Source organism: Cololabis saira, chromosome 9, assembly GCF_033807715.1.
Source record: "Cololabis saira isolate AMF1-May2022 chromosome 9, fColSai1.1, whole genome shotgun sequence".
Classification (NCBI taxonomy): Eukaryota; Metazoa; Chordata; class Actinopteri; order Beloniformes; family Belonidae; genus Cololabis; species Cololabis saira.
Window position 1 is genome coordinate 22,128,875 of NC_084595.1, and position 142,288 is coordinate 22,271,162.

Sequence of the window (142,288 nt, forward strand, 5' to 3'; positions counted from 1 at the left end):
TTTAGCCTGGCTACTGGGATCAGCGGTGCCAGCAGGCTGTTGGGCATGTGCAGGAGGTTGGCCTTGAGGCTGTGGGCGCTGCTGGGATGGAGGACTTTGCTGAGGACCACCTTTGGGAGATAATGAACCGTAGCAAACATAGCAATCACATCCATATTTTAAATAAATAGAGAATATTTCTTTGAAATATTATCATCATTCTTACCCTGAGGTGAAGGACGCTGTTGAGACTGTGGTACTTTTGGCTGTGAGACAGGCTGAGGAGAAACTGCTTTCTACAAATCATAAAAAAAAAAATAATAAAACGGTTTTGTCATCATACAGAAATTATATTCTATGCAAACTACTCAAAAACAACTTAATCCGTCAAAAACTGCCTGGAAATTCAGTGCAAGATGTATGACCCCAGCTGGACTTTCCTCTAGTGTGTATCTAATGCATCTCTAATGGGATAACTGCAGAAGTCTTTACCGGTGAGTCTAGATCAGGGGTCACCAAATTGTAAGTATATTATAAATTCAATAGTAAATATATTCTAAATCACTGTAGGTTATGAGTGTGTATATATAGTATAGTAGTATGAGTATATTATGATATATAGTATATTTATACTACTATAAGTAGAGGTATGGGTATATTATAAATTATAGAGTCATTGCAAACTATTTTTGCTCAAAGTGGATACAGATCTGGCATATTGTTATATATTGTTATATTGTTATATTGTTATATTGTTACTTAAGATGTGGATAGTTTTGCTTGGTCACTTAATCTTTTATTTTTTGTTTCAATTCATTATTTTCAGGAATTCTAGTGAATGTTTTTCACCATTTTTGAGTTGTGTTATTATATTATTGTAATCTTTGTATGTCTATGTGTGGACCCCAGGAAGAATAGTCTTCCCATGGTGAAGACTAATGGGGATCCTTTTTAAATAAACAAATAAACAAATAAACCAACCCTGGTCCTCAAGAGCACCTATCAAGCATGTTTGAGATGTTTGCCTGCTTCCCCACACCCTGATACCAATGACTGCGTCATTAACAGAGCTATGCAGACCTTGATGACAAGCTGATGATGACCATTAATTTGAAGGAGGTGTGTTAAAGCAGGGAAACATGTAAAACATGCTGGATAGAGGATCTCGAGGACCAGCGTTGGTGACCCCTGGTCTAAAGTGACGCCTCCTGCCCAGTGTTTTGATATTCTTTCTGTCTCTCGATTAAATTCACCATAAACACTACGTAAATCTTAACTTAGACACAGTTGAATCTCGCCACTATGTATCAATCAAGCCCAAGCGACCTTTGGGAAATGAAGCCAAGACGGAACTGGGTCAAATACAAGATCTCTAAATTGAAGATGGACATAAATGTGACATCACATTTTGGTAAAATGAAGCCAAGATGTATGTGGGTTAATTCAAAACCTAAATACTGAAGAGGGAGATAAATGTGACATCGTCAGTTGTTTTAAGGCCTAAAGATGTGAATCTAGTTTCTTAAACATTTAATTATGGGTTATTTCCTTATCAAGTTTATTAAAGCCAGACACTTTTTTTGCAATGCAAGTTTCTCCCATTTTACCTTTATTTTTTTATATCTGGCCTTGGCAGATTGTCTGGTACCTCGGATCTATAAATCAGCTCATCCCCTGCACTAGAAAATAAAACACTTGTACGCCTGAGACCATAAGTAATGGTTCAGTCAGACGTTACCTTGTACCATGATTGCTATATTTTTAGAGTAAATGTTCTGTAAATATCATTTCATGGCCTACAGATATAAAAAAAAAAAAAAAAAAAAGGTTGAGGACAGGACAGAGGACAGAGTCAACTGGCTTGAGTATGATGTATCTGCGGCCTGAGCACCTGTGGTGGCTGTCCTGCTGCGGCACGGATGGTGGAAGAGCTTGCAGTGTGTGGAATGGTCTGGTTCATTTGAGAAATCACTAGGTCTGCAATCTGAACCCGGTCCTCTTCCTGCTGGTCCCCAATCAGTGGCATTGAACAGTCATCAACCTAAAGAAACAGCAGCATGATGAAATGTGATGATTTCCAGTATGATCACAGTGAAACATGGGGGCTGTACTGTCTTTGAGTACCTCTATTATGTAGTCCTTGCCATCTTTACCGTGCAGAGCCTCAACTGCACAGATATCTAAGCCTCCAAATATATCTGCACACGAATCCACCCACAATCTGTACCTGCGATAACATGTTAAACAGAGGTATTTTTATACGGTGCTACATCATATTATCACACAATTTTCATTGCATATGTATACTACAAGCTCTTACTTGTCTGACATGGCCACCTGCTCCAGCATGGAAGAGCCAGTGTTAGTTTTCCAGTTACCAGAAATCGATGTCCTCCTGTTGATTAGGAGAGGAAATTACTTCAAATGTTCATCTGCTTTTATCTGTCATGATTGACAGAGTGTTCCATCTGTTATTTTTTGTTCTCATATTTTGTTCGCGGGAAATGTTGAGAACGGTAGGAAACTACTCACATATAAGCCTTGTAATTGTTACCGATCTTCTGGATGCGGACATCATACTTTGCATCAATGAAAGGCTCAGATGTGGCGTAGGTCTTGGTCAGGGCCACAACGCTAGCGATATCTTGAAAGTCATACTGATTGTCCACTTTCACCTGTGATTGTAAGAATAGAAATACAGTCGTGAAGCCGTGTATATGCATTCACTATTACATGATGAGGTACTTGAACACTCCAGCTTTACCTTTCCCATTCCCGAATGAGCGTGGCCCATCTTTATTACTACGGGGAATCGAGAGGAGGTAATCTGTAATGAGAACATTATCCCATATTCACACATTTGAATCTGCAGGCTTCGTGATCACTGAAATGCAAATTATTTCACCAGCTTCAGTCACACATAGGACACAGAGAAATCCTGTACTTCTGTAGATATTCTCGCTCATTTTGATTGCTTGAAACCCAGCCCAGTATTATCACGCTGTGACTGCAGGGGTGGAGATGAATGCTATGCATTAACAGTCTCATATTAACGATACTGACACTGACTTGGCACGCCAGCAGTCAAACGCTCAGCATCTACCAGTAACTAAAAAACTAACCAAATTACGCCACATGGATTTCTTTAGTTTTTTTTTCTTTTTTTAGCTGCTACATAAAAGGGATCGTTGACATGAGATTAATATCCTCGTTAATGTTTTTTTTTTTTATCCCCGATTTTTTACCCATTTCATCACCCAGCTCATACCTAAGTAACAGTCCCGGGCCTCATTTATTTACCGTGCCATATCCCCGTTAATGTGAACATTAAGCTGAGGCTGTAAAAAAGCAGATGGGGGGGGCACGATGGCGCAGCTGGTAGTGCAGCCGTCTCACAGCAAGAAGTGGGTTCAATTATTGCCAGGGACGCTGTCGGTGCTGAAGTTTGCATGTTCTCCCTGTGTTCCCTTGGGTAGCTAATGTGAGCTACCCTCACAAAAACATTCAACAGTCCTGGGCTATACATGCCCCCTCTGGCCAACCGGGGCGCCAGATGGGGTGGGGAGGATCTGGCCGGAATAACGTGATCCTTCCACGCGCTACGTCCGGCCAGAGAATCCCCACCTTGTCTGGTGAAAAGATGCGGCCTGCTCACTCCTCAGGTTAAGGAGGAGACCTGAGCTCAGTGTGGGGCCCTCCCTGGGTTGGCAGAGGGAAGCAATGCCCAGGACTGTTACTTAGGTATGAGTGCGTGTTAAGTTCCCCCATGACTTCAGCACCCACATCCTGGGTGGGGTTGGCAAAGGACCTTTCTGTGTGGAGTTTTCAAGTTCTCCCCGTGTTCACTTGGGTAGCTACTGTAATGTGAGCTACCCTCACAAAAACATGTACACAGTCCTGGGCTTCACACTGCCCCGTCTGGCCAGCCGGAGCGCCAGTTGGGGTGGGGAGGCTCTGGCTGGAATAACGTGATCCTTCCACGCACTACGTCCGGCCAGAGAAACCCCACCCTGTCTGGTGAAAAGAAGCGGCCTGCTCACTCCTCAGGTTAAGAAGGAGACCTGAGCTCAGTGCAGGGCCCTCCCAGGGTTGGCAGAGGGTGAGCAATGCCCAGGACTGACTTAGGTAGGAGCACTGATAAAAATGGGGAAAAAAATTGGGGATAAAAATATTAAAGAAAAAAAAAAGCAGATGGCGCAAAACTCACCATTTCCCTGTGGTTTGGATAGTAAACCTGTTCAATCAGCGGGAACTCCTCTGCGCCCAGCTGCTTGTGGACTCTTGACATCTGAGCAAACTGAAGCAAATGCAAACCTTAAGTCTGTGCCATGCATGTCTGTGTGTCTGTGCCGTGCATGTCTATCCCACCGGTTTGAGGGGGAACTTTCATCAAATACCACTTACCACCCACGGTTTGTCACAGAAGTTGTAGAGAGAGTGCAAAGAGTTGACACTTGGAATCCCAGCATACTGCAGTCCAATGACAATGTTTCGATGGTCTCCATTCTTGTCCATGCTGTAAGCATGCTGTCTAATCAGCACAAAGTCTGGCTTAAAGGATCTGTTACAGAGAACACGAGCAAATCATTAAAATGTACCGTTAGGCACAAGTATCAGTTACAAATAAGGGTGTAGTGGTATTTCAGATGCTCATATTTGTAGCAATGCATTCATTTTCAACTGAAAGTACTCACTTAATAACCTTATGGCCATTCCTGATGGCTTCCATGTCCACATTGTAGCTGCCCGTGGCATTGGCCACCAGGTTGATTTCAGAGAATTCTGCCTGTAATATTAACACGGTCAGTCCCGACTAAACACACTAAACACAGCAGCAATCTTTTCTCAGAGTTAGAGGGAGTTATTTCTCTTCTCTTAAGTGCCCGAAGCAAAGAAGAAACATTTTAAAATGTTTGGGAACCCTCTGGGCTTAACATGCTATGTATAACCACTGGGTAAAACTGTATCCTTAGATAGTCTCAGACGGCAGAATGCTTCTACTCAAGTTGACTTAAATTAATATTGCTCCATTAATTTGCTCCACAAACACTTGATTTACTGTTTTTTGTACAAAGGACTGCATAAAGGTTTGCATCCATCATAATGACTGTAAATGCCCAAATATGAAGCCTATGAATGCCGCTGTCCATTGAGCAGCCTTTCTGTTCTCACTCGTCACTGAACTGGAGCCTGAAAATGATGACGAGAAGGGTCCCTTCTGCTTTTACTGAGAATAATGACAGGTATATTATTAATGGTTTATCTACCAAGAAAAATGCACCTTACACCACATCTGTTTCTCTTTTGCCATCAATAGATAGTCCAAACACCAAATCCTAAGGTTATAAGATAGATAAATAAATAGATCCCTCTACCCACAGTGCAGCTTGGCTGGTTTATTTTTTAAATAGTCCAGTCTCTTTTTTTGGAAGTCTCCTGTTTTCATAGAAGGAGGAATGCTGAAGACATATTTCAGAGTCATTAACACTGTGACACCTGTAAAACCCACCTGTTCTACCTTGATGTCAAATTCACCGTGGACCTTCCTTCCTCGGAAGACCTTCACCCTGGAAGTGAAACAAGGAGCTGGATTTAAATATGTGTTAGATATCCACAAACAAAATAGACCTATGTGTTTTATATTAGTTTTGCTTTTTTTTATTTTATTTTTTTACATTTTCTCAATCAGTGGCGGAACATTTTTTAAGTGAAAATAACACACTTTAGGTGTAAATTTAGCTCCTATAAGTGCACACCAATGGTATAAAATCCTCTGTTGCGCAGATGGTTATAACTGCTGGCAACAAGTCAGAATTACTATCGGTTGATAGGGCAGGTTCAGCCCTTGGGAAATTAGCATTTGGTTGTGATAATGACAGCCTATGACTTCTAGAATATAGTTTTCTCTCACCTATGTGCACAACTGTAATCAGGATTCATATGGTCCAGCATGAAGACCCTCTGCACATTACACCCTTACAGCACGTCCCCTTCACATTTGATTAAAAGCATAATCTTTTTCGCATCAGACTGCCAAATGCTTTGACATAATTATTTTTTGATTTTTTCTTAATTGAATGAATTTTTACTTCGAACATGTATATAAAAAAATAAATAAATAAACAGTAACATCTTCATATTCACATATTTTTGAAAAAAGGAGTAGGAAGAAGTATACACTTTTTCCTAGTTCCTACCCCTTTATAACTCTATGAATTTACATTATTGTTAATATTATATCTACACAATATCTATATACATATAGACTATATAAATACTACGTAAACATGCCTATTACTACATAATTATCCATATAAGTATATAGAAAATATAAATACTACATAAATATTATATCAATATATAGAAAATACAAATATTATATAAATCTATATAAATATACACTATATAAACTACAAAAATATCCATATTAATATGCTACATACCTAATAAATATATAACATATATTACATAATTATAACTATCCCTCTCAACATATAGGCTAATGTATACTACATAAATATCCACATAAATATCTAAACATATCTTAAGCAAGTATAATATACCTTTTTCCCTATTTTATTTGTTTCTCACACTCCTAGTTAACCAGAATGCATTAACTGTGAGTTCCTTGCAACACAGTTGATCCCCAAATGAAAATGGCCTCTCTCTCTCTGCATGCTGTCGGTGAGTTGCGCCTGTGTCGCTGCTGGCACCGCCACCGCGCCAGCAACGATGCGCTACGTGGGTGTTGCAGATCTGAGGAAACGAAGCCCCGGGGGCGCTTTCGCGTAATACACCTTGTAGTCTCCTGCTGAACCATATGACCTTCTAGACAGTACTCGAGTTGAGGGGGGATGAGGGGGGATGGCATCCCCCCTGAAATAAAAACGGTCCAAATCATCCCCCCTGTAAAACTGCCTTCCCCCCTTTCCATCCCTTTTCATTTCATCAATGAATGTGGAATTACTGCTATTTCAACATTTAGAGTCATCACCAGAAAAATAACACCAGAAAAATAACTTATTTGACAATTTTCACCTGTTTCAAGTAAATTTTCACTTGAAATAAGTAGAAAAATCTGCCAGTAGGACAAGATTTATCTTCTCATTATAAGCAAAAAACATCTTGTTCCACTGGCAGATTTTTCTACTTATTTCAAGTTAAAATCTACTTGAAACTGGTGAAAATTGTTGTTTTTTTCCAGTGATGAGTCTTGTTTTAAGTGTAATGAGTGTTTTTTTTACTAAAATGAGACATTTTAACTAGAAATAAGACAAATATTCTTGTTAAGATTTTGAGTTTTTGCAGTGATCCATTTTACTTATCCTGTGAAGGACAGAGGCATATTGATAAGTTCAGAAAACTGTTTTTTATTGTTGTGTTTTGATGTATTTGACGTAAGCCCAGTGGATTTAAAGCTTACAGAAGGCTGCATTTAACTGCTGCTATGTCATTTCTGAGTATTTCTGCAGGTGTTTTGGTCAGTGCTATTATTTGTACCGGTAATATATTATATTATTTGTAATCAGCACTATTATCTGTCCCCATATGATAAAATCCACCATCCCCCCTGATTTTTTTTTTACAACTCGAGTACTGCTTCTAGATGCTGCAGCCCAGGGTCTGTCTGGACCAGGCGCTGCGCCGCCGATGCGCCTTAAGCTTGAATTATAGTTCTGCGTTAAATCGACGCAGAGCCTACGCCGTCGGGTACGCCATAGCCTCTGCGTTGGTGTAACGCGGAACCATGAATCAGCCTTGACCCGGCCTCACCAGTCGGTCTGCTGGTCGTCGATGACCAGAAGGAGCTTCGCGTTGCCGGAGCCGCCCGCGCGGTCCGCCGCCTCGGACAAGGTGGCAGCCGCCGCGGCTGTTGTCTGCTTGACAGCGTGGGAGATGGAGGAGAAGAAGCCGGAGCCCCCCCCGGCTGCTGCTGCTGCTGCGGGCTGCGCCTGGCCGACGCTCTGGCGCCGCTCCGCCGGCCCAGGCGACACTGCGGGGCTTTGCTGCGGCGGCTCGGGGCGTTGGAGGTCGCCCATGTAGCCATTGGGGAGGTTGGACATGAAATTGCTGTCCGAGAGTCGTCGACGAAGGTAGTTCATGCTGGCTGAGATTTATACATGCACCGGAGAAAAGGAGGGGATTTGGGGGGCCGGGGGGGCACTTACAACTTGGTGGCAAAAAATGAATGGCTATAGACCACTTCCCATGTGCAGAAACGGGGATCAGCGTTACCTAAAGAGAGAAACAGTCTGGTGTCATGATTAAGACGAATACTCTGATTATCTTGAATGAATGAATGAAAAAACATGTATTGGTCACCACCAAGCATGTACACTTAGGTCACGACCAAAGGGGCAGGGCTGAAGCCTCGGCTTATGAATGCCCCCCCTTCTTACATATAAATATAAATACATACAACAAATGAATAATAGCTAACAACAACAAAAAACATATGCATATTTACATGCATACCTATCTACTTACATAGGCTACGTACATACGTACCTACACATATACATGTACATAGGCCTACAACATATATACGAGAACATTACATATCCACATACATATGTACACTACACATGCATACACGTACATACATGCATGTATCTGCACACACATGTTAAAAAAAAGGATTAGCCTATTTAAAATATTATAAAAATGATACTCAATATACCCATCCTTTTGTTTCCTTTCTTTATGCCATCATTCCATTACCCGGGAACAAGTCTGTACTTATCCATCATCATGTCTTTATACCTTTTTTTTTAATTCAATATAATAATAATATTCAATATATTTTAGCATCTGATCACAGAAGCAGGAGGAAAAAAAATCGTGACTGCTATAGGTGAAGAAATCCATTTTACATCCTCCAGATTACACCTGACAAAAAACGTGCTCAAACCAAATGATTCATTCTTTACAGTCAGATGGGTTTTGTCATTAAAGCAAGCTCTCAAAACGGCTTTTGCAATCCACAGCAACACCCGTAGAGGTATAATGAAGCCTTACCTGGGAACGTATCCAAACTAATCCGCCCCGAGGATGTGAGGTGATGATTCCTAATTAGCTGCTGTCTGTCACAGGGAGGCCCGCACAGGTGATGCTCATGTCCTCGCGTCAAGCAAAAGGGCTTGAACCCGTCAAATAAGTAGAGCTACGGTCCTTCCAGCATCTCCTGCCTCCCCTCAAGACCCCGTTTTCTCCGTCTGCCCTGCGTCACTCCCAGTCATCCTGAGGGAGAGGAGCCTGCGAGGATGAATTACACCGTCAAGTCGCGAGTGTGAGGACGCGCACTTCCGGGCGCTGCTTACTAATGCTGCGTTCCATATACCTCGGAAGTCGGAACTCGGAACTGGGAATGACGTCACAGCCGAGTTATCAGCGTTCCAGTTACAAAGTAGGTAAACAAGTTTGTAGTTCGCATATACCACATGAAAAATGTAAATTACACTATAGCAGCATATATATGCAAAATAATACTTGAATACGACTGATTTAGTGTGACCAAAACTAGAATGAAGTGCTACGAATTTTTACGGAGCTCTCTTCTACTGTTTACAACCGGGGCAGCCATCTTGGAATGCGAACTCGGGGGTGGTGAAGACTCTCCCACTTTCCCAGTGGGAAATCCCACTTCGAGGTGCGTTCCAGTTGAAAATTCCGACTGGGAACTGGGAAATCCCCACTTCCGAGGACAAATGGAACGCAGCATAAAGGCTGACTTATGGTTCCGCGTTACGAATAACAAGATGAGTGAAATAAAATAAATATGTGTCTGGAGATTTATAATATTAAAAAAAACTCAAACAAAAAAAACAGAATTTTTCTCCTCTTTTGCTTATTTCTAAATTAAAAGATGGTGTTATCAGACTTCCTGTGTGGTGGCTTTCTTTATCCGACTTGACGCAGCTCCTTGATGCTCATGAGGGGAGGGTGGTGCTGATGAGAGCAGAGACAGGGGCGTCGCTCTCTGACACGCACGAACCTGCTGCCGACTCCACAGGATACCCAGGATACGGCCGTGAAAGTTATGGTGCCCTACTGCGGCCAATAAAACAGCAGGGGTACATGTAATTCCCTTTTACATCCCTCCTTTCACGCAGAGCATGCTTTTGATTGTCGGTGCAGGGTTTGAGATGCGCCCTCTGGTGGTCAAAGCCTTTTATTAGTAATCAAACAACCCCACGCCCCGCAGTCCCACGAGCTGATTTCATAATGGAGTCTGGTGCTGCTCCTGCACTCCTCTCTTGAATAATTGATACATTGTAAATAGGATGTGCCATTGTCTATTATTGTATGCAGCAAAACCATTAAAATTCACATGTTGCTGGTCATATTTGAAAGGGTTTTGCTTGTTGCTTGTCGTGTTTGTGTTTTAGTTTGAGGACAACTGAGGCTGATTTGTTTTTGGAAAACGATGTGACATCTTTTATATCGATGCAATCTTGCCTCAGTTATCTATTTGTCTGTTCACTGGTTGACGATTCATTCAATTTTAGTTTGGACTAAAACGATTTCTGCACCAGAATGATGGAGTCTTCACAGATGTGTTTTATATTATTTCAGATATATAAATATACCTCTGTTAATTTGTTGTGCATTTCAGGAGCTGGGACTGCAAAAATACAGTTAAAGATAAAAAGCAGAAAAAAAATTATTGTTTCCTTTTTAAAAAAAATCTAGGACAGTATGAACTTGTTTCTTCATTTGTATATAAAATGTATCTGCTGCCCACAAACACTCTCAATGTGTCCTGCTATCCCCCGGAGATCCAACAAAATGAACGTTTGAGAAAACAAATGCATTCTCAAAAACATTTTATCAATGCTTAAACGGCTAAAATAAAATTTTTTGTCTGTCACACAGAAGAAAAATTGGACAACTGGGTCTTACTGGAGTATGTAATACTTAGTGTATCAATGCTTTTGTTGTTGTGGTTGGATTTGTTGTACTTTGATCCTGTTTTCTGACCTTTTCTGTAAAATTTGAGAAGCTGTACAACTGAGAGAAGACTAGTAAAAAAAGGACCATAAATCTAATGAAGCACATAAATCTGTTGATATAGTTGTTTTTTAATGAGACGATAGATTCCTTTTTTTTTTAACTCTACATTTTAATTATTATGATGTGTCTGTTGTGTGTACGTGGGAGATGGGGTTTTTGTGAGGGGGGGGGGGTTATGGGCCCTGTTTAAACTTTTTTAAATTGTGTAATTTTTAAACATGTAAAGCACTACATGCTACATATGTGTATGCAAAGTCCTTTATAAATTAGTTATTGGCCTCATGTGTTTTCATATTAAGGAAGCCATTTACTACAACAAAACTGTGGATACCAAAAGAAGTTAGATTTTTTCCCCCACTTCATGAGAAGTTTAAGAAAACAAAATAGCAAAACAAAGAATTTCCTCCTTTAAAACTTGCTAACTTGATTTACATGTGCCAAAAAAGAAGAAGGAAGAAGTGTAAACTTATTTTGTCCTACCCCCATTCACTGATCATTTAACCTGTATTTATAGATGTTCACACACTGTACTCACACTGCTAAATAACATTATTATTATTATTATTATTATTATTATTATTATTATTATTATTATTATTATTATTATTATTATTATTATTATTATATACTGTAATTATACTCACACACATACTTATACATGCATACATACATACACACACATAGTTGAATATTTCTATATATTTGTACACACATGCCCATATAAATATTTATACAAATATACTTATTTACACTATACTGTATCTGCTCTATATCTATGTATATATCTACTTACACACATAATCACACCACACACATATATATATATATATATATATATATATATATATATATATATATATATATATATATATATATATATATATATATATATATATATATATATATATATATATATATATATATATATATATATATATATATGTACCCATACATACGCATACACCCATATATACCTACATATATGTATATACTGTATATATAAAAAGTGCTGGTCATTGTGGTGAGATGACATTGTGAAAAACTTCAACATTTTTGTTCCTTTTTGTTTCTTTTTCCTTTTTTGTCACCTGCTATTTTGAGACTTGAACTTTGCATGGCCACTGACCCTTTCCCTGCATTTTAAACCTTTTTTTTGCATTGTGAAATCTCAATATTTTATGAAATGTGTGACTAAGAATGTTTTTTTAAAGCTATGAGTAGTGTAAATATTATTTCCCATTCAAGTTTTTCATATGCTCTACATTTTTTTTTATTATTTTTTTATAATATAGGGCTTGGTATATTGCTGTTTCATTTTATAACTTAAGGGGTCACTGTTGATCTAAAAATTTACCTGGTACATTGTTTTTCATGGATGTATTAACCACAACAGCTGTTTGCCATTTTAAACCTGTTGGGACAGTTTTAGGCCAACATTTGTCACGTCAGTGACAAATATTGCCAATAAGTGGGTGATAAATCGGGGCAGCAAACAGCTCATTTTTTAAATTAATTATCAATGAGTGTACATATCTCAAAACCTACAAATCTTGATCTCAAATCTCTTTACACTGAAGAACCAATTACACTGTGTGTGAGTGTGGCCAAACTCCTCGGTACGGTCAGATGAGATTGTTCTCATGGCAGCAGCATTTTCAGGACTTAAGAGTCTTTGTCTGGCCATCAACAAAAGCCTTTGGATTTCTGGTGAGGCAGGCTCAGAGTACAGCTGCAAGCAAGTATGGGCAAGTCAGTGGAATGACTGCAGCCTCGGTGGGCTAAGCACTCGGAAAAATGCAGTTTGGTGAGATTGCAGATTAGGAGGGGAGGGAGGGGGCACAGGTGCTGACTACACAGAGGGAAACAAAAGACACACTTCTCCCATAAAAACAGTCTGGGCAGAATTTTTAAGGCTGAATGGAGAAGTTTTATTTTTTCTATGGTGAAATCATCTGCAAAGAGAAAGAGCTGCATGAAGGCAAAAACTTCTCTTATTATCATAAACTGCGTAGCACCATGACAGTTATCAGGTCAATTTTCCACATTTGAGAGAGGCCTGTGATCCCATTCTGCTTCCAACACACAATAACAAGACAGAGTGAATGAAGGGGGACTTTTCATTGGCTCGGGCAGCAGCCAATCTGAATGCAGTGGGATGAGTCACAGGGAAGCCACTCTGCCTACCTGGATACTTTACCTGGCTGAGCTCAGACCCAGCATCTCATTTACCTTTCCAATACAATCCATAACTGAGGCTCATTGTGTCGTGTAAACTCCAGCAGTCAAGGTGTTCCTCAGCATTCGCCACCTCTCACACAAAGACAGGGAGCCATGGCCGTGGCTAACTTCCAGTATATTACTCGGATGAGCAGTGGCTTCAAGGTCTACGTTTTGGAAGGTAAGATTAGGTAGCACTTTTTTTTCTGTTGACTCGACTTGCTCGATTACACTGTAGACTTGTATGACTTTGATCAGTGAAATTCAGTGTCTGACACAAAAGATTGCAGAGGTATATTTTTAAAGGTTGTCGATCATAACTGTGCCATAACTGTGTTATCTGTGTTTGGTTCTGTGATATTTACCTTAATGATATTTGTAGAAGTACAGTATTAAATGGAGAGAATTAGATGTGCAAAGAACATCCAACAGAAGATACACACTAACAAAAACCTTTCAAATATGCTTTGTGAATTGTGTTGACCCTTTTCCACAAAAAGCTTTTATAAAACCCGCTTTTTTTTTACATCAAGAAGAGAAGAGCCCCTGTTAGTGCTTATAGGAGCTTTCTATGGCCTCACACTTGAGCTAAGATTGTAGAAATGTGTGCACCACTCTTGGATATTGATGAAATCATATTAAATGCAGCAAAGCAGAAGGTCAGGCAGCACAATTCCTTCACTAATCAGGAAGAAATATCCATGCCCCAGGCATTAGAAAATCAGCATAGGTGTGGTTATACCTGCCCCCTTCCACAATGGCACTGTGTAAGAAAGAGTAGCACGCAGGGGTTAGAGTGTTTATGCAGTAGGAAATCCAAACTTAAGGGGGCATTCTGAGTGCAGACACGCGTAATAGCTCTTTTTCTCTTGAAATGCAAAACTGATGATCACCTGTTGCCATTCTATCCGCATTGCAAAGTGTTTCCTGAGCATACAGTCAAACAATGGAACGCGGTGTGATTGTGCTGCCATCACACTTTCAAACAGTGCTGGTGTTTTGACTGTATGCAGAACACACACACACACACACACACACACCTGAGACTTAGACTGTCCCCTGATTTGGTGTAAAACTCCTAGTGTTCGTCTGACTGCACCTTAGATATTAGCAAACAAGAAATGGCGCCAACATCCAAATCAGTTTAACCTGCAGTACGGGTATTCTCTTGTTTAATCCATCAGTAGCATCGTCAGCCCATCGTTGGCTGCGATTCAGCAAGTGTGACTGCAAATTCGTACGACTGCATGTCTGTGGATTCACTCTAATGACCTTTTCACAGATGGGTGCCACTCAGATCATGGTCCTCAAAAACTCCATCCTAAGAAAAAAAAAAAATGTTGATTGTGCCCATGTGACCGTGTGACCGGGCTGAATGCCAACATTATGCAGAAAAACAACATTTACCGTTAGCATTGAATCAGCTGCATAGTGTTGAAACCCTCACTGATCAGGTAGATCAAGTTCTACAGCTTAACGGAGTTTTACAATTAACGGTAGCAACAAACATTTTCCCACGAATAGCAGTCATGCAAGTTAATGTCATGGATCAAAACAAGCTGTTTGTCATCGCTGAGTGACGCACACACACATCAGTCAGTTGGGGGTAATCAACAGGGGTCATTTGCCCAACATTTGCTCCTCATGCTAAATGAATCCCACTTGAACATTATATGATTGTATTAATAAAAAAAAAATCAATATATATTCTCATCCTGCACTTGAATTTGTTTTATAGGTCAGCCCCACCTCAGATGCGAAGACAGGTACAGGGCCCCGGTTGTGTATCCGGTGAAACGCAAGCGCAGCCATGAGAGAGGTCTAACTTTGGAAGAAAGGTTGGTGATGCTGCCCGTTCGTGGTGCCATTACAAACACAGCCAGCTGAAAGTGCATCCTGCTAAAGATGCAACATCTTCTGACGAACCTTTGTCTTCCAGGCGAGAGCGGGCCGTAAGCAAAAGCATTGCCAAAGTGTCCCAGAGAGCAGCACCAGCAGCGTTCAGCAGGCAACAGAGTACCGCATCCAGCCAGAGTCCAACATCCAGCCCCACCAGCCTTCCACCCACACCTGTGTACTACACACCCATGCTGGACGAACCCCTGGCCCTCGTCAAGAAACCAAGAAAAGACACCGCAAATACAGAGGAGAAGACCAAGAGCCCAGCTACTAGTCAGATCCAGGTAATTCAGACTTTTGTGATTGCTGTTTGCGTCTTCAATGGGCGGCCGTCATGAAAGACAAAGAGACGGTCATTACTGAGGAAACGTGGCAGTGCTGTCTGTCCTTTTGTAGTCTGTGAGTGTAGCTCCAGGCTACCCACAGCAGTGGTACATCTCTTATCTTTAGCCAGGGAATAAAGCTGCGCAGCATTCAGCATCCTTAAGGTTCATGCAGGCCTAAGCTTGCCTGAGCTATGCAATCCAGCAGGATTCAGGAAGAAAATGTGAGCAATGGATGGTGGAATGCCGTCAACAAGACCGAGCAGACGACTTTCTTTTTTAAATGTATGCACCTACACCCTTGGATTGATCTGATTTATGTCAGCAAACCTAACCAGTTTAATCACTTCCCGAGTTTTTCTAAAGAAAAATAAGATTAACTGTCGGTCTTTCACATGTAAAGACGAACCATTAGGAGGGAGGAGGAGAAAACACAAAACAGGATTAGAACAACAGTTTGCATGTATCTTTTTTAATGTAAATAATGACCCATTACTCTCTTCTTTTTTCCAGATGCGTCCCTCTGTGATCACCTGCGTGTCCTCATTAAGAAACCCCTCCTGCCGCTCCGACAGCCACAGAAGCCACTCATCAGGTCAGTGTCAGACTCCTCTGAGAAAGCTTTCACCAGACAGTCACTCCCTACTTGTAACACTGGCATCATAGTTTGGATAACCACTAATGTTTACTGACTCACTGGGGTGTGTAGTTGATGTTTGTCATGCTTCCTTTCTTTTCCAGCGGCTTCCAAATCCAACTACGATAACGTCCTCGAGGAGCATTTCCAGAGGAGCCTCGGCCCGGACTACCAACAAGCTCGCGCCCAGCAGCTGTCCATCAGTGTGTCCGTCGACGACCACTTTGCCAAGGCTCTGGGAGACAAATGGCTGCAGATTAAATCCAAGTCTTCCTCCTGTTCCTCCACACCCCCCAGCAGTCCGAGTGTCACCCACTCCCCCACCTACAGCCACAGCCCAAACCAGTACCACAAAGAATCCACCAGCAGCTCGTTGCCACCCCCCCGCCACTGGTCTGTCAATTAAAGCAGAAAAGATGACTGATTCCCCTTGAAAAACTGAACTTTTTATTTTATTTTGTGTACATTTCACTGCTTGTCCAAGCAACAGGAGAGTCGCTGCGAGCGTTGAGAGCGAGCGAACAGATGTGGACGTCGGCGTGTCCAGAAACAGACACAGACAAATGTAGCATTAAGCGGGAAATCTTTGGTTTGTTACATTTCTATCCTCTGCTTAGCATCTGAATATTTGAGATATTGTAGATGGTAAAAAGGTGTCATTGAAAAGTTAGCCAAATAATCCCTGACATTTCTTTGACTTTGTGGTGTTCTTGAATTACGTTTCTACGCCACACTTTCATTGTATTATATTTATACTCTGATACACTTGGGTTGACTGTAGTCTGAGTGACTTGCCTATCTGCTGTTTAATATTATGTGTATTTTCTGTACCCTATACAGAAATTTGAAAAATCTTAAAAAATAAAAAAAAGTCTCACCAATCTTTTTTTTTTGTTCTTTTGTAATTCAGAAAAAAGTACATGTTGTATTGTGTGTTCTAAGAAATCATTAAAAAGCAAACATACTGGGCATCAAGTGACAATGAAATGAATATAATTTACAATGCAGCTACATTTTTTACAAAATAAATACAAATTCTTACAAAGCAGAAGATTTGGGATTTCTTGTTAAAAATCTGTCAAGCGGATGAACCAGACAAGATCAAGTCGGCAGTGAGTCAGTGTGTGTCGGCAACACATCCGACAAAGAAATCTTACTAGGAGTTCTGTTGCCCAACACTGACTGGAAATGAAATCGCTGCATGAGCAACTCATTACGGACTTTTTCCTGTAAGTTGGGGAGAATGTTGGGAGCATGTCCCAGCAGGCACCTGGCCCTGTGTTCTGACATTCCTGTCTCCTGAGAAAATGACTCTGTAAGATCCTACAGATCCTGTTTGGCAAGGGATGGGAGGGAGGGAAGAGGAGTAGGGAGGGTTGGGCTAACACTGGCCTGAGCATGAGAACCAGCAATGCTCTTCAGTTACTTATTTGCATGTCCTGTCTTGTCTAATTTTAAATATGATAGGCGAGCCTTAAAGAAAAATCGCTAAGCCTCTGCGTTTGAAATGACGGACTTAGACAATGTTAAAGATGTAAAGATTTGAATTCAATTACAGTTTGGAAAAAGACGCCGCAAGTCAGATGTGACTGAAACAAAAAGTAAACTTAATGTGTTTTAACATTACAGGGACAAAAACTTTCTATTAAAGGTGCATAAATTGATTAAATCAGTGGTTTGGATTCACAAAACAAGGAAGGATGTTTGCACCACATAAATCTTTCCCTGTGTCCACTCATACAAGATATTATTACTTTCCCTGTTTAAGTCACAAACTGGTATTTCAACATGGTAAAATACTGATCATCCAGCATAACCTGAATAAGGGATTTGATGCCACCTAGAGGCCCGCAGCTAAACTTTGAACAACCGAGGCGGATGAAGGCTCTCATGTTGCACAATTAACCGCACAAACGGCTGAAGGCAGTTCTGCAGAAATCGTCTGTCTTCAGAGAAAATGTTTTCGCTCACTTCACCACAGGGAGGCAGCTGCACATCACTTTTAATTCACTGCATGAAGCATCCCACCACTTCAAAATGTAAAATAGTTTTTAAAAGTGGATTGAGATATTCATCCAAAATGCCATGTCATGTGTTTTTTATGTATAAAATTGCTAGATCAAGCAATTAGAACAATACATCTTCAAATCTGGTGCACTTTGTTAAAAAATACTTTCAGTTTCTAGATGAGCTCTGGGTTATAGTCTGTGCCATAGATTCAGTGACATATGTTCAGCCCTGGGCTCTGTTGTTCAGCGCAACTAAGCTGAAAGTGGTTGACAGTTTGAATTATAAAAGTCCAAATGCCATGAGAATGTAAAAAGAAAACCTTCTCATGCCACCGTAACACAACTGTCCTTTGTTGTGTTAGTTGACAAAGAGACATAATTGCAACTTTGAACTCGTCTAGAGAGACAGAAAACAATATTTAACTCGCGGCAGTGGTGATTAAACATGTCTTACAATATGAGAGAATGGCCATGTCACTCTGGGAAAATGCAGAAACTTCATCTGTCAGATCCATGTCAACAAATGCAAAATCTTTTTGAAAACAATCAAAAGTACGGCACTAATCTCCTGAGAACATGATTGCATGGAACGACAGCATGTCTCATGTGCTGTTGTTCGACATTGTTCATTTTTTAGCGTTCTTGCTGAAGCTTTGAATTGAACTCATCAGAAATAATTATCTACATTGGATATAATTATTTAAATGACAGGGATCTGGCTTCACTAACAGCCTCCGTTAAATTATGCCATTAGGTGAACATGACATGCAACAAGCACTTGTGGCACAGAGGTCAGTACTGTTAAATCCAACCCATAAGCTCCTGGAGTCCATCCGCAGCTCTTCATGTGGAGTTTCCAGGTTCTTGCTTCTTCTGTGGGACTTCTCCGAATGCTACAGTTTCATCCTGCAGTCCAAACAAAAGGGTGTTAAGCGTGTTGGTGATTCTCACATGAGTATTTGCAGACACACATACAAGCTGTTTTGTAATTAAAAAACTGAATATTGACACTTGTTTTTCATAATGTGATGTCTTTACCAGAAATTGAATGATTTAAACATCAAAATAATCTGCTTACAATGAACACAATACAAGTATATATTATGAATGTTTAGGAAAGCAAGCGAATACATTTTATGATCCAATCTGCATGATTATACAGGCAGGAACAAAGCCTTGGATAATATTTATTTATCCAATTAATAGTTGCTGTAATTTTTCACATTTACTGTAATATAATCACTATACGTGCACATGTGTAGGCTATCTCAACCATTCTGCACCTGTTTCATGAGTGTGTGACAATTGATTACTTTATTTTATCATACTTTTTCACCCACTCTGACATTTCTCATCTACTTATATTTTTTTCAGATGATCACATGCTTCATAGAGGTGAAAATGTTCCACATAGTTGGCAATCGGGTGCACACATCCCGACAACGTCATGCAGCAGGCACTGAATAAATAAGTAATGAAGAGGAACTGATCAGCAGATTTGGATGCACTGTAGCCTTTCGGACAAGAGTCAGTTCTGCTGACACTGAAAGCTTCCTCAGGTTTTCCTATGGGTTCTCAGAAAAGTGTGTAGGATTCTGGTTTATTAGTAACAGAGTCTGCCACTTCATGTGATGTTCAAACTGAACTCTTTGACTGCTCAGTGGAAAAAAACAGTAACAGGGAAGAGGGGGGTAAAAGTAAAAAGACAAGATTGAAGCTATTCCTTAGCAATCCCACTTTACCCAATACTTTAAAGTCAGTGGACGAATATACTGTATTCGGCCAGCAGGTGGCACCAGAGTGGCTTTGTTTCTTTTACATATATAAATATATTATAAAGTCTATATTTATATATATAAAGACTTGTATTAAGTCTTTTATAATTCAATTCTTAAACTATATCATATTCATATTGATGGAATATTATGATTATATTTCAGAACAATATTAATAATAAAACCCTAATTACTGTATACTCATGGTGGCCTGAATTTGTTTTCTCCAGAAAAACATATACATTTGACAAAAACAGCAGTCACTTCAATTTCTTCACGGTGGCTGAAAAAAAAACATACATAATTTAAGGATAAAGTAAAGCAACAGATCAGCAGAGAACTGTCATTATGCTCCTCTCGGTAAACATTAGCTCCTGCGCCGCTGCTGTCCCATGACCGGCGTGGAAAGGCGTGTTCTTCTCCCCAGCTGGATATTTAAAGCTGCCTGCAGCAGGAGAGCGGCAGAGCGGACCCCCACGACCTCCCGTCACCACTTTACACCACAAGCCAAGTCAAAGTTCCCACCCGGCGGCTGAGCGTGCAGGAGGAGTCTGGTCTGCTGCGAGTGCGTGAGTGTCACTCATCTCCGCTTCTCTTCCTAAAGCCTGAATTATGGTTCTGCGTTAAATCGACGCAGAGCCTACGCACGTAGGGTACGGCGTAGGGTAGGCGGCGACGCGCACCGGCTCTGCGTTGGTGTAACGCGGAACCATAAATCAGCCTTTAAGGAGATTAACATACCGCTGTTTTTCTATACTCGCGGCGAGCTCGTTCAACAACAAGGGCTGAATAGGCCAATTATCCGCAGCTCAGAAGTCTCTCTCTTTTTTTTTTTTTTTTTTTTTAAGTTTCAAGTGGATTTAACTGCGATTTTAACATGTAATTGGGATTTTTAGAGGCTTCTGAATTATATAATACCTCGTTAGCAAGGCTGGGTGAGAAAAATAAACGTTTCTAATAATAATCATGCTGCTGTATGATATATTATATATATCATACGTCATATTTTATTATTAGACTATAATTATTATTATTTGTTTACGTTTTTTTTAAGTAAGTTGATATAAAACATGCCCTGACTTATATTAGTTCAACAGGTGCTTCTTCAAGCTCAGCCTTTAAAGACGCCCCCACTAACTCACACATTTCTGTTTTTCTGCAGGAGCTAATTGTCACAATGGATGTCTTTTCCTTCTTGATACCCTGTCATTTTACCATGGAGCCTACAGACAAACCCTGCATACCTAGCTAGCAATACATATTAATCTATTTCTTGGTAACACTTTCAGATTGGACCTAAAGCGTTATATAGTTATTGCTGTGGTTAATATTTTGTTATTACCTCAGAAGTCACTGTCAACCCACAACAAATTAGTTTTGTTGGACCATTTCTTTTTTATTTGAATAATATTTACAGTAGTGATGGAGACAAGTACACTTGCAACCCTGGCCACGGCCACCACCATGGCTCTGGCCTATCAGTCAGACATGTCATCTTACATGTGGCTGCTGATCCTGGGCTTCGTTATTGCCTTCGTCTTGGCCTTCTCTGTGGGAGCCAATGATGTGGCCAACTCCTTTGGGACAGCCGTGGGCTCTGGGGTGGTCACTTTGCGGCAGGCCTGCATCTTGGCCACTGTATTCGAGACGGTGGGTTCAGTCCTGCTGGGGGCCAAAGTAAGCGAGACCATCAGAAAGGGTATCATTGATGTGCGGATGTACAACGGCTCAGAGCACGTCCTCATGGCGGGATCGATAAGTGCCATGTGTGGTAAGCATGCATGTAGAAGCTTCTTCAGTTCCTTGAATGAAAATATGAATTTCAAAAAAAAAAAAGAAGAAAATGTGAATTTCCAGATTGTGAACAAAGGCCTTGCTTGTGTTTTTATACTCTAGGCTCTGCTGTGTGGCAGCTGGCCGCGTCATTTCTGAAGCTCCCCATTTCTGGAACTCACTGTATAGTTGGAGCCACAATTGGGTTTTCCATGGTGGCCAAAGGCCACCATGGGGTTAGATGGCTGGAACTGCTACGCATTGGTACATTTATCTTGTATTTCTCCAGATCTGAAAACAACAATCTAGTAAAGCTGAACTACAAGTGTAAGAAAAGGCTCATAATTGTATTTTCCATCAAATTTCTGTTCAAAGTGGCCTCCTGGTTCTTGTCACCGGTGCTGTCGGGAATCATGTCAGGAATCCTCTTCTATATCGTCCGCAAGTTCATTCTGAACAAGGTAAAGAGTTATTTTTTCAAAGCGCATAGGTGCATTTGAAATAAATGGTTCAAAAAAGTTCCCTTAAGGTCCCTAAATGATAAATTATACTCTTTTATTACAGAATTATGTTTAAGAAACTGATACATTATTTCAAAGTGTATTAAAACAACATTATTATTTCTCAGTTGTAGTGGATGTTCAGAGGTTCCAGCTGAGGGGTCAAAAGATAAACCTGTAAATGATTAAAACTTCAGGGGAAGTTTTTCTCTACCGCCATAGAAAATGACAAAAGAAAGATAGAAATAAAACAAGATTAACAGGGTCTTTCTTTCTTGTTTTATTTGTTTTTTATGTGTTTTTAAGTGTGAAAAACGTATTTTATATAGAAAAATAATGATAACTTGTAAAATTTCATGATATAGGCACTTTAAAGCTAAAACTCCGTAACAGACTTCCAAAAAACAGAAAAGAAAAGTTCCAGTTAGACCCTGGTTTCGAATATGGATTTGTAGAAGCTCTTGTACAGTTCATAACATTATGTTTTTTATTTCAAATTATAATTTTTAAGTACATTTCAAGTGATTAACCTTCCACCTAAACCTCTTGTAAAAGTTTTTTTTTTTTTTTTTTACATCTTATTTACTTAAATTTATCAATTCAGATTTTTGGACCACACAAACTCCTAAACTTAATAAGTCTATCTTCTGCACATTTACAGTACAGATTTAAAGGTGGCATTAATCTTTAGATTTATCATCAAGATAGGAAGGAAATGTAAAGGTCTCAGCTGCATTTGTGTTCTACAATGAGATCTTAGAATCTGTGTTTACTATTCAACTCTTACAAGTGTTTTTTATTTTTACAGGCTGACCCCGTTCCAAACGGACTGAGAGCCCTTCCCGTCTTCTATGCCATTACTATGGGCATTAATCTCTTCTCCATCTTGTTTACAGGAGCTCCACGTGAGTATCACATTCCCACGCCACACTGGTACTTCCACTGACTGACACTTGACGCCCCAAACAACCACAGCGTCTTATGAACTTCAGCAACAGGAGGTGAAATGCCACAGAGCACAATGAATACCAGGCTTTTGAGACGAAAGCAGGTCGGAGCTGATGGGGGGGATTATTTCGACAATATGCAAACCTGGAAAATCGGTCTCAGCTAAGATCGTTAGAAGAAAAAACTCTTGCTAGAGTAAAATTACTCCATAATACGGAGTGCACTTCCCACACTGGTATTGCATGCACATTTTCTTTTCTGACAACATGGTAGAAAAACCAGAACAGTTGCTCAAACTGCCACCGTCTGCCTGCATACTTGAATCATCAGCAGTTAATAAAATTCAGAAGAGTTTGAAAAAGAAAAAGAAACAAAAAACAGGCGAGTTGCCAGTGTTGGTATTAAAATAAAACGTGAAATTAGCGTATCCAGTTTATCACTGAGCTGCAAGACGGACCTCGTCTTCACTATCTGGTTGGAGGAGTGTGTATTCTCACTGATACTGTTGTCTGAAAGGACACACTGACACGTGGGAGCTGGCCGTCAAGATGTTGTTTTTTTTACAAATCACACGACTGCCCCTCACATTAGTCAGAAAGGGTAGTACAAGATAAAGTACAAGTATCTATGGGCACATTTTTTTCCTCAATGGAGCAGTTTAAGTTGTGGATCATTTAAAAATGTGTTTGCTCTTAACTTAAATGGTTTCTCTCCTACATGGCTGTCTTGTGTGCGCAGTGCTGGGTTTCGACAGAGTGCCATGGTGGGGCACACTCTGCATTTCTCTGGGCTGCGCCTTTCTCACAGCGTTGTTCGTCTGGTTTGTTGTCTGTCCACGGCTCAAGAAGAAGATCAAACGTGAGTAATGTGCCAGCTTCACACTTCATCGTAGCAACGCATGCTTGAGAAGACACATCTCTCAGGTGTAGTCATTGTGACTGAAACCACAGAAAAGCAGGAAAAATGACCAAAATGTTTTTTCTTGACGTCGTCTATATTTGTATTAATTTGCTTTTATAAACCAGACCTGCAATGCAACATGGGCAATATCATCTGATCCCTGCAGTCACTGTTGAAAAATAACAAATGACATTTGAATGTGTAACACAAAGATAACAATTTCATATATATTGAGATAACCCCCAGCATTAACACGTTTACCCAGCAGTCAGCTCGGTGGTGATATCTACCACCACCACTATTACCGGGTTTATTTTTGAAGTTTTGAGCCCTTCTTTCACCCTTGGCTGCCTCAGGAGAGGCACTTGCTTCACCATGTGAAACTCCACTAATGGAGAAGACCTCCAGCAAACCTCCAGTTGAAGAACAGCCTTCAGTACCTCCTGACCCTCGACCCCAGACCCCTCCAGCAGACAATCCCAAGGTTGCTTTCAAACTCGGAGGCTCAGAGGAGGCCGACTTGAACAATGACATGGAAACTAAAGACCTGGATTTGTCCAATGGTGAGAAATTCATGCATTTAGAAACCTTTAACGCATCATTTATCTGATAGTTTCAGTGATAGGATGTTCAACTCAGTGGTCACATGCATCATGATTCAGCACAGCTGAACCATAATCTTAACTAGAGTAAAGAAAATAATGATAACAATAATTTCCGCAGGTCTGAACGGCACCGGTGGCTCCATGACGATCACTGATCCTCACAGTGGACGCTCGCACACAGTCCACAAAGACTCCGGGCTTTACAAAGACCTTCTCCACAAGCTCCACATGGCCAAAATGGGTGACTGCATCGGCGACAGTGATACAGAAGAGCGCCCCTTGCGGAGAAACAACAGCTACACCTCCTACACCATGGCTATTTATGGAATTCAAGGAGAGCCTAAATCCAAAGATGTGGAGGGCGGGCTGCAGAGGAGGTCTCGGGTGGACAGCTACAGCAGCTACAACTCAGCAATGTCCAGCGGGAGCACGGTCCAGGACGGAAGTGTGACTCAAGAAGCTGGCAAGGAAGTCGCCCTGGAGGAGGACGAGCTAGAGGTGGACCAGCCTGCCGTTTCCGTGCTTTTCCAGTTCTTGCAGATACTCACAGCGTGCTTTGGCTCTTTTGCTCATGGAGGAAACGACGTCAGGTAGGCAGCGGCGCTTTTCTCATGAGGAATTTTCAAATGTGTGGCCACTCAGATGAATCTCATTTTCATTTCCCCCACCAGCAATGCTATTGGCCCACTGGTGGCTCTCTGGCTTTTGTACGACAGTGGCTCCGTAGTGTCCAACGCACCCACACCCATCTGGCTGCTCCTGTACGGTGGAGTGGGAATCTGCGCCGGGCTCTGGGTCTGGGGTCGGAGAGTGATCCAGACTATGGGCAAAGACCTTACCCCCATTACACCGTCTAGGTACGCCGCTCATCTAAACCAGTTATGAATAGGGGTGTAACGATACACTAATCTCACGATACGGTACAATACACGATATTGAGGTCACGATAACGATACGATACGATATTATAGCAGTATTTTTTTAACAACCTTGAATGAGGAACATATGACTGGAAAAAATGGTCTTTTATTTGAAAAACACAAAATACAAAACAATGCTGTGCGTTTGCCCTATTGTTCCAGTTTGTAATGCTTTATAACTGTTTAAGTTTTAAAGAGAAAGCCAGGCCAACCATTTTCCACAAACGGAACTAAAAGTAAATGTCAGGTTTGCATTATGCATCTTCTGTTTCATACAAGTACAACTATTTTGCCACAAACTGAATAGTTTCTCTCATGTATGATTTGACTTTTTTCTTTTTTCGGATGCACGTTACTAGTCAACACAATAGATTAATATTAATATTCCAATATCGCGATACACTTTGTCACCTCCACGACACGTATTGTGACGTTTTTTGTATCACGAAATTTTGTGGCACGATATATTGTTACACCCCTAGTTATGAACTAAACCTTTGACTTATCTTTTTCTGTCTAAGCATGCTAAGAATTTCTTCTTCCTTAGTGGTTTCAGCATCGAGCTCGCTTCAGCAGTCACAGTCGTGGTTGCATCAAATATTGGCCTTCCCGTCAGCACAACTCACTGCAAGGTACTGCACCTACCATTTCTAAAATTCAAATTGAAGCATGTGTCATGTCATAACCACACCCACTGCACCCACTGGCACGTCCACTCTCATATCGTGTGTGTGTGTGTGTGTGTGTGTGCAGGTGGGATCTGTGGTGGCCGTGGGATGGCTGCGCTCCAGGAATGCTGTTGACTGGCATTTGTTTAGAAATATCTTCATCGCGTGGTTTGTTACAGTTCCCATCTCTGGGCTGATCAGCGCTGCCATCATGGCTTTATTCATCTTTGTAATTCTGTGAGCATGTCTCTGTTGAGTGGACCCACAGGCCGCCGTCCACGGGGGATGCTTGACGTGCTTTAAACTGTCGCATATCCTGTCTGTTCCTGATCTATACTGATTTTCACTGTTTTTTTCCTTTATCTCACGTGGATGTGTCCACAAATTATGCAGGCTCTAATAGCACTGTTCATACGTCCGAAGCACTGTGATCCTGTATATTCCTGTGTATATTTGTATAAAAGCAATATGTATTCATTGAATTATCCTGTTTTGATTGAAAAATAATGTTCGATATAATATTTGCTTCATGTGAAGGGATTTCGATGTGTTGTAGCCACATTCAATATTTTCTGTTTGTTAAAACAAAATATCATCTTTTAACTACATGGTTTAATGATGAAAAGAATATATTTAATACCATTAATAGAGAAAGTGAAGAGTATGTGTAAATATGGCACTTGTATAGACTTTTAAATAAACCTAGATCGTGAGTGGAAAATGGTTTACACTTTGATACCAGGTTTGAAATGATACTGTCCATAAAATGATGGAAATGTAAAGTCTCACCAAAGAAATCGGTTGAAAAAAACCCTGATCTGAGTGTGACGTTTTATTTTAAGCCCTAGTCTTTGACAATATCATGCCGCAAAGAAGACAGCCTTATGCCGCTGTTGCTTGCTCGTACTTGCTCAGCGACCGAAAAAGGAAGCATTGCTTCACTGTTGTTCCTTTTAAATAGGACGTTTGTAATGCGGAATACAAAAGTGTTGGAGTTTAGAGCAGCGTGCTGTCTATCCTTTCCACAAGCCCCAGCACAGAGATGTTGCTATAACATCACAATAAATAGACTTCCTTGTTCTGCCATGGCTCACCTTCGCTTATTCACCGACCGCAGAGGCAGCTGAGCCCTGTTTGAACTTGTGTTTTCTAACTGCATGCTGGCATTGCAGAATCAGAGGTAAGAGAATAGCGTCTAGGTCTAGAGTGGCACAATCTGCCGTGCAAGTGCCCCCTTAAGCCAAATGTACTCAGATATCCAAGTCCTTGGTTTTGCCTACAGAAGTGTAAACCATGCACTCCAATTTATAAATTATTTCTTTCTTTCAAAAAGATAAGAGCAAGAAAAGATAAACAGGCTGCACTTTGCAAAGCACTTAGCAGTGTGTTTATCATCATTCCACACTCATTGCTCAGTGATACTCTGATGAGCTCATGGACACAGCAGAGTTGAGGATCAATCTGCAAACCTTACAGTTGGACAATCCTCTGTCATGCAGGACAGCATCAGCTGCATGCCGGACCCTATTGAAAATGTATGTATCTGGAATGGTGAACCAGAAACACATTAAATAAATAAGCGCTAAGTGAGTAGAGTTGAGCTGTCATATGTCACAGATTTCATTTTGCTTGTTAAAAGTGATATACTTTTCATCTTTCTGATCCATTTGTACAGCTACAGCCATTGGTGCAGCCATAACGGCGATTAAGGGACGACATCACAGAAAGACGATCTGATGGTACAGGAGATGCATTGAGTACCTGTCGCTCATCATAAAAGGCCGATCTGTGATAGCATCCAGTTTCTGATTGCGAGTGCACCTGCAGGCGCTCTGCGTGATGTCAGTGGGCAGATACTGGTCGAGTCTGGATATAAGTGCTGCTCAGACTTGGGGACAATATTAAAGGTGAATTTAGTCCCACTGTCATTTCCATCTGTTTCTGTTTGAGTCCTCTTTCCCTTTCTGACAGATCTTTGGGAACACAATAGACTCTATATGATGCTCAGGTTTTTTTTTTTAAATCAATAAAAGTATTGAATTTTTTACCCACTAAAAAGAATCCATAGAGATAACTTTAACGGTGAACCACTGCCACGGAGAAAGCTCAAACATCCAAAGGCTGCAGTCATAATCACAGTTTGCCTCAGCACTGGTAAGTGAAAAAATGTATCTTCTTCTTTTTCTTCAAATTTCATCATTTCACTTTTTTATTTTAACACCACTTCTAAAAACCCTGATGGAAACATGACCAGCGGTAACAAATGATGGTTGCCCCTGCATGCTTTATCCATTAATTATCCCGCTTGAAGGGAAACTGTAAATGATTAAAGGGGATTAAAGCGATAGTTAATTAACAATATAAATTGAGCAATGAACTAGTTTAAAACTGTAGAAAGTTAAATGTGTGATTAACATTTACATCCTCATTTTAACAGTTGAGGTGTTCTTGGCTTCAGTGAGAGACTCTAAAGCAGAGTGTGACTTGTTTTTCCAGCGTGCAGACAGGAAACAAAGTCAGTCATAGGCGAACCAGTCACAAGCTGCTGTGCCTGAGGGTTAATGTTTTCTGGGACAGGCTGTATATTAACCTTTACTGGTAAAATATTTGAATAAAACTTATTTTAAAACCTAGTACTAGCTGTAATTTAATTGTTCCTCCTTTGAAGCTGATGGGTATTTTTCAGACATCTGCTATCCTACAGTTTAACCCTTAATCTCCCAGCTGTATCAGAGGGAGGATTCTGCTGCCAATCCCCCCCCACTCCCAACACGCACACACACACACACACACACACACACACACACACACACACACACACACACACGCACACGCAGGCCCTCACTTTCGGTTTCTCCTTACTGATCAGTGCTGTTAAGCTTCACCAGAAAGCCCCACCACTAAACGCAAGAGCCATGTGGGAACAACAATAAGTCATTTATTTTTTTTCTTTTAGTTATTCATGTTTTCATAAGGTGCCTTATGTATTTTGTTGATGTGAAGCCTGTTGAATTATCGGCGTGAAGCAAGAAAAAAATCAACTTTTTAATTTGACTGAACATAAAAATGTACTATGAGTAACAGTTAGGTAGTTATTTTTTTTCTGGATGGATTATTTTATGTCAGATGACTGCACAGTCTGAAAGGCTGGATTCCAACTTGGTTTATGTTTACTTGGATTTTACTTTTCCTCTTACTGTATTTCCTTCTTAAGTATCAGTAACACTAACTGTCCAGGCGATGGCGCTGTTCTCAAAATAACTCGCTCTACTGCTGACCAAAGTTGTATCATACTTTTGTGTGATAGTCACCCGCATTCACCAAGTCACTCACACACAGATAAGGGTATATAAGTCAAAATGCTGTAGAAAAGCATTTAGATGAAAAAACAACCGATTTAGAAAAATATGTATAAAGTTTAGGATAGATAATGAAAAACATAGCGAAGCTATAGTGTAGTAAAATATGTGGGAGTAAATAAAATTAAACAAAGGCACGCAAAACTATGGTTTTAAAGTTTTGAGTTTAACTTTAAAAGTGGCTGGAGGCACATCAGCAAAGCAGCTAAATGTATTTTCACTGTTTGTACCAACTTGAGTTTTTATCAGCTGACTACCCCAGAAGATCTGAGAGCCCTGCTTGGTTTATAGATTTATAGACAGTTTGTAGTGTACCAAATCCTGTCTGAAAGATTTATGCAAGAATAAAAGAAGGAAAAAAAGAGAGTTTGATTATCTGCATACACAGTACTCGAGTTGTAAAATAAAATCAGGGGGGATGGTGGATTTTATCATATGGGGTCAGATAATTTGTGCTGATTACAAATAATATAATATATTACAAATAATAGCACTGACCAAAACACCTGCAGAAATACTGCAGGAATGACATAGCAGCAGTTAAATGCAGCCTTCTGTAAGCTTTAAATATCCACTGGGCTTACATCAAATACATCAAAACACAACAATAAAAACAGTTTTCTGAACTTATCAATATGACTCTGTCCTTCACAGGATAAGTAAAATGGATCACTGCAAAAACTCAAAATCTTAACAAGAATATTTGTCTTATTTCTAGTTAAAATGTCTCATTTTCGTAAAAAAAAAATCTCATTACACTTAAAACAACACTCATCACTGGAAAAAACAACAATTTTCACCTGTTTCAAGTAGATTTTCACTTAAAATAAGTAGAAAAATCTGCCAGTGGAACAAGATTTTTTTGCTTGTAATAAGAAGATAAATCTTGTCCCACTGGCAGATTTTCCTACTTATTTCAAGGGAAAATGTACTTGAAACAGGTGAAAATTGTCAAATAAGTTATTTTTCTGGTGTTATTTCTCTGGTGATGACTCTAAATGTTGAAATAGCAGTAAAACCACATTCATTGATGAAATTACATAAGGGATGGAAAGGAGGGATGGCAGTTTTACAGGGGGGATGATTTTAACCACTTTTATTTCAGGAGGGATGCCATCCCCCCTCATCCCCCCTCAATTCGAGTACTGTGCATACATCTCCAATGGGTCAGACTTCACGGAGACCAACGTTAAAACCCTCTGGTCTCGCATTGTGGACTGGGACACAGGATTTTTTTTTAACAAAGAGATTTATCTTCACCAAGGACAAAAGCAATGTCATTTATACAAGTTAAAATTAAGTTATTTATTTTAATGGCAAAATAAATTGGACACATTTCTCTAACACTCAGGTCACATTGCCTTTTTTACATAATACATATTTGACTTTAACAGGGCCTTACTTCCACAGAACAGAACATAATACAGTAACCTAGACTATATCATTGTTCCTAGTTGATGATAAAGCAGTAGTTAATTATTACACTTTTTATGCCAGGTTAGACACATGTCTATAGGACTACAGATGATGTTGTTGCACAAACATATACAATCTGTAGAATAAAGAGATCCAGGTATGACAACATAATAGTATTATTTTAATGGATAGCTGATTTGAATACATTCTACACTTAGTTAAAGCTCCACCAGAGTTTTGAGGGAAACTGCTGCAACTGAAACAACTACCAGTGACTTAGTGCTATTACATAAGACCAGGGAGCTATACTACTGCCTCAAGAATATCTATTTTGGCTGCATATGACTTTGCTGTTGTATTTAGGTTATAAAGGGTGTTACAGATGATACAGATGGGTGACATAACTAACATGTCTCATTTAGACCGAATGTATGTGAAACTTTCTTGAAGTTTTTAATGAAATGTCTGTGACGCGCGTTGGTCAAACTACTGCAGAGACACAGTAAACAGCTTTCTTTACAGTCATTATTTACAGGTCTGTTAAACACAGCTGCTCTTAAACAGGGCTTAAGGCTAGAATTAAATGTTGCCCTCCAAATCACCCCTCCCCCTTGCAGGATGTGTCTATTTTAAATTGGCCTCACAACTTTACAGTGCCACTTTCAAGGTACAGAGAATGCAGATTGGTGTGAAGTTGGGGGAGGTAGCGATGGGGGAGCTAAATAAGTTTGATCTGTGTGACATCAAAGTGCCCTGCAAAACCCAATTCCTCACTAGACTTCTTCTCAGAGACATTAGGCTCCAAGCAAAGTGACGGCATTATGTTACGTTTGAGTTTTAATTTGGTCGTCACTTGAGACAATCAAATATACAGTCTGAAGCTAACTAAGTTTTTGCAAACTTTTTTCTTTCATAACATGTCCTCAGAACATCTTTTTCCTTCAGTGCTTGTAGTTAGTGTAGTTTGAATGAATTGCTCACAACCTATGGGCTGCACTTTGATGAGCTTGATTTGTTATGGCCTTTCAAGTCTTCACATCTCAGCTCGTTTGAATATTTAGGCAGATTTTTGACCATTAAGTCCAACAGTGCTCTCCGTGTAGCGTGGTTCACAGATCTACAGGATTACTTGACCTGGCCATCAGATACACAAGATTCTCCTGGGATTTGGATCTCATGGGTCTCACAAGGATGTGTTGCAAAGTATTTCAATGCCCTGGTGCATCACGTTGGAACATCGTGGTGTAACACCTAAGATCCTTTATACCGGCTTCCCCTTTGATGTGTTATCCATATATATATCCATATAAGTCAAATTATAATTTCAATGATATGTGAGAGATCAATGTCAAATTCATATCCTTTATCAATGAAATGATTTCTAAAACCTGTAACAAAGTGTGACACTCTTTTGTGGGCTTATTCTAACCTACTAAGCCAAAGAAAACACATCAATACACTGAAGAATACTTGTTTTACTCTACTTGGCAATGAATTGAGTTTACATAGTACTGTATACATCCACAAGTCAATTAGTGCTTTAGACAAGCAACTGAAATCATACTATAATGGACATAAGCGTTGTATCCTGGGTAACTCTTTTTTTTTCTTAGTTAAAAAAAAAGAGCTACATCATTGCCTTCATGGGTACAGGTGTCATCGAGTGCTAACACAGACACGCATTTTACATTGTTCTCGAAAGGTAATGTTACCAATTTTCTTAAGAGAAATGCATCTTAATCTGGTGATGGCTATTACAAGTGCCATTTTTTTGTTCATTATTTTTTTCATCCTTGCCTCAAAAGCTAATTTTCTCTTTACAGGTCTTGTAAATGTATTTATCTTTGCCAACCTACCTTCAACTCTCATATGTCACTGATGTTTATATGTGTCAAGGACCCACACACAGCCCCGCAGGCTATCATTAAAGTGTGTCTCCTTGCAGCTGGCTGATATACAGGTTTACTCTATTCTCTTGTCTGCGATGATCTGAAGCAGCGTGTTGTTTACAGTTCAGTGGCAAAAAACAAAGACCGATGCTTTTCTGGAAGAATAGAATAGAATAGAATAGAATAGAATAGAATAGAATAGAATAGAATAGAATAGAGTGGAATAGAATAGAATAGAATAGAATAGAGTAGAGTAGAATAAAATAGAATAGAATAGAATAGAATAGAATAGAATAGAATACTTTTATTACATTATACATGGGTACAGTGCGATTAAAAGCAGCATCACCTCCCCAGTGCAAGACAGTGCAAACAGATATAAATAATGTAAAAATATAAAAAGGTTAAGGTTCATTTGAATAGTGAAATCAAGGCCTAGATCTGAGATCCGATCTACAGATAATAACATATTCCACATGTGGTGGAATATTGCACAGATAGTCCGGGAAAAAAGTATTGCACGGTAAAAAACAGTAATGAAGACATTCGATTATGGCTTTGGGGAAAAAGCTGTTTTTCAGTCTATTAGTTTTAGACCCAGTACTCGAGTTGAGGGGGGATGAGGGGGGATGGCATCCCCCCCCCCCGAAATAAAAACAGTCAAAATCATCCCCCCTGTAAAACTGCCATCCCCCTTTCCATCCCTTATGTCATTTCATCAATGAATGTGGTTTTACTGCTATTTCAACATTTAGTCATCACCAGAAAAATAACACCAGAAAAATAACTTATTTGACAATTTTCACCTGTTTCAAGTAAATTTTCACTTGAAATAAGTAGGAAAATCTGCCAGTGGGACAAGATTTATCTTCTCATTACAAGCAAAAAAATCTTGTTCCACTGGCAGATTTTTCTACTTATTTCAAGTGAAAATCTACTTTACTAAAATACGACATTTTAACTAGAAATAAGACAAATATTCTTGTTAAGATTTTGAGTTTTTGCAGTGATCCATTTTACTTATCCTGTGAAGGACAGCGTCATATTGATAAGTTCAGAAAACTGTTTTTTATTGCTGTGTTTTGATGTATTTGATGTAAGCCCAGTGGATATTTAAAGCTTACAGAAGGCTGCATTTAACTGCTGCTATGTCATTCCTGCAGTATTTCTGCAGGTGTTTTGGTCAGTGCTATTATTTGTAATATATTATATTATTTGTAATCAGCACTATTATCTGTCCCATATGATAACATCCACCATCCCCCTGATTTTTTTTTACAACTCGAGTACTGTTTGGACCTGATGACTCTGTAGCGTCTTCCTGAAGAGAAAGAAAGAATAAACCAAGGGAAGAATTTCTCAAAAATTTTTTTTTTGAGTTTTTGTTCTTTATAAATGCGATTTCGTGTGGCGAGTGTCCAAACGCACTTCATGCCATATTTATCTACGTTTCTTCTCCTTTTGTTGGGACTTTATTTTGAAACCGGATACCGGAAATATAGTAACTTTCTGTTTTTGTGGTTTGACATATTGGCTCAATTTCGTGGCTATGCATACAGGTGTGCTTGAACATTCAATCTCGGGCAGCCCGGGCTCGTTTCTAAGGTGATCGTGTGTGTTTTTGTGTTTTTCCCCCAGTGTCGGAGGAAAGTGCGCGTCTGCGGCGGAGCGGCTCAGTGCGCTCTCTCTCTCACTCTCTTCACACCGCGGACCAACAAGCTGATCCCAGATCCGAGGACACATACAACACGGCGTAGTGGTCCTTTTGAAACAAATACCACAACCTCGGCGTTTAAAGGGAAAAGGTTGTAGTTTCCAGAAGAGGGAGACGTACAAATCACAGATGTGAAAACGCAGGTGCGTTGCGAGACTCGCTCTTCGTTTCCTTTTTTTCTTTTTTTTTTCTTCCCTCATCATTTGGCAACCTAATTTCGTCGGGAGCTTGGAAGAAGATGCAGCCTCTACCTGTCAGCCGTGTGGCACCACAACTGCTGCCTACAGGTCTGTATTTCTAGGATGAATTCAAAACATAAATGGAAAAAATCTACCAAAATGGGAACATTTTCGCGGAATGTTATTGTCACTTAATTGAAGCGACAGCATCTATTGCATTTTCTGCATCAGATCACATCTTTCAGTGTAAAATATCTGATGGTAATCTGTGTGGGTCTGCTTTAGTAGCATCTTTTTACTCTGCCCCTGCACACATTCTGATGACAGGTATCACTGCTGTACAGTTTTCAAAGATTTGTGCCATCTCTGCTGCCACTGTACCTGAATATACTCACGGATTAACCACAGCATTTGTTCACCAGTGTGTCTGTGCTGCTTGTCTTTTGTCTACCTGCCGCAGATCTGCTGTGGCCGGCTGTGTAGGACGAGGACTCCTACAGCTGCAATTTTCATCATCACCAACAGCATCTGCCACTTCAAACACAAGACAGAGGACAGAAGCTGCCTCCTCCTGGCTGATCAAAGTGGCATCAGTCGGAAAGCACCTGCAGAGGACGACTCCGGCTGAGCTGTTTGCTTGAAAGAAGCATGACATAACTGAGAACTAAACTACTAATCGCTGATTCAAGCTTTTTTTTTTTTTTTTTTTTTCTGTTTGGGGGCTGATGAAAATGTTCCAGTGTGTCAGTGTTGACTGACAGGGCTGCAGTGGTGTTCTAGCACGGGACACAACCAGCGAAGGAGATGGCACGACCAGGGTCGGGGTTGCTGGTGCCCATGAACGGGGTGGGGTACCCCCCTCAGAACCTGGCCAGGGTGGTGGTCTGGGAGTGGCTGAATGAACACGGGCGCTGGAGGCCGTACAGCGCTGCAGTTTGTCACCATATTGAGAATGTGCTCAAAGGGGATGCCCGGGGAAGTGTAGTTCTGGGGCAGGTGGATGCCCAGCTCTCCCCTTACATCATCGACCTGCAGTCCATGCACCAGTTTCGACAAGACACAGGTAAGAGGCCTCAGATCTTGCTGTTTTGAGGGCACGTATGTGTCAGCTGTGGGGGTCAATGAAAGCGTAGAGGTCGTATTTTCTGAACGGGACCTACAGTATTTACAATGGAGCCACCCGTGATGCGGTTGCTACACAAATCCCATGAAACATCGAAGGGAATTAAGGAGAGTCCTGAGGGTCCCCTTTGCTTTAAGACTCATGTAAATGAGTTACAGCAGAGAGGTACTGCAGCAAACACAACACCTTAAATACACAGAAAACATCGGCGTAGTGAAAATATATTCATATGGGAGAATCTTCAGAAGATAAGACATACCTTGACCTTGGCAAAGGTCACAGTGAGTGAGGAGCTCATCACATCACTGTGCTCAACGAGTGTGTCATTACACATGTGAAAAAAAGATATCACGCTCGTTAAAAATTGCAAAAATTGGATGGTTTTCCTCACTTTTATGTTTTATTTGGTTTCTATGACACAGCATGAGACCAACATTATCTTGACTGAGGGTTTGATTTAAATCTCTGGCCTAAATATGATATCAGTAAATGCTTTTAACCGTCCCCCGTGGTACTTAAGTGAAAGAAAATCTACCGTTTACGGCCTCTCTTAGGTTCACAGTCATTTTGCCTGATGACGGCTACCTTTTTAAAGATGACCAGATGTTTTGTTTGTGCTTCACTTAGGCTCTTTCAGTGTGCATGTGGATTAACCTTCCTGTTGCCCCAATGTTAAAAAGTGCAGAAATGGCTGAGGCTGGAACATCTGCTAAATTCAGCCTTTGGGAAATCAAATCTTTGGCCATAATTTGGATCGATTCAGGCTTTAGGGGATGAAGAGATCATTTCCACAGTGAATGAAAAAGTTTATTTGATGAGCTGAAGCACAAAGACTAAAACCATTCACAGTTTTAAGTTAGAGGCCAGGCTCTCACTGTGTTTTGATGCGTTATGTAACATCAGAGCATTGCCAGGTTCAGCACACAGAGGGACCTTACAGGACCGGGATCCACACTAGGCCACCTTTTATTAACTTGCAGTGATTCATGTACCAAATACAGAAAGAAAAGAAGACGGCTCAAATGCCTAGTCTTTGGAGGTTGTGTCATTTGATCATTGTTGGGTTTCAGGGGAAAAAAATAACTTTTAAAATGTCACAAATTGCTCATCTAAATTTGCAGCATCACTGATGTAAGCAATGTGGTTGGTGTTTCTAAAAATGTTGTAAATTGTCTAAATTCTGTAATGTATGACTCAAACATGAATATTAGTCAAAAAACAACTTTGAAAAAGTATTGAAAGATATACTGGCGAATTGAAAATCCTTCAAAAGCACATGTGTAGACCATGAGGGCAAGAAAAAGGCTCATGGACTCATTTGAAGAATCTACACCACACTGAAGGGACTTTTTGTAACGAGGACATGTAGGAACCACAGCAATTTACATTGGTGGATTTTCTTTCCCTCCCTTTTTTAAGAAAATGTTATCTAATGTTGAATGTGTCCCAGTGAGCTATTGAATACAATAAGGAGCTGACTGGCTATGTTTCTCAACGCCTTTTCTTTTTTTACTGCCTTGTAGACCATAATGTAGAGCAGGATATGTTTCTGAGGTTGAAAGGCTGTGAGATGAGCTGCTGAGCAGTTTTTCAGCTCGTACCATTTAGTGCAGGAGCTAGGCCTGATGTTTATCACTCCTCACTGAGACTCTCAGTAGGGTGAGGGTGGGTGCCTTCCCCCCTCGGGTGGAATGAACCTGTCAAAGTGGGACCTGACAGAATGAAGTCTGGAGGCTTGCTGCCTTCTCTGTCTGCACGTTGTTCATCCACTGGACTCTCATCGTTCTCCCTAAATATGGGAAAGCCGTGGCCGAATCATTGGCACTGATTGACCGAAACTCCCATGTGGACTAGTTTCTTGGCTTTCATGAGGCTGTTACACCGCTGCTGGTGCAAAAGGCCTCAGTAAACATGCTCTAAATTATATTGTGATGCAGCTGTTTCATGTTAGTATTTGCTATATTCGTAGTCTAGTGGGTCAGCTGCAACCACTTGGCGTATTACAGGCTTATGGAGTGTCCCTGAGGGGTAACCCCATTTTGTTGCAGACCTTGTGATCTTGCCCTGTGGGGCTGTTTTTAGTAAGAGCTGGTAGAGATTTGCTCGCCACCGTGTATGTGTGTGCTGGCCGTGTCCTTGCATCTGCAGATGTGAGTGAGTTGACCTGCTTGTGTGTGTGTGAGACGGTGCTCTGTGTGGGTTTGTGTGCTTGTGTCCTTACAGCCTGCATAAGTGTACCCTGCTCTCCTGTGGCTTTGGGAGGTTTCTCTTGTGGGTGGTAACCAGGCAAACCTTTACTCTGACTAATGAGACAGCAGCTGTAGTTTATAGTCTGGTCCCTGTAATCGGAGCATCGTGACGATACTTTCACCACAGAGACGGCAACAGGGCCTCCCTCTCTTTGGCCGGTAGCTGAAACACATCTGTCTGTACTTGGCATTCGGAGACACGGAGCATGGATTACATCACTACAGTTACACATTGGGTAATATCTGGCTGAAGGCAAGGAGACGTTTGGCTGTTGGCCAACAAAGATCGATCTGCTCTCCTCCCAAGATGCACATTTGAACGTCCAAACACTGCTGTGGACGGATTCCCTTTCACTGTAGCCACTCCTTTAGCAAAACACAACGGTTTATCTGCCACTTCTATCACTCACCAACATTTGTGGCCTATCTGATGGATGCTGAACAGCTGGTATTGATTCTGTTGTTTGCCTTTTAAGCACTTACGTTTTCAATATTTACCCATTTTGAATGCAAAAGTGTGACCAGCTGGTCTGCATTGTGTTGGCAGCCCTGTGTCCTCCTGACTAAGAGAAGGAAAAAAAGCTTTCAACCATGCATCAAAAGGAATCTTTAATTTCACTTGAAAAAATCTAAAATCATTCTGTATAAAAAGAGTATATACGTGTGGTTATTTTTTGCATCTGTGCCACACGTGTTTGTGGTGTTGCAGAGGGTCATTCCAGTTACACAGGGCTCATTGTTGTGAGATGTCCCATGCCTGAGTGCAGAGATAACTCGCTATCAGTTGCCCTTGGTTGCTGCGTTGCCAGAGTGAGGCTTTGTTTGTTTTGGTTGCAGAAGGCATGAGAACCTCCTCTCTTCTAGACCATTTCCTCCAGCTAAGTGCGCCCTCCGACTAATTACAGTGAAAGCAGCAGAATACAAAGAACTCAACATGTGTTACATGTTGAGTTGACAAGCAACGGTGGTTGTGGTCAGGGTTTCCACGGTATCTGTAAAGCTTGCTGAGCATGTATAGCAGATGTTTCTTGAAGTGTGCTGTGCCTTAGTTTTTTTTTTTTTGTTGCTACAATGTTGCTTAGTATGGTGTTAAGTGTGCGTGGGAACTGTTTTGGTGGTCTGTGGGAGGAAGCTGCTAAAAGGATTCCTGCTACAGTATATACGTGTGAAAGGTCAGGTTGTGTATGTATCAGTTCTGACTGTGAAATCCCACCTGCATCAGAAGAAATCAAAATGAGCCGAGACTGGGGCCCGAACGCTCCAGATTTCCCCTGCATGAAAGAATACGAGAAAACAGCTAGAAAAGAAGCAAGATTGAAGCGGTTACAGCTGGATCTGCGTGAAGTCTGATTGTTTTATTTTCTATTATGTAGGAGTTAGATGGCACATCCTCTTAATAAATAAGAGTTTATTTCGGATTTATCCAGTCTTAAGACCAACAGTAGGAGTGGCTGAGGAAATAGAGGCAAAGTGGGGTTTGGTATCCAGACCAAGAACAGTTTTCATATGTGACAATGCTGGTGATCGATCCAGCAACCTCCTTCAAATGAACAAAAGACGAGACATATTACACAGAGTCAGTAATTAGTAAAAAGCTGAGTGTACCCCATGTTTCGGTAGCTTATAGAACCACCTTTTAACAGTTATACTTAGGATATGAATTTACTTCTATGGCCTGATGATAACCAGATGATGCAGAAAACTCTTCTTTTTCACATGACTGCATGTGAAGTTCTGCAGACACTCAGCAATGTTATGGTCACATTCCAACCATGTCCTCAAGCATGTGAGCTAAAGATAAACACATGACACAGTGATTAAAATAGTTTTCCTCCTAATGCTTTACATAGTGAGTGTAATTACTCAGAGAGCATCTCCAGTTCAATCCGAGGGGTATTGAGCCGAGGCAGGGCTAAGGTATCGTCCCAGTCAGGGGGTCCGTTATGGCTTCAACCAGCTGGTTAAATTCCACTTGGATGTCCACAGGAAAGAGATCTGGAGCAGGGAGGGGCTGCCAGAGGTGAGGAGTGAAGAGGAACAGAGGGAGAGGTGGAACGTTTTCCTGATGGAAAGTGACATATTGCAGGGAGGAAATAAATCACTGGTATGAGCTTCAGAATTGTTGAGGCGGATTTTCCCATTAAGGGCCTCAAGGTCTACTTATTGTAATTATAGAGCAATCTACACATGTCTGCTGTTGACGATAAGGTGGACAATGTGGAAAGTAATGTTGTCTTCCACAAGGTGAATCAAAAGTTTGACTAGTGGAAAACACAATGCACTTAACATGTGTGAAACACTGTCTTATTTTATTACTACTTTTACGCAAATAGATTAATTTATATGACTTGATCCAAATCAAAATATCATAAATAAGACAAAGATAATCAATCAGCGGTATCAAACAGACAAAAACAGCAAAATATCACTCTAGAAAGTATGCACACTAGTTGACTTTCAGAAAAAATGAACGATATCTGAACCATCCTGCTTAAATTGAGAGATACACGGATTAATGGGCTCTGGGTAAGGGCACCGATATCAGCCAATCTCACCCTCTGCTGTCCTTCATTATTGATTAACCCTTGTGCTGTCTTTGGGTCAAAATGACCCAATTCTTCTATCCTTCTTTCCTCCTGCTCTCTCCTTCCTTCTTCCTTTCCTCTTTTCCTCCTTTTTTACCCTCCTTTACTCCTTTTTCTTCCTACCTCCCTTTTGTCATTCGTTCCTTTATTACCTTCTTTGCTTTTCCTTCCTTCTTTCCTTATTTTCTCCATTCCTTCCTTCCTCCCTCCCTTCTTTCCTTTTCTCCCTTCTTTCCTTCCTTTCTCTCTTCCATCCATATTTTCTCCCTTCTTTCTTTCCTTACATCTTTTCTCCCTTCCTTACTCCCTTTCCTACTTCCTTCTTTCCTTCTTTTCTCCTTTCTCCCTTCCTTCCATCTTTCCTCCCTTCCTTACTCCCTTTCCTACTTCCTTCCTTCTTTTCTCCTTTCTCCCTTCCTTCCATCTTTTCTCCCTTCCTTACTCCCTTTCCTACTTCCTTCTTTCCTTCTTTTCTCCTTTCTCCCTTCCTTCCATCTTTCCTCCCTTCCTTACTCCCTTTCCTACTTCCTTCTTTCCTTCTTTTCTCCTTTCTCCCTTCCTTCCATCTTTCCTCCCTTCCTTACTCCCTTTCCTACTTCCTTCCTTCTTTCCTTCTTTTCTCCTTTCTCCCTTCCTTCCATCTTTCATCCCTTCTTTCCTCCCTTCCATCTTTTCTCCCTTACTTACTCCCTTTCCTACTTCCTTCCTTCTTTCCTTCTTTTCTCCTTTCTCCCTTCCTTCCATCTTTCCTCCCTTCCTTACTCCCTTTCCTACTTCCTTCCTTCTTTCCTTCTTTTCTCCTTTCTCCCTTCCTTCCATCTTTTCTCCCTTCCTTACTCCCTTTCCTACTTCCTTCCTTCTTTCCTTCTTTTCTCCTTTCCCCCTTCCTTCCATCTTTCATCCCTTCTTTCCTCCCTTCCATCTTTTCTCACTTCCTTACTCCCTTTCCTACTTCATTCCTTCTTTCCTTCTTTTCTCCTTTCTTCCTCACTTCCTTCTTTCCTTCCTTCCATCTTTTCTCCCTTCCTTACTCCCTTTCCTACTTACTTCCTTCTTTCCTTCCTTCCATCTCTTTTCCCTTCCTTCATTCCTTCTTTTCTCCCTTCACCCTCCCTTGACCGCACAAGGGTTAAGGTAATAAATGCAGTTGATTATAGTTCTAAAACAAAAAATGTTTTTTTTTTATAAAATCAGTATCCGTCAGTCGGGCTGTTGTTCAGTGCAAGTGTGACCTGGATTTCAGATTTGCCGTACTTTGCTTGATTTTTTCGGGGGAGGGGTTTTTCATTTTTTGGGGGAGGGGGGATTTGCATCACAGTGATGAAACGGGCTGTGCTGCTCCTGGCAGCCTCTGGCTTTGGCAGCAGAAACATATCCACAGGTCTCCTTTTAACTTCTAATCCAGCAAGTCACCACTTTTAACTTCCAAAGTGTATATCTTGTGTTTTCATCAAGGAAGCAGCTTTAAAGCTGCTCGCGGTGCTTTCTTATCAGGCTTGTCTGGGAGGTCACTCAGATCAGAGCTTGCTGTGTGCCTCATCCCATCAGCCTGCTGCTGTCAAAGAGGAAGGAGGCATCATCACAGCGGCAAACTATCCTCCATCTCCTTCTTAGATTTATTGCATGATCCCATGTCTTTGGAAACCAAGCCCTCTCTTGAAAGATCCTCACTCTCTGTTAACTCGCTCTTCTAAAAATGTTGCTTGCTCGGGTCGGTGCAGCTTTTGCATAATTTTAACCAGTAAAACTCTGGGTTCAGTTAAATTATATTTTCATGAAGTATTAGATTTTACCCTCTTGTAGATAACAGTTACATTCACATCTAAATCAAGCTATTGGCATCAAACAAAGGATTAGGGAGTTTCCAGGAAATCCGAGTATACATGAAGATAATTCAATTATTGAGTGAGGTGTGTTCGACTCCGCGGCGCTAGGTGGCGCTACACACCCTTTTACATTGACATTTACCGCTAGGATGGTCCTGGGTTGTGATCCATCACTGTGTTACCGAAGTTACCAATGACAGTCGTGTCCCACAGACCCAGTACGTGTAACTGTCTCATCCAAAACCAAAAATAGACAATTTGGCAAAAATCAGTGCAATTTTTGCAGTTTGAATGGTTTTTTGATTGTGAAAAATTAGTTCCTCTATGACCCGAGTCCCTCCATCAGATTTCCTCATTGATTCTCAAAACTGAGAGCCTTATGACCGCTGTGTACAGCACATAAGACATTAACAAGGCAAATGAGAGCTCAGATGCATACTTGCTCTTTAGCGTAGCATCTAACCAAATAAAAGTCTGCTGTCATGTTGAAGCTGGACAGAGCAGGCCTGCTAGAACAAATGCAGTGCTGTTGCTCTACAGATCCGTATGGTGACGTTTACATATCTTTTGACTGAACACAGAGCTTTAACCATACTACATTTCAGTGAACCCGGCTAAGAGCTTCCATAATGAGTCTTGGTGAAAGAGGAAAGACAAGAAATCTGTTTGGTCACATTATTTTACTATTATAAAAAAGGAAGAAAAACTCACTTTCATCCTACAGTTGGACCGTGATGCTTGGCAGTTTACTCAAGCTTAAATGGGACGGCTTAATCAAAAGCATCTCAGTGTTAAGACGGTCATTATTATTCCAGTGTAAACTACACTGTGAAAAGATCTTCCCAAACCCTGAATGCACACACAAAAGTCTAAAAAGTCACTTCATTTCATGACACAACGCTATTTATCTCCCAAAGGCCAATTTAAAAGTAAAATAAACAAGTACTGCTGTGTATGTGAAACAGGCAGGGTAAGACCCATCAGTCTTAATTGTTTTTTGTGTAAACTAACTTGATATACAGAATAACATGTTATATTACGCCAAACATGAGCATATTTGATAATGAGCATTCTTGATCGTGTTATATTCAGCATGTTACTGCCTTGATGTTAACGCAAAGCTTTGCTGTGTCGAAACGCAGCTGCTGTTGGGGCTGTGGTGGATTTTAATGACAGAGTCAGTATATCAGCGTGGACTGGCCATCGTCCAGGACCAATGGAAGATGTAATGGATATTTTTTCACTGTTTTCTGACATTTAAAGGTTAAATTACCCCTTATATCGAGAAAATATTTGTGATCAGCTGCAGCTGTGCTGCAATACAGTATATGTTGAATGACTGCATACCTTGGTATTAGCAGAGAAAACTATTTTATCTCTAAGTTTGCTTATTTGATATTCAAGGTGTATTGGTTAGTACTGAGAAGATTAGAAAAATATTAGACCTTCGCAGTTATAGTGAAAAGCATTCAAGAAAATGTGTTTCATTAGATATTGCTATTATATCAATTCACCTCTTATAGCTATTTCTCCCCCTTTTTGACAAGTTAATTGCACACAATTGCAATACATTTTTTATGATTTTTTTGTGCATGGGTCTGTGTGGGAGTGTGTTCCCTTCACCAGCCCTCACCATGTTTTATTGATCCCTAAGAGAACGCGAAAAAGGACCTGTTTTTGTCAAAGAGGATCAAAATCAATGAGAGTGGGACACGAGAGAGCGGGAAAGAGAACACAAAGACAGTGATGGGTGCAGCTTGGTGACTGCGTGATGTGTTGTATTGTATGTGAGTGAGTGTTGTGTTGGAATATAAAGATAGACACTTTAACGTAGGACAAACAAGTATATATATGAACAGAAAAGGACAGAAAGAGAAGGGGAGGACCATTCCCTGTCCAGTTGTATATTTTGTGTTCGGTGTGTGTAGTGTGTGAAATCTGTGTGGGATGCATGTAGGCCTGTGAGTATATTTAAATGTCTGGGGTGCATATCGATGACATTAAAGTACCATTTACATATGGTACATTTTTGTACCATGTATGTGTATGTGTGTATGTATAGCAGCCAGTCAAGCCCCTCCAGAGGCCGGCTCACACACCAGAGAATATCAAAAATATAAAAAAAAATATATATATACATATGTACAAACATTGACACATTTTTCCTTTTCTTTTCTTTCTTTCTTCTTTTTCACCTTCTCGATTTAATGCATTTAGGTACAAAAATAAAAAGGGGGTGGAGCATGCAGGGCGGTGAACACCCATTATGCTCCACATTTGACATAACTAGAGTGATTTTGTTTTTTATTGTTTTTTTCCCCTTGTTTTCTTTCTTTCTTTCTTTCTTTCTTTCTTTCTTTCTTTCTTTCTTTCTTTCTTTCTTTCTTTCTTTCTTTCTTTCTTTCTTTCTTTCTTTCTTTCTTTCTTTCTTTCTTTCTTTCTTTCTTTCTTTCCCTCTTTCTTTCTTTCTTTCCCTCTTTCTTTCTTTCTTTCTTTCCCTCTTTCCCTCTTTCCCTTTTCCCCAGTTTAATTTGTAAGTTTTAGTTTGTGTGTGTCTTGAGTGCATTAAAAAGAAGGGTGGATATTCCTGCATGCTCCAACCCATAACTAAATATGTTTTTTATTTACCAGTGTATTATACAACCCATAGTTTTCCTTGCAAAAATTACTTAATGCAATTGTTGCCTCATTCAAATAAAAATTATATAATAATATTATATAATATAATAGAATATAGTTATCAGCCTGTTATTGTACCCTAAAAATCTTTTCTTTTCTTTCTTATAACCATAATTAGCAGACATGTCAGTGTCCAGTGCTGCATGTTAGACTTTCTCTGTGTACTTGTGTTTTAACTGCAAAGTCACACGCTGGAGTGATAAAAAAGACAGGAGGAATTACTGCGACAAGGCAGGAGACAAGCTCCTGGCATACAAGAAATATCACTTATTTTGATTGTTTGCTGCCGGGGTGCTTTGTAGAATATCAATGTCAGGTGCTCTCCTCTCCTCCTTTTCTCTGTGTCACCTGTAAATATTCCTAAATCATGGCTCTTGGTGAAGGGCCAGATCTTGTGACTGGTTAGCAGGAGGAGCATCTTGCAGTAGCCAGGGAGGTGAGGAAAATTGCCAGATGCTCCTGGCAGAAAGGATGCATCAACTTTTGCTTCTTTGAGGAGCTGCTCACATACCATTACTATATTCGGTGTTCAGTTAGGATTCACGTCACTGGTGCATCAGATTTGAATGCTTTATATTTGCCTTTGTGTGTTTTATACTTGGAAAAACAAGATAAACATCAGAAACACTGCAGTCAGTCCAAAAACACGTTCAAAAGAAAACGAAACTAGGACAATTGAAAAAAATTGCGATAATGGATGTCGTGCTTTAATTGGACATATGAAAGAAAAATCCCTTTTTTGAGCTTTGGAGAACGCATTTGGTTTCTCAAAGTGGATGCCAACTCAAAAAAAGCAGACCTAATGCAACCCTGTCATTTTGTCTTGGATCGCTGCAGGTCTTTGAAAAGTGTTGGAACAATTTTTCGAGATTTGGAAAAGTGATTTTTCTTAAAAAGTCCATTCCAAGTACAGACATGGTTGACAAGGCAGATATTATATTTTGGTCCGAGAGTGAAAGAAAAGAAATGTCTCTTAAGTAAACATCTTGGTCTGCCCTCAGATCATATAAAGAAACTAAGACATGAAAAAAGGCCGTGGAGGAGCCTTTTTGCAGCAGGTGAATGGTCAGATTAGATGCAGAAGAGTGTTGCAGAATATTAAACATTTGCTGTCAGCTTTTCAGATTCTGAAGGGCTGAAAAATTGCTTGCAACTTTTACTAATTGTTTAGGAAATACAGTTTTGTTGTTCTTGTAGATTATTTCATATTGCTTTGTACCTGATCTAATGAAGTGAAACAAACATTTTAAATGGTCCAGTATTGTATATGCCATTTGTTTGCTGTCTACATGCATGGTTAATGTGATCCCTCAGCTAAGTGCACCTCCTCAGGCAGCTGTCGAGCTGAGAACCTTTGAGTTAAACTTCCACGAAATAGAAAAGCTGCAAACTGTGGAGAGCATGATTTTACAGTTCACAATTCCACCCTAGTAATATGAGTGGAAAATATAAATGAAATTTGAGATGGCCGTCATGTTCTGGAGTAATAACACCTTCTCAGAAAATCCATGATTATTTATGCATCATGGTTGCATATGAATTATGTATATTTCTTCCAGCTGTTGAAGCCCCAAGGGCATAAAGTCTTCTTTTTGAAGTGATACTGCGCCAAAAACAACCTTTTATTATGGTATCAGTGCAGCAAAAAACAAACTGTCTTTAAAGCATATTTTTTCACACACATCATTTATATTTCAACAGCTTCCCTTTCCTCCTTTGTCAACCCAGCAGAAAAAAACCCCGAATTGAATTGCTTTGTGTTCTGGTGACTGATGATGTTTGTTGGACATGTGGTCAAACTTGGCAGTTAAAGCCTCGAAAAACTATCCACACCAAGAGCATTCAAAAGATATTAGACAAACCATAAACCATAAAAAGCCGGTGGTAATTATTGTTCCAGTACAAGTGGTTGAATCCAGAACACAGTTTTAACAGCAGTCATGAAGCCAAACAATATATTTGTAATAACTTGAAGAGCTATTTGTTGTATCGCATGATTCGCACAACTTGCAAATGCTCTATTTGTTATTTCTCGCTTCCTTAATGTATTTAGATGATTGATATTGTAGGATTTATTCATCATCTCCCAGTCTCACCTCTATAGGATGCTATTTAATAAACTTTAAATTATCACATTAAGCAGGAAATCTCAAATAAAAAACTTCTAAACGGTCTTTGGTACCGACCGGGAAGATTATTTACTGTTGTTCTTTTTGACTCCTTTCTTTTGTTTTTTAAAGCATCTTATTAAGCTGGTGTTGACTAAAATCAAATTTGTTCTCAAGAAAAAGACGGCTCTCAAAATGACTCACCTCAACTTTACTCAGCTAGGCTTTATTTATAAATTTATTTTCAAATACAGGTGGAACTGGGTTTTCTTTTTGACATTTTAAAATATTGACAACACTATTAAAGAAAATTAGAAAGAATAGCAATAAATGGATAAAATGAAAGGAAGAAAGGTAAAAAATGACAAAGGAGAAGAACACAAGTGTCTGGGTACAGTAATGCATTAGAAGCAGGACATATAATCTATTTCAAAGATAAATTCAGAGTTATATCTTACTTCGACTGGAAGCTGGCTCCACAGGTGAAGAGCTGAAAGCTTCTGCCTTCTTTCTAAACCTGGAAATTCCAGGAAAAACAAGTACATTGGCATCATCAGAGCAAATAGTTTGCTCTGATGATGCCAGACGTGAGACATTTAAGATTAGACAGAGCTTTGTTTTAAAGGGCTCTTTATGCCATAAAATTGAAGTTCTTCCTTTTGCAACAAGCCAATAAATGTACTTTACTTTATTTGATTCTCATGCATAAACCATATTTAGATAAACTGGACAAAACTTGGTCAAAAAATTACCGTACTCCAAGGTTTCTTTGGACAGTTTTAGCAGCCGACGGCGCTGGAATGAGTACATTTGAATTTAGATAGGAAACCTCTGACATTACTATGAGCGGCAGATGCTCCCACCCTTGAAGAATCCTCAAACCCCGTTTGGGGGGCAGTGTGCCGCTAGAGCGTGCAGCGAGTGCTTGGCTACACTGTTTACAGAATGTCATCAGTCACAGTATGGATGCTCGCGTCGTTATCGTTATTTTTATAGTTATTGTTGTCAGTGTTGTTGGCCCCTGAACAACAACGTGACACAGCAGTAAAATAACCGAGCTTTTAAAACGAGCAATTAATACTGAAAAATGTGTTTCGTTTTGTTAAACTGGAGGTCTGCACACAGCACAAATGTGATTACACTTGTGATTCTACAGGGAAAATGGTCTGGGCCTAATGATTAAAAAAAAAAAAATGCTTGAGAAAGTAGAACATACTTAAGGTGAAGTTGTGCCTGGTAAATCCATCACAGCGCAGAGTGAATGAAATGTTTTAATGCTCTCTCTCAACGCTCTCACACCACGTCTAGGTTCCTGCTGATCAAAGCTGACCACTGTAGTCTGGCACAGTGACAGTTTGCGTTAATGCAGCCAGACGCTTCCTCTGATAAGACCTGACTGTGTCTGACAGCACGAAGTGGGTTATAAAAGTCCCATCTCAGCAACCCCGTTTAATGCATGCTCCTCATTTCCATGAGTCAGACTAAAGTGCAATATCCCAAGCTCTTTTTATGTTATTATTAATTTGTTATAAATTAATGTTGTCACCAAAGATGATTCATGTTAGAAAATCAATTTAAGGCAAAAAGTGTTGCGGAAATGAGCGATAATAACCTGTAGGTGGTTGTGTGGATGTGGAAATGAGTCAGAAATGTCTGACGTCTAAAGGCTGACCAAAGAAAAAAAAATGAAGTGGGGTTCACATGGAAACTGTTTTTCCTTTTGAAAAACTCTGTCTGATTGGTGACTGTGCAGTGCATGTATCGGTTAGTGTCGCACCCACATTATGGTCGAGGTCATCTGATGAAGAAGCACATGAGCTATCCCTCAAAGTCTGTCCTGGTGTGCTACGGCCATCAATCTAGTTTGTGCTGAGCAGGCAAAAGGGGGTTTCACAGATGTGCAGTTTGTTGTAGCGGTGTGATGCCTGACATGAAATATTCTGTCTTGAAGAAGAATACTGCGCCATGTTAGGGTGTGGGAATTGCAGGTGTGTGTCTCTGTCTACTGCTGACTGTGAATCGGCTAAGATGTCTTGGCCAATCGTTTATTTGGAATCAGTCACTAATATCACACTGGACTGGATGATCTCTCTGCTTCTAATATCTCTTATCCATGTAAAATAATAAACTTACTGAGCTTTCCTTTAGTAAAATACCTGAGCATCGTCTTCAAGTTGGAGTGTGCTATGTTATTTGTGTGTTTCTAATGAAGTGGCCTCTGATATGACATTTCTAATGTCTGAAACTAATCCCAACCCTATTTCCAAAACAATCTTACGAAGGTAATTAAAATGCAACAAAACCTTAAATCTACAATTTAATTCTTTTTTTTTTAAACAGAAACAAATACAAAGAAGATGATTTCCAACTGTATTTCCAAAATTTAAACCAACTTAGAATTTGACCTCAGCAACATATTTAAAAGTATTTAAGAGAGAAGTGAAGAAAAACTGATTTTTCTTTTCATTGATACCAAATACCATGTAATTACCTCTACAGTCAAATTGAGAAATGAGAGACAAGTTTGAGTAGGTGGAAAGACATCATCAGTGATTTATGAGAAGCAAATGTTGCTTATCAATTTGGGAAGTATTATAAGGATATTTCCAAACAATTTGGAATCCACTATTCAGCAGTGAGAAAGATCCGTCATGGGTGGAAAAGATCTACAACATTTGCCAATTTTCCAGAGAGTTGATGTTCCAGCAAGTTCACCCCAAGGACAGCTTGTGAAATGTTCAGAGAACTGGGAAAGAAAAAAAAAACAAAGGTGGAAAAAGCTTCATTTTAAACTTTTCACACTTACAAGTTTCTGTAGCATTTTAAAAAAAACTTTCCATCCTTTTTTAGAAACGTGGTTTGTAATGAGCTTTCTGTAGTCTGCTGGGTATAAGCAGGTAAGTAATCCAGAAAGACTTTGTGAATAACTGCATGCGATTACACAAGCTGCTTCAGTTTTTAGTTTAATCAGCATGTAAGCTACCCTTGATGCGTGTGTTTTGGTGACGATGAAGGAGTTGTAAGCAACTGTAAGCTGCTGACAAATGCTGAGGGAGAGGAGGGGGCTGAAATGCACTCACTGGCACAGATTTTCAGACAGTCTTAGAAAATATGGCTATACTGTATACAGGGCTGTCTCATTTCATAGCTTGTCTGAAACATTAACAGTAGAGATTGTAAGGTTGATAATAGCCCAGCTTCACATAAGAATGCCTCGTGACCTCAGCCATATTCATCTCTGCTCTGTAGCACTTCTTGTGTTCACTCATACATCAGTACGCACTTACATAAGCATGAAATTTACTCACACACTTGTTCGGAGAGTGACTGTGGTTGAGTCAAAACTCCCCGGCGGAGGACGGTCACTGCATTACATCATCAGAAGGTTGTATCAGAGCCTGCTGCTGCACTGCAGCAGCTGGCAGGTGGACAGCAGTATAACTTAATTTTCTCAAGATTTTTTTTTTTTTTTTTTTTTTATCCACTCTGTCTTTTTGTGTTACCTCGGTAAGTGCAAACTCCGCACAAGTGCAAAGTAACTGGCCAGCTCCCAGGACCAGAGTTTGGAGAGTTGAAGGGCTTGAGGTTGAGGATGGTTGCAGAGGGAGTTAAGACACATTTCTTGACCACTTTGTCTTGCTGGCAGCAAAACTATTAGTCGGGCAGATTTTACTGCAGTGTTATCCTTCTGAGCTCGGGCAGAAGTGAGACATCCTTTTTTTTCCCCCCCCAACACTGTTATTCTTTGGCATTTGAAACTTAACTCATCACATGCCTTCTGTCCAAACCTTCCCTCTGTTTATACTTGTGTAGCGTAGCATTTCCACTTCCCCCCTTCCCCCATTTGTCTGGTTTTTATCCATCTCTTTATTCTCCTCCTCTGTTCTCTGCTACCTTTTCTACATTCCAACCCCACATCTATAACATCTTCTTTGTTCTCTGGTTTCCTTTTCTTTCTGCTCCATCGGTTCTCTCATCTCCTCATCCTGCCTCCAAACCATTGGCTTCACCTCCACTTTTGTTCATCCATCACTTTGCAGACAAAAGAGATGAGGATGCTTTAGCGAATCCAAGTCATTGTTCACCACTGTAGCCCATTATGAAGAGGAGCATTCTGGGAAAAACGAAAGTGTCATCTGAGATTAGAAAATGAGCTTTTATGTGTGATTTTTTTTTTTGAAGGAGAAGAGCAGAAAACCTGAGATATTGTAACATTTTAATGCCGTTAAACCAGCTTAATGCCAGACTGCCACGCTCATTATTTCGGTCTCTGATCTCTGGGTATTTGTTAATGAGCAGATAAGGCTCTAACAGATCTATGACACTTTGATGTACAGGTATGACAACAGCCCGTTACTTGCGTCTCAGTGAATAGCTTGATTCTTATCGCACTCATGCTGCAATAACAGATCTTTTTGAGTTAGATGGGTTGTCTTAGTCTTCAAGGCATTTCTGTTTTTTTGCACAGCGAGATTCTCTCTAATAGGCAGCTGGGTTTCATTGTTCATGAAAACCCTTTTTGAGATGAAAGTCTTTTTTTTGTTTTTTCTTTAAGCTGTGCTTATGATGTTTATGTGAAAACATCAAACGCGTTTCAATTAATTTATTTCCAACATCCACCAAAATTTATTAGCATCCTCCCTTTTCGCGTGAAGGATAATATGAAAGGCTGTATGGAAATAAGGAGTCATTGCTTAAATCTGTCTGTTTTCTACACCCGCTTTATTCTGTTGGAGGTCGACAGAGGCCGGAGCCCGTTCCCGCTAACGCTTGGAGAGAGAAGCTTCGCTTTGGACGGGTGGGCCGTCCATGATGGAACTGACACAAAAAGACAAGCAAACTAGCCATTAAATCTATGGACAATTTAGAGTCATCAGTCACATTTTGTCTTAAAGGGAAAGTTCGGTTTTTTACAACCTGGACCTTATTTCTGGCATTTTTTATGGTTGTATACTCACCCAGGCAAGTTTGGTGTCATTTGGAGTCCTTCGGAAGATATTAGGGTTTTTTTTTTACACACACAGCCCCAGATGAAGACAACAGGTCCTGGAAGCAGATCTAGTGATTCATAAAAGAAATGAAGAGTTTCGCGGCAATCATGTGTTATTTAGACGCTGCATCGTCTGTGTCCCGCGGTGCCCCGTTCACTACCGTTATATGGAGAAGCGGCTCGCAAAAAAACCCCTAATATCTTCCGAAGGACTCCAAATGACACCAAACTTGCCTGGGTGAGTATACAACCATAGAAAATGTCAGAAATAAGGTCCAAGTTGTAAAAAACCGAACTTTCCCTTTAACATGCATAAATATTTGGATTTCTGTAAGCTTCTAGAGAGGCTTCCTCTCACCAGCAAGGCGTCAGCTCCATGCGTACCCCCTCGACACCTGAAGTCAGTACACAACTTAGACAGAAACATTGATGGTTCAGAATCTGGAGTGCAGATCCACTTATTAACGCTTTCAGATGTTAGTAGTGGCCACACTCTCCCTCCTCTTTTACATTTGCTGCATGTTGTTTGAAATCTGAAGAGAAAGTCATTGGGATCTGGCGCAAGTTCCTGTAGCCGTGTAACTGCGAAACGCCGCCTCCCCGATATTCCCTCTGTGTTCTTGACAGCGCTCTAAACTTTTAGATTTTATGTCCCGGACATGTCCCATTCTCCACTGAGGAAAGAAATAGTTTCAAGATTGTATCCATTTATTATATTTAAACATTACATGCCACATTAAGCAGATATTGAACACAGTATTTACCAAACAGATGTTTAGTAATCCATGCTGCTGCGGATGTTTGAGCTGATCAACCTTGCAATATACGCAGGCCTGAGTGAGCGAGGATGAATGAGCCGACGGGCTGCAGAAAGGGTGAAAAACTTGTGCTGCACGACTCTGGTGTAGTTAAAAATATACAGCAATGGATGGAAAAATAATAGATAGAAACTTATAGTCCAGACCACGATTTGACAGAGAAAGTCTTGCACAGTTGTCAGTATTAAATCAGCGCGCACCATGAAACTGGGCCGAAGCCGAGATTGATTCATTATGCTTAAATATCCTTCATGAGCACACAACTCAGCAGGCAGCGTCGTATTACTGCCTTTAAAGGCTGGCAAACTGTAGACGCTATCACTCTGATGCAAGTCATGGTGTGTCCATATAAAAAAAAACAACATATGCCTCAGGGCCAAGGATCCCTGTGTCTCCTGCACCAACGGACCACTGCGCCTCTGATGTAAATGCTGACAGTGATGTTTTTAATGACAAAGCAGTTTGCACCTGACGCAGAGTGATAGTAAATCTAACCCCTTAGCCTGAAAATGCTCTTAAAATGACCCGTGTGACCAGGAAGAATTATTACAGCAATAAACCCTCATTGAACTGCACAATGTTTTGTATAGTGCTACTCCGGCTATTGATATAAGACTTAAAAGCTTGTTAACTTGTCCTGTGAAGGAAATTGGTCGTTTTTTATTATAATTCTATATTATAATAATATAAACTATGCAGTGTAAAATGACTTCTTTTACCTGTATTGTCTGCTTCTACTTGATTTAGCTATTTCTTTTTTTCTCAAGTTGTGTGTTTTTGCTTGTTTGTTTGTTTTCTTTCACTTAATGTAGAGCAGCTTAACATATATTGGTATTAGGCGTAAAGAACAAAAAAGAGACGTGCATGAGCAATGGTACGGTGCACTACACAGCTAACAGACAACAGAAAGCTGCTCAGAGCTGCCGGTCGTGTTGAGCTCTGGCTGCATCTCTGCGGCTACAACTCAATGTGCCCGCTGCAGTAAATCTCTCCTTGTGTGTCTGATGATATTGTTGCAAATTAGTGAGCCACAAAAGAGACGTTTTTATCCTCAGTTTGCTCCAAATTCACATACAGATTTACAGTCTAAATCTATCCCCTAATGTCATCTGAATTAAAGTCTAAAAATAATCATGTTATGCTGAAGAAGAAAGAAGAAGATAAAAACAGACATTTGTTTGCTTGTGTCTTCTGAATTTATTCTCATAAGACTAAAGTAATGTATCGGTGTTCTTTAGAAAGTGATTTCAAAATATTTTTAATGAGTATTCAAAATCAAAGCTGCCGCCTTCAGGGACGCATTTTATTTTTAACCTCTTAAAATAACAGATGCCACTTGAGATTCATTTCAGTAGCATCTTTTTCTTTACACCCTGCCTGGATGGTAAATGCCTGACCTGAGTCCCACACCAACCCTTTGCCTCTTGACCTCCTCCTTCAACTCCTGTTGCCGTGGGAACTGGTCAGAGAGACAAGCATCTGCATGTGGTTCAAACCTGAAACACACCAAACGTTGGGCATTAAACAAAACAAACTGAAACACCCAAATATATAAAATATTTCTTGTGTTGCAACTAAAGGAGGGCGTCTTCTAACCCTCCTTTTATGACTATATTGTGAAAGTATATATTACCCTTTGTGTACCTTTTAGAGAGTAATTCTGTGTTTTAATACATCAAGCTGAAGTGGGGTACAGTTCCTGGCAAAAAGTGTGAGATCAAAGATGTATAAAATGATGAGTTGCTTGTTCATATTTGAATGCGTTCGGAGTAGACAATTAAATAAAAGTGGTTGAACAATTACCATTTCAAATGAAAGGATGCAGTTTTATTGTCAGCTGAGTTTTTTAGGTTTTGAGCTGTTAGTTTAGGAAAGTCAATATCCAGAGATCTGAGCATTCCCTCCATCATATGCACTATTGCTTTGTACAATCTATACCCTAACAAGGCATCAATTACATTTAAAAAATTGTTTCTTTACTTTGGATAGTAAAGATAGATCAAATTAGTTGGATGTTGTTAAAATATTTTGGCTCTGTTTGCTTTCTCTGGCTGCAGGTATTGATTTAGGGAGCTCTAATACTTCTCAAACAATATTGAGCCATATGATGCTGGACCTGTAACTGGCCCCTCTCCCTCTGTAGTTAAATGGAAAATGCAGCGCTCTGTTTTAATAGGCTCACCAGAGCCTTGAGGAAGTTGGAGAGGTTTGTCAATTATGAGGATATATTACAGTGCTTGATCCATAACTTCCATCGTGCAGCAGCAGCATCAAGGCGAGCGGGAGCCGTAAATGCAAGGTGATGTTATTCAATGACTCAGGTCTCTAATCTCCGTCCAAGAGTTGAGCCTTGTGTGTTTGTGTCTGTGAGAGAGCGAGCAGGATGGGGTCAAATGAGTGACAGAGTGGAAAATGTGAAGAATGGCTCAGCGTGACAGTGTTGGTCAGGATTCAGGAGAGATGGTGGAGTGAGGAGGAAAGCTGGCGTCAGCAGCAGAGGATGAGTACAGAAGGGGTTGACTGTTGATGCCGTTCTCAGGGAAAAGGCTGCCGGGACGGTTCTCACGTGGTGCAAGCCTCCATTCTGCTCCCTCTTCTGTCAGCTGTAGAGATGGCCTCTGTGACAACAGACCTTTCCTCAGTATTTCTTTGACAACAATGTGTTACAGCAGCTTTTATGGCATTTCCCGATGTCGTGCGACAAGTCACTGCCAGATGAAAACACCTCATGGGAAGCTGACTTTATTCCCTCATCTTGGACCAATAAAGGCTCTGATATAACCTTGGTGCCAAGATGACATTTAGTGAGACAAAGTTAACATTTTTCACATCAGTAGTAGAGATGGGCGGTATGGACTAAAAAAATTTATCAGGATAATTTCTGGCATTTATCCCGATAACGATAAAAATGACGATAAAAAAAATACCAATTCAACTCCATCTTTTTAACTATAAATCTATCTCGCTCTCAGATCCGCCATGTTTGTTACACAAAAACGTCATCAACAGGAATTTTTCTTTCTTTCTTTCTTTCTTTCTTTCTTTCTTTCTTTCTTTCTTTCTTTCTTTCTTTCTTTCTTTCTTTCTTTCTTTCTTTCTTTCTTTCTTTCTTTCTTTCTTTCTTTCTTTCTTTCTTTCTTTCTTTCTTTCTTTCTTTCTTTCTTTCTTTCTTTCTTTTCTGGCTCATTTCTTTCTTTCTTTCATTTCTGGCTCATTTCTTTCTTTCTTTCTTTCTGGCTCATTTCTTTCTTTCTTTCTTTCTTTTCTGGCTCATTTCTTTCTTTCTTTCTTTCTTTCTTTCTTTCTTTCTTTCTTTCTTTCTTTTCTGGCTCCTTTCTTTCTTTCTTTTCTGGCTCATTTCTTTCTTTCTTTCTTTCTTTCTGGCTCATTTCTTTCTTTCTTTCTTTCTTTCTGGCTCATTTCTTTCTTTCTTTCTTTTCTGGCTCATTTCTTTCTTTCTTTCTTTCTTTCTTTCTTTCTTTCTTTTCTGGCTCCTTTCTTTCTTTCTTTCTTTTCTGGCTCATTTCTTTCTTTCTTTCTTTCTTTCTTTCTTTCTTTCTTTCTTTCATTTCTGGCTCATTTCTTTCTTTCTTTCTTTCTTTCTTTCTTTCTTTCTGGCTCATTTATTTATTTCTTTCTTTCTTTCTTTTCTGGCTCATTTCTTTCTTTCTTTCTTTCTTTCTTTCTTTCTTTCTTTCTTTCTTTCTTTCTTTCTTTTCTGGCTCCTTTCTTTCTTTCTTTCTTTTCTGGCTCATTTCTTTCTTTCTTTCTTTCTTTCTTTCTTTCTGGCTCATTTCTTTCTTTCTTTCTTTCTTTCTTTCTTTCTTTCTGGCTCATTTCTTTCTTTCTTTCTTTTCTGGCTCATTTCTTTCTTTCTTTCTTTCTTTCTTTCTGGCTCATTTCTTTCTTTCTTTCTTTTCTTTTCTGGCTCATTTCTTTCTTTCTTTCTTTCTTTCTTTCTTTCTTTCTTTCTGGCTCATATCTTCCTTCCCTCCTTCCTTCCTTCCTTCCTTCCTTCCTTCCTTCCTTCCTTCACGTACGTTGTGGGTGGATTTAACGCAGAACCATAAATCTATCATATAAATGTATTGTTTTTTACTGCGACATGACACATTCTTACTGTGGGGAATTTTTTTGATGGTATATCGTGAACGGTAAAATATCGCCCATTCCTAATCAGTAGCAATGTTATTTGTGTGTTAAAGCTCTTCTGGATTTCTACTTTAAGATTAAGTTCAATTCTTAGTTGGAGATGGGAGGTAATGGCACGTGTCTGATAAAATCCTCCAGTTAGAGTTATCTAGTATCACATGGTCAATCTGCTCACTTCGCCTGCAGAATGCCTCTTAGGGGCAGTCAAGGATGTTGTAGTTTAATGACTCCTGTCCTTCCCTCTCAAAGAGTGATTCATACATGGGCCTTCCCTCACTTTCAGACAAAAACAAAGCTATTAAGGCGGGAGACTGGCAGAATGTGCTTATATTCCCCTCAGCTAAAATGTGGGAGGCGAGTTGAGCTCACCCTGAACCCACCTGGCCCTGCGTGACAGTGTGGTTGGAGTCCCACAGCGATCACCGATTTTAGCAATACATCACACTGCTGCAGTTCATCCCCGTGGGGGAACCACACTGGTGTCAGGAAAGGACAGCTGGAGGACATCGTGGGAGGGAGATAAGTGATGGGAAGGGAAGGCAGGAAAAATGGCTGCTGAAGACACAGAAGGTCAGATAGGAAGTGGCCACTCTCGCTTAGTTTCCTGATGGGAAGAGCAGGAAGGGTCACAGTGAGAACATCAGCAGCTCAGTCCAAGCTTTCTGACAGAGGAAGGTGTACCTCATACAGCGCTGGATTCCAGCAAATAACAGCAGATGGGGAGCAGAGTTTCAGGCTGTATGTTTTGGATTAGAACTTCCCACAGCAGACTGGGGGTCGGCTGGCTTTTTATGGCACCAACGGGTTTTTTTCATTCCCAGTTATCCTAATCTGCACCTCACACAGTCCCTGCAGAAGAATGTGATTAAAAAAACATTAGTAACAGTAGCGCTGCAGTGATAGCGTCTCCTACGGAGATGTTGGAGTTCATTTTTCTGAAAAAAATCCCAAAAGCAGCCATGCAGCAGCTAAACAACCGTACACGGTGGGCAGGACTAAAACTCTTGAGCACAAGCAGATATCAAAGTTTTCAAATTCTTTTTCTTTTTTAAAAAAAGCTACACTGTGTAAAAACAACAAATAGCCTGGAAAAATTTTTAAATTGTTGAAAAAATGTGTTTCTATTACTGTCTAATCACTCTGCTAAATGAACTGTTATGTTTTTATTCCCACTGAATGAACCGTTTTACGTGCAGCGTGTTTTTCTACACGGGAGAGAGGCCGTATTACGCCCATTAACGACACATTCGAGTAGAAAGCTTTTCTAGTCCGGCAGAGAGTAAAAAACACAGAAGGATCAGCGGCAATGCTGCCAGTTTCCATTATTATGAGCGACTTTGGACCTTTTTGACTGCAAAACGTGTGTAATTCTTTGCTTGTGCTGCTGCTTCCCTCACACTCAGGTGACTCTCAGCCAATGAGTCGAATCCAGATAATTAACAAGGTTTCTGCAGCTACTTTGGTAAGACTGATGAGGACTTGGCAGTGGACACGGAATAGGTCAAAGGCTGGTTTAAAAGACTGGGTTCGGACACAAGTGAACACATTGAATGTGCAGCAGATTTATTTTTTTAAATCTTAACCTGTTTACAGCCAGATAAATCTGATTAATTTTGCTTGACCTGCCTCATTATTGGGGTTACTCATAATAACCAGCTAAGGAAGCCACGTCATGGCATTTTAACACTCTTGCGCTTTTCTCTCTTTCAAGAAGTCCTGCTCATTTCATGTTTTTCTTTGAAACAGCCTTAATAGTACTACGGCTTTCAAAGAGAGATCCCGTTAAAAAGTTGGACTGTGTAAATTAATGCTGGGGAATAGAACGTCTCCACATGTTCAAATATGTATGAAGCTTGTGTGAAAGCTAGCCATGAGCCAGACTTTGAGGGGCTGTGCTGCTGTTGATTGTGGCCAGAAACATGCGGGAAGCGTCAAACATAATTCACCCCTCGGGAGCACAGTGACAAAGAGTTCAGACACATGACTTCTCATCAGACTTTCACTTCTACATTATACAAGAAAATGGCGGACTCTTGGGAAATCAGTGGGTGTTTTATTTTGAAGTATATTTTGGGAAGCCATTGTTATATTAGTTTTTTTTTTTTTTTTTTTTAATAACAATTGTCTTCAGAGAAAGTAGAAGAAGTTGAGCCTGCACATTTTTGAAAAGGCACAGATGCAGCTTGCTGAGAAAGTTGTGCATGGGTGGCTTGCAGAAGATGTGAGAGACACTGGCAGCTGGCTCAATGAGCAGTCGTGCGTGTGTGCGTGTGTGCGTGTGTGCGCGTGTGTGTGTGTGTGTGTGTGTGTGTGTGTGTGTGTGTGTGTGTGTGTGTGTGTGTGTGTGTGTGTGTGTGTGTGTGTGTGTGTGTGTGTGTGTGTGTGTGTGTGTGTGTGTGTGTGTGTGTGTGTGCGTGTGTGCGTGTGTGTTTTCTCAACAGCTCCAAATGAAATTAGCCATCAAACCAAGTCCAGTCTGCAGCAAAAACCCAAGGTCAGATTGATGATTGTGCTGATGCAGTGTATTCCCTGGCGCTGGCACCCAGCAGCTGAACGAGGGGTTGCCAGTGTCCACCGGGCTGGTCGATCCTGCACCTATTCATTATCTGAACACACAAACACTCCCATCCCTCCGTTGCCACAGTCCTCCCCGGCACAGGAGTGTGCATTTACCCGTTAAATTAGCTGGGGGAAAGGAGGACGGACGCTTTCCGCCGGAGTGTCTTCCCTGGCGTGCGGCGTGGAGATGGATACACTCAGGTGTCCTGATTTCCCACGTGACTACAGTAATTGTGTTATAATGGGGTTGGGAGCCGGGTGGCCATCGGCAGAGGGGCTAGAGTGCAGAGCTCCCGGCGCGTTGTCCTCATCCTTCCCATGGCCGTACAGAATAGAGTATAGACTGAAGAAAGCAGGGCATTGGGGGTTCCATGTCTGTGTTTCTGAAAGTCAACATTTGAACTCGTCTATACGGTGGAAGATTTTTGGAAAGAAATATTTTAATAGCATTGACAGGCACTGCTTGTTATTCTCTCAGGCAGCTGGTGAAATGTTACACCACATCTGCATCAGTCGGTGCAGTCGCACTCTCAAGTTTGTTGGTTCACTTGATGAAACTGACAGTCCAAAAAATCTGTCCTTGGGCCAATGCACTGCAAAAACTCGTTTATAAGAAAGTAAATCAACTTGTTTCAAGAAAATTAGAAGTTTTTTTTAGACTATTTTGCTACTATTAAGAGTTCTAGTCACGAAAATGTTCCTTACGTCTTTGGCTCTAGATGTACTTAAAAAAGAACAGTTTTGACTAGATTTAGGATTATTAGGCTTATTTCTAGAAATACTGTTTTTTCAGTGTGTCACCTATGAACTATGAATTGATTTGTTGTTGTTTTTATAATTTATTTAGTTCAGTAACCCTTAGATATAAAGACCAGTTATCATTAGCATTTTACCATTAGGAAATGTTGAAAGCAAGCAATATATCACTGAAATTGGCTTGACTTCTACATTTTGTCAAGCTAAACCAGAGAATTGTATTGTTTCTATGGTTATGAGAAAATGAAACTAGAATACAAGGGGATTTTACACATGAATTTAATTTTACTTATAATCTTCTGTGCAAAGTTTGAGCCATTATAAGTAACCTTGTTGTTACTGTAAGGATCATTTAGGAAAGTCTCCCTCAAGTGATATTTTAGAAGTGTTTATAGTTAAATGACCCTAATCTAATGATGTCATCAGGGTTTTCTTGGCTTTGGTTTTGAAATTCTTTCCATTAGAAACAATGAATCAGAGGCTTGGAAGATACGGGCAGCAGGGAGGTCTAAAAGCAAATGCTGTTCAGATGCTTTGTGGGATTTAGCCAGTTTTGGGTTGGACCTACATGAGATTAAAAATCCAAAGCACCTTTTTCTAATTTAATTCTTATAAATGCTCAAAACCATAGTAACGTCATGTGTAATTGTAATCTTGCAAAGAATGAAACACTGCCAGCTTTTAAGACGCAGAGCCATTTACATGTTCCTTCTCTTCTATTTTACTTGCAGGCACTATGAGACCGGTGCAGAGGAACTTTTACGAGCCGTCGTCTGCTCCGGGGAAGGGTGTGGTGTGGGAGTGGGAGAACGACAACAGTTCATGGACGCCATACGACATGGAGATCTGCGTGACCATCCAGAACGCCTACGAGAAGCAGCACCCCTGGCTGGACCTGACATCTCTGGGCTTCTCCTACCTCATCGACTTCAACAGCATGTCTCAGACTAACAGGCAGAGCCAGCGCAAGCGGCGCCTGCGGCGGCGCATGGACCTGGCCTACCCGCTTATCATGGGTTCCATTCCCAAGTCCCAGTCCTGGCCCGTGGGCGCCAGCTCGGGCCAGCCCTGCTCCTGCCAGCAGTGTATCCTGGTCAACAGTACGAGAGCCGCCTCCAACGCTATTCTGGCCTCTCAGCGGCGCAAGCTGTACGGAGGGACCGGGGGCAACTCGTCCGCTACCGGAACCATCACCGCGGTCCGGCAGAGCAACACGTTTGCTGGAACCTCCCTCTGGTCTCCAACATCCAGCTCTTCTGGCGCCAACCACAATAACATAAGTGTGGGAGGTGGGCATGCTAAAGCCGAACAGGTGCAGTCACCGCTGTCCTCTGCCAACTTCCCCTGTTCCCCCGTGATGCCGTCTCTCTCATCCGCCCATGGTCACCACACACTCACCATCAACGGACAGAACAATCTGAACCGGCCCGGCACCCAGCGCATTTCCATGGGGACTGCCCGAGGAGCCATCCCGCCAGGGTAATACTTGCAAACAGCTTTGTGCATGCCCCTTATTCTCTAATTCACATGTTTTTGTAGCCTTATTCTTCCTATACCACCAGCGGAAAGCTTAGACTCAGTTGAGTTTACAACTCCACCGAGGCAAAGGGTGGATATAAAAAGCCAGGAGACTGTCTCCATGTCTGCCTCACAAAGCTTTACGCTGAATGTGTCTGCTGCCTGCGCATCTCCTTCTTTTTTTGTCTTTCTTTATGTCGTCTTCTGCTGATTTATGACTATCACCTTTTATGTGCCGATCAATGGAACTGCAGAAAAAGTCAAGCTTATAGTCGATTGCGCGCCTATGCTGAGCTAGAGCCCCTTTCTTCCGTGTGCGTCTGCCGTGGCTGCAGCTCCATAATGAGCTTATGTTGGCCCCAGTAGGCGTGAAATACTGCAGCTCTTCTGGATCCTTCTGTTGCTTGTGCTTTGAACTAATTTGTTGCTATCAGACTGGGTTTGTTATGTCATGTGAAACAGTCTGACGCCATATGAGGAGTATCTGCCTGTATGTGTGTTTGACAGCTTCTTTGTTTTACTGTGGGACGTGTGTGTGTGTGTGTGTGTGTGTGATTCATGTACAAGCACTGTCACACATGTGAACGGGAAATTGGTGTAGCTGTGGAAACCTATTTGCCATGGAGGCAGAGCTCCACTGGGGGAGAATGAATAATGGATCAAGGGAAAATGGGAGCTTCAGCAAAGCACCCTGACCTCTGAGTGAATCAGAGAGAGGAACCAAGAAAAGGAAGAGTGTGAGCATTGTAACCTATACGTCAGTCCCTTCTCCTTCTTTCTTACACTAAAATAAACTCTCTCCTGATCTAATTTGATTCCATCTTATTCTCACTGCTCATGGGGAGAGACACACTTACTGGATTTTTGAATAATACTGTCTCTTGCAAACGTTTTTCACTTTCTGCGGCCTAGTTCAGGTCACCAAAGCTTACAGGGGGTTTTGTTCACCTTTTGCAGGGTATTACTCTGCTTAATACATCCAGCAGCTGGGAAATAGATTGCCTGCGGAGGGGTATTTGTGATAGAGAGACCTGTTCAGGGACATTTCCTCTGTATTTTAAGAATTCAGTGAAAGCTCAGGTGCGCAGAGTGGTGGATGAAATGTCACTTTTTCATCTCGCTGAAAGGGTTTCGAGGAGTCAATGAAAGCTACAGTCAGAAAGGGGAAGAACAACAGAGCAGATCGGTTCCCAGGCGAGTGGCTCGACACACAGGATAAGTGTGGTTAACATACACACAGCAGGACACGCAATCACACATACGCGTACGAGCACACAAACAAACCGAGACGTGAACTCCCTCGCACTTTCCCACAAGCATGCTACAGACAGATAACAGAAGAACCCGCACAAATGTAAAACATCAGATCTGTTTTTTTCACACACCCACGCCTTCATATAACTGTTGCTAGTTGCAAAAGAGGTAACTGGCACACTCGGACTGTTAACGTGAGTTTATTTTGCTGCTTTGCCAATGCAAGAAGTCTGGATCTGCTAAATGACAAACAAAAACAGCTAAAATGCTGTATGATTTAATCTATATGTTAACTTGCACAAAGTACTGTATCTGCTGTGTTTGTTATGATCTGTGTGTTGTTGAATGTGAAGGAGGCTGGTCAGATATTGATCTTTTCATTGCAGCGTGAAAAACTGACTATGAGCTGTGTGTGTGTGTGTGTGTGTGTGTGTGTGTGTGTGTGTGTGTGTGTGTGTGTGTGTGTGTGTGTGTGTGTGTGTGTGTGTGTGTGTGTGTGTGTGTGTGTGTGTGTGTGTGTGTGTGTGTGTGTGTGTGTGTGTGTGTGTGTGTGTGTGTGTGGTTTACATTTCCTAATGCATCTGTCTTATGTGCATAAATGTTGGAAGTGGCACCATCTGCTGGTTTGTGTCAACACGTCTGTTTCTATTATAGTGAACCGCCCACGCATCACCACCTGTAGCGGTGTCCTTGTAACACATGCCGGATGTTTTCACACTGTTGCACGAAAAGACACAGAGCTGCTTATTTTTGATGATTAATTTTATTACAACCATATTTTTGTCCTATTTAGCCGTGGAACTTTCCTCCCAAGGGCTTTTTTCTTTGTCTCTGGGGTCAGCTGCAGTCTTTTTTTTCTACAATAGCTGACCAAAGTGCTGGACAAGTGAAAGAAAAATAAAAACAAAACAGGACAACGTAAAACATAAAACACATAAATGAAATGCAACAATCATGGCGAGTTAAGTAAAAATGAGTTTTAAGATGAGATTTAAAAACGTGTGCAATGTGCAGCGGCAGCTCGTTCCAGAGTTTGGGGCCAGTTACTGCAAAGGCCCGGTCACCCCTGCTCTCTAGCCTGGAGGGGGGAACTCTTAGGTGGAGTTGGTTAGCTGACCTAAGAGCCCGAGAAGGTGCATGCACATTTATAAGACCTGAGATATAAGACGGTGCAAGACCATTTAAAGATTTAAAAACAAGGTGAGGTGAGGAGGCGAGCTGCAGCATCTTGAACCAGCTGCAGACAGGACAGGGAGGAACAGCTAAAGCCTGCATACAGTGCATTGCAGTAGTCTAGGCGGGATGACACAAAGCCGTGTATAATTCTCTCAAAGTTTTCGAACAATAAAAAGGGTTTAACCTTGGACAAAAGCCTCAACTGGAAAAAAATAGATTTTAAAACTGAATCAATTTGTTTCTCCATTTTAAAGTTAGAGTCCAAAATTACACCAAGGTTTTTGGCAGTATCTTTAACATGTGGCTCCAGGGGTCCTAGATCTACACGAGTCACAGGCAGCACTGGGACGAAAAACTAGGACCTCAGTTTTATTTTCTTTAAAGTTTAAAAAGTTTAAAGCCATCCAGGCGTTGATGTCCTCTAGACAGTCTAGTAAACTTTTAAAAGAGTGGGAGTCTTTATGTTTTAATGGCATGTAAATTTGCGTGTCATCAGCATAGCAGTGAAAAGCGATGTTATACTTTCTAAGAATGGATCCCAGGGGGAGCATGTACAGGGAAAAAAGCATAGGCCCCAGAATAGACCCTTGAGGAACACCAAAAGGGAGAGGAGCAGAGGGCGATACCGATCCCTCCAGGCAGACAGAAAAACTCCCAGACGGGAGATTAATATGCCGTGATCTACAGTGTTAAATGCAGCTGTAAGATCAAGGAGGATCAGGATGGCTGAATCTCCAGAGTCAGTGATTGACAACAAATCATTAAAAACCTTAAGTAATGCTGATTCAGTGCTCTGGATGGGTTTAAAATCAGATAGGAGAGGTTCCAGGATACCATGTGTATCTAAAAAAGACTGTAGTTGTTGCAACACAAGTTTCTCCAGAATCTTGGATAAAAATGGAAGTTTCAAAATAGGTCCGTAGTTGGAAAGTACTGAAGTGTCTAAATTGTTTTGTTTTTTCTATCAATGGCTGAACAACAGCGTGCTTAAACTCCTTAAGCACAACACCAGAGGCAAGGCTATTGTTTATAATTGCTAAAATGCTGGGACCTGTAGTGTCAATTGTCTGTTTAATGAGTGAAGGAACAATATCTACTGGACACGATGACATTTTCATTTGGCCCACGTATTTGCTTAAAGCGGAGAGAGATATTGACTCAAACTGACTAAAAGTAACATGCAGGTGACAGAGATGGAGGGGTCAATAGAGGGAGGGGTTATCAGAGCTCTGATGCTGGTAATTTTGGGTGTAAAGTACTACTGGAAATTTCACTACTACTACTACTACTACTATTATTGAAAGTGATAGGATAAAAAAAATGGGAGCAGTGAGAGAAACGGTGAAAAGACGTAGCAAAGGATCCTCATTCGTTGAGCTGGGTGCACAAGGGCTGTAGTTTCCGTGCACGGGGCCTAACCATATGAGCCAGTTGATGCCCCGGCTGTAAGCTTTTAACAAAACTCCAACATGCAACAGCCAGTTCTGGTGAACTGTTTCTTGGATGGCAGCCTCTCAGTCCATAAATGTATAACTTTCTTCAGTTACACTTTTTCTCTCTGCTGAGGAGGCTACACCTCCAAATACACATACTTATGCCCATTTGTTATAATTATTTAGCTTCAAATTTGCTTTTTTTTAATGGCTATATGAGACATTTCTATGGTTTGAATCTAAAAGACCACTACGCCCCTTTAACCGTCCCTTTTGCGTTCTTGTTCAGTATCACCGCCAAACAAATCCGTTTCATTTGGACACGGAGAAGCAGCTGGATTCACACTTGATCAACTTAGAAAATTAAGACTTTTTACTGCTTTTAGCACTACTGAATGTATCCTCTATGTTGGGGTATTTTTAGCCTACAAGCAACATTTTCTTCCACGTGCTGAATTCAGAAATGAAAACATGTACATCGTATTGTTAGTGTTAGTGTGTTAATATTGAGGATTGATGCTGAACAGTCACTCTGACTCAGGAAAGGAACTGCTCAAAGAAAAATATGTGAATGTCTAACAATGGAACAGAGATATGCTTACAAGACTAATAGCTACTCAGCAAACAAGCATCTTGTACCTCAGGCTGGCAAAGACAAAACTTAAATAAGTTTAAGCTGACAGTATTAAATCATGGGTGATCAGGGTTTTTTAACATTAGGCATATGTGAATAATTTACATTCTCATTCTCAGTCACTGCATATGAATCACTTTTTATCAATGTGATGTTTATTGGTATAATAATAAGATCAATCTGAGAGACAAAATTAACACTGATTTATCTGCATGTTTTAAAGACAGAGTTTTTTAGCACCTTTCCTCTGTCAAACCACTTCCTTTTGTGCTGAGACTCAACCTTTTGCAATGCTTTCTGTATTCTGACGGGAAGACAATTAAAAGTTCCGTCTTCAGGTGAAATAAAAAGGTTTGAATAACAGTTAGATGTCTGGTGTTTACAAATCCCTTTTGTTGAGATCAGTCATCTGAGTGTTGACCGGAGGGCTGTGAATACGTCAAGTGCAGCACTCCTTATTCCTCAGTGAGCCACGTTGGCACTCTGATCTGATCTACCCCTTAGGAGAGGAAATTAATATCGTAATGACTGAGTAAATCATGACAGCTCATCTGGGCCCTAATGATGCAATTTTTAAATTTCTGGTGTCATTATTCCATATTTTCTGGGTATTTCATTCTTTTGTGATGCATATCCTATCCTCCCACCTCCATTTCTACTGTAGCAGGGGCGCGCGCGGGGGGGGAGTCTTGCCGCTGCTTCCTGATACCTGCATCAATATTGCAATTAAGCACTCTTGAAGTTCTCTCCATCCAACCCCCAAGCTTTGTCTTTATAGTGCATAATAAACAGATGAGGAGATATTACTCCTCCATCAGCACTTTCTCAACCAGGCTTAATGTGCAGTCTCTATTTGGAGAATCACGTATGATTAAGTCCACAAGGAACTCTGAAGATTCCCTCAGGGAAGAAATGATGATGCTGAGCTGAAGCATGAGATCCACGTTCATGCCTTGACCTGACATGGGCCGTGATTAAAGTGGTGGTACTGAATTAGGTATGTGGAGATTGGCTTTATCAATTGCATGCATTGATTCTGGGCCTGAGGTAATGGCATTAGACATGTGAAATTTAGTCAGTGCTAATTCCTTTGGAAGCACATTTAAAAGTAACAGTTTTGTCAAAGATTTTTATTTCTCTGGTATGGTTTTATTCATTAAAAAAAATCAGATCTTAAAAATACACACGGTTCAGGAGGCAGAGAGAGAACAAGTTTACCTGAGAAAAAGAGAAATGCATAGTCGAGGTTCAGTGTGGTTCTCTAAATGTATGTCATCGAAACCAAAGTGCTGTAACAGCAGTATCACAGAGGAAATGTGAGACTGTTAACTGATGTTTTTATCACCACACGGTCTGCTGTTCATTAGAAATACGCATCTTAACAATCCACATTATTTGACTTTGATTTCATCTTGATACTTGCTGCCTTGCTTTTATTCAAAATGGGTTCTCATCTATCAGACGACAAAAACAGTCTTGATTCAGCTGAAAGACTTCATACTTTAAGAATCTATTGGTTTCAAATAAAGTGGAAGTAAGTGGCTGATTTGGGAAACAGACTTGCACAATAACTGCATCGATGGGCGATCAGAACTCCTATAAGATGAAGGAGCTCAGGATCCCTTCATCAGGGGGGAGGTGTGCTGATTTGATGTCATAGCAAATCCAAGTTGTTGGCAGTCAAAGTACACATCACCAGATTGTTTGTAGTGTAGTTCTGTGATAAACAATCATGCACGCTTACGCTGTCAGTCAAGTTTAAATTGTTTTGGAGCGTATTGGATAAAGCTCATGGATGCACAGGAAGGACGTGGAGCCTCCACTCTAGAGGTCCCTGCCCGAAATGTGAACACTGAAGTAGTAGCATTAGGTTATTGGTACATTAAATTATCTGTTTATCTAATTTATTCATAAAACATTCATGCAAACTCTGAATTTACAACATAATTTTAATGAGGTTTTGTGAGTTGAAACTATATTATAGTATACTATATTAGTTATTTAAGGACCTAACCAAAGTGTACAAAAGACAGAAAAAAACATTTTGATAACACTCAAGAAGTTTGGCTGCCACGATAAAAGTCTTATTCTCATCAAGCAGCTGTATAATGCAATGTCAGAAGAAATAAACCTCTGCAAGGATAAGAGGAGACGTCACCCTCTATTTCTCTTTTCCACTATTGCGTTTTGTCTTTGCCGTGATGTTCCCTGCAGCTCGGTGAAGTGGTCTTTGTTGATGTGATAAAGTGATACACAGATGTTGCAGGAGACGACTTAGACGAATTAGAGTTACTGTGGGTGTCTTCTGTGGACGGAAAACAGCAAGAACTATGAACAGAATGCCATTCATAACAAACCAAAACAAATATCCCTTCAGATGAAAGCTAATTATTTACTTTACTTAACTAATTAATATGAAAAAACTAATTTGGGCTGCTTCAAAGTCTTTTAATATATTTAACCAAAACTACAAACTATCATGCTTCCATCAATTGCAATTTAATTGAATGCTATAACAATAAAAGATCAAGTGATCTTTGTAAATATCATGTGAAATATTTCATATGGGATTCGTTTATCTGTTTCCTGCCAATTATTATTATCTTTCACATTTGACCAAATCATGCATATTATACCAAAAACACTTCCCATGGTTTCTCTTTTTTGGGATTGTGTTAAACACCAATTTTAGTGTTAAAACATATAGGCCCGGTTTCACAGACAAGGCTTAAGCCTAGTCTCGGACTAAAATGCTGTTTGAGCTGGCTTAACTTTAAGTCACTTGCACAGACATATCTTAAAATAGTCATAGATTTAGTCTGTTCTGGATTAAACAAAGCCAATTGCAAAAGGGTGGATTAGAGCTACTCTAGGACTAAATTTAAGTTTATATTAATCCTGCAAAGAGGCAGGTTTAACTTCAGCTTAGTACTGTTTGTGAAAGGGAGCACAGATGTTTTGGGAGCATGGAGTATTTGGAATATCTAAATGAAGACCAATATTCGCTACAGAGGCCAGCCAGACAAATACTTGTGGATAGGAGTAATCCATTGAATCAGTTTGATGAAATAACTTTCCGAAACCGCTTTCGTATGTACAAAGAAGATGTACGTACTGGAGATAATTACTTTGCTTGAGCCTAGACTTTCCTCCATGTCTCAAAGAGGAAGGCCTGTACCCAGTTCTCTCCAAGTTCTGATAACTTTGAGATTCTTGGCATCTGGAACCTTTCATCGTGAAACTGGTGATTTGTGTGGTGTCAGCAAAGCAACAGTGTGTAGAATAGTTCACAATGTCTGCAGTGCCATTTGTGAACTGAGAAATCTGTACATTAAGTTCCCTGATGCTGCTGAGCAAACCAACTATAAATCGTGATTCTACGAATATGGGAACTTCCCAGGAGTGATTGGCTGTATCGATGGATGTCATGTTGAAATCAAGTGTCCATCAACTCCTGATGCTGAGGAGTACAGGAACCGTAAGAACTGGTTTTCCATCAATGTTCAGGCTGTATGCACTCCCAATTTAGAGTTTTCAAACATTGTCGCCCGTTTGAAGGGAGCAACACATGACTCAAGGATTTTTCACAACTCTTCATTGTGTGCTCAGTTTGAGAGAGGGCAACATAGCGGAATACTAATTGGTGACAGTGCATATGCGCAGAGTTCCTATTTATTCACACCTTGGCCACATCCCACAACAACTGAGCAGCAAAGATATAACAAAGCTCATATTCACACTAGAGGGATGGTCGAGCGTATGTTTGGGGTGTGGACAAATCAATTCCAGTGTTTATGCAATACACTTCATTTTGAGCCAAGAATATGCTGCAAGGTGATCATTGCTACAGCTGTGCTGCACAACTACCTGAAGCTGTACAACTACCTAAAGCAGTATAATTGTCCTGACCCTCCAATGGAAGACCAGAATGATTCAGATGTGCCCATGCCAGTCCAACAAGGACTTGCACTCAGAGCTGCTTTCACATTGCAGTGCAATAGTGTGCTGAAAAATTAAATGAGAAACTCAACCAAGGCTGTCCTAAAATTTAGGTTGTGGTGACTACAATACTCACACTCTTGTCAAGTGTATTTCATTACATTACATAGCTATCTCATGCATCTTTCTTTGAACAACTCTCTCTTCTAATTTCATATCCAATTCGACCTATAGAATTCTCATTTTCATGTCATGCTCTTCTTTCAGATATTTCATTTTCTGCTCATGAACTTCTAAGGCTAACTTTTCATGCATTGACATCCTTTTTGGTCTCTGCTGGAAGGTTTTGGCAGCATCTTTTCTCTGGGATGCCATGCAAGATGTGGAGGGTGCACAGTCATGTGCACTGGCTCTTCCACCAGGGTTAGAATAATATCCTCTGGGAAAAGAACACCGTTAGATACAAAAGTGTGGTTACATTTTAATTTGCATTGAATTCACTGCAAATGGCAGCCCAAGCATTGTTCTTCTTATGTTCAACAGCAGCACTATGCCCTTTACTTTCAATAACAGCATGATTTCCCAAAATTTGTTTAAGTAGAGTTTTTTTTCATACTCAGTATAGTTCTTTGAGCGTGTTCTTTTAGCTTCAACCATGTTTGGTGTCAAAATTCCCTCCAGCAAAACTGTCCTCAATTCCATTCCAGGTTTTTGTGAGCACCATTAGGCTAACAGACTGTGCTCCCACTTAAGCTAATGAGGTGTTCTGCTTTAAGCTTACTCCAGGACTCCACAGTCTGGGACTAACTAAGACAAATATAAGCCACGCTCATGCAAGCCACTTAAATTACCTAGCTTTACTAGTCTGACTTAAGCCTACTCCTGGCTTGATATAAGCCTTGTCTGTGAAACCGGGCCATAAACTCCTGCATGTTACTGAGTTCTCACAGTTGTCAAAAGTACCATGGCAGAAATAAGGCGACCTCCCAAAGTGCAATACAGAATAAAAATATCATGATAAGACTCTCTATAGAAGTCACAGAAAGTAAATGTAAAGTAAATAAGGGGGCGGAGACGTGTTATCATCAAAGGAGCCGTGTCTATGACAACCTGACATCACTATAGAATCAGACCATTCCATTTGTTCAGTCAGAATGTTGTAATCATTCAGAAGAGGCACATCTGTCATTTTTGTGACGGAAAAAGAAAAAGCACACAGCTGAAAAACACATTTGTTCAGACATAAAATAGTTTACTTTGAAAAATTACACGAAAATGTCACATCGACCATCAAGATTACCGTACAGGAGGCACGTGAGGAATGAGCGAAATTGCCAAAATAGCCTGGAGGACAATAATCACAGGCTCCATGAAGAAAAATTAACAGACTGAAGTTCGTACTTAACGCTGATAGATTGTGATGCCAAGAGGAGACGTCCAGAGCAAACCAACTATACTATGATCTGGACCAAACGAGGGCCGAGTGGTCCAGACAGAAGTCCCTGAAGGAGATGTACATCAACAAAGGTAAAGAAACCAAGAGGCAAATAGAGAGACTGCAGAAGTTTGCTGATGGAGTCACTCTCAGCTTTGCTGAAGTATCTTCCCGGGTCCAAAGCTCCGTAAGACAAAAGAAGAAAAAGGGTCTGCAGAAAGACTTCTAAAAGTAGCCCAAATCTTTGGCCAGGAAAAGTTCTCCAGTGAGCTCCAGACTGTTCAACAGAAAAACATCACTCTCCAAGAAGAGCTGGACAGAGCCAGGAGTTCACATGAGGAACTCAACATGAAATATGAAATCAATATCTTTCCCATTCGCCAGAAGGTTGAGATGCTTAACAAAGAACTGGAAAGAGAAAAGGAGTCTCACGCAGCCCAAACGGCCCAGCAGTTTATCAGGGACCTGAGGGCTGAGAAGGACACCATCCGTCTACAGATGGAGCAGGAGATCATCACCCTGCAGCAAACTTCAGCACACACACGGATGCAGCTAAAGACAGAGCTGGAACAGATGAACCTCTCGTATGGAGACCTGAGCTCCAAGTAAGAAACTGATCTTCTTACTTTCAGAAAACAGGCCGACTGTTTTCAGCAGCAGCTGCACGGAGAAGTTCAGGCTCACGCACAAACTGTGAAGACGGATGTGAGAGATTTAACACGATGAAAGCAGAGCAGGAAGCACTCCGACAAACGATGGCTCCGAAAATGGTACTTTTAAAACAATCCACCGCTGAGAAAGAGAGAGAATTTCAGACGGAGGTGCAGGGTCTAAAAACTCAACTCAAGAGACAAATCTCCATCAACAACGAGCTTTCTGCAAAACTGGAGGACAGAGATGATTTCAGTCCTCCAAAAAGAAAAAGAGCCAGATATGAGGAGCCTGACCAAGAACAAGTGTTCATCCCTGTTTCTTTCCCTGAACCCATGAAGACGATTCAGCTGTCTGAAGAAAACGTCCCAGAGATGAGAAATAATGAACCTGAACCCATGATCATCCCTCAGTCGCCTGGAGAACTCGTCCCTGAGACAAAGACGATGGACTGGAAACAGCGGATGTGACTCAAGACTTAGATGACGCCATCGCACAGACAAACACCTAGAAACCTTAATTTTGGAAAAGACACGTCACTTCCTGGGTCTGAAAAAACCAGAGGCATGGAAGAAAAAGAAAACACCTGAGAGTTCCTAGGATCAATTGTTAAGTTATGAATGATTTTGTGCCGGATCATGATGAATGTCAAATAAAATATCAACATAATTTACAGTATTATGTCTTAAAGTAGGGGTCCCCAAACTACAGCCCGTGGGCCACATCCGGCCCGCCAAAGCGATTGGAGTGGCCCACTTACGATCCCAGAAAATTTAAAGTTCTTTTAAATTTTTTTAAGTTAAAAAAAAAAGAATTTGAATTTTCCTATCATAAGATATCCGTACTTAAATGTTGGCATTCTAATTAAAATTGACCATAGTTATGAGCTAAACTAATAGTGGCTCATCTTCACCCCCTCACACAATGGTATATTCTGACCTTTTGGCTGCGCGTCAAGCGCGCGAATAGTGAGATAAGACTAACTAACTAACTAGATAAGACTAATTTACCTGTTTGTTTGTTATTTACTATTATTCTGTATTATTATTATTATTTCACTACCTGTAAAGACAAAACACTTACCGTTTGTTAACTCAACTGTTCCTGTTACAAAATCACATCACCTCATTCTTACCTGAATATTACCAGTATCAGTTTCTGTTGTTATGTTCTATAAAATAAATGGAGTATCTGTGGTACTTCAAATAAACACATGTGAAGACATTTTATTACCTTTTTTGCATATCAACAGGTGGTGCCAAAGCCAAACGAAGGGCAGCTGCAACAAATGATCATTATATTTGGGGATCCCTGGTCTAAAGAGTAAAAGTAAAGGGTTAAACTATAAACACACTGTAGATGAGTGAATTAGCTCGTTACTTAACACCCACCAGATAACATTACCCACCATTGTTCTTTTTATTTATTCATATCTTTTAATGCACTCTGCTCTGGTTTTTTAGATCTTTGCTAAAACTGAACACCATTCATGATTAAAGACTTTTCAGTTAAATGTTGGGCTGTTTTATAGCTCATTGAAAGGTCCTCTCTGCTGTAAGCTTATAGCTTGTACAAAATGTGCGGCCAGCAAAGGAGTGGGATGATGTTAATGGCTCTTGTGTGTTGTCCCATTCCTTCTCCCAGTGTAAATAAGGTCTTTGATCGCTGCGTTCTGTGAACAACATGAATTATACATGCAGTTAAAAAGGGAGGCATCTTGTTCTCCATGTGTTTTGATTTGATTGAGGCTAAAGTGCACGTTAAAATGAAGGCAGACTCTCCCTATGGGAGGTATCAACTTTAATGTTGTTGTTTTTTTTTTTTTTTAGAATGAGGTTGTGCTTCACTTCCTGACTTTTACTTTGTGATATTTATTGTTAACAAGGTGTTCCCTCCACCTTTTAATCAGTGACAACCACAGCCTTGGACAGTCAAAATAAACTGCCATTCTCTGACTCAAGCGGGGACTTTTATTGAGTGAAGGGCAGCTGTGTGCCATGAAGTATCGACTAGTTAGTTTTTGCTACAAGCAGAAACTGCAAGAATGGAGTCCACCCATTATTTCATCTGTTGCGGTTTACGGTGTGAAATCACTCGATGCAGTCGAGAAAAATCTTTGAGCCAAAATTGAATCTGTCACAGTTTCACACCCGTGAACATTCTCCCATGTATAAGAGCTGTAAATCAGCGTACTTTTGGTTTGGTTTCTCATCAGCTGATCCTGATTTTTTGGTCCACTGACTTGAGACACCTTGCATCAAATTCCTACCAGGCTTCTCATCCAGACCTTGGGTGACTTCTTGTTATTCCACTGAGCATACTGTTGGACTTCTCCTGGCACAAGAACAGAGGCGCTCACCTAAATCAAAGCGGTCTGTTAATGTGGATTTGTGCAGCATCAAGGAGCTGCAGGGTGCCAACGCTTCAGCTGTTTCATGGTCAAGAAGCAAGGGGATTCAGGAGCATATGTGCAATAGAATGTGGACTTGTCGTTCATCATCCTCGTAATGTTGCCTTCAGGGAGAGTAAACCAATGCTCGGCTGTTCGAGATTTTCTTTACTTTTATGGAGTTCTTTTTTACACGTACTGATTTTTGACAAGTTGACCCCTAAAGTGAGACGATCCCCTGGATCTGTGGACATTTAATTGGCAGTCAAAGGGATGGAAGTTGTTGTAAGTGATAACCTTGGTTCTTTCATAAACGATTCTGTCCTGAAGGGGTTGGTCTCTTAAATGCCGACTTGTTCATGTGGTAGCAGTGGAACAATGTTTTAGATGACCTGATTATACGCTTAAATTATATTTTATGTCTTTCTTTGCAATATAAAAGAAAATAGGATGGCCAACAAGGAGTACAATAGATGTACTTACAAGGGTTGTGCAATAGTGTTAAGGTGATCTGTTTCTTTATCATGGTGGTCATGGTGGCAGCAGCCTCAGCACCTTCCACCTCCTCCCGGGCGACACCAAGTGGTTCCCAGGCCATTTGAGAAATATTACCCTTCCAAAATGTCCTAGGTCTGTCTCAAGGCCGTCTCTTTAGTTTCACATGCCCAAAACACCCCCCTGGGAAGGAGTCCAGGAGGCACCATAACCACATGCCTGAACCACTTTAATTGGCTCCTCTTGATCTTGACGTGCAAAAGAAGTGACTTTTGGATGTCTGAACTTTTCCCTCCGTCTCTAAGGGAGGCTCTGTGGAGGAAACTCGCAACAAGAATAACAAACATTTAAATTCCTCATGTTTAGTGCATTAACGTCACAGTGTTTACCCAAACGGTAACAAACTGTCAGTGACAAAGGTTTGCCCTAACGTTTTCCTGCTTTATAATTACTCTAAAGATGATTTACAAAGTGAACATCACACTGTACAACGGAAGACTTTGAACTTGCAATTTAGACCATATAGTAATTAGGAAAGCACTTACCAAAGTCATAAATTATGTGAGAAATTAGGTCATTTGTTGAAAGACTTCAGTGTATCAGCCAGAGGAGATGTCCCTCACTACCATTAGAGAGAGAACACGTCGAAAATATTTTATGACCATGCTTCCCTCTTCAGATGTGGGGGCTGCCTCCACAGCACAAATACAGCATGTGATCTTGGCTGTTTTTCAACAGCCTGAGGAAAATATGCCCGTATGTTCTTGGTCTTTCTGTCCTTTGCAGATTGATCTTAATTTATTAATTTCATTTTTTTTAATCGCTGGACAGCACTAGTTAATTTGCCAACTTTATCTATTTAAAAGAGCTGCAGTTCAGACCAACAGTTCCTATAATTAGCTGAAAGTAACATCAATACTATTTTCTATACCTACTTCAATGTAATGGTAATAAAGTAACTCTTGGATCGACATATTTATGGTGATTTTAGCATATTCGTTTCTAACACTGCATTAGATGGGGACACTTAGTCCATCCGGTGTAATCTTGAAATTAAACTGTTCTGGGGATGTTCAGCTGTTTCCTATCCAAGTCTTATGCTCAGTGATTCTTGTGATCCTTCTGTTCCCCTTCTGAGAACCTTTTGGATTTACTCACAGCTTTAACGGGGCCATCATTTTTAGTAACTGATGGGTTTTTTTTCTCTCTAGCTGTGACTTCAGCTAGATTGTTGCACAGGCTTCTACCTTTTTTATTAGAGTGAATGAAACTGCCTCCTGACCTCTGCTTTATTGTGGGGTACCCTTTGAATTAAGGTTCTGAAGAGAGAGTTTTGGCTCATATGAACGCCTGGACTACCACTGTCCGCTCTGCTCCACAGACCTTGACAAGTGTGTGCAAGTCAGCTGTCGTCTACGTTTGCCACAATTTCCAAATGTCATCCTGATTCAGAGTGCAGCACTTTGTACATGAATCAAGCCGTCTCTTCCCATTGCAGTTGTATCTGTGTTCAAGCACATGACATTTTAACATAAAATGTTTTTTTTGCAGCATGCAGAGTAGAACGATCTGCTGATTTGTTGTCCTTTTAGCTGTAGGCCTATCGAGTGAGCAGTGGTGCAAAGTTAACTGTCCAGTAGGGTGCTTAACTTTACTTTTACTTAGTTTTTTCTTCTCGCTCTTTATTGCTGTTTCCTTATAGGGTCCCTGCACTTCCAGTGAAGAACCTGACTGGCTCTGGACCAGTGCACCCAGCACTAGCAGGTTAGACCACCACCCTGTGCAGAATCTGCTTTGCAATGTGCTAAAATATTATTTTTGTAAGGACGAGTGATGAGTTTTCACTTTGTTAAAAATTATATACATCTATAAATTCTGAAGGAAATTTATCATCATTGTTTTTTTTTTTCTTTTTTTTTTTTTCTTTTCTGTGTTTATGTATGTGTGTGCTCTACATATACATCAGGTATGACAGGTATCCTGATGTGCGCTGCAGGTCTGCCGGTTTGCCTGACTCGGGCTCCAAAGCCAATACTGCACCCCCCACCCATCAACAAGAGTGACATGAAGCCTGTGCCAGGGATAAACGGCATGCGCCGCAAAACAAAGAAGAAGCACCTGAAGAGAGGTGAGTTTGAGATAATCAAAGGAAGTAAATTGCTTTTAGTCCTCATAGTGCTGTGGTGGCAAAAATTGTTGTTCGTTCAATAAAGGTGTTCAAAAAGGAATGTCAGGTCACCTCAGCTGTCTTTCTGAAGTTTTAATGAAAAGAGGAAAAACATTCAATGAATGGAGGGTCACACAGTGCCGACCTGAACAGGCGCTCAGTCAGTCAGTAATGCCAGTGGCGTCAATTCAGTCGAAGCTAAGGTATGGCAAGGTTACAAGTCACAGAACTTAACTATAGTATCAATCAACACGTCCAGCAAATACTGTAGCTTATCTGTACTGTGTGGTCAAGAAAATTGGAACTTTTTCAAATGCAGTCTCGCTCACTGCAAAAACTCAAAATCTTACCAGGAATATTTGTCTTATTTCTAGTTAAAATGTCTCATTTTTAGTCAAAAAATCTCATTACACTTAAAACAAGAGTCATCACCAGAAAAATAACTTGTTATTTGACCATTTTCACCTGTTTCAAGTAAATTTTCACTTGAAATAAGTAGAAAAATCTGCCAGTGGGACAAGATTAATCTTTTCCACTGGCAGATTTTTCCACTTATTTTAAGTGAAAATCTACTTGAAACAGGTGAAAATGGTTGTTTTTGAGTCTTGTCTTAAATGTAATGAGATTTTTTTTTTACTAAAAATTAGACATTTTAACTAGAAATAAGACAAATATTCTTGTTAAGATTTTGAGTTTTTGCAGTGTAATAACTAGTGAAATCGATCATGTTGTTCTGATTTGCATTTGTAGTTATTCTATATGTATTAAGTAATAGAATAATCAATACAAATAGACACAGAGTAATTCCATAAATGTATTTAAAAAACAAACATTTACATTTTCCCTTGAAGCAAAGGTGTGGCGGCTGCCATACCTTGCCATACCTAATTGACGCCCCTGAGTAATGCCCTCCTGATGTTTTCGGCACATGCTATCTTATAGTTTCAGCCAGACTGAGAACAAAGACAAAACATACATATCACCCTGACAACCATGCTGTGTCAAAGGAGCATGACCTCGCCAAGGAATGTCCACTTGAAAACAGGTTTTGTGAAAGCATACAAGATCAAAATGTATATGTTATACCAAAATTTCCCATTACAGTGCACTGGCAGTGTCTTTGTGGCCCTGTGTCTTTCTGGCACTGTGAATGTTAAACAAATAGTTTGAAGGCCAGGTTGTAAGCATACTGTATATAGTATATTGGTAAATGAACAGGAATTATACCTTGAAGAATACAAAGTCAGTCCACTTAAAGCCAGCAGACAGAGAGATCTTTGTCTTGGTTTGCAAGGTGTTAGCATCGATCTGTGGTTCAGTTGCTTATCATAGAAACGGCCCAAAAGTAACTGTTAAAATATTCATCAGTATTCTTTATATGCCTCCCATTTAAGAGAGGGTTTTGGAGCCTAACGGGCTTTATGGTGAACTTAATTTCTATGAAGGACCAGGAGCACCATTAAAATAGTAATAAGACAATTTAATAATCATTTTTAAATTGGGAAATAAAAATATATATTACTTGATTAGATTTCAAATCAAATTCGCTAATACATTTATAAATAGCCTATAAGGAATATATTAATGAGCTTTTCATAAAAGGAATTATGTAAATAATACTAAATTAATCATTAAATAATTAGATTTTCAAATCTTTTTGAATTTACATATTCAAGGAACGAAATATGTGAATTTGAAAATTCAATACATTTCCTAACCAGACATTTAAAAAGGCTATTCTGTTTTCAATTTCCGTTTTCTTTTCCTCGCTCCATTTTCAAATCCTTTTCAAAATTGCATTTTATAATTCTAGTACATTCTCCATTCAGCTCCCCCTTTTCCCTTTTCTGTGGCACTTTGGGCCTTGAGCAAAGAAAAGCAGGCCAAACAATGCAAATGAAGTCCTTGAATGCCACAAAGCGCTCATATTGGTCTGAATCACGCTTACATCATAATGTAACCATTACCTGCTCTGATTGGTTGTTTTATACATTCTATGCTCATGTCATTGCAATTGTTGCCAGATGAACGTTAATTATCATATTTGAACTTTCATTTCGACTTCCATTCTATTCCATACAATCAATAAATGTAGGATAATTAAAAAATTCCTCTCTTAAATATTTTTTTTCACTTTCTCTCTCACACAGGCATGACTCCTTAGCCCAACGCCATCAGCAAATGTATTACTCATTCGCTGTCGTTTTAACTTATGGTAATTTTATGCGAAACACAATAGTTCCGGGCTCTCTTAACGATAATTTGGTTTTACACTGGTCATTGCACACTTGGATGTGACATTAACAAATTGTGAACGTATTTACATGACCCGGCGATGTTGGGACTGCCTGACATAGGGTGGGCTTGTGGAGCGTGGAGGGTCTGGGAACTGTGGGTTGACTCCCGGCTGGGCTCTTCCTGCGTCTCACCAGGTACTTGACCTGTGCGTTGCACCACCTGCGTCCCCGTCAAACATTTCATTTTGGTCTAGTGGATCTTCAGACCACGCGGGTTCTTGCAGACTTTGCCCCAGGCTTGTGGGTGCTCCCTCACGGGAGCTGCAGTTTGGGTTGCTGGCCCTCTCTGCCCCGATTACTGTCTTTCCAGTAGTCAGCTGTCTCTCCAGCAGTCGCCATACTTTCATGGTCGTCATCATGATAATAATGACATTTATTTGGATTTTATTTATTTATTTATTTAGACTATTATGTAGAACCAAAATTACTTGAACTGACTGAAAGCCAATCCAACTTTATTTGTTAGCACTTTAAACAGGCACAGTGGACCAAAATCCAAAATTGCAGTAAATTACAATATTTACATTACACAAGACACGAAACATAAAACAAAAAGGAATTGAGGAGCCAACATGTTGAACACACCGGCTGTTAGCAACACAACATACCACAGTATCACAGTAAAAGGAGTTAGTTTGTGGATCAAATGCACAAAGGTATTGAAAGAAAATGCTAATCAGTGCATACTTTGCATTAATCTATCATTAATCAGCTTGGGTCTCAATGTCTAAAACATGGATACTTTGATAATTTCGGTCACCTAAAAAACCCCAAACTAATTTAAAAATTTGCAAAAAAGCTGGTGTTCAACTAGCCTACTACAAACATTAGGTTGTAACTATGTCATTCAACAGCCTGTAATCAACAGTGGATATAGAAAATGGATTATCTGTCGTTAAATCTTATCTATGGAAGGTAATTCCAGGGGATCTGTTTTTTATGCTTCTTTTTGAGCATCCATAGACAGAACAGGTCAGGCATTTTCACAGGATTTGCTACTGTGAACACAAAACAGATATTGTATTCATAGTTAAACAAACATTTTATTTATTCAAATAGTCCTGTACAGTGCCTAAAAGGGTGCAGCTTTCAATCAACCAATTTGCCTAGAAATCTGTTGAAAATTCAATGTATTATGAATAATTAAGATCATGAAATACCACTTACCTCAACTGGCGCATGTTCACTGTGACTGTCAGTAGGTCTGTACCAGGATGGCCGCTCTGTCGGCACACCTCGCCGATGACGCGGCATCTGCGTATATGTCTATGATGTAGACTGATCAAACTATGATTAAATTGAATTCTTAGAACATAAGGAAAGATCTGTTGCATTCAAGGCATTGTTTAATCTAACTTTCTTTGCTCAAGGCCCAAAGGGCCATGGAAAAAGGGAAAGGGAGATGCTAAATGGAGATGGTGGGAGAATTAGAAAATGGTGTCTCATAAAGGATTTGAAAATGGAGCAAGAAAAACATAACGGAAATGGAAAAAAGACTTTTTAAATGCCTGAATAGGCGATGTATCACTAAATCCATTTTAAATTGAGTTTTTATTCTTCTATTTGAAAATGCATTTTCAAAAAGATTTCAAAATTACATTATTCAATTATTTTTATTAAAAGCTCATTAAAATATTCAGTAAGTAAACACTTTAGTAATTAGACTATTTATTTATATAGTTATTGACTAATTTGCAATCCAATTTAGTAATATTTAGGTTTATTTTCCAGTTAATAAATTATTAGGAAAATGTCCTATTACCATTTTCATGGCAATCTCACTCCTCCATACATTTGCAGATGATTTCTTCATATGTATTGATGATTTTGTTTCAGATTAATGAGTACTTATTAATGAGTAATTAACAAGACTCTGTTGGTCTCACCTGGTTTATAACGGGACCCTCCCAAAGGATATCTTAGGACCTGATCACCCTTCTGATGGATCTTTGTGATTGTCAGGTTTCCATCCTTTGTCAGCTCAGTCATCAATCATCTATCATCTATCTATTATGCACAGTAGCAAAGTTTAGCCATCCCAAAATACAGTCAATGTTAAGATTTGATCTTTCCAGGTTCCAAAGTGTGTTCGTGGTTGGACACCAGTTGTTTTGGCCCAATTCATGTCTTGTACTTGTGGCTACAGACTGATTTTAGTCAAATGGAAGTCAACATTTAAAAAGAGGGTAGCAACTATAATTGAACAATTAAATGACAATACTAAGTAAACATTTTCTGATGTGAAAACACTCTTTCTCTACACTGAAAGAAGAGCAAAGAATAAGGGCTTTTCCCAGTGGAAAAGATGTAATCTTTATTCTCGTGGCTCATTTGGCAGCTGACTACGTGGTTGATCCCAGTGGTTGAAGCTACCCTGTGATAGACAGATGGCCCGTCCAATCACCTGCCAACTATAGTCTTTTTTCCTGACAATGCCTGCGCTGTTTATAAACATTTCCATTGAAGACGTCCCAGATGGCTCTAGGTAATAAACCATCTGTCGTGTCAGATTTGTAAAATAACAGGCATGCCAATATTGCTATTACACAATAAAAAAATATGTATCTATATTAGGTCCTGGTTGGGTCATGTTTTCTCCAAAATTTGATCAGAAACTGACCTTAAACGTTTTAGCTGTGACAGTGTAGAAGAAGGAGTGAGGTGGACGATAATACCCCATCTTTAGTCCTGTCTCCAGTATTTGAACATACTGGGTGGCCTGTGAGAGGAGGGAGGATACGTATCTCGCTTTGCTTTTTGCACATGAACTGACCAGAATGATGAGGTTCATCAATGGAAATTGCGTAATATTCTTGATTTATTTATTTTTTTCCCCCCTCCCTCTCTTCACAAGGCCTCCTCTGCTCATCCTCTATATCGTATCATGGCTAGTTCTTTTGCCTGGTGCCCCAGCCTCTGGTCGCTGGCTGTGCCTCAAATGAACAAACAAAAGGCACATGGGGAAAAGAGCTTGCATATAAGCGTATTAGGGGTGTAAGCTCTATGTGTGCTCTTAGCCATGGCTGCCTGGTTGCACACAGGGATTACCAGAGTGTCGGGAATGGCTGTTTGCTATGTGCCAGTTCAAAGGTGACCTCCTCTTCAGCATTTCAGTAATACAATCGTATGCTCAGACAATATGCAGTATAACTAATATGCATTTACGATCTCATATGATAAAAAAGCACCTATAACAGTGTTTGCAGAAGTAGATGAAAATGTGTTATCCATCAAGATCTGCAGGTAACTCTTGATAAATGCCATGCTGATGTCCAAATTATTATTATTTGTATTAACTTGTGGTTTTTGACTGTAAGTGTAAAGTTTTGTTTTGCATTTTTCTTTGGTAGTCAGCTCGTCTGTCTGTTTTATCTTATCACAAGGGAAAAACCCAGAGGATGTGGTGCGAAGATACACAGAGAAGATTAAAGTGGTTCCCGACGAGGTAAAAAAAAAGATAAAAAAGGCAGCGATGCTGATACTTTACAAAAGTACAATCTAAAAATCTGTGTGCTTAGAGCGAGGGTCTCCTAGACGCCAAGTTATCTGAAGAATGGCAGCTGAATTATTTCGCTTGACTGTTCCAGGACTGTACCATCTGCATGGAGAGGCTGGTGATGTCGTCAGGCTATGAAGGCGTCCTGCAGCACAAAGGCATCAAGCCAGAGCTGGTTGGCAAACTTGGCAAGTGTGGTCACATGTACCATCTGCTGTGCCTGGTGGCCATGTACAACAATGGCAATAAGGTGGGTAAAAGCATGTGAGCCAGACGTTGTTATGATGTCACTCTTGGTTCAAATTATAAATGTTGTCCAGCTTGACGGCGTTGCACCAGAGATGATTAGGATTTTTATATACACATCCGATTTTCACATCAGCACCATATAACTCTCCTTTCTTCATTTTGCTTGTATTGTAAGATACACATATACCATCTACTGTTGCAAATGAGTCAAATTAAAGCATACTTTTCTTTCATTTACACAATTTTTGATTTTTGGGGTAATTTTTCAGAAATGTATCAAGCACTTTAGCTGCCCATGTTCACCAGCTTGTTCCTTAAATGATCCGTACCATGTTTGGTCCAGTGGTTATTTTTATTTTCAATGAAAACAGGTTCCAAAAATCATGTTGTAAGACAGAGTAAAGCAGTAAAGCTGCACCGTAAAACTTTCACGAAACGATGAGCTGAAACTCACCACAAAACTTTGTAAAGCTACTACTACTACTACTACTACTACTACTACTGTCATTTAGCAGACACTTTTATCCAAAGTGCCTTACATCTGAGAGAACAACACAAGCAAGAAATCACATAGGAGGGTACATCATGGATAACTGCTGTGAGTGCTGCCATGCTAGTGCCAGATCTTTTAAATGTATTTTTAATTTATTTTTTATTTTGTTCCCTTTCAACCTAACACAACAGTCTCTTTATACAGCAAAACTATGTCTTAAAATTCACCATCATAATATCATCTTGGCATAAGTGTATGCAGCTTCTCAGTTCTGAGTCATGCAAAGAAGTGAAGAGACCATCTCACATTAAACAAACTTTATTACCTAGTACGGTAGTATCATTATTACTTATTATTATTATCAGCTAATACATTTTTATATTCATATTTTTTTTGGTTTGAGGATCACAAATCATAATTATTCTATTAACTGTAATATAATAAGATATCTAGATTAATAAAAAAGTTGTTATGTATCCTTAATAAACAACTTAACACCAACAAATTGTTAATAGATTGTAATAAAGGCATCATTTTATTTTATCATTACCATTAAACGATTGCATTTGATTTTCTGCTAACCAGGACGGTAGTCTTCAGTGTCCAACATGTAAAACGATTTATGGGGAGAAAACGGGCACCCAGCCCCCCGGGAAGATGGAGTACCATATCATCCCCCACTGCCTGCCGGGCTACGCAGACTCAAAGACCATCCGCATTGTTTATGACATTCCTGCAGGGATCCAGGTGAGGACCCTCTCACTTCAGTAAATCCTCCGTGCTGCCTGTGTGTCCTGATCCTCTGTCTCTCCCCTCTAAATCTGTGAACTCTTGACAACTGCTTATCCGCTTAAGTTTGACGGACACACATTCGTACAGAAAGGTGCCATGTTGGAGCACCAAAGAAATTGCAGTCTTAAGGATCAGACTTTTAGTTGTGTCCAGAGTAGGGTTGCCACCTTTCAGAAATAGAAATAAAGGACGCCCCAATTTCAGCAGCGCAGAAGCCAAAAAAAAAAGCCCCAAAACTTCTAAACTGCATAAAAATGTGTTTATTTTATATGGAAAAAACGTGTTCTTTAATAGCATTGAACTTGCATGACTGTACAGACAGCCAACCATAAAGCAGCTGAAATAGCCTCCTATGCTATGTATGTCCACATCAGCCCAAATGTATAATATAACCTACAGGTGAAGAATATGGTGTAAAAGTTAACTTATTTCAATAATTCAACTAGAATTTGGTGTAAAAGTTAATCTATTTCAATAATTCAACTAGAATTTGGTGTAAAAGTTAATTTATTTCAATAATTCAACTAGAATTTGGTGTAAAAGTTAATCTATTTCAATAATTCAACTAGAATTTGGTGTAAAAGTTAATTTATTTCAATAATTCAACTAGAATTTGGTGTAAAAGTTAATTTATTTCAATAATTCAACTAGAATTTGGTGTAAAAGTTAATTTATTTCAATAATTCAACTTAAAAGGTGAAACTAATATATTACCTAGTCTTATTACATGCAAAGCATGATATGTTGAACCTTTATTTGTCATAATTTTGATGATGGAATTGATCAATTGAATTGATTATTGATCAATTTAGTGTTGATGTGTGTGTGTGTGACAGACGTGTGTATGGGGCGTTAATGAAAATACGGGACAAATCGCGTCCCGTATTAGTTCAATACGGGACGCAACATTTTTTTCTCAAATAAAGGACAATTCCGTATTTTACGGGACGGGTGGCAACCCTAGTCCAGAGGCAGATGGCTCTTTATCTTGCAAAAGCTATTTTCATGTACTTGACATATCTTACAGCGTATGCAGTCCTGGCATGAGTTGATGTTTAATTGTTTACTGTAGCCACTTGGCTACCACTCCCCAATAATAATAAAACTTGTCCTGTGGGAGCTGTTATTCTTCTCCGGACAATTAAGATGTTAGAAAGAGTTAAGAATGTGTTTTTGTTTGTGACGTTTTCACCAGACAAATGAGCACCCCAACCCTGGGAAGAAGTTCAGTGCGAGAGGGTTCCCTCGACACTGCTACCTCCCCGACAACGAGAAAGGCAGGAAGGTGAGCTCTGACTCAGTCCCAGGACACAACGATCTTGAGTGTGGTTTGCTTCCAACCTTTTGGCCTTAGTTTGGACTTTCACGATCCTTTCTCACCTTCCTGTCTCCAGGTCCTGAAGCTGCTGATCATGGCCTGGGATCGCCGCCTAATCTTCACCATTGGCACATCCAGCACCACAGGGGAGTCGGACACGGTTGTCTGGAACGAAATTCACCACAAGACCGAGTTTGGCTCCAATCTGACCGGCCATGGCTACCCTGACCCAAATTACTTGGACAACGTTTTGACAGAGCTCTCAGCGCAGGGAGTCGGTGAGGACAACCTGAAGGACTGATGGCTGGTCGAACTGGCGCTCAGAAAACCCAATCCACCGCATCCTGCCATCAGGGGGTGCTGCTTTATGGTCCCACATGCAGCTGACATCTCTTAACATTTTCTGTCTTTCAGAAGTGGTAGAATGAGAGCAACAGAAGCAGAAGTCATCGGTTATTATTCATGTGTGGGACTGTATAACCCAGGATTCCTTACCCCTCCCCTCCTGTGTCTTGATTCATGACTTGAGCATCTTTTGTCCATGACAACATCTGTCACTGGTTGAAGGATATGCAGATATTTTTGTATTGATGCTGGAAGCTGCAGGTGCATTTAAACCAAGCCTGTTCCTCTGCCCTTGTAGTTGATTAAAAAGGGGCCCAATCAAACATTTGTAATTGCAAAACTCTTGAATGCATGACCCCGACCAACATCGCATAATGAATGCTGGGCATATATCTGAAATCGGTTTACGTCTCAGTGGATCAGCTGTTGCTTGATATAACGATACAAGCCCCTCATATGAATCCAAAACAGTTTATTATTTGCTTTCCCTTTTTACTTTTAAGATGAATTATTGACCTATTGAAACTAGGGTGCGCCACTTTAATGAGAGGCCCTTGGCTTTAGGGATGTCATTTTAGGTTGCATTTGGCATTTTCAATATCTGATATCTGATAGGTGACTTCATTTATAAAAACGAAGGTGTGCTCCGTAATACATTATTTTCATTTCAGAGACCTAAAGGTGGAAGCATTGGTGTATTGTTATAAATGTTATTTGTATGGTTATGTGGATGAAACAAGAGGAAGTTTAATGCTTGCCACAGGTTAAGACGCTGAGCTTTTGAGACAGAATTTGCGCTCCAAGGTTAAACTCATTTGTTTTGTTGACACAGTGACGATGCTGACCTCTGTGAATGTAAAGCCTGCATTATCATTTTCCGTGCTGGAGCAATTCCAGTCGTTGGCATGATCCATCATGCTGACCACACGTGAGGGGTGAGTGTGTGATTGCTCGCTATGAGGTATTACAATGCTGGGTTTAAGTCCTTGAGGAAGGAAGCGGAAGCCACACATGAACATTCCTCTTTCAGACACCAGCAGTTTTGCCATGGAGATCCATCTTGGATGTTGCTCCTGCTTGCCTGCAATGGAAAAGTCCCTCGGGAGGCCGTTTGCTGTTAGGCAGCATACTGGGCTCAACTGCCTGTAAAGTGGGAAGAGAAACATCTCATTCCCTGCATGAGCTCACTTAGGAGTTGTTTGGTCTGATCCTGATATATGGCTCTAGCTCTAGCCCTGCTCCTCCTCCTCGTCCTCCCCCTCAGCTGCGGAGGGTTTCGTTTTAAGAGGCATGCAAATCGTGATCTGGTATGTTGTTGGCTGAGAGCTACAGTCTGTCTGCTCTTCCCTTAGATTTCAAGTCTCTGTGCTAAAGACTCTCTGAAGGCCCTGGTGTTTCCTTATTTCACAATCAAAGACAACCCAATGGTGCATAATTCTCCGTGAGTGTATCCGATCAATGTTATTGAGCAGGGGTGTTTGTTTGAGATTTATTGATGGGCGCCCAGTTGTGAGGTGAATCATAGTCTTCCATAGCCCATTGAGGCAACCTTTGTGTTTGTTTGTTTGTTTAAGCAGTTAACTTTTAAATTTTCAAAAACGTCTTAATTTGCAATTAGATTTCTTTTGAAGTTGTTCTTTGTAAACCAGCTTGCAATGCTTGAAAAATATATATGTATGTATTATATACATTTGCAGACATGATATACCTTTAAGCTCACTTTGAGTCTATGACATGAGTTTAGTTTATATTATTTTTATACTCTTCTAAATTGTGTATAAATATATATATATATATATATATATATATATATATATATATATATATATATATATATATATATATATATATATATATATGTGTGTGTGTGTATGAATATATAAAATGTATAAAATCTGTCCTGCATTTATATACAGTCACATGTTAACATGAATACATAAACTCTGGCAGAATTTGTCAGTTTGTCAGGGACTGAAACATGTATGACTTGTTATGGATGTCTTGTATTACAAGTAGTCATAGCATATGCAGCTGTCGTTACTTTAATGTACAATATTTGTAGTAGATCTGCTGTGGGATGTCTATAAATACAGCAAATGTGTCTGTCTCATTGTTTGGGGGCTTTAGCAGCATGAAGATGTTTTTTTCCCCCCAGATGTGCCATTTCACTGTTTCATTTTGTCCAAAACATGGAAATGGACGGCCATTTGTGTTCAGTATGAAGGTGAAATCGTCCTGGTTTAAGTGGCAAACACTCTTACACTGCACAAATTTTCTAGGAAAGTAAAAAATCATGCTTTAAGGAAAATTAGAAAACTATTTTTGACTATTTACTTTGTTTTAAAAATTGTAATTGAGATAATTTTTATTACCCCGTTGGCAAAGATACTATTGCTTAAAATAAGATAACTTTGACTTGATTAATTAAAATTAGATTTATTTCTACAGGAGATGTTTCTGCAGTGTAGGAGATTATTTTAGCACAATGAATCAATAAATTGATAAGATTGACACTTGTTAACCATAAATAGGCATACCAAATCAATACCCCAAAAGATCTCAAGATATATTGGCAAGATAGCCCTTCTTTGTTCTCTCAGCTCACTACATTGTAAACAGAAATGCCTCAAAGTTGTCATTTGTAATCCATGACTCCCAATGCATAAACATCTAACAGGAAGTCAGTCCATAATTAAAATAATTCCAACTCACTTGTTAAATTTGTTGCAAGCAACAGACATTAACATGTATAATAAATATCTGATTATATTAAGTAGTTTTGCAAGTGTTCATAACAAAGAGCAGTAATGTTACTCATCTAATGGCATCAACAGCTCTGCTTTTTAATTATGTTGCTGGTCAAATATTTTCATTTATAGATAAGTGTATTTTAAGTGTGTTAAATATTTTCATGAGGAAATAACAAAAATAAAAAAAAGAATAAGATAGTCACAGCCTTCATCCATGCAGGCTTACGCAGAGTTGCAGGAATGCAGAAACCGCTTCATTTAAGTTCTGTTTGGACTGCGAGAACAGTGACTAAGAACCTTTGGAGATTCCTCGTCCCAGATGCTTACGCAAGGCCTAAACATAAAAACAGTTAAATATAATTCTTAAATTATGAACAGGAGACAGTTCTTTGTGGAGTCTGGTGAGCTGTAGAGAATTATTTCCAGATTCTGCAGATCCCCTCGGCTTCACAGCAACTTTCAGCTCATTGTTCTGCCATCGCTCTACTCTTCAGACAGGGGGAAAAGTGAGAGCAGTGTGTGCAGAGTACAGAAAGTCCAAGAGGCCAAAAACACAGAGCAGCAGCTTCAGCCCTCTGTCTGCATACACTCCATTCAGCTACAGCATCAATGTGTAGGTCAACCCTGTCTTGGCAGCAGCAAGTGCACAGTTCACAAAGCGGAAGAGAATAAGCTGGAGGCAGGAAAACTGTCCTGATCTGTAGGCGTACCTTTTGGCTGAAATGCGACCCATTTCATAGCTGTAGCCAGCTGGATTCAGTTTAAACAAGTATGTTGGATACAAATAACTGTCTGCATTGTATTCAGTTGTGTCTAAAGCTCTCATTTGCAGACCTGTCAACACTGACGTTGCGTTACAAAGACGTGGTCTTTTATTTGAACCAAAACTGTTGAATGTCTCTGTATTTACTTAAATTGACATTTTAAACAATGCTCATTTTCAGGAGCTAATTGCTCTGCATTTTGTTTTATGTTCTTGCCTGTTTATTGTATCTTAAACTAAAACATCCTGGCAACCTGCACAAACTAGAACAAACAACTTATTAAACTGTAATTTAGACCAAGGTGTTAAGAACACTCACCGGTTTGTTCCGATGCAAATTTTCACCTTCACATCTTTGTTGACACCCTTTATAAAGTTGGACAGCAAGATAGAATGCTTCTAATCTATCAGGGAATCTGGGATTTTTTTTTTTCATGCTGAGGGAGAAATCCAAATGTTTGCCTCCGATTTTGTTTTTTCACTTCTTTTTTTTTTTTTACTAAAGTGTTGGTCCTGGTGTTGTGAATCACGCAGGCCCCTGAGGTTTTTCAGGTGTGTAAAGACTTACAAAGGAACAATGAAGAAAATGTGAATTGGTATTTGTCTGACAAAAGAAGAAAGAGCTGGTTTTTATGCAATTTACTATTTTTTAAGATCTAATATCTGATTTATGTGTAGCAGGAAAGCTTATGTCTAGTTGAAATGACAATGGATGTTTTCTTTACGGGGTGCCTGCCTCTAGCTTTCTAAACAAAGAGGCTGCAATCCAAGGATGTTAACATGCTATGTATTTGAAAACATATATTTTTGATGTCTTTTTTTAAATGATTGTCACTGACAGAACTCTTACTTAACATTACTTTAATATTCTTATTATGATTCATTTTCAACTGTTGCATTTGATTAGAGGTGGGATATGGGATGCAATCACTCTGTCCTAATGTATGAAGTATTTACAGTCGTACTCTCTCGTAGCGTTCGCTGCAAAATGTACTTCTCTCTCTAACTGATACCGTCACATTTAGTGTGGATATACTGTTTGTTTGTGTCTGTCTGTGGGAATGTGTTTGAATGTGTGCTAAGTGGGCGTTTAGTAGACAAAGCTTAGGTTCATGTCTTTTAAAGATACAGTAATGTTCTCCTAGAGGTGCATGTCAACTGAATTGTGAGCAAGTGTATTGACAATGCATAGCTCTTTGCATATGAAAACATCATAGTTTAGCAACAGCATCACCCTGGTTTTCTGGTGATTTACCACTGTGGTTTTACAACTTACTTAGTTAGAAAGGTCCTTTTTTTTTTCCTCTATTGGCTCTGATTTACACAGACGGGGGTAGGTCAGCGTTTGGCTACTCTCCCCTTTTCTTTGGACGCCATATAAAACAACTGGATGGTTTGCATTTTAACTGCTGATTTTAATTGACATTTTCACATGATGATTTTTGTGGTTTGATTTATCTCAAGCAGCGTGACTTAAACAAAAAGCAAGATGCTGACAGACATTGATTAAACTATAAAGGGCTTCTTAATCAATCAGTCTTTAATGAATTGTGATGATGACCTTGTTGCATGTTTGTGTGTTTCTTGTGGAAAAAAGAAATAAACGTGCTCCTAGCGGGGCTATTTTGTTTGCCATTTTGTCACCTCGGCTCTGCCTCGTTTTTGAAATCCCTGTCGGTGGCGTGTCCTCCTTGGTTTGGCTCCACCCTTCTCTTCTCCCCCAACAGCTAGGTGCTCTGCTCCTTGTTATATGGATATAAATGCGCTTTCCTGGAGCTGTGGAGTGCAGCAGAGACGGTCCTCACGAGCAGTAAATCTGCTTTATGGTCATTTTCTGTTTCTGGCTGGTGTATGTTGGTGCTGTGGTGACGAGCTATAATTGCTGCATACTAAAGCAGGCCCTGAGAGCCATCAAGCCTGAGGTGATGTGATTCAACGTTCAACATTCAGCACCCACCTTCTCCGGCCTTGACCCAGCAACTCAGGAGTCAGTTCCCCTCCTAGCTCTGGCATCTAACACCCCCACCCCACCCGCACTGCCGTGCCTACTGTCGATGCTGTCGAGTGAGAGTAGCAGCATGCGATGCTGCTGCATCATTGCAGGTGGGTCTGCTCTCATCAGCATTTAAATGAGGCCAGGAGGTGCAACGGTAATGCGCAATGATTGTGTGGCATTTTTTTGGACATGATTTCAGGAGTCTGATTAAATTATTCTTTTGAACAGTGAAATAGCGTGGTAACCCTGACAATGTAAGCCTATTTATCGGATCAGCCACAATGTGACGTTACCTGTAATTCCATGAAGGAATCTGCGCTTAGTTAAAGCTTTAATTCAGACACTAACAAGTATTCAGAATAACATAAAATGTCACATCAGTTTCATTTTCTGCAGCACAAATTTGATTCAAGATGTGTTTCATGAATTAATTTATTTAATAATACAGTTTTGCTCACATTTACAATACAACTGGGAAAAAAAATCCTTGTGAATTCTTAAATGAGGGATAATAAGTTATGGCTTTGTCTTGATTCATGGAATATGAACTGTTACTGAGTAGTGGTTTCTATTAACTCCAAAGGGTATCAGAGTTCAAATATTAATTTAAACATTTCAAGTGTATTACTGTTTTATTTTTTTATTTTGTATTTTTCAAGATTTAAGAAAACTTAAAATTTTTGGCAAACATAGTAAGAATTACTCTTGAGAGTTTTACTTCTGACACAACTTTTTTGAAGGTCTCACATCTTAATGAGTCTCTTAAGGCTATGGCGCATTAATTGTTATATGTTGAAAAAAGGAAGGAAAAAAGGCAGTGATACAAATTTCAAAGCTTAATAAAAAACTTGCCCCCAACAACTAACTTTTTTTTTAATGGTGAAAAATATCTTCATTTTTAATGTAGTCCCTGTTTTGTTTAATACTGAAGAAAAAAAAAAGCAATGTTGCCGAATTTTTTTTATCAAATGTGTTATTGTTAACTTTGAAACAGCTAACTTAGTTGTTCCCTCTCACAAAAATGTCAAGCACTTTTGCATGCTACTGTATAGTAACCATCAGGGTGTCGGTTATCATGGTATGTTTATTAAACTATTATTACTGTTGAAGGAGAGACATTTCCTCCACACAGCTGCACCAAAATAATTTCCTTACGGCTTCAGAGGCAGCATGGCCAGCTGTTTTCCCAAATCATACATCTGATTTCCATCACTATTGCTGATGTTCTCTACTTTTCAGAAACGAGATCTACTACTAAATCTATGGGAAAGTACAGTACATGTTTGTTTACTGAAGGATACTTAAACAGTTTAAACAGATTACTTATTTTCAAAGAATAAATTGTGCTTCTTCAGTGTTGCTGGTAAGTACTGTTGCCTCACGGCTAACAGGTCCTGGTCGAAAATCCCTGCTGCGTCTGGATCTTGTCATGTTTATATGTTAATCGGTGATGACTGGTGTGGAGGTTCGCCTCCTCACTCAGTAGACCTCCACATGGAATAGGACTGAAGCAGGTCTGGAAAATGACTGAATTTGGCCTCTCAAATATATCCTGACACTTGTGAGTCTGGTAAATATTACCCATATGACTTAAGGGATGGCTACATCCCTAGATTTTCTTTCTTTGAAAAAAAAAAAAAAAATTAGATTTATACCTCCTTATTACATAGACTGGCCATAACAGCAAATAAAAACATAACATTCATTATGCTCACTGTACTGGCAGCATTACACTGAGGCAAGTGCATCACTGTTTCATGAAGTCATGGTGCAATAACCCGTAATGGTTATGTCAGTGCTACATTGTGAACATGTTGATTAATTGCCTCAATATATGTACAAAACGTGAAAATATCAAAACACCACGAGAAAAAAGCTTTTTGCATAAAAATGTGTGAATGAGGTCCCTTCCAGTACCTTTAAATATAAAATCTTCTTTTTCCCATTTCACAAGAAGATGAAGGCCATGCAACAGATTGTTCATTATTTACAAAAAATATCAAGCCAGATCATGCACATAAGTCCCCATGCCCCCCTTTATCGTCAAGTGTGGTAATCTCCTCCTGCCGCTGTTGTCGGTGGCACTCAGAGAGTACAAAAAGATTAAAAGTGACAGAATCCCCCACTGCACTTTACAGCCAGCGGGAAATGTACTAAAAGGTTGCAGGACGTTGAACCATGTGGCCACTTTTCAAAAAGGGATCATATTGGTAGCCCTCCTCCTCTAGAACCACCCCCCTCTCCCTTTAACATGAATAGATATTAGACAGTATATAGTCTATGGATTCAGAATGACACTGGTGGCATCCTCTTTTTCTCTGTGCTGGAAGGTGGCGTGAGCTTGCTCCAGATCCTCTATCACCACCAACAGCCGTGCAGCAACACTCTGGCCGGGCTTCATTTGCTGAACGTTGCTTTCAGCACCATCTATGGTACAAAAAAAAACATTTTTATGCAGCGCAGTTACAGTGCTCATTGGGGTCAGTGTGGGCTACAGTATCTCACCCACACTGTAAATGGTTTGACATGTATAGTGGAGACGTAAGCGTACCGCTTTAATATTTGTGTTCATTTAAAAATGTGTGCAAAGCGCTGTGGCTAATTAAGAGAACACCATACAACACGCAGGTCTACAAAAGCAGATGCAGTTTAGTCTCACCTGGGTGAACATCAGAGTTAATCCTCTTTTCCTTATTACTCAGCATTTGATCAGCATCTGGCAGCTCCAGATATTTTTTCCTGCAGCAACAGTCAGAGTGTCATCATATAATACCACTGCTTCTTCACTAGATATTGTTTTGGCTTTTCAATGCAGTGACAGAAAAACAGGATTCACTGAAAAGCCAAGAGGCAGCAACAGCTGATCTGATGATTTCGGTGATGCAAGATCGACCTCTAGTGTTCAGTAAATGAGCTGCACCTAGATTGAAAATCTTGGTGGAGCACCGACCTGAGTTTGTCCCTGCCCTGGAGAAGTTGCTTGTAGATCATCTGAGACTCCACGTCAGGATCCAGTGGGTCACTCCAGTCACCCAGAGTTACAGCTGAGTGGGTTCTGCTGCAACCTGTAACTGAGATTCAGTCTTTTATTGACAGACTTTCTCCAAACATGAACATGGCATGAGGAAACATGACTTGACACAATCAGAAGCCTCGTAATGCTAAGAGTTTTGTGTGATGTCCAGGATGAAGAGCCATGATAGTAATCGACCCAGAAATTCTCATATTAACCCCCAGGGACTATATGTTAGTAAAACAATGACCTTACATAGAAGACTGAAAGAATATGCCTGAAATGTTATCAGGCTAAATGGAGTTGACCAGAGAACATTAGTTCTGTCAGATCTTTTTGTCCACTTATGGAGAGCTTTATTCTTTACAGCTGATCATACTGAATTCATTCACGCTTGAAGTCTGCTAAAAACAATAATCATCAATGAGTCGGGTAAAAATGAAAAAAGCCAACGTTGCTCTGAGATTGAGATCATGTTAATCAATCAACTGACAAATCCTTCCTGCATTTGGTCAACAGATTTTCATATAAGCTCACAAGCCATGCGATGAAAGTTATTACATGAGCAGACGATGTTCTGAGACCTCCCAGAATAATAAGAGGTAATATCGGGAGGATTACCAGCACGGTCAGCCTGAATGCAGCAGGTCCACCTTCCACTGCGATGTGCCCCCGGATGGAAAGACGAGAGCATGCGTTCGTTGTAAATACTGACTTTACGGATCGCAGAGAGCCACTGGTTCAGCTCATTCACATTCTGTTTGGATAAAAAAAAAGAATAATGCAGAAAAAAGGTGCACAAAGGGAGAACTGTATCAGCTGATTACATTTCTTTCAATGCTTCACTTTATTTGGTCTTAACTTTTCCACAAGAACATAGTAAAATTGTTGATTAAAGAAACAATGCAGTTCATGTTCTTTGTTAGTCACTGGTTGGTGTTGGTATTGGCGGATACTGACGGATACTGACTGGTACCGACTGGTACTGACGCACCTTGCACTGGATGTACATGGTGTGCAGCTGTCCGTCATTATCCTGGGTGATGACCTGCATTACATTTTGCTGCTGAAAGGCATTTTCATCCACCCTCTCCACAGCACACACACAGTGAATAGGGATAGAAGAGCGCACCTGCAACAATTCAGCCACAAACCACATCAATTAACACAAGTATATATGCATATGTTAGTAATGGCGTCTTATCCTTTTTGCTTAAGGCACAAGGCACAGCACGGTGTAAATGAATTAAACATGGCATTTGATCAGCGTAAATGCATGAATCAGTTTCTGATACAGAAATACTTTGCACACATTAAGACGACAACGTCACTGCAGCAAAGGCTACTTTTAAGTGTAAATCAGCCTCATCCAACAGGAGCTCGGCTCTCTGAGATTGGAGTGCTCCAATATGGTGGAAAGAGGCCAGGACATTGTCTGCAAACTGATTTGCAATGTTAGCATGAATATCCACAGCCCTCAATTAACCCTTGCCTTTATTCCAGTCAAACAAAGCAGGGGGATGCTCAAAGACAGAGCTTTTTAGTGGGCTTTCTCTGTCTCTTACAGTTTCTGGCAGGTAAATGAGAGGAGATCATTATCACAAGGTTAGGCACCACAGGGTAACAACTCTCATGATGATCTCACAAGAAGATCATGCATGAATGCATTACCCATCCCCAGGTTGCTTTAAAAGGTATCCTCCTTGTATGAGCCATGCTGATAAATGTCTATGAAAGGGTTCACGTAGTGACTTATTGATCACAGAATGGCACATCCAATTCTAAAAATGAATTATTTCCTTTCACATGGCTTTATTTGGCAGATGGATAATAATAATTACTACTTAAGGTATTTGATCCAAGCATCAAAGTAAGACACTGAGAAAAAAAACAAAGTATGATACAGTGGCTGGTTGCCAAAATGGCTAGTAAAAGACATATGGTGGTGGATAGGAATGGGCGATATTTTACCGTTCACGATAAACCGTCAAAAAAATTCCCCACAGTAAGAATTTGTCATCTCGCGGTAAAAACGATAAATTCCTGTTGATGACGTTTTTGTGTAAAGCTGATGGAAGGAAGGAAGGAAGGAAGGAAGGAAGGAAGGAAGGAAGGAAGGAAGGAAGGAAGGAAGGAAGGAAGGAAGGAAGGAAGGAAGGAAGGAAGGAAGGAAGGAAGGAAGATGAGCCTGAAAGAAAGAAAGAAAGAAAGAAAGAAAGAAAGAAAGAAAGAAAGAAAGAAAGAAAGAAAGAAAGAAAGAACGAAAGAAAGAAAGAAAGAAAGAAAGAAATGAGCCAGAAAGAAAGAAAGAAAGAAATGAGCCAGAAAGAAAGAAAGAAAGAAAGAAAGAAAGAAAGAAATGAGCCAGAAAGAAAGAAAGAAAGAAAGAAATGAGCCAGAAAGAAAGAAAGAAAGAAAGAAAGAAAGAAAGAAAGAAAGAAAGAAAGAAAGAAAGAAAGAAATGAGCCAGAAAGAAATGAGCCAGAAAGAAAGAAAGAAAGAAAGAAAGAAAGAAAGAAAAAGAAAGAAATGAGCCAGAAAGAAAGAAAGAAAGAAAGAAAGACAGAAAAAAAGAAATGAGCCAGAAAGAAAGAAAGAAAGAAAGACAGAAAAAAAGAAATGAGCCAGAAAGAAATGAGCCAGAAAGAAAGAAAGAAAGAAAGAAAGAAAGAAAGAAAGAAAAAGAAAGAAATGAGCCAGAAAGAAAGAAAGAAAGAAATGAGCCAGAAAGAAAGAAAGAAAGAAAGACAGAAAGAAAGAAATGAGCCAGAAAGAAAGAAAGAAAGAAAGAAAGAAAGAAAGACAGAAAGAAAGAAATGAGCCAGAAAGAAAGAAAGAAAGAAAGAAAGAAAGAAAGAAAGAAAGAAAGAAAGAAATGAGCCTGAAAGAAAGAAAGAAAGAAAGAAAGAAAGAAAGAAAGAAAGAAAGAAAGAAAGAAAGAAAGAAAGAAAGAAAGAAAGAAAGAAAGAAAGAAAGAAAGAAAGAAAGAAAGAAAGATATGGTTACAAAGGTGGAGTTGAATTGGTATTTTTTTTATCGTCATTTTTATCGTTATCGGGATAAATGCCAGAAATTATCATGATAAATGTTTTAGTCCATACCGCCCATCCCTAGTGGTGGAGAATAAAACTAGCTCAGTACCAACCTGCCAGTCAGAGGTCTTGGCATAGGATAACGTCTCACTAGTCAACCAGAAGTAGCGTTTCTTAAAGGCAAAGCGGGAGAGCAGTTGTGGTCCCTCTGCCTTGTGTTTGTGCAGATACCCCTCCTTAACTGTGACTGACGGCATGAACACAACCCTCTGAGGCACCTCAGACACTACAGGGAGAAGGGGAAAACATATGTAAAGAAAGTTTACTTCCAAAGCAACGCAACATTCATCAAAACAAACACAAGGTGGTGCTATGCCAATAAAGAAATAGTATATGTTTAATTGTTTCAAGTTAGTATGTGTGTTTATTTTCAAGAATCTGTTACTGGTGGCCACGAATCTCCTTCCATCACAACAAGAACTGCTTCAAAAAGAAATAACGTGTGTCCAAATCCCCCCAGCAAATCCACCTGAAGAGCACTAAATGTCAAAGTGGCCTTTAAGAGAAAACAGCAGGTGTGATGTGAGGAACGACACTGAAACATGATATGCGAGACAGGGAACACATTTCACAAAAACAGCTTAATTGACACATGATGGTTAGGAAGCAGCCAAGACATGCTGGGTAACCAGCGTGGCATGTACAAGTGAGTACAGCTTCTCGCTTCAACTCCCTGCCATCTAATTAACAAGGTCATCTCTTTTCTAGACTTCCAGCTAGTTATGAATATTTCACCACAGAGCAACAGTATTGTTTTACTTAATCCTGATACTGTATCAGCATGGGGTTTGATCTGCAGCTCTTTAAACTTTATGATCTCTTGAATTTTGATTACAAGTTTAGTGATGTGTTATTGGCATACCAATATCATGATCTATGTCGATCAATTTGTCCAAGAAGTCTTTGACGGAGGCCACACTGCGAAGGATGATGGGATGAAGAGGCGCCATCCACTGCTCTTTTCCGTGGCCCAGCTGAAGCCCCAAGTTGCCGACACTTTGCAGTGCCTGGCAACCACAAAGCCACATTATTGGTGAAGACACACTTCATAACATCAAATCTCTACTCACTGACAGCAAATCTCAAAGTCAAAGATCAAATGGGTCCCTAAGGCCAGGCACGCTGTGAGGCCTTTTGTCCGGCCCACACCTGGCCTAGGACGAGTGGGAAGTCTTTCTCTACACCCCTCTCTGATGATCAGCTTTGAACCGCAGGCTGGTCGCATAAACACACAGAGGTAAAAATAGCCCCTTCTGTTTTTCTATAAAGGGCCCATGGCAACAGCACTTCAGCACCATGGACAGCAACCACAGAAGCCACATGTGGGAGAGGATTGCAATTTCGTTCACTTTTGACATGTGACTATGTGAGCCCTACTTTTAATCACATCAAGCGTGTTTATTTTAGTTATACTAAGTGGTCACCATCAATCAAAGGGGTGGTTACGCACTATTATTGTCTGCTAGATGCATTTCTTATCAGTTACACAGTCTGTTGCAATTTCATCTCTTTTCAGAGCCTAATGTGATGGTGTTAGTTGAGGTTTTATGGTAAACTATGCCCTCAAAGACAACTAGATCATCATTACGCACCAAAGCCTACTGCTTGTACACAACCATCGTATGCTGTACAGTATGCCTCATTTATTTGTTTTTGTGCATGCGGCATAAATCTCTTCACAGATTAACAGCAGACAGCACACCATCTCACATCCAGTACACCCACCACTTTACGCTTTTACGGTCATTTCCTTACTTAAGTGTGATGTTTGGACATGAAGAAGTCTGTCTGTCTGTCTATCTGTGTGTCTGTGTCATAAGTCATACCTTGGCCAGTAGTAAAAGCGTTCTGCTTGTTCGTGTGTCAGCATGCTGGTCTCTAAGATGGAACAGTTTAGGTGTAAGGATAGCAGGAGCAAAAAAACGCAGGAAGAAAAATCCACTGATGGCCAGGTACTTCACATCCTGGTTCAGGATATTTAGAGAAACACAGAAAGTTTCCCCTCAAGATATAATTTCATATCAAAAGACATGCAAAATAGTAAAAACTGCTTTTGAAATTGTGCTTTTTATGCAGCTTTTTTCTTTGAGTGTCTGGACTAACCTCATTCTCGGGCTCTGTAAACTGCTCCTCTACTCTCTTGTGCAGCTGTTTGAAGGCCACCCTCATGACAGGAGGACACTGATCAACGGAGCTCACGATTGATTCAGTGATGCTGGTTAAATAGGTCTGCAGCATCTCCACACTGCTGTCCCGCACCTCTGCCTCAGACACCGCACCCTTAAAGGAAATACGTCTTCAAAGACATAGAAAGATTAAGTAAACTTCTTATTCCTATCTCACAGGAGTGCACACAATGCAAATGCATGTCGTTTTTTTTTTATATAGATTTGGCTATATATGTAAAGACCAGCTTCAATTTTAGTATATTATACTAATCAGCTATAATCTACTGTATAACAAGTAATAACCTCCTTGTCCCAGATTGTTTCATTATATGTGATAGGCTGCTATTTCGGAGGTTGGACAGACAAATTGAGGGCAGCACTGAAAATGTCCAGCATTAGATACTGACAAGGAGACTTTGGAGGTGACAAATAAAATGAGGATGGGCAGATCCATTGCAGACGCAGGGGGTGTTAGCTCCTGGGTCTCCCTTCATGTCAGTGATACACATCTCAGAGAGCTCATGACAGTTGCCAAGCAACAACTCTCCCCCCTTTTTTTTTTTTTTTCATTTTCACACACTGATATCTTTCTCACATGGGTGAAGTATAAAGAAGTATGCTGCGTCTTACATTAGTTTTCATCCACTATAAACTGCAAGGTTTTGAAATGATCCTGACATATTTTTAGGTTGGACAGTATTTCTGCTCCGGTATTGTGATCTTGGACAGAGTTTTAGGATAGTTTTACCTTGTGCGGTTCAGGTCAATCTTACATGGGTCCAGCTCAATGTATTTCCTTTCATCAAAGATGCGATTGATGATGGGTTTCAACACTTCATGCAGATACAGCATGCCAACAGCCTAACATTAAAAACAGTACCATATGTTGAAGGCATATCATTTGGATCTGCACTACAGGTACTGCTTATGAAATATGCAAATATACATAATACAGAGAGATTACAGAATATTAAGGAAGATGAAGCAGGGGATCTTTATACATCTAACGATAGGGACTCAAAAATAGCAAACATTGGCAAAATATTTGGGGGATAATTAACAGACAAGTCATGGTATCTCACTAGATGGAAAAATAATTAACTTTCATATCCACCAAGTTAAAACAACAGATACCTTAACTCACCTTCATGAATTGCTCCATGGCCTTCGAAGCAAGTGAGTTGGAGCGAAATAAAGTGTTTGGATCAGCTATGAGGAAAATAAATGGAAAAGAAAATGGAAAAGAAAATTTAAAATACATGGAAATACAATATACTTATTCAGCAGTTCTCAACCTTTGCTTTTCAAGTCAGGACCTCACCAAAGCAGCTGTTGACCGAGACCCAGCAACTCCAAGTGGGAAAACTACCTGCACATCTTCACACTCATAAACTCACTGAATAAGACTGATTCTGATGCCAATTGTACCACTAGTATCAATGCTGTAATTTAAAAGCCACTGCCTTGTCTCACTGCTTTCCTGTCTACATTCTTGTGGCATGATTACAGTGACATAGCGAAATTATTTTTAGAGACAAATCGGTACCAAAGAAACTATGATTCACTATGATTGTTCAGTCGTCTCCCCATGGTTTCAAATAGTAAAAATGAATAGGGTTATGAAGCCCACCGTACTCCATGGCTTATTTCCTGTCATTTCTTTGCTGATGTACGATATCCCACTCATTTATTGATCTAAGAACAGCAACAGGGGAAGAGGCCCTAACACTGCATTAATAGCTCATAATCAATCTAATCTGCATTCGCCAAAAGCTTCGTTATGCACATAATTATGCTCGATGAAGACTGACCTCTGAGACTGAAACATGAGTGCTGAAAGCTACTAATACATCCTATGGAGCCTGTTTCTCATCCCACCTTCAGTTAAGGCTTTTATTTTATTTCATTTCGCCCTTTTATAGGTTTCTCACATGTTTTGGTTCATCACTTTTTTTGATGGATTTATGGAAAGACTTATATATAAACCACGAGAAGCATGTCACGCAACTGAAAGCAGCCTGACCTTGCTGTAACGTCGATATAAATCTTTCGGAGTGATAAATGTAAAACAAGCATGGTGACAAGTGAAATACATGCACCTACAGGGGAAGACAGGGCTTCAATTTCTGCACAGTGGGTGTCAACTGCATTTTCTTCGCCGAGCGCAACTTTAATGTCTCGTTGATGGCAGCATCTATTCCTGATCAAGCAGTTACCGTTTGGCTCATGTGGAGTTGCTATGGAAACTTGGACACTATGCTTATTATCTCAAACTACAGCAAAAGAGCCCAAAGACTGAGCACAACTCAGTGTGAATTATCTCGGGAACATGGTGCGGAGGCAAAAACATGAGTAATCCAGACCTTGGAAAAGCCATGAGAGGACTTTTGGGGTCGATAAATAATTGGCATCAGAGTCGCAAATGTAATGTTGGTGGGATTTTACTTCCCACACAGAGACCTTACTGCAGCACTCAGAGACCTTAATGTCAGTTCAGAGTTAAATAGAAACAACTCTCCAAGGGTTTCAGGAGAATGGAGCAACAACAATAAACTGGCACGCTCCAAACTCTGACTAATACTGACTAATAGAGATAAACTTTGATCGTAAGCACGCTGTGCCTTAAGCAATCACAATTATACGTAGTTACATGTAATATAATTAGATATATTGCATGTAAAATAATTGGAGCTTGAATATGTACGCATATAGCCTTATGTAATACTGGATTTGTGAAATTCAAGAGCATTAAAATTAGCTTAATTTACACGTTAAAACATGTGTTTATACATTTTCTTAAAAACTTTACACAGGCTCAGACAGACAGACAGACAGACAGACAGACACAGATTTTTTGAAGCTCTTTTTGCTTCACATTTACTGGTGTGGTTGACCTCCCGGGTGTTCAGATAATCAAGGAATGGAACCACCAGGCCTTGTCCCAGGTAGATCTTCACCAGAGTCATCGCGACATCCTGTCTGCTCTCGACTGTAGTCACCTCCTCCAACATGGTCAGGGAGCTGCTGTCCTCCACCTGTTAAGAGGAGAGATCACGTCACGTGCTAAGAATCTGATGTCTTTTGAAAATTAGGTGGAGGAGACGGAACGCATCGTGCAGTCAATTGACGTGATGACTGTGAACGGATATCCGTAACGAGGACAAGCTTCGATGCTGACCTCTGCGGGGGAGATTACCGACTCAACCAGAAGGTCGACGAGTGGCTGATAGTACATAGACGGCAGGATCCGATCCTCCACCAGGCGCACCTTCAGACGCAGCGCTCCCAGCTTGCCACTGCAAGCAAAAGACAACATCACAGAAACCCAGGGTTTGAGGTTTTCTAAACAGCTTTATCTTGATATGATATAAGTCATTTTCAAAGATAGCTTGGAAAAGGTTGAAGTAATATGAGAGCATGAATTTTCTGGTTTGATTAGACATGTATGACTATATAATGCTTTTAAATTAGCTGAAAATAGTACTTGTTTCATATCAAAGCTAATACACGTAACTTTAATTTGTGATCATTGTTATGTAATTAGGAAATTTTTCTTTGTTTTCTTTTTGTTTTTACAGTTCTTCTCTGCAGCTTTTTCTAAGAGGTGAGTCATTTCCAAATACGCCTCTGAAACTCACTTTACTGTGACACAATCTGTTCGCAGTTCACCCAGGCCTCTTTGTTCTAAAATTATCTCAAGAAACAGATGCTGTCAGAGACTTGGCACAACACCTGTGAATGTTAATTTTGCACGCATGAAGGAGTGCAAAGGAGAACAGCTACCTCTCCTTGGATACGTCTAAAAAAAAATTATCACAGTCATTTCTCCAACCCTTTTCTTTAAGGTTTCCAGAAGCTGATAGTTTCTGAGATATACAGAGACACAAAGTGTCCACATAACATCAAAAACATGCACAGCCATAATCCTCACCCAGCATCAACCTCGTTGTTTCCCAAGGGCAGCAAACGAAACCAGCTCTCTAACATAGGTGTCTTGTGCAAGCAGACGAAAGGGACTTCCACCTGTGGAAAGAAAGAATAAACAAGAATGCAATAAGAGACAAGAACAAAAACCTACATCTGTTTTCAGACCGTTTTAAACCAGTCATGATGTGATATTAACAAAATGCCAACCTTTCCCAGAAAGTCATTCTTGCCCACCATATCCCAGTCCCAAACCTCCACAATAACCGTGCCCTCCTCCTCATTGATCGCCTCGGCATCCAGCTCCAGCTCTAATGTCTCTCCCCAGTGAGGGAAACGGGTCTTCTTAATGATCTACAACCCAGAATTAAGAAATATTTAATACAATAAAATACCAACACACGGCTCTAGACTTCTACACTTCATTTTAAATCAGATGTCACTATTGTAAATCAAATAAAAAAAGTAAGGAAAGGCAACCAGACTGTCAAAGAAGCATCTTTTACAAGAGAGGAAGGTATAATTTAGTGACAAAACCTGTACATGCTGTATATGCACATTTGTGGCACTCACCGATGTCTCTGCACTGTGGTTGTTGAAAATAACTCTCGCAAAGGGATCAGAGGTTCCAGAAATATCTCTTGGAGCCAAGTCTCTGTGGGTACCACCAAACCAAGAGACAAGCGAATTGATCAATGGATGAAAATGCTAAACAAACTCCAATTGTCTGCTCCGTAAATCAAATTAGCCGCCATGGTTTCGCAAGGGAAACGAAGCAAATCGCTGCTTCTTGGTGTTATTTGTTTAAACATAATTCACAGCCATCTGAGCTTGTTGGAATAACGCAGTGTCAAGTCCTGATTGACAAGCTCATTAGTGCCCTGGCTGAGGCTCTAGACCGTACCCTGGGACACACAGATGGGACAGTGACCGGTGTGATGTTGGCAGTATGACTCAGAGGAGAGTGTGGAAGCCTGCAGGGCAATGGTGATAAGATTTCAGCTTGGAAACTGTTGCTAGAGCAAGGACCTCAGCTACAGAAACTGATAATATGACAACAACATAGACATGTTAATCTACACATCTACACCTCTCACCACAAGCTTGCTACTGATATATTTGAGCCATTGCTGTGCTGTACTCTCTCCAAATAAGCTCTCCCCAAACTTCCACACCATAATTCACCTTACCTGGCTTCAATGATGTGGCAACGAAGGCTGAGCTTCTTTGTGCCTTTCAGAAGCTGCAGACTAAGATGAATCTCTCCTTGGACTTCTTCATCAGGGTCGACCCTCGTCAGGTTCACCCAGCTATCGAGCCCTGAGCAGAAAACAGAGATAATGTTCTCCAAAGCAGTACCCTTGTAACCATGAGGTAATAGTATTTTCTAAAGAGGCTCATTTGTGTCAAAAGAATTCATTTGGACAGAAATCATTTCAGGATGAAATTCAAAATAATGTTACTCTAAAACAGGCAATGAGAGGTGAACAATGAAACATGTTTATCTCCAACAAAGAAATATAGTCTAATTTATTTATTAAAAATGGATGGCCCCTCCATGAACCACCACCTTACTGTGGTGGAGGGGTTTGTGTTGCCCGAGTGATCCTAGGATCTATGTTGTCGGGGGCATTACGCCCCTGGTAGGTTCTCCCATGGCAAACAGGTCCTAGGTGACGGGCCAGACTAAGAGCCGTTCACAAGCCAATCATGGCAAAGAAGAGATCAAGGACCGTTACGTCGCCCGGATCGGGGTCACCGGGGTCCCTCCCTGGAGCCAGGTGTTGGAGTTTACCCCGGTGAACGAGAGGGTCGCTTCCCTGCGCCTTCGGGTTGGGAAACGGTCTCTCACTGTTGTTTGTGCCTTTTGGGGAACTATCAAATATGGACCAATCAGATGAAGGGGGGGGCGCGCTTTTTGGCGTCTATCGTCGCCACGGTAACGCTTTTGAGTGAGAAAAGTTATGCGCATCGTCGCAGGATCGAGACGCACATTTTTATGTATAACACACCTGGGTGCACGTTACGGTTCGGGACGCATTAACGGCCAAAGAAATGGCATAAATTGCCATTTCGTGCATTTTCGTGCATGTACGTCAAACCGTATTGTGGGGCTTGAAGTTTTCTAGGGGGCGCTGTTGAGCCATTAGGCCACACCCATTAATGCAAACCATTAAATATCACATTCTTCGCCAGGCCTGGCTTGCATACAAAATTTGGTGACTTTTGGGGCACATTTAGGGGGGCAAAACTGCCCTCATTTCGTCGGAAAAATAAAAAAAAGAACAAGGAAAAAAAATCCTACAGATACAATAGGGCCTTCGCACTGTGCTCGGGACCTAATTATTCAATCAGTGGAGACAATTTTCACACGGTCAACAAAGCAGTCTAACAGGTTTATACAGTACAAGTCAGGCTTATTTTTCAGACTAGGACTCAAATCCGTTGCATTATTCTTACTGAAGTCTGCCTGAAGTCTGGATTTCTAGATAATGAATTTCTTTTATGGTGATATGATTTTGTGTTCAACAAGTAAAATATTTGCTCAGTCAGATGACTAATTTGAGAACTTTTGGGATTACTTTCACAGCAGTAGTGAGTCAATATCCCCCTGAAATATGAACTACTATTTTATCAGTTCTTCTGTCCTGCGGGACGGTATATCTCTATACCGTTTATAATCCGTCCTCCATCGGTTGCCACATTATCAGTAAACTCCGCTGACCCAGTTCCACGGACAAGTCTGGACATGTCTTAAGACTGCTTCCTCTATATTTAACCGATAAGGTTTTATCCACCTTAAATCCTTCCTTCCTTTCACTATATTTTTGTCTTCCCATAGTTCTGATAAAAGTTATCAATATATTAATATATAGAAGTCCTACTTATTTCAAGGCTGTAATTCTAAATATGATGTCATATGACGTCTGATCTGAAATACCAGTTCCACAAGGGGCTTATATAAACAGATATAAACAAATCAAGAATATGAATATACCAAAAAGGTTAGGAGCATTCTCCCATTTGATCATACTTTTAATTATTTTAGAAAAAGTAGGTAATTGTCGCATTTTTGGAGAAGAATTCAGTTTCCGTGTAATGCTGAATATAAGATTTCAGCTGCTCATCAGTCCGTGAACCAGCAGTTCCCACACCTTTATTAGTAATAACTTGAATTAAGATATTAACAAATCAGGGACACAGCTCTGCACAGTTCCTCTGTTAACTATACATATGATCCTTCACAGAAAAAACTTTACTGTCCGAATGCCAGATACTCACTTTACTCATGGTAACTGCAAACATGCAAACAAGAAGCCAGAAAATAAAGTAAGCCATTAAAAACATACATTTGTAACATTTCAGAGATAAACTTTGGTATTTCAGTAACATTTCTCTGACACTCTCACTGCCCATATCATAATAATTGACTGTTGGTGTGTATAAAATATTTGAGAAAAACACTACTCTTGGAAGTAGTGTGTTATTGATTATTTTTATCAACTGATTATTGATTAATTTTTATTAATTTATTAATTATTAATCAATGTTTTTGGGAACACAGTTTTTTTTTTAACCATTGGCCATGGCCTCTGTGAGGTTTATTTAGTTGATTCAGTTTTGTGCATTCCTCTCATTTCTGTTCCAGTAGATCTCTGATAGGGCTGTTCTGCTTGTTTCGATCGACTATGTCTTTGTTTTTTTTTTTTCGTGTTCTCTTTCGGCACCATGCTGAGTTTTATCGTGAACAAAAATTATTTTAATTATTGACAGAAATATGAACATCATGAAGGGCAAACTGCACACCCATAAACTATCCAATTACCTCTGACCTTGTGAATTTCAGGGACTGATGGCTGTGGCGTCTCAGATCACATGTTGGGATTACATGCAAGGATTTCAATCAATGTTTTAGAAATGTAAAAACACAAGAAAGGGTTTTAGTCAAAGGCAGACTTTCAGAGGGAGTAAATAACTCACTACCACCATGTAGCAATGAATCACCAGAATGAATTCCAAGCCTGGTGGCTTTGAAAACAGGCACTGTATCAGTATGCAGCACACATGCAATCATAAACACCTCCAGCTACTGCATAAAAGTGCTGCACTATCACAACTTAGCATATTTAAAATGCCATATGCCTGATCAAGACATTGCAGAAGGTGCTACAGTTCGTGCTGAGGTGGTTTGTGTGTTGAGTCATTTAATGCCTAAGGTTCTTAGAAAAGTGTTTGATGAATTTGGACAAGTCAAGGGAAATATGTGAGAGTAGACCATGAAACATTCCCACACTTAAAAAAGACCAGGAGTTTTGGCTCCATCAAGAAACCCTGTGTAGGTTTAACCTCTAAACTCTTGTCTTGTGCTGAGTCATTAGACTACTGCTGACTTGTTTAGGCCATACCTTTAGCTTGAGATCCAATCACTTCTTTGCTCAGTGTAATTTTTCCGATAACATCATCATGCCTGTAAAAAAGAGTTTGAAAAAAAGCAATTATCAAATAGAAACTATTAAACATTTTTAGATTTTATTCAAAGTTTCTATGTAAAAATGATTAGAGTACTGGCGAAGCAGAAGAGGGGAAAAAAACAACCTTTAATCATTTTCTGAGTGACCATCTGCTTGTTGATGTTTATTTATTCAAAGTCTGGAGTTATGGTTCCCAAAACATTCAGCTAAGGATGCGTTTCTAACCCAAATGCATCAGTCCACCAGCCAGGTTACGCAAACACGGAGGACTATAAATTAAGTGTCAAACTCTGCCAGTAAAGAGTAATGGCTGCATGTGGAATAATCCTAAAACAGTTTTGGCTGGCAGCGTTACCCAATCGTATCCTCGTCCATGACATGAAACGACAGTGAATGGAATCCCATTGGAAGATGTAGGGTGTACTCTTCCCCCCAAAAAGGGTTAAGATTCTTCCACACCGTAGCAGTCCTGGAAGGAGAGGTTTAATTTGTTTATTATGCAGACTTCAAGCAGTGGCATTTGATGTAAATAAGGGAATAGGAAAGTCTCATCTTTAACAAGTAGTCCGTAAATTCCTCTGAGGATTTACGATACGTAACATCAGAAAAAAGACAACAGCTCTGCTACATCAATTTACAGCACAGATTTTCTTTTCTTTTACATTTCTCGTGAGATAATCTGGCCTATCAGTAAAAACATAATAGTAATACTCTCAACCAAATAGATATAACACTCTGGGGTGGGAGGTTAAAAAAAAAACTGTTTAAAAGGAAGTTTGCTCTTTCTACAGCTTCATAAGAAATCTGTAATGCCCATGACCAATCTCAAGCAGTAGATGCTGGCAATCCATGCGAAATATTGCATCCAAATCTAAATGATTAACTTATCTGATCTGCACTCATTTTTATTTGGGTGAATTTGTGTTTGACTGCGTGGAAATCTTCAAGTGGTGCTCGAAAATGTGTGATTTTCAATGTTGCATGAAAATCAAAACAGTCTGTTTTAAGCTGGAAAAGGTGCCGCAGTCACCTCTGAAGTGTTTGCACTCCACGACCAACATGACCACTCTGAACAACAACCGAGTTTATGTCAGGGCTGCAAGTCCCTAACCACAAAGCATATGGTTGTATTTTTGCATTATACCAAAAATAAGGCTATAATTTTAAAGTCAGAGGACTGTTGGTCAGTGAGTATGTATATGTCCAAAATATTTAATATTATGTAAAATCATCATGTTTGAAAAGGGGAAAACACAGACCCATGGTTTAGACCTGTTTTTCTATATCTGGCCAATTAAGTCTGAATTGTATAAATGAAAACTAAAGTAAAATATCAATCTTTGAACTGCACCTCAAGATAAAATTAAACATGAAGCCCAACAACCCAAAAGAATGAATAAAGATAATGAGGTTTATGGAGTAAACATAAAACGCCTTTGTTAAGGGACCGGCAGGAAGCAGTTTATGTGAGGAACCCCACCATCGTGTCAGAGATGGAGCTGTGCAGAAAAAGGGGCTAAAACTCCAAGCTGATCTGCAGAAACGATCAGCAGCTGCCTTTATTGCTGCACAAGGGTTCATGCCAGAAATAAAAAAAAAAAAAAAAAAATTAAAAATGCTTTTGCCACTCCAATACGTTTGATAGTCTATTATTTTCCTCAGTTAATAAATGACAAAGTTTAAGTGTTTTGCTTTATTGCGTTCCATGTACGCAGTTCCACGACTTACAGTATGTTGGAGTTTTGGTCATATTTATTCAGAAAACAAACTGAAGGGTTCATAAACTTTCAAACACAACCAATGATTAAAACAAACCACAAATCATACTTTCAACAGGATCCACGCATGAAAAAGAAGAAAAAGACACCATGACACTGTATCATAAGGTGGACAGTTAAGCATGTACTGTAAACATTTCCCACTGTTATTGCTCAGTCATCCATGAACATCACACTCGAGAGTCAGCTGGACAGTAACACTACAAGTGCAGGATAATTAGAACGAAACTGTGCAGTTAATCATTGTATCATGGCAGACTTAATACACCCCATGTCCTTTCTCATTTCTTTATAAATGTTGTGACATACACTGGAATATAACTATTTTTTTAATTAAACTATTGCTTTCTAATATGTTTTTCCAATTATAATTATTAGTTACAGAACTTAACAGGTTTGCTTTTAACTAATAAAATACAATAATATGGAATCAATTGACTTTTTTTTCTTTTTTTTTTGAGTGCTGAACAGGTGTGTTCTGCTCTCAGCTTCAAGCATTTTTCTTTCTTACAGGTGCTCCTTGCAATAATTAATGCATCCTCTCCATGGTTACCTAAGGGTGTTTAAAGGCCAGACCAGTATCAGGTTCACTGTGCTGGAGGGGCCACGCTGTGTTCCAAAACACACATTTCACCCTGGTTAGCCAGAAAAACAAATAAAATATATAAACACCCAAAGCTGAACACACAAGATCCAGGATAACCCTGCTATATTATACAGTAATATGATGCAGCATTATTCATAATTATAGGGACCTACTATGCAGATCTTAATATTACCAGAGAGAACTCACCTGGCCACAACTTCATTGTCAACTTTGACGATGCAGTAAGGATCACTGGTCCCGGATCTTAAAATAAAAAAAGATGTGTGTGTGTGTGTGTGTATATACACATACATACACACACACACACACACACACATATATATACATATATATATATATATATATATATATATATATATATATATATATATATATATATATATATATATATATATATATATATATATATATATATATATATATATATATATATTACAGAAGCATAATCAATTTGCAATTTGCCTGTTGTTAATTAATATCAACATTTTTTTCCCAATATGTTAAAATATGCTCGAATTAATATGAGAAGACATAACTCTCTCACCCCTGGAGCATATATTTGAATTATGTCAATTGTTGTAAATCATATTTAATAAGTAGCTGTACAAAAATCCAAAGTTACAGGTAAGATGGAGCAAAAAGGCACATGTCATTCAGAAATGGGAATACTTACACGTCTTTGGCGGGGAGGTTTCTGCCCTCGACGATTCGAAAATAAAGAGATGTGTTTTTCGCCATTTTTACGAGAGACATCTATTGATCCGATTCTTCGTATGATGCCATGCACGCTGTCATAAATAGCGGTCTCCCTCTCTGTAAGTGAGTGTTATCGTTTCATGACACATGCAGCTCGTGACGGCGCACGCAGCTCAAGCCTGAATGATGGTTCCGCGTTAAATCGACGCAGACCTACGCCGTACGGTTTGCGTAGGTTATGCGTCGGTGTAACGCGGAACCATAAATCAGCCTTCACAGAAGCGCACGCCGCATCCCCATACCTGTCAGCGCGCATCTATCTATCAACTATCATGCTGCAGTCTAAACCCAATGCGAGGCTTCAAGCGCGTCTTTTAAACAGGCTTATACATTCATTAATGGGTTTTAATTGATTATTTAAATAGATGAATCACCAGAAGCCATACATTTTTATTTTTATTTATTTATTTATTTTTTGCACAGTGATAACACAATCATTTTTTTATCATACAAGGACAAATAATTTGTGCAGGAGAGGAAAAGAAGCCCGAAGGGCTTATAAAAAATCCTCCCCCTCAATACAAAATCACCAAAACAAATCAGTCAATAGCAAAAGAATAGAAAGGAAAAAAGAAAAGGTAAAAGAAACAAAGAAAAATACAATAAGTATACAACAAAAATATCCATGAAATGGCAATTTCATTTCAGTAAGAATAGCCTAATTAATTTTGTCTAAATAAAAGATACCCCACCAAGCTGGTCCTAAACATTTTAAGGATGACACTAACTTGATCTATCTAAACAGTTCCAGAGTTGAGGGCCATGGAATTTGATAAAGGATTTGTGACTGGAGGTTCGACAAAGAGGTAAATGAAAGTTCTTCCCACCTCTAACTGAATAAGAATGAATATCTGATGATAACAGAAAAAAATTATGAAAAGTGCCTGGAATGTCTTGTTTGAAATGAATGAACTTAAACATAAACAGGCATGTTTGAAACTTGTTAATAGAAAAAATTGATAATAATTTAAATTTGCTAAATAAGGGTGCAGAAGGTGCTTGATGAGAAGAATATGAGATCATTCTCAAGAATCTTTTCTGAATTAAAAATAATTGTGTAAGGTACGAAGAATAAGAAGCGCCCCAAACAATGTTGCAATGTAATGTAACATTGTAACATTGTAACTCAATGAATTGTTTTCACAAAACTACCAGAGCTGGTTACCTGCATGGTCGGTCATAGAAAGCTTTTTAAATGAAAGTATTGAATTAAAAAAAATCATTTAAAACCGCTATTTGGTTTATTATAAATATGCATATTTCCATCTACTGCTATCATCTGATGCCATGTTTGATAGACAGCGCCATCTGCCGGACACGTGAAGCTACTTCATGCCAAATTGCAGACAGGCATTTCTATAGCCAGCCACGTGGGGTCCTGTTACACATACAAAACCCAAACAAAACGAAAACAGCTCCCGCGATCAAGTCACCCACTTTTACTTTTGTGTAGTCTTTTTTCCAGCCATTTGTTACTTTAATATGTCTTTCCAGCTTTAGCTGCATGGGGTTGAAGTAGGAAGACTGTTAGATACAGGCTTCTTGTTTCTTATAAACCTTAGGCTAGCCAAGCCTGATAAACAGCTGAATAAACTTAAGAAACATCGGGAGCTGTTTTCATATTTCTGCTTTAAAGACATGGATGGTTATCCCGGAGTCATCCACGGCGACGCTACAAAACACCAAGAAAGACATTACTTCCTGTTATCTGAACTGCAAACCTTAGTCAAAGACTTGCCAAGGTATCCTTCACAAATCTTGTGAAAGAGACTTGTATGTTTCAGTTGTATTTAAAGTTTTGAGGGGGATTTATAAGTGCATGTGTATAACTGTTGCATGCATTGTTTTTTCCAGCTCCTTCCAGCAGCGTCTGTCCTACAACACGCTGAGTGACCTGGCTCTAGCCCTCATAGATGGGACCGTTTATGACATCGTGCAGGGTCTTCTGGACATCCAGCACCTAACAGAGAAAAACCTGTACAACCAGAGACAGAAGCTGCACTGTGAACATCAAGGTATGCATTTTGCTTTTACAAGGAGACACAATTAATGTGCACGTGGAACCAGAGGTGTCAAAAGTATTCACATTCATTACTCAGGTAGAAGTATAGATACTAGAGTTTAAAAATACTCCTGTAGAAGTTGAAGTATCAACTCAAGTTTTTTACTCAAGTAAAAGTATAAAAGTACTGGTTTCAAAACTACTTAAAGTATAAAAGTAATGTAAGGGGGAAAAAAGCCATTGAAAATGAATGCATCTTAGTATAATGCAAATATATTAAAGGACCATATATGTGTACTATTGAGCATTAACATGTGTTTCAGAGAGCAGAAGATATGATGACTAGTTGCCAATAAGTATTATAATGGTGCAAAAAGTCAAACTTCATAGGCATGTTATCATTTATCCTAACCTTTATTGGAATGTACATCCAAGTTTAGTTGCAGGAATCTGAGGGATGTAAGAACAAAACTGGACAAGAACATCTGTGCCACAACCACAACCAAATTCACTCTATCCGGATGGCACAGTTTAACTGGATAGTCTTTTTTAAAGGCCAAAATTAAATAGAGTAACAAGGCTGTTTTTAAAATGTAAGGAGTAAAAAGTACAGATAATTGCGTGCAAATGTAAGGAGTAAAAGTAAAAAGTCGTCTGAAAAATAATTACTCCAGTGAAGTATAGATAACCAAAATTTCTAAGGTAAGGTAACGAAGTATTTGTACTTCGTTACTTGACACCTCTGCCACACATCGATATCTTGTTTTGTTAATTATTATTACAAGTGTAATTATTTACGGGTGCCTGTTGTTTGTAGCACTGAAACAAGATTTGACCCGAAAACATAAAGATGCTTTACAGTCATGCAAGCCTCACAACCTTGCACTTCTCAAGTCAAACCAACAAGCAGAGATTGAGGTAAGAAGTACATTTCTATTCATGAAAGGGACACCGGACTGTGATGTGTTTTTATGTTTACTACCACCTGTCATTTGGGTTATCAGGGTTTGGAAATTCGAGTTAGAGAGGAGCAAAAAAGGATGGATAAGAAGATTGTAGCAGAAATGGATCACAAAGTGATAGACCAGCAGAATACCCTGGAGAAGGCAGGAGTTCCTGGGTTTTACACCACGACTAATCCTCAGGTTTACTTTTTCACCTGTCTGACGTTGTTGATGCAGCGCTTGCAATAAATACTAAAAGGATTGCTTAAAAATCTGACTATATGGTAGACTGACTTCTTCTGTTCTCTGTTTCAGGAGCTGACAATGCAGATGAACCTCCTTGAATTGATTCTCAAGCTTCAACAAAAGGAATCGCAGTCTGGACTGCTTTGAAAACCATAACAGTGACCAAAGGAAATAATTATGGTTCATTGAAACACAGGCTCACATAATTGTGGTACTGTGGGATTGCTTTCATGAGTCAACATGTAGCATTGCTATCTGTAAGAAGGGACAAATTCAGAAAGTGCTGAAAACATGTTGTTCTTGAAGTAAATGTCACCACAATCACAAGGCTGTGGTGGAAAAAAAGCTTCCTTTTAAAATAAGATGTTTCCGGGGTAGAGAAAAAGAAAGTTGTGACGGTTTAAAAGCAGAATCACACATTATGAAAAAAGAAAGCTGCTTTGTTTAAAAAATGTGTTGTACACATGCTTCAGGGCACAAAGAGATTAACAGAGATGGCTTTAACTACTAAGATGGGAGTAAAATACTTCTCTTTTTCCCATTTGGGGGCATTATTACCAAATTGTGATTTATTTGCACTTCAGCAAAATTTTGAGCAGCAGTAACTCCACTTTTTGTCTCCTGTACACAAGACCCATGCCTGCTGTTTATGGTCTTGCCATTTTGATTAATCTGCAATGATGGTTACTGATGATACTGAAGAAGTTGTTTCTAATTATGTCTTTAAAACGTTTATTTGATGAAGCTGTAAAATTTTGTTCTGTTTTTGTAGTGAAGTTCATAAATACTATATGACTTTACTTTTTGTGTCTTATGGCTTAAAGTCTACGCTTAATCAATGAAGGCATTTGATCTTATGAGAAAATAACATACACATTTAAAGATAAATGCAATCAGTGGTATATACCGCAGTGCTCTTGGCCCAACATCAGGACCAGGGACTAAGAGCGCATCACAGCCAACGTCTAACAACACAAAATAGAAAAACATGTTTTGTTTTTTGGCCCTGTGATGGACTGGTGACCTGTCCAGGGTGTAACCCCGGCCTCTCACCTGAAACGAGCTGGGATAGGCTCCAGCAGACCCCCGTGACCCCGCAAGGGATAAAGCGGGTATAGATAATGGATGGATGGATGGATGGATGTTTTGTTTTGGGAGATTTTTTAACAGAAAACTGAAACACTAAAGAATATGAAATCCTGAGTAGCAAACTCGACAAGCATCCTTGACATGTCACATCTGAAAAGACATAAGTCTAAGTAATGAATATATTATTATATTGATAACTTCTAAAGTCTATTGTCATACTGCCACATCTTACTGACTGACAAAGCACCTGAGCCAGTGTTCATGTAGTCAGTATCTGCGCGTTACCTTTGGTGACAAGTCATTGTGTGCACCGTCCGACCTGAAATTTGAAAGAGATACTCCAACGCAACGCAAAAAAATATCCTGCCTCTTAAATTGGTTTTGTTTTTCAGTTTGGATGGTGCTTTATGGTGCAGGACACATTTTTCAGTACAGAAATATGGTTCAAATGGTCACCAGTAAATCACAATCGATAAGTTAAAAAGAGAGCAAATGAGTTATGTGAATTTCTCTGTGACATTCTGCAGAATGTGAGACGTGGTTAGAGAGTTTTTACCTCATCAGTAAGATAAGTTAATTTCTTAAGACGTGTGAATTTGATTTTCTGACATCCATCTCATGCAGGGGCGTCAATTCAGTATGGCAAGGTATGGCAGCCGCCACACCTTGGCTTCAGGGGAAAATGTAAATGTTTGTTTTTTTAAATACATTTATGGAATTACTCTGTCTATTTGTATTGATTATTCTATTATTTAATACATATAAAATAACTACAAATGCAAATCAGAACAACATGATCGATTTCACAAGTTATTACACTGCAAAACCTCAAAATCTTAACAAGAATATTTGTCTTATATCTAGTAAAATGTCTAATTTTTAGTAAAAGAAATCTCATTACATTTAAGACTAGACTCAAAAACTCAAAAAACAACAATTTTCACTTTCACTTAAAATAAGTAGAACATTTTTTCTGCTTGTAATGAGAAGATAAATCTTGTCCCACTGACAGATTTTTCTACTTATTTCAATTGAAAATTTACTTGAAACAGGTGAAATGGTCAAATAAGTTATTTTTCTGGCGATGACTCTTGTTTTAAGTGTAATGAGACTAAAAATTAGACATTTTAACTAGAAATAAGACAAATATTCCTGCTAAGATTTTGAGTTTTTGCAGTGAGCGAGACTGCATTTGAAAAAGTTCCAATTTTCTTGACCACACAGATAAGCTCCATAGCAGACTTCTGTGATGAGTATTTGCTGGACGTGTTGCCATACCTTAGCTTCCACTGAATTGACGCCACTGATCTCATGCATTGTTAATATTTTACTGCAACCGGCTGGCGCTCCGCAGATGGTTTATGTAAGCCCCCACTCTTATTTATCACCAAGCAGGATCCTTCCCTGTTAGACCCCGGATAATCCTGCTACATCATGGGTGGGGCTAGGTGAGGACCTGCAGACATGAGAAAAGGTGACTGTGCCTTTAAGAGCAGCGCAGGCAGTGCATGTCGGTTTACACCTCATCGTTGCACTTTCAGCTCCATCACCAGAAGATGCGCCGGACTCCAGCCAAAGACGCGAGCGCCTGAGCCACAAGGGTATCTATTGGTTTTTCTTTTGTTTGTGTGTGTCCCTATGTGCGTGTTGATTTTGGTGCTTTTTCTTTCGTGAATACGGAGACATTGTTTTTTTTTTAGTAGTCACACCTCACTCCCGGATGGAAAGTGCGCTGCGGCGCAGCTCTCAGGAGGAGGTAGTTTGGTGCACTAACCAGCTGCTGTTGCGCTCTTTTCTATTTTGCTATAAATTGATAATGGGGCATGCAAAACAACCATTATTCTATCCATCGTCGCATGGGTATTCACAGTGTTTGATCATGGATGCGATGGCTTTAATATATTATCTAAACGTAAATCAAGCGTCCTATTTCAGGATGGAGCAAGGGCTTACGTAATTATAATGGAGGCATCCTGCCGTCGCCATATGTTTATCGAGGCCAGGGCTCGGATGTTGCACCGCCCGTAGTTGATTGGAGGATAAAAACTGCGTATTTAAGACAAAACATGTCAATTATGTATAAATACAAGTAAATAGATATATAAATGGAGATGGGATGTATGTTATCAACGAGTACTTCACACATCAACTTTAGATCATCCGTCTGTTTTCTCCACGTTGTTTCTCAAGATAAATAATGTGTTTAACTGTTTATATTTAAATTATTTTAAAGGAGACAATGATAAAATATTCATAAAATAAGGCGTGTTGCAACTTCCTTATTACATTGGTAGGCTACATTGGTACATCACCATCATCTTCAAGACAGATCAGGATCCTGAGTGTTATATTCTGTGTGTTATATTGAATGAATGAATGAATGAATGAAAAACTTTATTTCGAACATGCTAAAAAATATATATATATATATATATATATATATATATATATATATATATATATATATATATATATATATATATATATATATATATATATAAACCAAGAACAATAGTTAAATAATAATCAGGATAAATACAGTATAATATAAATCATAACAATCATAAACAAAAACATGCCTCACTGGCTTTTTTTTGTTAATATTTGTGGATATGCCGTTATTATAAATGCTTCATACTGTGTAAATTCCAATATTAGTACCGGTATATGTAAACCATTTCTTGTCACCATTCATTTTTTTTCATTATGTAAACAATGATAGAGATAATCTCCTTAAATATAAACCAGCAGTTTCCAGAGAGGTACAAATTGAATCAGAATTGACATACAGAACGTCCCCTGTGACACTATATCCTAAAAGCACAGCTGATGTAGTTTTCTATCTTCTCATCCGTACCATTTGAAAATATTGTGCTTTATCTTGCAGGTCATCCCAGTAGGCAGGTAATGGATCAAGTGTGACGACCACAACACTAATCTACCCAGCTGCCCTGTCTAACACCGTAGCTATGGCAACCTGTCCGAGGGGCTGTGCGCCAGCTGTGCGCCTTTGTCAGAAACTGAATCGACTCAAGATCCTAGATGGTGACATGATGGCAACATCCCTGAAACGCTGCCTCTCCACCGTGGACCTGACTTTGATGGGTGTGGGAGGCATGATAGGCTCTGGGCTGTATGTCCTGACAGGAACAGTGGCGAAAGACACAGCTGGACCGGCGGTCATCATATCGTTCCTTTTCGCAGGCTTTGCTTCGTTACTGGCTGCCTTTTGCTATGCCGAGTTTGGAGCACGCATTCCCAAAACAGGATCTGCCTACATGTTTACCTATGTCTCAGTGGGAGAACTCTGGGCCTTTCTCATTGGCTGGAATGTGATTCTGGAGAACATGATCGGGGGTGCCGCTGTGGCGCGGGCCTGGAGTGGCTATCTAGACTCGATTTTTAACCACGCTCTGCAAAACTTCACAGAGACACACATCATGCAGTGGAACGTGCCCTTCCTCGCCCATTACCCCGACCTACTCGCTGCAGGAATTCTAATAGTTGCCTCAGTCTTCATTTCCTTTGGAGTTCAAGTATCTTCGTATCTAAACCATATCTTCTCCACTATCAGCATGGCTGTCATTGCTTTCATCCTGGTCTTTGGATTCATGCTGGCTGAACCAGCCAACTGGAGCCAGGAACAAGGAGGCTTTGCACCTTTTGGGATGTCTGGAATACTGGCAGGCTCAGCTACCTGTTTCTACGCATTTGTGGGCTTTGATGTTATTGCCTCTTCTAGTGAGGAGGCAAAGAATCCACAGAAGGCTATTCCTATTGCCACTGCTATCTCTCTTGCACTTGCAGCAGTAGCCTACGTCCTGGTCTCCGCGGTGCTGACACTCATGGTACCCTGGCGTACGTTGGACCCCAACTCAGCTCTAGCAGACGCCTTTTTCCGCCGTGGTTACAAGTGGGCTGGAGTTATTGTGGCCGTAGGCTCCATTTGTGGTAGGTATTAGCCTTGAACAGAGCAGTACACAGTACTCGAGTTGTAAAAAAAAATCAGGGGGGATGGTGGATTTTATCATATGGGGACAGATAATTTGTGCTGATTACAAATAATATAATATATTACAAATAATAGCACTGACCAAAACACCTGCAGAAATACTGCAGGAATGACATAGCAGCAGTTAAATGCAGCCTTCTGTAAGCTTTAAATATCCACTGGGCTTACATCAAATACATCAAAACACAACAATAAAAAACAGTTTTCTGAACTTATCAATATGATTCTGTCCTTCACAGGATAAGTAAAATGGATCACTGCAAAAACTCAAAATCTTAACAAGAATATTTGTCTTATTTCTAGTTAAAATGTCTAATTTTAGTAAAAAAAATCTCATTACACTTAAAACAAGACTCATCACTGGAAAAGACAACCATTTTTACCTGTTTCAAGTAGATTTTCACTTGAAATAAGTGGAAAAATCTGCCAGTGGAACAAGATTTTTTTGCTTGTAATGATAAGATAAATCTTGTCCCACTGGCAGATTTTTCTACTTATTTCAAGTGAAAATCTACTTGAAACAGGGGAAAATTGTCAAATAAGTTATTTTTCTGGTGTTATTTTTCTGGTGATGACTCTAAATGTTGAAATAGCAGTAAAACCACATTCCTTGATGAAATGACATAAGGGATGGAAAGGGGGATGGCAGTTTTACAGAGGGGATGATTTGGACCGTTTTTATTTCAGGGGGGGATGATTTTGACTGTTTTTATTTCAGACGGGATGCCGTCCCCCCTCATCCCCCCTCAACTCGAGTACTGGCAGTACACCTTGAATGTTGTTTGATGTAGTACACTAGTCAGCTGTGCTTTCATCGCAGTGCTGTATTTTCACTCACTATCTGTCTGTCTTCATTTTTAGCTATGAACACCGTGCTGCTGTGTAATCTCTTCTCCCTCCCTCGGATTGTCTATGCCATGGCGGAGGATGGATTGTTCTTCTCCATTTTTGCTCGGGTCAATCCTGTCACCAAAGTTCCTGTCAATGCTATTCTCGTTTTTGGAATCCTCATGTCCAGCATGGCTCTGATCTTTGACCTGGAGGCCTTGGTTCAGTTCTTGTCTATTGGCACTCTCCTGGCATACACCTTTGTGGCGGCGAGCATCATCGTCCTGCGCTTCCAGCCTGACAGGACCACCTCCAAGGGCACGGCTCCCACATCTCCCAACAGCAATGCTGAGCCTTCCCCCGTCCCCACAGAGTCTCAGACCATAACCGAGGACAGCGAGGAGCCCAAGCAGTACGAGTCCTTCTCTGACAAACTCCAACTGGTGGAGAGGCAGAAGTCTAAAGAGCGGCGCGGGGTGGGGCAGCTGAAGGCCCGCTGGGAACCGTACCTAGATAGGCTGATCGGTGACTGCGAACCTGGTGAAGTGGTGGCATTCTCCGTGATGACACTGATCGTGAGTTCTGTGTCCTTCTGTGCTGTGCTGGAATTTGGAAACAAAAATCTGCAGCTGCCACTCTGGAGCTTCACCATGCTCCTGGTGATTTTTAGCTTAGCTTTTATTCTCAGTCTGACGCTTATATGGCTTCATGAACCGCAAAAAGACACCAAAACATTCCAGGTGAGCTTTTCATTATTATTTAATGTCTAATATCAGCCTGTAATTCACTCAAATAAAACAGAATGAAACTGAGTGAAATTCTGAATGAAATGATCCGCAAAACAACCAATATAGAATTGAATTTCTTAAATTCTACTTTTCTTCTTAATGAAGTGTATTTAAAGTTAGACTGTGAAGAATAACTAACGTTTTATTGTTGTTTAGGTACCTCTGGTTCCACTGACTCCAGGTGCCAGTATTCTCATTAATGTATTCCTCATGATGAAGCTCAGCCTTGCAACTTGGATTCGCTTCGCAGTGTGGATTGCTGTAGGTAAGAAAAGTCTGCATCCTAACTCAAGAATGTATTTCCCAAACATCTGTTTCTGCAAAAAAAAGCTAATTTTTGTGCAGCTTATTGACGGACTGACTATGAGCAGTGGGTATGTGAGTTCCTGTCTGCACAAATACTGGATTGCACTACACTTGTGGTATATAACATTACATGATTCTTATCTTAGAAAGCAATTTGGAATTGGTTTCATAAATTCTCTGTCTATGGACTTAATGACCAGAGTGCCTAAAGACCTTTTTCTTCTTTTCAGCATTCCTTTTTAGTATATAGGTGGTGATCAAACAGCGTTAATGCCCTATTAGTGAAGGGGTGTCAGTGGGGAAGCATGATTATCTGCATTAGCGTAAGCCTCCTCTAGAGCAGTAAATCACTTAAACCCCACCGTCAGCCGGCTTCAAATTAAAAGATGCACACTCTTTGAATGTTATACTTCTGACCTTTTTTAAGCCGTGGCAGTGAAGTGGCAGTGTTTGTCATTTGTTGCAAATATATATAAATATAAAGTATTTACGATAATTTATTTCATATGCCTCCTGAGTCAGAAGTCAGAAGTCAGCGTTACATATATTTTTTATCATTGTATTCAATGTACAAATTGTGATTGAAAACATAGCTGCCCCGAAGATGTGCTTTGCTGCTTTTCCACAAAAAAAGGACAAAGCAAATAAACAAACTAGCAAATATTGGTCAACATATTAAAAAAAAAAGTTAGTCTAAGATTTTATTTAACTAAAAATAACAAAAAGACGTTTTAAGGGGTTTCAAAATCTGAATTTAGCTGCTGAGTAGTCAGTCTGACTTCTGTTAACAATGTCAGATTTCTTTAGCTGACTACTGAGATTGTGAGCTACAAGTGGCCATCAAACAAGCAACATTTTTGAGTTTAAAAATTTCACTTGCAAAGGATTACAAATGTCCGGTTTCAGACCACCCGAGAGTTTTTTTCTGTACACAGCATTCATCTAGACAAATTATACATCAAGCCATCTGAGTGTCCTTCATTTACAACCAAATTAGCGTGGTTGTAAAAAACGCAGAAGACCTCCCATATAGCCTTATTTTTGTTGTTCTTTTAATTAGTTATCTTTAATTGATTAAAATGATTTTAGAGTGGTAGCCTAGTGGTTACAGAGGAGGGCTGGAGTCTGGGAGATCCAGGAGGATCATGGATTGCAACCAAGGTCAACCACTTTGGGCCCCCGAGCAAGGCCCTTAACCCTTAACCCTTAACCCTTACTGCTCCCCGGGCGCCGTGCAAATGGCAGACCACTGCTACTAGTTCAACTAGAAAATGGGTTAAATGCAGAGAAAGAATTTCCCCATTGTGGGATTAATAAAGGAAATTATGAATTATGATCTTTTTATTAATACAAAAAGAATGGTTCGTTCACTGGACCTGAAGTTATCTAGCTACATCACTTATCCTGTTCCTAGCACATGCCTCTGGTCTTTTAATGAGAATTTGAAGATTTCTGGATAATAGATAACAGTAATGTAAGTCCTGTGATGTCAGCTGCTCTCAAACTTCAAATAAAAAGAAGGAAAAAGCAGCTAAAATACTAGACCCGTCTTTGAAGAACCATTTTCACTCCCAATGTTTACACGGTTATCTTGTTTTGAGGGATTTCTCCGGTTAAGTGTTCTATGCCATCTGTTTCCCAGGTCTTCTTGTGTATTTTGGCTACGGGATCTGGCACAGTAAAGAGGGGAAACGGGAGCTTCAGCCCACAGACATGGCTGCCCGGTACGTGGTGCTTCCCAGCGGCAGCCTGGTGGAGACAGTGCAGTCCGTCCAGCCTGATGGTCAAATGGACACCTCAGCACACATCAGCCCTTCCTCTGCTCCATCAGTTGAGGAATGTGCTGGGAAAAGATGATGTGTGACCAACGTGAGTCATCATTGCAACTGCCTGATCTGCCGTCTCCTACGCATACTGTATTACTACTAGTGTACTTTTTGTATCTCACACCCTTTAGCATTCCTACAGTCTGCATTTGTTCATCTGCACCACAGGATGGGATGCACTCTGTCTTATTGTGAGGCACATATGTATATCTTTGAATACTCAACTGTACAGTATAGAGCTTTATTACTGTCCTGTGACTTTCTAGCATCAAAGTTGTGTTATATCCTTTACAAACCAGCTCTTTTATTGCAACCTTGCCAGTTTGTCAGAAACCACACGGGCGTATGTTGAACATGTGGTGCTGCATTTGTTACAACAGTGGAGGATTGTTTTTCATCACGTTAACAAAGCCCTGGAGCTGCAAAAGTCATCTGATCATTTTTGTTAAAAAGGTTTTTTTTTTTAAATGAACACAATCAAAAACAATATTGAAAGATATATTAAGCAGACTAAACATTAGAGTCCTCCACAGAGTTATGAGTTTATACAGTTTCCTTTTCTTTGATTGATCTGTCTTATGCCACTGAAGAAACGGCAGGCTTTAACCATTTGAATCCATGAAACCCATTTCTACCTTGTGAAAATCCCCAAACTTCCCAAATTATATTAACTTAGCAAACTATTTAAACCTATATCATTAGATGATCTTTTTATTACTTTTTTATTGTTATCATAACTCATATTCTCCACATATACAGGTTGCATTATCTTACTATTTTCAGTATTTTCATTCTTGTGAATGTGTGTTACTGTTTTTACATCATATGTTTTACGTGTACCTCTGCCAGTCCGTGTGAGTAATTCTTATTTGCCTTTGAAGTGGCTGAACACCTCAATTCCTTGCTTAATCTCCTAAAATCTCATCCCATGACCTCGCTCTTTTCTGTGTAACTGATCTTAAGCACTTGAGCAGTCTATTTCCCACGCACTTTCAGACTGCGGTCCTCTCCCCCTATCTCCCTGTTGGCATGAGATTATATATACATATATATATATATATATATATAAGCACATTGATCACTGAGATCATACAAATGGCTTTGTGAGAGAACCTGGAGGCTTGTGAGCTAAATTAATATACAGACAAGCACAACTCAGTTGAATGGCAAACAATTTTTGGCAGGCAAGCGTTGGTGATTATTTTGAACCTGGGATCTGCTTTATCTCTCCCAAGCATCTGTAATCTGGGCAGATTTTCAGCAAACCGAGGCACCAGTCTGCCGCTTGACCTGGATTAAAGAAAGTCCCACGTGAGAATGGCTCACAATACACAAAAATGACATTCCCTCAGTCTGCACTCGTCCCAAAAAAAGAACAATAATTTTTGATCACATCTGCGTTTTATTGCTTTCAGCTTGTTTTGCATGTTATATAAGAAACCAATGGCCTTAAACACATTGTTATCAATGCAGACTCCAAAGCTCAAGTAGGAATTGTTTAATTTATTTGCCTGTTAGATAAAAAAAAAAAAAAAAAAAACATCTTATATCTGGGACTTCATTCTTCATTATAAAACCAAAAATTCCAAACAGAAAAGAATGTACCGTCAGAGGCATTTTGGCATAGTTTCAAAAAGGAGTAAGGTTCAAGAGAATTTTATACAACTTTGCAACGTTTGCAAAATATTGTTTATTAATTCTGATTCACACTTATGATTTTGATGTCAGGGCCAATGACATATGTTTCTACTGTGGTGCTTTTTTAAGCTGAACTCTCCGTTCTGTCTTTTTTGTGCCAGGAAGCACAGCTATCAGTGCACAGATTCTTTCTTACTTCTGAATTGTATCGTATATCTGTATTTGCACATCAGACTGTCAGATCTTTCTGTTTTATTGTATGTCTGTGTAAAATGCAAAATACAAAAAAAATAAATGTTTTGAAGCAGCATTTTAAAAAACTATTGATGAAGTATGTAGAAGGTGTCGTGTTAGAGAAACATACATTTCAGCCCCACCATCATCAAGGAACTGGTAAAAAAAATGTAATAAAATTAACTATAAAGTCACGTGACACAATACATAGTTCATGCTTTCTTATTCTGTTAATTACCAAAAAGCTTAATAATTAATAGGTTTTTTAATAGGTTTTTACTCTCTCATATACTGTAAATGTTCACTGCTATCAGAGGTGCTGGTGGGAAAAGTTTAAGATTAAGTTAATTTTGTACACAGTTGTGTAATTAACAAATTTATGGGATTAACCTACTGGTCTGGAGTTGTCTACTCAGTTCAAGTTGTATCCACGTGAAGTCTCATTATTGATACCACATGGTCATGTAGTAATGTCATTTCAAAATGTATTCTTTATTAAACACAACTACACTCCTGGCAGCTCAAATTGCATAAATTACATAAATGATCTCCAGGACAAATTATCCTAATCTCAGTGCACCAAGGTATACTTAAAGATTAGATCAGAGAAGCAGACACACAGGTCCGGCAACTCAGCAGAAAATGAATCCTGAGGATCCTGCAAGTACGAGTGTTTCCTTGGAAACATCCCCAGCCTACTCTTGTTCGATAGCATACAATAAACAAACAACACTCTCTAATGTTGGCTGTGTGACGATCAAGGTTGTGCAAACTGCCTGTTTGCTGAGAACCATGTGATTCAACTGCTGTAAAGCACTTCCTTTAACACACCCAGGTTGAGAAAGAGATCATATAACCTGAAACCTAGTATGCATTCACTATTAATGCCCTATTTTAATTGCCTCCCTTTTATGAACCCACTGTACGTTTACCAAGGACCTATTTAACTTTGTATAATGGGGTGCAGTTTTATTCCACTTGTCAGGAAAACTACAATACAAAAGCATTATTAATAGCGGATGGACAAATGTGAGCCAAGTGTGAATCCTGTTAACACTCTTTATAAAAGGTTTTACACAAATCTATTGACATTAAATCACAATTCTAGATTTTCATTTTTTTCTAAAGCCTCTGTGGTCAGGAAGCAGATGAGGGTTTCGTATGCGTGTATGACTTTTAGCAGCAGATGAGTCTGTCGGGAAGCTGAGGGTCTGAACGTGCATTTGCACGGACGAGGGGGAAGCAGAAACACGATCCTCTGATCCGGCTGACCGCGGGCTTCTTTCTGCTCCTCTTGCTCCCGTTTCTCCATCACTGTGTCCCAGCTGAGCTGCGCTGCTGCTCTGCCTGTAACAAAGGCCATGATGGAAACAGTATTTTGAGGACTCATTCATAAAACATGTACATGCTCCAGTCATCCAGTGACCTGAAACAGGACAAAGCTGTTATTAAAATGGATGAACTGACAGATTTAGAAAATGCTGCTTATCTTAGAATTCAACATTTTATTACATATTGGGTGGAAAACTTGGGCTTATATGTACTTGTGATAAATATCACAAGACATTTTGTTTTTCTGCATGTTGAGTGTGCATACATCAAACATGCAAGACATAGCAGCCATGGAAAAACAAGTCAAAAGACACAGCACATTGAAGAAACAAAGCATAGAAATTGAGAGTAATAACTGAGTTATGCAATGAGGATGTGTGGTGTGATTGTGTACAACTCCACCCATCTAGAAAACATACAACTCATCCAGGAAAAGACCAGGCCGTGATCAGTATGACCTCACAGGGGTAAGTCAGACAGAATGTCATTGTTTATAGTAATTTGACTCACTTTACTCTCCTTGTTATTGATTTTCATTTATTCTGCTATTTCAGCAAGATTGGATGCACTTGTACCCTCAGACATGGAGCTGATGCACTGCATAATAACTCCCATCAAAAACATCCCCAAACCCTGGGGAGCAAGCTTGTTTATCCAGCAGTTTGAAGTATTATAATAAAGAGTGACCTGTCCTTATTCTCACATGCTGTTTCACCCTACAGAGGCAGATATAACTGAGTGATTAAACAATACTGTAAGTATATTATGAAATGATAAGAAGGTGATGAAGCATCCGATTTGTAAACTTGAAAATGAACATGTTTAGAAAGCATTTGAATATCGATGTGGGAATGACCAAAAATGCGCACTTAAAAAGTACATAATAATGAATGAAAATAATAATGATAGTAATTTTACATATCTTCACATTTTGGTTCACAGGTTCAACATAATCCGTGACATTACTATGCTTACCCAGAAGTCATTTTGAGTGCTGTTTGCCGCAGTTTCTCCAGAGTCTTGTGCAGAGTGGAATTTTCCTGCTCCAGAATTTTTATTCGTATACTGTTTGCCTTCAGTTGTTGCTCCATGTCCAAAAGCATGTCACCTGTACCTTGGATGCAAAGAAAAACATGCAAGTAAGCAATCAGGACAACTGTACTCAAATAAAGAAACAGGTATCAATGAAATAAACGACTTGATTGAATGCAGGTTTTACACTTTTATGTAATATACCTTAAATGTTAACCCAGAGTATGCTCATTTGTGTTTCTATCACATACAACAGCCAAAGTAGGATATTGGAGTCTTCAGAAGACTAAAAAACACTGAACAAATTTGTGTACATAGATGCTTGTAATGTCAGCAATTGCATACTCTGTGGTTGGTCCTGAGGCCAACTGCTGAGCTCTGGGAAAGACACCAATAGCTTCTCCCTCTCCGTTAAAGCTTGCACATGTTCCTTCAGCTCAGCCACATGTTTCTTCAGTTCATCTGCATGTGTTTCTAGCGTGTGCTTCTCTTTTTGGAGTTCTGTATACAAGTCCTGCCAGAAAAAGAAAAAACAGGTCATAGGAGCATGTGCTATGAAGTATCAAAGTATTAATGTGGACCGTGAACATGTAGGTGGTCTGATATACCTGCTGTTGAGTAAGCTGAGACTGTAGATGTTGGTTCACCTCTGACATCTGTTGCAGCTGGTTGTTTAGGCCGGCCTCCGTCTCCTCTCTCTCCTCTAGCTGCCTCTGCAACTCTTCACACTCTTCGTCGAGAGCATCAACTCTCCCCAACAAAGATTTTTGTTTCATCTGCATTGACTAGATTTTAAAAGCAAAAAGGGGAACAAAATCAGTTTAGATGTCCTGAATAAATCTATTTTATAACTGTGGGATTTATTTTTGTCAGAAAGTCAACATCTTCAGCTGAAAAGAAGAAGTGATGGTGTTTGCTGTGACACTGACCTCTTGCTGCCGACAGGCACTGTGGTACTTGGCAGTCTCTTTGTCAAGAAGGAGTTGAGTGTCAGAGATTTCAGCCTTCAGTTGATGGATCCTTTGCTGTAGTTTAGAACAGGCCTCCTCTTCTTTTTGTAAGTTCTTCACTTTCTCATTCAACACATTCTTTTCATATTCTGACCCCAAAGAAAGTAATTAATTATGCACCACAACAAGTAAACCATCATTTTGTTAGAAGAAATTGTAAATTAAATCCTGCATGTCTTTACCTAGTGCTTGTAAAGTTTCTTGATGCATCACTACTTTCGCTTTCAGATTGGTGTTACTCTCCTCCAAAGCAAAGGTTTCTGTCATTAAAAGGTTAAAAACAAAGTGTAATCGTAAATGTCATGTCATCTTACTGAATTCTCACGTAAATTCGTGTATGAGTTTACTACCTCTCTTAAGCTGCTGTAGTTCCTCTTGCAGCTTTTGCTCTGTGTCTTTCACAGATTGCCTTGCTTTTTGCAATGAAAACTCCAGTTGGACTACTGTTGTTTGGTGTTTTTCCACCTCTTGATTGAACTTTTTCTGTGCTTTCTCAAAGTGAGACCTTAATCTTTTACGTTCCTTTTCAGCTGCTACCAGTTCGTCTTTAAGGGGCTGTACAGTGTTCCGCACATCCTGAAGATGTTTTTCCAGCCGCCGTATATCCTTGAGCTGCATGTCGGCCCACTGGGCAACATCACTTGCGATCATATGTCCCACCTCTACTGAATCCTCAATAACCGCTGAGAGACGCTGCAGAGATGAGGGCAGGCCCTCATTCTGAAGTAAATGTACCAAATTGCGTCCTGTATTTATCAAATGCGATTGCACTTGTTGACACGCATCACAGGGAACAAGTGATGATTCTATAGTTTGGCAGCTTGCACTACGGCAGTCAGCTTCATGATAGTTCAGGGTGTTGTTGGTGTGACTGGAATGACCATTATTATGGGGGAGAAATTTAAATGAGCTGGTGGAGGACATGCCAGATACCGCACTTCTGTGAAAGACAGTTTCAGGGCTAGTTAATTGAGAAACTGGTGACTCTGTCTTTGTGTCATCACAGTTAATTGTCTTTGGTTGTGTCTGTTTTGCAATGTATTTGGTCATCTCCTGGAAAGAAAGAGAGCATAAAAGTTTCTGAGAGGTAGGATATATTATTTTGGCAGTGTTTTATATTGATATAATCTTCTCTAAATTTGAACATCCCTACCTTCCTATTGGAAAATTGAATTAAACTGCTCCAATAGTTCCTAACCACAAGGCCAACTGACAGGCATCCTTTCTGCTGGGCTTGGTCTCTGCAGCATCCTCCCTCTTGCTTAGTATAAGCACCGACACTTTGCAGAAGAAGAAGCAACCTTTTTCAGGCAGAAGAGCAGAAAGATAAATCTTGGAATCCTGATGAACTCATTTGTTTTGTTAAAGTAATATACAGAGGTGTCAAGTAACGAAGTACAAATACTTTGTTACCTTAATTAAGTAGGAATGTTGGTTATCAATACTTCAAACGACTTTTTACTTTTACTCCTTACATTTTCACGCAATTATCCGTACTTTTTACTCCTTACATTTTAAAAACAGCCTTGTTACTCTATTTCATTTCGGCCTTTAAAAAAAAACTATCCAATTAAATTGCGCCATCTGGATAGAGTGAATTTGGTTGTGGTTGTTTCAGATGTTCTTGTCCAGTTTTGTTCTTACATCCGTTCCCTCAGATTCCTGCAACTAAACTTGGATGTACATTCCAATAAAGGTTAGGATAAATGATAACATGCCTCTGAAGTTTGACTTTTTGCACCATTACAATACTTATAGGCAACTAGTCATCATATCTTCTGCTCTCTGAAACACATGTTAATGCTCAATAGTACACATATATGGTTCTTTAATATATTTGCATTATATAAGATGCATTTATTTTCAATGGCTTTTGTCCTTAATGGCTTTTTTCCCCCTTACATTACTTTTACTTTTGTACTTTAAGTAGTTTTGAAACCAGTACTTTTATACTTTTACTTGAGTAAAAAACTTGAGTTGATACTTCAACTTCTAAAGGAGTATTTTTAAACTCTAGTGTCTATACTTCTACCTGAGTAATGAATGAATACTTTTGACACCTCTGGTAATATAGACATATTACAATACCTGTCAATCACCAACTCCAGCAAAACAATGTGGGAGTGCTGATTGAATGCCTCCTCTCCATCCACATAGTCATACTCTTCCAGCAAAGACTCCATATCCAGTTTGCAGGACAGTTTGTCAGGGTATTTCCAGGAGGAGAACTGAAGTGGTCCGGTTCTGGAAAAGACATCCAGAATCGCGCCCTGAATGTCCTCTAGATCTTTTCGGAGGCTCCTAATACAGTCCTGACGACCCAACAACTGACTCATGTCTGAAACTGTCCTGTATTTATATTCTGTGCGTACTACTACAACACATTGTTATAACAACAACGAAACGTGTAGGCTGTTCATACGGTCTCCTTGGTAACAGGGAATAAATTACTACAGGTCCCACAATGCTTTGCGGGATGTTTCCGGAAGTGGTTGCCCTCCATTAATACAACGAGAGCGCGACGCAGTAAGTATTCATTCAGATTAAATTCTACATTTTAGTTCACTAAAAGTGGTTTCTTTAATTATAAATGACGTAGACATGTATTTTAATTCACACTAGATTCATACCGGTCTTTTTTATTGGCTATTTTTCAGGTTTGACAAAAAGACTCAGCCATGTCGCCTGGGCCTGTTCAAATAGTTCAGCCGGAGCCGACCATCAAGGTAACACTACAGCCACTGTTAGCAGGGAAAGCTGCAGGATGCTTCTGTTTGTATAGAATACATAATAAAATTAACTTGTGCTTTATTTTACGGCAGCCTGTATTTGTCTCAGCATTTTAAAGCAACCAATACCAAATTTTGGACAGTTCAATCAGAGCACAGCGTGCTAACCTCATGAGGTCGGGCGTTATTGGCACAAGTTGTGTTTTTTTTTTTCTGGATGCAAAGTTTATAGTTGTGTTGAAGTCCTATTTCAGTTTTGTAATACTTTATTAATCACCAAAACAGTAATCTATTTGAAGATTCAGTTAGTATGCCTATGGTAGAAGGTTACAGCTGTGATTGATCTTCTGTGGTGGTCTGTGTTGATTTTATTTGGATCCCCATTAGCTGATGTAATTTACATCATCTACTCTTCCTGGGGTCTAATCAATAAAACAATAAAATAATATGATAAAAATAAAAAATACATTTCAGAAATACACTAACAAAAATCACAAAAAGATTGACATAGACAACATACAGTCTATAAAAGTAACAACATTTAACAAACCAGCAAATTTAAACAAACATCACAAAAAGATTTACATAGACAAAGCACAGTCTATAAAAGTACCAGACATTAGCATATCAGCAAATTTAGCAATTCATTTAGCAAGCAAATAGCAGCAAAGCATAGTCTTAACATCCAATCAGATATAGTGACATGTGATTTTGTGGGGGATCATCACACGTATACAGTGTCAAAAAACACACTCAGATGCAGCACGACACACCGTAAATAAATAATTTATGGTTACACAAACTTTTGTGAGCTATGTATTTCTTCACTTGTTTTTTTAAACTGACCTTGCTCTGGGTTTTAGAAATGTAACCCGGAAGAGAATTCCATTCAGCAATAGCTCTGTAGAGCACTGTTTGTTGTTTGAAATTTGTTTTTGCTTTTGGATATGGTCAAGAAGCCTCTGGTGTTTCCCATGTTTTAGAAACTTGTAAAACATTGTTTTTAGTATAATTTGTTTTGTATAATGAATGTAGGGGGCTATAGTGCTACTGTTGCTCCTACAAACGACTGCATAGGGGGGGAAATGAGATCTGACATTGATCTGGTTTTCAACTGTTTATCTTTTCAGCAGAATGATGCACCTGTAGAGGAAACTCCAGCCACCAAACCTATTGTTGGTATAATCTATCCACCTCCTGAGGTCCGAAATATTGTCGACAAGACAGCCAGCTTTGTTGCTAGGTCGGTTACTTCATATATGCCCTTTATGGCTACAGTCATTATTGTGTTTTTGTCCAAAATATAAGCTTATTCTTGTAAATTCACAGGAATGGGCCTGAGTTTGAAGCAAGAATCCGTCAGAATGAGATCAACAATCCAAAGTTCAATTTCCTCAACCCCAATGATCCCTATCATGCTTATTACCGTCACAAAGTTAATGAATTTAAGGAGGGTAAAGCACAGGAGCCATCTGCTGCAGTGCCCAAAGTTATGCAGCAGCAGGCTTTGCAGCAATCCCAGCAGCTTCCTCAGAAGGTCAGTATTGTGTTTCAGTCTGCGCTGTTGTTACTTTTTAATTACTACTCTTTTGGTCATAATATTAAATATGTCCTGTTTATCATTAGGTGCAATCCCAGGTGATTCAAGAGACTGTTGTCCCCAAAGAGCCACCTCCCGAGTTTGAGTTCATAGCAGATCCTCCATCAATCTCAGCATTTGATCTAGATGTTGTCAAGCTCACGGCACAGTTTGTTGCTCGCAATGGCCGTCAGTTTCTTACCCAACTGATGCAGAAGGAACAGAGGAACTACCAGTTTGATTTCCTGAGACCACAGCACAGCCTCTTCAACTACTTCACAAAACTGGTTGAGCAGTACACAAAGGTGACCTAACAAATGGTGCCTCATTGATTTATATATGCTGTTTGATAGATGGTGATCATTCATTGTATCCATATCTTGCCTTTTGACTTTCAGATTCTGATCCCTCCTAAAGGCCTACTGACCAAGCTCAAGAAAGAAGCTGAGAACCCAAAAGAGGTTATGGACCAGGTAATTTCTGAAAGTGTCAGAGTAAGCACTAAATAGAATATGTTGCATGTCCTAAACCTGTCTTCTGGCACAAACCACAGGTACGGTACCGTGTTGAGTGGGCAAAGTACCAGGAGCGTGAGAGAAAAAAGGAGGAAGAGGAAAGGGAGAAAGAACGGGTAGCATATGCCCAGATCGATTGGCATGACTTCGTGGTCGTCGAGACAGTTGATTTCCAACCCAATGAACAAGGTAGTATAACTACAACAAGAAAAAAACGTAAGTTCTGAAATGTAGTCAGAATAATTTATATTTACTGGTGTGTTTTTGTTTCCCAAGGCCACTTCCCCCCACCTACTACTCCAGAGGAGCTGGGTGCTCGCATTCTTATCCAGGAGCGTTATGAGAAGTATGGAGAAAGTGAAGAGGTGGAGATGGAGGTTGAGAGTGAGGATGATGAAGATGAACGGGAGAATCGGGGTGAAGGACACGCTTCACAACCTGATCAAGACACCCAAGTGCAGGACATGGATGAGGTCAGAACTAATGTCATAGTTGTCAAATTAGGACCAATTGATGTTTAAATAATGTAGATATTAGCTTGTTGGTTTTAATTTTTCATATAACTCAGTTACCAATTTCTGTAATCCACTGCTTGGGAATAGAAAAAAAAAAAGTAAAATGTTCTGGTAACAACATTACACGGTGTTTCTTCAGGGATCTGATGATGATGAGATGAGCATGAAAGCACCATTGCCACCTGACAACCCCATGCCACCCCCACTCCCTCCAACTCCAGACCAGGTTATTATTCGTAAAGACTACGATCCCAAAGGTAATATGTTTACCCAGATGGAAAAAAAAAACAAGTGAGAAATCTACTACTATGCTTAGTGTGTGTTATAAATTGATACCTTTTTTTTTTTTTTTTCCCTCCCCTTTACAGCCTCCAAACCGCAGCCCTCAATTACAACTCCGGATGAGTACCTTATCTCTCCAATTACTGGTGAGAAGATTCAGGCCAGTAAGATGCAGGAGCACATGCGCATTGGCCTGCTGGATCCACGCTGGCTAGAACAAAGAGACCGCAGCATCAGAGACAGACAGACCGAGGATGAAGTGTATGCTCCTGGTTTGGATATCGAGAGCAGCTTGAAACAACTTGCTGAGAGGCGTACTGATATCTTTGGTGTGGAAGAGACAGCCATCGGTAAGAAGATTGGTGAAGAAGAAATCCAGAAGCCAGAAGAGAAGGTGAGAACAGTGGAACTTTATGTAAAACCATGAGATTTTCAGAACTGAGTGAGCACATTTTTAATCCTCAGTTTACAATAGTAAATGCTACATTTACATACATGCCTTGTTTTTGTTGCTACATATTTTGTGTTCTTTTGGTTTCTTCAGGTTACCTGGGACGGCCACTCAGGAAGCATGGCTCGCACACAACAGGCAGCACAGGCCAACATAACTCTGCAAGAGCAGATTGAAGCCATTCATAAGGCCAAAGGACTGGTGGGAGAAGATGACGCTAAGGAGAAGATTGGCCCAAGTAAACCAAGTGACATTCATCACCACCATCCCATGCCGTCTTCTTCAATGACTTTACCTAAACCCAGTCCTCCTATCACATCAATGCCTCGCCCACCTATTAACGTGAGTCCCCATCTTAAATAAATGAATAAATAAAACAATATATTCATGTATACCTCTTCAAAAACTCACTGATGTGGTTGTTAAACAGATGGCCCCTCCAGTGCGCACCACCCTCTTGTCTGCTGTACCTGTAATCCCAAGACCTCCGGTGGTCCGCCTGGCACCAGGACAGGTTTTGGCATCGATGCCTCCCATGATTCCTGCTCCCCGTATCAATGTGGTTCCCATGCCACCATCAGCACCCCACGTCATGGCCCCACGACCACCTCCAATGGTTGTTCCAACAGGTAGGATGGAGGTTTCCCAACATCTTTCAGAAACATTCCCATGAACCTGCCTTGGACATCATTCTTTCTTTCATTTTCTTTTTTTTTTTTGAATAAAAATGAAAATATTTTCTTCTTCCAGCATTTGTTCCTGCTCCTCCAGTACCACAACCACCAACATCTGCCCCTGCACCACCTGCTCATCCACCCCCACCACATGATGATGAACCAGTCAGCAAGAAGATGAAGACAGAAGACAACCTCATTCCAGAGGATGAGTTCCTTCGCAGAAATAAGGTTTGTTTGCTGCAGCAATGAATTATGCATAAGCTGCATTAAAGTGCATTACACTTGTAAACAAGTAATGCCGGTGGTTTATTGCTTATACAGTGGCACATTCACCTACGTTGAACAGAATTCAATGTGAAGGATTATTCTGTACTTTGAAAACGATCCTTTACTGATGAATTATGCATATGAGGTGTTAAGCTGCCTTAACTATCATATTTTAAACTTTCATTAATGGATTTGTTTGCATCTCCAGGGTCCGGTGGCGGTTAAAGTGCAGGTTCCCAACATGCAGGATAAGACTGAATGGAAGCTGAGTGGCCAAGTGTTGAATTTCACTGTGCCACTTACAGACCAGGTGTGCAACTGTTTGGTTATCTTTGTTAGTTTTTTTTTTTCTCACTATATCTTGTCCAGTGATGCAAATGCACCTGCTTCCGCATTTTAAAAAAAATGTAATGTCTCCTCAGGTTTCTGTTATCAAGGTCAAAATTCATGAAGCTACAGGCATGCCAGCTGGAAAACAAAAGCTGCAGTATGAGGTAATTTTTTTTTAATTTTTGTCTTAATTTGATTTTAAATAAATACAAAAAAAAATGTGTATATATATATATATATATATATATCGTTTTTACTGAATTGATCAAAATACTTAATTTATAACTTTATTTTTGTAGGGTATTTTCATCAAGGATTCCAACTCCCTGGCGTATTACAACATGACCAATGGATCAGTCATTCATTTGGCCCTGAAGGAGAGAGGTGGAAGAAAGAAATAAGGCTTGCTACAAGAGGGAAACAATGTTTTATCACTCATGTTGTGTCATTGTAGTTTTAATGGTAATTTTTGGTATTATTCATACAACTATATGTGAAGAACATGTTCTTGAATGGTTAAAGAATTATAACATTTCTGGCAGCCATGTAGTTTAACTCCTGATTTGTTTATGATGGCACGCATGACTTTATATACACATGTAACTTGTAAGGATGCAGAACGCCGAATGATGTCAATTCAATTAAAGGAATTAAATAATTACATCTGCATTTTATGTATGGCATTTAATTTAGAAACTGGTTCATTACGATGTGTTGAGACAACACACTACAGGACTGTCTCAGAAAATTAGAATATTGTGATAAAGTTATTTATTTTCTGTAATGCAATTTAAAAAAAAAAAAAAAAAAAAAGTCATACATTCTGGATTCATTACAAATCAACTGAAATTTTGCAAGCCTTTTTATTATTATTCAGATTCAGAAAACTTTATTCATCCCAGAGGGGCAATTGCAGGACAACTGAGCAGCAAGACGTTGAAAATCTCAAATAGAACAAGAATAAAGTAGAATAAAAATGAACAGGGCATGTCTCCTTATGTACCAAAAAAAATATATAAATATACAAATGTCAGAAAAATCTACAGCAGAGTGACTGTAGTGGTATAAGTAAAAATATGAGTATAAAGTGTCAATGCAAAGTGATTTTAGTATTGCTGATTATGGTTTAAGATTAAGATTCCCAGAATATTCTAATTTTTTGAGATAGGATATTTGAGTTTTCTTAAGCTGTAAGCCATGATCAGCAGTGGCGTCAATTCAGTGGAAGCTAAAGTATGGCAAGGTTACGAGTCACAGAACTTAAAGTATCAATCAACACGTCCAGCAAATACTCATCACAGAAGTTTGTATGTAGCTTATCTGTGTGGTCAAGAAAAAATTGGAACTTTTTCAAATGCAGTCTCGCTCACTGCAAAAACTCCAAATCTTACCAGGAATATTTGTCTTATTTCTAGTTAAAATGTCTCATTTTTAGTAAAAAAAAATGTCATTACACTTAAAACAAGAGTCATCACCAGAAAAATAACTTATTTGACCATTTTCACCTGTTTCAAGTAAATTTTCACTTAAAATAAGTAGAAAAATCTGCCAGTGGAACAAGATTTATCTTCTCATTACAAGCAAAAAAATCTTGTTCCACTGGCAGATTTTTCCACTTATTTTAAGTGAAAATGGTCAAATAAGTTATTTTTCTGGTGATGACTCTTGTTTTAAGTGTAATGAGACTAAAAATTAGACATTTTAACTAGAAATAAGACAAATATTCTTGTTAAGATTTTGAGTTTTTGCAGTGTATAATAACTAGTGAAATCGATCATGTTGTTCTGATTTGCATTTGTAGTTATTCTATGTGTATTAAGTAATAGAATAATAGGTGTGGCGGCTGCCATACCTAGCCATACCCAATTGACGCCCCTGATGATCAGCAATATTAAAATAATAAAAGGCTTGGAATATTTCACTTGATTTGTAATGAATCCAGAATGTATGACATTTTTGTTTTTGTAATTGCATTACAGAAAATCACAATATTTTAACTTTCTGAGACAGTCCTGTATATAGTCCAGCAGAGGAGAAGCAATACAGATGATTATTTAATTCTTCCAAGCAGCCACTAGGGGAAACCATAACATTATTTGGATAAAACCCAAAGTGGAAACCCAGACGTGAGTTTTTCTGCTGGAGACAGCATCTGTCCAGCAGCAGGCTGCTGGAACATGGGACAACACGCCAGGCTCGCTTAGGGGGGAATAAACTAGTCAATCAACCAGCTGCCGTGGCTTGTAAGTGGTCACCGGAGGAGAAAGTGCTCATAATGTAGCACCGATGTCTGGAAAGTAAAGAGAGTTTTGAATCGCGATAGTTAGCAGCAGCCTGCTAATGTTAAACCAGACTTTTAGTTAATGTGGCGAGACGGGGAGACGCCTCGACGTGTTTTCAGGGGACAACATTTTCTTAGTGCATGGAAATCATGACTCGCATGGAGTTTGACTGACTTTTTTTTGGGGCTGTCAAAACAAGCTCTCCCTGCGATCATAGCCACCCTGGCTAGGTAGAGAGCTAGCTCGGCCACAGCCATGGCCAGGATAGAGAACGGAGGACGAGCCTCGGCGGACACCGGGAGCATCAGGACCGTCAGCAGCAGCCACGTCGACGACGCCAGCTCGCTGGGCTCGGACTCGGAGATCAACGGCTTCACCGACGACACGCACACCGACAAATACGGCTTCATCGGCGGCGCGCAGCAGGGCTCGGAGCTGGCGTGAGTTCACTTGGAGGGCTGGTTTATGCTTCCGCGTTGCACCGACGCGGAGGCTACGGCATAGGGTACCAGGGCGACGCGCACCTACGCCGTCGATTTAACGTGGAACCATAAATCAGGCTTCAGTCATGGTTAGGGTTGCCAACTTTCAGAAATAGAAATAAAGGACGCCCCAATTTCAGCAGCGCACGAGCCAAAAAAAAAGCCCCAAAACTTCTAAACTGCATAAAAATGTGTTTATTTTATATGAAAAAACGTGTTCTTTAATAGCATTGAACTTGCATGACTGTACAGACAGCCAACCATACTAGCAGCTGAAATAGCTGCCTATGCTCTGTATGTCCACATCAGCCAAGGTGTAGAATATTGCTACAGGTGAAGAATATGGTGTAAAAGTTAACTTATTTCAATAATTCAACTAGAATTTGGTGTAAAAGTTAACTTATTTCAATAATTCAACTAGAATATGGTGTAAAAGTTAATTTATTTCAATAATTCAACTAGAATTTGGTGTAAAAGTTAACTTATTTCAATAATTCAACTAGAATTTGGTGTAAAAGTTAACTTATTTCAATAATTCAACTAGAATATGGTGTAAAAGTTAATTTATTTCAATAATTCAACTAGAATTTGGTGTAAAAGTTAATTTATTTCAATAATTCAACTAGAATTTGGTGTAAAAGTTAATTTATTTCAATAATTCAACTAGAATATGGTGTAAAAGTTAATCTATTTCAATAATTCAACTAGAATTTGGTGTAAAAGTTAATCTATTTCAATAATTCAACTAGAATTTGGTGTAAAAGTTAATCTATTTCAATAATTCAACTAGAATTTGGTGTAAAAGTTAATTTATTTCAATAATTCAACTAGAATTTGGTGTAAAAGTTAATTTATTTCAATAATTCAACTAGAATTTGGTGTAAAAGTTAATTTATTTCAATAATTCAACTAGAATTTGGTGTAAAAGTTAATTTATTTCAATAATTCAACTAGAATATGATGTAAAAGTTAATCTATTTCAATAATTCAACTAGAATTTGGTGTAAAAGTAAATTTATTTCAATAATTCAACTAGAATTTGGTGTAAAAGCTAATTTATTTCAATAATTCAACTTAAAAGGTGAAACTAATATATTACCTAGTCTTATTACATGCAAAGCATGATATGTTGAACCTTAATTTGTCATAATTTTGATGATGGAATTGATCAATTGAATTGATTATTGATCAATTTAGTGTGTGTGTGTGTGTGTGTGTGTGTGTGTGTGTGTGTGTGTGTGTGTGTGTGTGTGTGTGTGTGTGTGTGTGTGTGTGTGTGTGTGTGTGTGTGTGTGTGTGTGTGTGTGTGTGTGTGTGTGTGTGTGTGTGTGTGTGTGTGTGTGTGTGTGTGTGTGTGTGTGTGTGTGTGTGACAGATGTGTGTATGGGGCGTTAATGAAAATACGGGACAAATCGCGTCCCGTATTAGTTCAATACGGGACGCAACATTTTTTTCTCAAATAAAGGACAATTCCGTATTTTACCGGACGGGTGGCAACCCTAGTCATGGTTCATCCACGCTGACTGCAGCTTTGCTTTGATCTGAGAGCTCCTTCTACTCATTTAAACCCCCGGCTGGTGTAATCCTTTTCAGGCAGGGTTATTAGTGTGAAAAGTAAAGAAATTATGACGGCATGGCATGGATAGGGTTGCCAACTCCCTGGAAAAATAAATAAGGGACACTTCATTGGCAGCCTTCACCTTTCCTGATGTGGTGACATTTTTTAGCCCCTTTTTTTGTGAGTGAAATGATTTTTTTTAACTATTTGTCTCGAACCTGAATTGAATTAAATGCATATTTTTGAATGCCATGAAGACTTGGAAAACAAATGTATTATACAGCAATTCACTTTAATACAAAATAACAAAATGAACTGAATAAAATAAGTATCTTTCTTAAACAGAAACCTGTCCTGTTTAACTTAAAGTTGTATAAATTCATATAAAACAATAGAAAAAAGCGGCACATCCATTCTGTAATAGTGCACATTTTTAGTGCAATAACAAAAGTGCAAACAGAAAGTCTGTAGAAAACTTATATATAACATATTTGTGCCTCAAAGGCCATGACTGTAGGATACAGTTGTAGTAAAACAGAAAAAAATAACTTGTTAACTCAACAGCTCAATGCCATTTTCCATTGGCATTTTATGACTATTTTTTTGACTCTCACAGTAATACGGGACAAAGTGCGTCCCTTTTCAGCTCCATACGGGACGCCTACTTTAGTTTATAAATACGGGACGATTCCGTTTTTCAAGGGACGGTTAGCAACCCCTAGTCATGGATGATGTTTTAGTTGTCTGGGGGAAAACAACGCTCCCAACCGGCTGCGTGGCACCAGGGATTTCTGGCCTGTTTCTGACCACGTTGAATATCAGAGAAAGACGCATGAAGATGGATCGATGTCGAGTATCATAGTTCTGCTTAATTCCGTGATGTATCCTCAATCATTTCCCTGATATTTACTACATACATACATATTTTGAGGGAGCATGTCGTGCTGTCCCGTCCACTCGTTTGTCATTTCCACAGTCGTCTCCATCTAGGCAAGGCAAGTTTATTTGTATAGAACAATTCAACAAGGTAATTCAAAGTGCTTCACATCAACATTAAAAGCAGCAAGACACAATTAAACACAGAGGTGTCAAAAGTATTCACATTCATTACTCAGGTAGTATAGTATAGTATAGTATAGATACTAGAGTTTAAAAATACTCCTGTAGAAGTTGAAGTATCAACTCAAGTTTTTTACTCAAGTAAAAGTTTAAAAGTACTGGTTTCAAAACGACTTAAAGTATAAAAGTAAAAGTAATGTAAGGGGGAAAAAAGCCATTAAGGACAAAAGCCATTGGAAATGAATGCATCGTAGTATAATGCAAATATATTAAAGAACCATATATGTGTACTATTGAGCATTAACAT

At 39.7% G+C, this 142,288-nt stretch overlaps 10 protein-coding genes across 18 annotated transcripts in view; 7 read left to right on the forward strand and 3 right to left on the reverse strand.

Moving 5' to 3' along the window:
* Window positions 1-9,221, reverse strand: part of syn1 (synapsin I) — a 14,841-nt gene extending 5,620 nt beyond the window's left edge. For both annotated transcript variants that reach the window (XM_061730822.1, XM_061730820.1), the window contains exons 1-13: window positions 8,998-9,221; window positions 7,753-8,214; window positions 5,489-5,546; window positions 4,674-4,765; window positions 4,384-4,540; window positions 4,187-4,276; window positions 2,744-2,806; window positions 2,512-2,654; window positions 2,300-2,374; window positions 2,104-2,206; window positions 1,871-2,020; window positions 206-275; window positions 1-110 (exon numbers count right to left, since the gene is read on the reverse strand). The exon at window positions 1-110 is cut by the window's left edge and continues 380 nt beyond it. In XM_061730822.1, the coding sequence (XP_061586806.1) occupies window positions 1-110; window positions 206-275; window positions 1,871-2,020; window positions 2,104-2,206; window positions 2,300-2,374; window positions 2,512-2,654; window positions 2,744-2,806; window positions 4,187-4,276; window positions 4,384-4,540; window positions 4,674-4,765; window positions 5,489-5,546; window positions 7,753-8,081 (1,440 nt within the window). In that variant the 5' untranslated portion in view covers window positions 8,082-8,214; window positions 8,998-9,221. The remainder of the gene's footprint in view (window positions 111-205; window positions 276-1,870; window positions 2,021-2,103; window positions 2,207-2,299; window positions 2,375-2,511; window positions 2,655-2,743; window positions 2,807-4,186; window positions 4,277-4,383; window positions 4,541-4,673; window positions 4,766-5,488; window positions 5,547-7,752; window positions 8,215-8,997) is intronic.
* A 3,948-nt stretch (window positions 9,222-13,169) lies between these two features.
* On the forward strand, window positions 13,170-17,108 carry vgll4l (vestigial like 4 like). Its single transcript, XM_061729914.1, has 5 exons — window positions 13,170-13,390; window positions 14,948-15,047; window positions 15,149-15,392; window positions 15,945-16,026; window positions 16,173-17,108. Exons 1-5 carry the CDS (start codon window positions 13,324-13,326, stop codon window positions 16,472-16,474), a joined length of 795 nt encoding a protein of 264 aa, XP_061585898.1. The 5' UTR covers window positions 13,170-13,323; the 3' UTR covers window positions 16,475-17,108.
* A 3,184-nt stretch (window positions 17,109-20,292) lies between these two features.
* On the forward strand, window positions 20,293-27,967 carry slc20a1a (solute carrier family 20 member 1a). Of its 3 annotated transcripts, none has more exons than XM_061730805.1 (11): window positions 20,293-20,421; window positions 21,015-21,623; window positions 21,749-21,889; window positions 22,001-22,086; window positions 22,934-23,030; window positions 23,812-23,931; window positions 24,330-24,536; window positions 24,697-25,168; window positions 25,250-25,435; window positions 26,046-26,130; window positions 27,842-27,967. In XM_061730805.1, the coding sequence occupies exons 2-11, from the start codon at window positions 21,275-21,277 to the stop codon at window positions 27,863-27,865; spliced, it is 1,767 nt and encodes a 588-aa protein (XP_061586789.1). In that variant the 5' UTR covers window positions 20,293-20,421; window positions 21,015-21,274; the 3' UTR covers window positions 27,866-27,967. The 3 variants fall into 3 exon arrangements, with proteins under 3 accessions (XP_061586789.1, XP_061586787.1, XP_061586788.1); XM_061730803.1 differs by lacking the exon at window positions 27,842-27,967 and adding an exon at window positions 26,252-27,809; XM_061730804.1 differs by lacking the exon at window positions 27,842-27,967 and adding an exon at window positions 26,252-27,809 and having other exon boundaries at window positions 20,293-20,417.
* Window positions 27,968-34,345: 6,378 nt separating this feature from the next.
* On the forward strand, window positions 34,346-88,382 carry dtx1 (deltex 1, E3 ubiquitin ligase). Of its 4 annotated transcripts, none has more exons than XM_061730799.1 (11): window positions 34,346-34,389; window positions 34,469-34,831; window positions 35,184-35,786; window positions 61,300-62,047; window positions 77,195-77,256; window positions 77,459-77,620; window positions 83,340-83,401; window positions 83,544-83,702; window positions 84,780-84,941; window positions 86,182-86,271; window positions 86,381-88,382. In XM_061730799.1, exons 3-11 carry the CDS (start codon window positions 35,528-35,530, stop codon window positions 86,603-86,605), a joined length of 1,929 nt encoding a protein of 642 aa, XP_061586783.1. In that variant the 5' UTR covers window positions 34,346-34,389; window positions 34,469-34,831; window positions 35,184-35,527; the 3' UTR covers window positions 86,606-88,382. The 4 variants fall into 4 exon arrangements, with proteins under 4 accessions (XP_061586783.1, XP_061586786.1, XP_061586785.1 ...); XM_061730802.1 differs by having other exon boundaries at window positions 77,489-77,620; XM_061730801.1 differs by having other exon boundaries at window positions 34,469-34,687.
* Window positions 88,383-93,521: 5,139 nt separating this feature from the next.
* LOC133450995 (rasGAP-activating-like protein 1) lies at window positions 93,522-112,024 on the reverse strand. Of its 2 annotated transcripts, none has more exons than XM_061729916.1 (21): window positions 111,886-112,024; window positions 111,399-111,455; window positions 109,183-109,296; window positions 108,762-108,823; window positions 105,546-105,675; window positions 104,929-105,010; window positions 104,566-104,709; window positions 104,363-104,454; window positions 103,628-103,727; window positions 103,313-103,466; window positions 101,576-101,640; window positions 101,180-101,292; window positions 100,367-100,559; window positions 100,090-100,227; window positions 99,126-99,270; window positions 98,317-98,489; window positions 96,166-96,303; window positions 95,793-95,928; window positions 95,109-95,229; window positions 94,818-94,897; window positions 93,522-94,585 (listed from the first exon to the last, which is right to left on the reverse strand). In XM_061729916.1, the coding sequence occupies exons 1-21, from the start codon at window positions 111,963-111,965 to the stop codon at window positions 94,437-94,439; spliced, it is 2,466 nt and encodes an 821-aa protein (XP_061585900.1). In that variant the 5' UTR covers window positions 111,966-112,024; the 3' UTR covers window positions 93,522-94,436. The 2 variants fall into 2 exon arrangements, with proteins under 2 accessions (XP_061585900.1, XP_061585899.1); XM_061729915.1 differs by having other exon boundaries at window positions 103,610-103,727.
* A 1,342-nt stretch (window positions 112,025-113,366) lies between these two features.
* dgcr6 (DiGeorge syndrome critical region gene 6) lies at window positions 113,367-115,327 on the forward strand. The gene is made up of 5 exons (XM_061729917.1): window positions 113,367-113,710; window positions 113,823-113,983; window positions 114,788-114,888; window positions 114,975-115,115; window positions 115,230-115,327. The coding sequence occupies exons 1-5, from the start codon at window positions 113,607-113,609 to the stop codon at window positions 115,305-115,307; spliced, it is 585 nt and encodes a 194-aa protein (XP_061585901.1). The 5' UTR covers window positions 113,367-113,606; the 3' UTR covers window positions 115,308-115,327.
* A 2,419-nt stretch (window positions 115,328-117,746) lies between these two features.
* On the forward strand, window positions 117,747-126,314 carry slc7a4 (solute carrier family 7 member 4). Its single transcript, XM_061730796.1, has 5 exons — window positions 117,747-117,850; window positions 119,137-120,200; window positions 121,123-121,829; window positions 122,034-122,142; window positions 123,826-126,314. The coding sequence occupies exons 2-5, from the start codon at window positions 119,219-119,221 to the stop codon at window positions 124,038-124,040; spliced, it is 2,013 nt and encodes a 670-aa protein (XP_061586780.1). The 5' UTR covers window positions 117,747-117,850; window positions 119,137-119,218; the 3' UTR covers window positions 124,041-126,314.
* A 1,891-nt stretch (window positions 126,315-128,205) lies between these two features.
* Window positions 128,206-131,591, reverse strand: ccdc157 (coiled-coil domain containing 157; the record flags this gene model as incomplete). Its single annotated transcript, XM_061730219.1, has 8 exons — window positions 131,344-131,591; window positions 130,409-130,556; window positions 129,606-130,308; window positions 129,438-129,515; window positions 129,175-129,344; window positions 128,854-129,030; window positions 128,591-128,759; window positions 128,206-128,327 (listed from the first exon to the last, which is right to left on the reverse strand). Coding segments are annotated over exons 1-8 (1,815 nt in total), but the record flags the coding sequence as incomplete, so codon positions are not given.
* Window positions 131,592-131,727: 136 nt separating this feature from the next.
* Window positions 131,728-137,274, forward strand: sf3a1 (splicing factor 3a, subunit 1). 2 transcript variants are annotated; one of them, XM_061730797.1, is made up of 16 exons: window positions 131,728-131,781; window positions 131,913-131,981; window positions 133,115-133,227; window positions 133,314-133,521; window positions 133,611-133,868; window positions 133,962-134,036; window positions 134,117-134,267; window positions 134,355-134,551; window positions 134,733-134,850; window positions 134,962-135,269; window positions 135,420-135,668; window positions 135,757-135,955; window positions 136,077-136,231; window positions 136,479-136,580; window positions 136,693-136,764; window positions 136,900-137,274. In XM_061730797.1, the coding sequence occupies exons 2-16, from the start codon at window positions 131,934-131,936 to the stop codon at window positions 136,999-137,001; spliced, it is 2,355 nt and encodes a 784-aa protein (XP_061586781.1). In that variant the 5' UTR covers window positions 131,728-131,781; window positions 131,913-131,933; the 3' UTR covers window positions 137,002-137,274. The 2 variants fall into 2 exon arrangements, with proteins under 2 accessions (XP_061586781.1, XP_061586782.1); XM_061730798.1 differs by having other exon boundaries at window positions 131,758-131,781; window positions 133,118-133,227.
* A 1,445-nt stretch (window positions 137,275-138,719) lies between these two features.
* The window catches only part of LOC133451596 (TBC1 domain family member 10A-like), a 14,802-nt gene continuing 11,233 nt past the window's right edge, over window positions 138,720-142,288 (forward strand). Inside the window, exon 1 of the mRNA XM_061730806.1 lies at window positions 138,720-139,322. Within this exon, the coding sequence (XP_061586790.1) occupies window positions 139,138-139,322 (185 nt within the window). The 5' untranslated portion in view covers window positions 138,720-139,137. The remainder of the gene's footprint in view (window positions 139,323-142,288) is intronic.

Bases quoted from the DNA above. Each gene is read 5' to 3' on its own strand.
- vgll4l (XM_061729914.1), top strand. From the start codon at position 13,324: ATGGCCGTGGCTAACTTCCAGTATATTACTCGGATGAGCAGTGGCTTC. The intron at 13,391-14,947 runs GTAAGATTAGGT...TTTGTTTTATAG, and splicing joins CAAGGTCTACGTTTTGGAAG to GTCAGCCCCACCTCAGATGC. The intron at 15,393-15,944 runs GTAATTCAGACT...TCTTTTTTCCAG, and splicing joins CAGCTACTAGTCAGATCCAG to ATGCGTCCCTCTGTGATCAC.
- slc20a1a (XM_061730803.1), top strand. From the start codon at position 21,275: ATGGAGACAAGTACACTTGCAACCCTGGCCACGGCCACCACCATGGCT. The intron at 22,087-22,933 runs GTAAAGAGTTAT...TTATTTTTACAG, and splicing joins GCAAGTTCATTCTGAACAAG to GCTGACCCCGTTCCAAACGG. The intron at 25,436-26,045 runs GTACGCCGCTCA...CTTCTTCCTTAG, and splicing joins ACCCCCATTACACCGTCTAG to TGGTTTCAGCATCGAGCTCG.
- dtx1 (XM_061730799.1), top strand. From the start codon at position 35,528: ATGGCACGACCAGGGTCGGGGTTGCTGGTGCCCATGAACGGGGTGGGG. The intron at 35,787-61,299 runs GTAAGAGGCCTC...TTTTACTTGCAG, and splicing joins CCAGTTTCGACAAGACACAG to GCACTATGAGACCGGTGCAG. The intron at 77,621-83,339 runs GTGAGTTTGAGA...TCTTATCACAAG, and splicing joins GAAGAAGCACCTGAAGAGAG to GGAAAAACCCAGAGGATGTG.
- LOC133450995 (XM_061729915.1), bottom strand. From the start codon at position 111,965: ATGTCTCTCGTAAAAATGGCGAAAAACACATCTCTTTATTTTCGAATC. The intron at 109,297-111,398 runs GTGAGTTCTCTC...CTCTCCTTCCAG, and splicing joins GACAATGAAGTTGTGGCCAG to GACTGCTACGGTGTGGAAGA. The intron at 104,455-104,565 runs GTTGGCATTTTG...TTCTTTCCACAG, and splicing joins AGAATGACTTTCTGGGAAAG to GTGGAAGTCCCTTTCGTCTG.
- dgcr6 (XM_061729917.1), top strand. From the start codon at position 113,607: ATGGATGGTTATCCCGGAGTCATCCACGGCGACGCTACAAAACACCAA. The intron at 113,984-114,787 runs GTATGCATTTTG...TGTTGTTTGTAG, and splicing joins GCTGCACTGTGAACATCAAG to CACTGAAACAAGATTTGACC. The intron at 115,116-115,229 runs GTTTACTTTTTC...TCTCTGTTTCAG, and splicing joins ACACCACGACTAATCCTCAG to GAGCTGACAATGCAGATGAA.
- slc7a4 (XM_061730796.1), top strand. From the start codon at position 119,219: ATGGCAACCTGTCCGAGGGGCTGTGCGCCAGCTGTGCGCCTTTGTCAG. The intron at 120,201-121,122 runs GTAGGTATTAGC...CTTCATTTTTAG, and splicing joins GGCCGTAGGCTCCATTTGTG to CTATGAACACCGTGCTGCTG. The intron at 121,830-122,033 runs GTGAGCTTTTCA...ATTGTTGTTTAG, and splicing joins AAGACACCAAAACATTCCAG to GTACCTCTGGTTCCACTGAC.
- sf3a1 (XM_061730797.1), top strand. From the start codon at position 131,934: ATGTCGCCTGGGCCTGTTCAAATAGTTCAGCCGGAGCCGACCATCAAG. The intron at 133,869-133,961 runs GTGACCTAACAA...TTTGACTTTCAG, and splicing joins TGGTTGAGCAGTACACAAAG to ATTCTGATCCCTCCTAAAGG. The intron at 134,037-134,116 runs GTAATTTCTGAA...CACAAACCACAG, and splicing joins CAAAAGAGGTTATGGACCAG to GTACGGTACCGTGTTGAGTG.